Source organism: Porites lutea, chromosome 6, assembly GCF_958299795.1.
Source record: "Porites lutea chromosome 6, jaPorLute2.1, whole genome shotgun sequence".
Classification (NCBI taxonomy): domain Eukaryota; kingdom Metazoa; phylum Cnidaria; class Anthozoa; order Scleractinia; family Poritidae; genus Porites; species Porites lutea.
In genome coordinates, this window is record NC_133206.1 from 217501 (window position 1) to 357500 (window position 140000).

Here is a 140000-nt window from a genome sequence, read left to right on the forward strand (position 1 = left end):
TTTCATTCACGATGCGTTGACTTTGACTGGGGAGGGGAATCCATATGAATCAGCATATAACTTGAACTGAAAAATAGGCAAATTTGGACCGTGGGGCCCAAATCTGCTGTGGCATCGCGATGAAACTGTCACTTGACAACGTGCACGACGGTACAAACTCAGGATTCTCCTTTCTACAATTCAAGGAGTTCTTAAAGTTCGCTACCATGTCCAATATCCAGAAAAGAAATTTGACGATTTAGTCAGAAAATAAACCGTCAGCTACTGCACTCGCTTTCTTTCAATGGAAGCGCATGAATGGGAGCGAAAGCCTGCAGCCCTAACGAGATCACGTGACGAAGCACAACTAAGACGATGGTGGACAATGATGCTATTATTTGGGTAATTTCTTCAGTGGTGTCGCGGACGGTTGCGATCACCAAATGACTTAATGCAAAAGATTGAAACGACACAAAACAATACGAACATTACAACACAAAAGCGAACAAACAATGGTTTCCGTCACACCAAGAAACACATTTGACAAGGAAAACTTGCGTGTGTAGAGTCAAGAAAATTAATTTGATATAAAGATGTTGAGAGGTCTTCCAACCTCGTTCCCAGGGTCCTCTCCTACTCGGCCCCCGAGGTTGACAGGTTTCTTTGTTCAAACGTTCCAGTAGTAACCAAGGTGACAGGAATATACTTCGTATTTGATTAATCTGGCACGCATGTTAATGAGAAGAATCCGCCAAACTTTTGGGCCTAGATGTAAAGGATTAACGGCTGCCATACTTTTGGGTTCAGTCCACGGAATAATATTTTGTTTATTTCAAAAGCTTTAAACTTCAGCAGAAGTGAAAAACGTCTTACGAGATTGACGGAGTAATTGAGAAAAATACTTCCAAAGCTAAAGCTATCATTTTACTCGTGAAAGTTTGATAAGGGTTAGGATTACGTTAACCGCATCTTGCTGACTTACTTCACTTTAGAAGTGTAACTGAGTGGGTATAGAAGAATTTCAAAAGTTTGTGGGGCCACACGGCAATGCAGTTTTTCCCCCCAACTTTTCCAGGCTTTGAACTATAGTGGAGAGATACGCTTTATTTCGGTGAAATTTAATTCTAATCAGCAAGTACTTTCTAAATCCGTCACGAACCTGGTTCACGATATTATTCCACTCCGATATAACAAAAGGAAAATTACCCGAGATAAACTTTAGAAGTGTGGTTTTCAGTGCAACCTAATTATGGCATGTGCTAAAACCCAGACGATGTATGACGGGTAATGATAAGTTACGAAAGTAGACCCAAAATCATTAGGGGCATGTGCTAAAACCCAGACGATGGACGATAGACGATGGGCGATACCAAATTTTCAAGACTTTTTCACGAAAGACCCTCCTCCGGGACTAGCAGAGGTAACTCTTCTAAGGAGCCCATGCCATCAGCAGATCTGGTCGGAGTCTCTAAAATGCGTCGTGAATATACACTTGCGGGTGAGAGGAGGTATATAAGGAAAGATGGGAGATGTGTATTTCCACCCAAACATGTCAAATATAAAGAATAAGCAAGCACATTTTCTGCCATCCCTTCTAACTGTTCGAAGTCACGTAAGACAACTATTAACACCTCTTTATAGGCAACACCTGATGGACTCTAGGATTTTCAGCATAAAGAGTTCATATTTGGTCAAGTGTTCTATTCACTTTTGACCAGGATTGTGGTCAAAACACTCAGACGTAATTTCGACTGGAAGTTACTGATTTTGCACAAACCCATCTTATACAGTGTACATCGAAATATGATACTAAGCAGCATTCTGACGCTACTTAAGAATAATTTGAGTCATTTATAACGTTTTTTTTAAATAATCTATCACGGCTATTGAAAATTGAAGGTTTGAAATATGTTTTCGCTTCAGTCGAATTCAAACTTACAGAATTTTTTACTTCTTACGGAGGTTATTCGCTAAAAACCAAACTTTAAGTTCCTAAGGTTGGATTTGTCAGTAGCTGGTCTAGATCGCGTAAAATTAGGCGTTTATCAATTTCTAAGTTTTTTGTCTATTGTTGTCATAGTAACATCGATTTTACTAAAACCTACACTTTGTATGATCGATCATTGGTGAAAATTTTATAGCGATCAGGCAAGGATAAAATCACTTTTAAAGCGATTGAAAAATATCGGAATGGCCTCTGAAAAACTATATCGAAACACCTTAACAAATTAAATGTTGTGCTTTTTTCTTCCACGGATTTTATTTTATAAACGGTATTTTCTTTAATGCGCGAAAATTAGTTGGCAACACGACAAGCCGGATAAAAATATCTATTCGTTTTTGCCCGCCATTGGGTGACAAATTTGAATTACCAATTAATTAACGCTCGTGTAACAAGTCTCGCATAGTTTTTAGTAACTATGACTCTCGTAAAAATGTCTGTAAAAATGGTATCACTCATCGTCTATCGTCCATCGTCCACCGTCTATCGTCTATCGTCTAGAATCCATCGTCTGGGTTCTAGCACATGCCGTCATACGAAGATAAAAGAAGAATTCGTGAATTAAGACCGGAGCACAACTCAGTGCACAGTGTTATGAGAATAGCTTCTAAGAGGCATTAACTTGCACATTGTTGGCCTGAAGGCTTTATACATAAAAATTTTACTTTCAATTTTTAAGTTACACACTGCCTTGAAGTTTAATTCTAGAATTCATGTTTGTTAACTTACAGGTCCCAAAACGATTTTAAACACCAGGCAATAATTATCATGTTCTCAGATTAACTCCAATCCCTGAAATCTGTTATTATGTTCCTCTCTGCCTAGTTCTTCTAATGTTCCAGTTATCATTTCTTGGAGTTCTTGAACCAGCGCATGATTACCGTAGGTAGTTTTAAGAATGGCTTCTGCCTCTAACAGCGACTGCAACCCATCTTTTAGTTTGTCCAGATATACTTGAAGTTTGCCTGTCAAACAAAAAATTCTTCAATACGGCTGGTCACACCTCGCTAACAGTCTGTGCCACGAAATGGTCTCTTATTTCACTTAAAGTGACGATGAAACATTGCAAGCGTAGCCCGGGATGTACAGTGTAATCAAGTCTTTTAGAAGTTTCCCAGTGTGAACCGGGTATATGGCCTTTTCTAGACTCATCCTTAAAGTGAGGTTCACTTGTGTTCAGACTGTTAAAAGTTTTCCTCATTTCTGGTTTCTGTATCCCTAATGAATTGTGAGAGAGTGTTGCTTGTGAAATATGAACATATGAAAATCATATATGTGAACTGCGGAATGAAGAATTATTTGAAGGAAGATCATCGCAGTTGTATAAACAACTTATGCAGCTGCGAAAAGAAAGCCTGAAAAAAATTTAGACTTGTCCGGGATTCGAACCCTTGACCCCTGGGACAATGGTGCAGCGCTCTACCAATTAATCTAACAAGCCAACTGGGAGCAGGTCATTGAATTGGTTCGTGATAAACCCGTGAAAGGATGATGATGAAATTATGAATATATGAAAATGGTATATGTGAACTGCGCAGTGAAGAATTATTTGAGGGAAGATTATCGCTGTTGTATACGCATGAAGTTGTGAAAAGAAAGCTTGAAAAAAATTCAGGCGACCTGCTCCTAGTTGGCTTGTTAGCTTAATCGGTAGAGCGCTGCACCGGTATCGCAGAGGTCAAGGGTTTGAATCCCGTACAAGCCTGAATTTTTTTCAGTGTTGCTTGTCTTACGTCAGTTTCTTTACGCTGGAAAAAGGACAGCGTTAATGAGAAAAAAAGTCTTCTTCAATAGGAACGAGTTACGAAACGTTTTTCAATAGAACGTATAAATTGTTCTAAAATTGAATGTCATTTTGAAAACCAAATCCCTCTTATAAGGTTTAAACAGGGTCTAAAAAGGCCCACCCATGTATCGTACCCTCCTAAGGAGCAAAGAACCCATTCCTCAAAAGATAAGACGAACTGTGTGGTAATGACTCAGATGGTATTTACTTCAGTTCAGCTCCCTCTCCACTACATGCACTTTCCTATCCTAAATCTGGCTTTTTTACTAGTATCCTAGTATGCTGAGGTAATGACCTACCTATCCTAAACAGCTGAATCCCAACACTTGGGTGGTTTATTGGATAATAGAGCTTGTATGCATTCATTGTTTGAAGTCCAAAGTCCAATGCGCTTTCCCACATCTCCAGATTAATGCATGCATCCATCGCTTTATCAAGTATTCTTGCTTTGATGTAATGTAGTTTGTGAAAGAATCCTCTTTGATGTGCTAAAATCCTCTCAGCAATATCAAGAACACCTTGCTGGTCATCTGATTTTTCTAAGGCTTTAATATCTTTTAAAGCTTCTTCGCTCTTTAATATAATTGTGTCTGCCTTAGTTCCAGCAGTCTTGTCCAAAAGGCTCTTACCACATGTGTTACAAGCAGAAAACTCACCCACTGGAGAAAAGAATGATTCATAATATTTGAACAAAAAAAAATATAAACAATATACACTGTGCTAAATTTTATAAATACACCTTAACAATAATCACTGTTTATTTCACTCTTTTGCAGGAAAACTCATTTAGTAATATCAGAAACTCATAAGCGGTTCAACCCCTTATGAGTTTCTGGTAATATACAATGACAGTTAAGTAAATTATGTAAATTAGAAATACTTCAATGATAGAAATACACTGACTGTCATTGCCACAAAATGTATTTCTTGCTTCACAATGTTAACATTCTGTGAGTAATCCCCTTGGCCAGGGACAGAGGCAAAAGCACACCACTCACTCACTGAGATGGGTAGAGTACTTACTTTTTATCTGACACAGCAAGAGCTTTCCTAATGTGAAATATAATCAACAAAAGAGTGCCTGCCTCCTGTTTTAAAAGAACATAGCTTTTCTCATTTCTACACAATGATATTGCCAATGTACCTGCCAAATCTCTTGGGACTGCTCCACAGCACCTTTTGTCAGAACACTGCAAACTTAACATGAGTCCATCTTCCTCCAAAGAAGACAAACACTTAGTACAGCTGCATTCAAAATAGTAACGGTTCCTTAAATCTTCTTTTCTCTGATAACTTGGGCAGAGAAGTTCAGTGTAGCTTATGGTAAGTTCATCACCTTCCTTGATATCTTCTGTTGCATGGACTAGAAGTTTTGTCTGACTAAAAGTTACCACACAATTTGGATAACATGAGTGGTTGAGCATAGTAGGTGTTTGATACATGCCAATACCTGTGAAAGGTGAAACACCAATTGGAATACTTAGTAAAAAGGTCTTATGATGTTACACTGTCCACTTACTGTATCTGATGTGTAATCATGACACAGATTTGGGGTTACTTATCAAAGTCTGGGGCTCACATGAGTCTACCTAGAACAGCATCAAGGATGTGCTCTTAGAAAAGGTGACAGGAATGCAAATCTCTGGCCCTGTGAAATCGTGTCCTGGGTCAGGGTTTGAAATTTACTTTTATGTCCTATTGCCCCTGGGGCAACCACAAGACTTGGTTTGGTTGCTCATGAAATATTTTCGTTGCCAAAGTCAACCTCTTGGCCCAGTTCAATCCAAGAAAGTAAAACACTGAGATAGCTCAATAATTATTAACAGGTTTTTTTAGTTTTTCACTAGAAAATGTGCCTCACTTGTTATCTGTTTTTCGACCCCATCAAGGCCTGTTAGGTTTCCAAATGCAGATTTATCTTTCAAAAACCATGAGCAATAACTACAAATCATAGCATTTTCTTTCACACGCAAGAAACAGTTCTTTGAGCTCTCTAAGTCTTGTGCCACTAATCTGCTGTAGCTTTATCTGCCTTAGTGAATTCCAAAGTGAAGGTGTAAATTTTTACAGCTGCACAAAGAATCAATAGGCTATAGCAGGCAGGGATCAAACATGGTGGGAATACACATGTGGGCACATCTCACTACAGTGCATCATGGACTATGTTTAACTACATAAACTTCTGGTTAAAGAACAACAAGTCCATTCAGGCCAAATGTTGAGTTTGGAGCCTTTTTTAACTTTCAACTAACTTTTAAGGATCATGAACCTTTCCAAGGCAAAAAGCTGCAATAATCGTTCCTAATTAGGGAATTAGGACTTAGAAGATTGGGTTGTCCGAGGGGCAGCCAGTCAGCACAAATTGGCTGCCCCACTGATGGTTTTTGTTGTCTGGGACAACTGGACAACTGTTAATTTCCAACCCTGATGGTGATGACATTTATGAAAAAACAAACATTTCCTACCCACCCTGGACTGCAAAATAGTCAGTATTTTTGGGTAGGTCAAGGAAGTGAGAGCAGTTAAATGAAGATCTATACTGAGGCCTTATGTGCTTTGCACAAGCAAGATATTAACGCTGGTGCTTTGTACCTTAAAAAACCGATTTTTACAGAAAGAAACAGACTGTTTTGCAGTCTGTAGTCCCCCAAGAGCAAAAGGAAGGCACCAGGTTCTACCAGGCACCCCTAGAGCACTTCCCTGGCTGTACTGATGCATCTATTATTTTAACATTTGAAGAAAAATTATTGCAGAGAAAGTTTTATAATGTGTAGTGGTATGTCATCACCAAAATTCCATATCAATTGACAAACAGTAAAGACAGGATATATCATCATCATCATCATAACAAAAAATCATTGTAATATTGAAGGAATGCAATTTATCTCACAATGCAGGAACTTGTGGTGTAGATTGTAATGTTTTGACTTTGCTTTTCCTTCTCAGGTGACTGGTTATGCAACCCCTTAAAGTGCACAATGTTCCACAGTGAATGGTTGGTGCATTTCAAACTCTGCTATTTTGGTGAAACTATTCCCTCTTCAGCCTAACATCATATGACCCTCCTGTCAATGTGACTCTTGATCACAGACATCCATGCTTTTCGTATTTCTATTCCACTGTATCTATTGATGTTAAAGTGGAGGTGAAGCTTTAAATGGTTGTCCCTCTGACCCTGACAGTGTAGCAGTGAGGATCAGAATCAAACACTCTAAAATGGCAGGGTCTGAATAAAGGTGATGCATGACAAGTCAACCTAATTGCCTTTATGAAGACTACCATTTGTCAGAAGAAATATTGCAATTGACTACAATATGGGAAAGAAAAAAAATACTTCATTATTGCGCTAGTTATTACGGATGGTCACCAGTTGCTTCGATACAAAGTTGTTTTCTGTGTATTCAGTAGAGTTATAAAATAGTTCCATGTACTTGCCTTTAAAAAAAGGAGAATATTAACCCAAAATGTTTTTCTTGTTCACTCTCAAACTATACTTGAAATGATCGAAATTTTTATGCTTGAGTTTGTACCAAAATGAGGTGGGTAAGATTTCCGTATAACCCCATACATTTATTATGCATGCAGCAATCATATACCTTTTGTCACAAATATTTTGATAAGAATAGAGTGGAAAAACGTATGCACGATAAATGTACGGGGTTAGATGGAAATCTTACTACGACCTGTACCGAAATGTCTTTGTATCAATACGACTGGTTTCCTTAAGGATTAAATGGTTGTTCTGTAGTTATATTTAGTTCTCAAAATATGCTCACCCAGAGGCTGTAATTCAGCATCACATATAGTAAAACAGTTGCATGATATCTTGCCAAAAAGCTCAAACAACTCGGCCGTTGAAAATTTTTGGAAATCTTTACCTCCAACAAAATGCTTAAGAACTGTTATGATGGTGGTAAAAGCGTCCTTCCTTAGTTCTCCGAACTGCTCGTGGTGGGAAACAAGCTGAGATAAATACTTGCACAATGCGTCGTCTGAATGTTTGTTTTGCATGATTCTTGCCATGAGACGCACAAGATCAGTTGGAACATTCGGAGAAACTCTAAGTATTCGTTCACATTCGATTTTGTGTTCCTTCCAATCCTTCTTTTGACATTGTCTATCACAGTAGCGTGCAAATTTACACTTCGAACAACGTTGAAGATCACACCCTTGGGTAAAACACATGTCGCAACATTGCCCTCGCACATTGTTACTTAAAACAAAGACCACAGGAATGGATTCAAGAATATTATCACCCGGCTTAGATGATATCAAAGCCCTCAAACCGCGTCCTCTTAGCTTTCCATAATCACAAATCTCAAAAAGCCTTTCTCGAGGTGTTAATTCCGCCATTTTTTTGTTAAGCAAGTAGTTCTTCATATATGGGATAAACCCCTGCACTGATAGTCAGAATCCATGTCCTCATACACAACGTGTTTTTTGTGCCTTGTAAAGCCGCTGGTTTGTTGAAAAATGGCTATGCATGCAGATGCCTTGCTATGAAGCTCTATTCACCATGCAGCCCATGGAGGTTGCTTATTCCACGGCAATTCTCAAATCTGTTCAAAAAGGGACGCCACTGTGATAGCGCCCTATTTCATTCTCATCCTCAAGGAAGTACCACCTCGTTACCCGAAGACATGGAAGCTTGTCTGTATGTTCACGTAAGTAAAACTTAAGTGTTCAAGGTAGTCAAGCAGTTGTTTTTTGTTTTGTTTAAAGCCACCGCAGACTGCGCTGCCACCATTTCTGACCATAATGGTTGACGGAAATGTATTTTTATTCTTTTAGAATGTTCTGGCAGGTACGACACAGGTCACAAGTGCAGGTCACTGCTCTATTGATGAATAACTATGTACTGAGAACTCTATTTCGGATTGTCATGGTTAGGGCTGAGAGACACTTGTAGTGTTGTTTCTTTACAGTTTACTGTAGCACGCTGACCTCTACTCTAAACCTGCACTTGTTACCTGTGACATTATTTTGTGCCTGCTAAAGCTACTTAACTTTCAATGAACTAAGTAGTGAAAAAATGCATTGTACCTCCAGCGCTCAAAATAATGGCCGGTCAACGGACAATGTTGAATGATGACTTTACTAGCCAAAAACTTCACGTGCCGGCTTTGACTGGCCTCGCTTACTCTCATTCTTGAAAAAGAGCCAAAGTCCTCACCGGTAAATGAAAGATTTTGTTCCTTTGAAAGAAAATCACTTTCTCAAATAGAAATTACACAAGAATAAGTTAACTTTTTCCCAATATTTTGACCGGTCCGAAACGATACTTGACCGAGCAAAAAATTCTGTGGCCGGTCATCGTAATTCATACAATGGTGATTCTTTCGCGCGAACCTGCTTTGGTCTTACAATTTTCAAGAACCCTTTTTTATATAACTGGTCACGCTATGACTTTTGACCTAGAGTTAAGACGCTTGAGATTTGTGTTCTCCCAGCTGGAGAGTTAAGCAGTCTCCTCAGTAGGCTCGTCGCAAGATAGTTCCTTTCTGCTCGCCGTTCCATTGTTTCATTCTAGTGACGATTTTCAAGTGGGACATGTAAGACTCTTACTGCGATTTGCCGTCAAATGTTTGGGTTTTTTTTTTAACCGGCCGTTGGTGTTCGGGATCCCCGCTGCAGACTGAGAAAGGTGATGAAAACTTAGAGGTTGCGTTCTGAAGCCCTGGTTGCAAAGGAGTCGAAGTTTCTACTTTCACTTGCATTGAGTGCTCTGTGATAGACCAGGCGCTCAGTTTATCCTCCAAGCTCTTTAATACTTTGTCCAGCCTTCGAAATATACTTTGTGTAGATTCGAGAGAGTTTTCCTTTTCGTGAATTCTTGCCCCAAAGCGTTCATTTTCACGGTCAGTTTATCTTCGTGTAATTTGAGCCCGTTCTCCAGTTGAATTGCTTGTGTATTTACACACAAAGTATCGAAGTACTACATTATTTTCCTGTAGTTGAAACTCAATTTAAAATCTCTTTTGTTCCATGTTGTTTTCTATTCCTTTGTTCTGTTTTCCTAACGAGTGCAGAGCCTTTAGGATTTCGTCCATGGTCACCTCCGACCTAGCCCGCTTTGCTGTCACCCATTTTTTAAATGATTTTCCGCTTTTGTTAATATTAATATTTTGTCTGCTGCTATTTATTTATTTATTTATTTATTTTTTCATTCCCTTCAGTGGCCCTTCTGCAAAAAGATCTGTACATTTTGCAATTTCAACAAATATGCTAGGTTGGTGTAAATGTCACTTGAATTATTTGTAAATTAGACAAGAATAACTCAGAGAATAACCTAATCGTTCATTTTTCTCTTTTTTATTTGTAGTAACAGCGTGGATCATTACCGCATGAAAAAATGTCTGGTGGCTGAAACAAAAACTCTCCTACAATTATCTGGTGTAAAAAAGATTACATCAGTTTACTTTGGTGGAGGTTAGATTATTGTTTCATTAGTAGTATTATGTAATAACTAAGGTAGTTTGCATGCTCCAGTTGGCTGAGAGCGTTGTTTGCATGAGCGAGTGTAAACGCAGTTGTGTTGTCACAGTCTTTTCTGTTTCAAAATAATACCTGCTTTCACTATCACTTTATTCATAGAAACAATCACTTCATCGATAATTACGAAGTTCTGTCACCAAAGAAAAGTCCTAGGTTCTTCAAGCAACAATTATTTTTCAATCTTATGTTTATCTTTAGACCTCAACACCTGTTATGGAAATTTAGTGCTCATACTAGCAGTAACTGATGGTTAGGAATTGCGGGCGAACATGTGGGTTAAAGATGTGATTGATCAGATGAGAACCGCTTTCATAATTGCGTACGTGAAGCAGAGAAAGCCCTTTTAATTGCCGTATCAACAAAAGAAATTACTGCGGATCATAAGCGCAGAAACGGAATTGAACAACACAGTAAACAATACTCATATCAGTTTGATTCAACGATTTTATTCACAGTTGCTTAGTTACAATTAGCCTGCGAATGATGAGGATCGAGGAGAGAAGGCGAGATACAATGAAACAGTTATGCGTGACACAACACCCTACCTGAAATGTATAAAGTCACAACTGCACGAAGTCTTATTACTCAATCGGTTGTTCAGTCCGTGTTCAATAACCAAAGGCCGTTGATATGCAAAAGAAAATAATGAAAAAAGCTTAGTTTACCACTGGAGTTTAAAGCTTATTGAAGCTTCCTGATGACAAGAAGATGAGATCCCCCACCAGTTGACAACAGAACTGAATGAACAAAGGGTGACAGTCTTCCGCGATTAGTTGAGAGTATTTCAACCTGATGTTGTTACGAGTGACGAGTGTTAGATTTCCTTCTTCACCATGAAGATAAACGTTCTAACATGGTGTGGCTGGCCGACGATGAACCACGCCCAGACACCCTGAAAACAGGTTTCCGTCCAAGAAAGAGAATGTTTTCACCGTTTTCTTCAATACTCGAGGGCCTGTTGTTGTCGACATAACGCCCGACAAAGCTACAATCACTGCCACATATTACACAACTTCAGTTTTGCCAAAAGTTCTTCTGCATAATCAGTCAACGGCACGGACTCGACGTCGGTCTCGAATCCAGTTACATCACGACAATGCAGCTCCTCACAAAGCTCGCATCACACAGCCTGACGTTCCTTGATGACAATGGTATCCGTTTGATGGAACATTCACCATAGTCACCCGACTTGGCGTCGTGCGATTTCTGGCTCTTTCCAAAATTCAAATCTGCCCTTGCTGGGAAACGTTTTTCAAACTCTGCAAGTTTGCTTTGTTCGCCCATTTCTGTAATGGTTAAATTTATATAATTTGGAAAATTGCAAACCTGCTGTATCAACAATTTTTCAATTAAAATTGATGTTTTAAGGGAGAAAATTTTATACATTGTTTTTCATAGCCTGACGAGAACTCGAAAGTAATGAAATCTTTGTTCCTACTTCGTGGCTTTTAGGCTCTAGAATTTTTTCCAGTTTAAGGGCAATAGGAGTTAAGCCTTCATTTACTATTAACTTTGTCATGATTTTCTTATTTTTGCCCGGATCAGACAAACCGTCCTGGAACTTGTACTGGGAAGTCAAAAGTGGATTTGCTGAGAGGCAGTAATTCTCTGCAAGGTCCTGGTTGGTGATGGCACTGTCCTTTATTGGAGAATTACGCTCTGTATTGGTTGTGTTGGGTACCTGCAATAATCCGTGTTCCACACTAGTATCGGGACTTAGGAGAGGTTGGGATTTCTTGCTTCCCTTGACAACGACGAGTAAGGTCTTTGTTTTTTATTTCCTGTAATGGTGTTTTATTTTCTGGGTAATGGCATAGAGCTTCGTGTCAGTGGGTTGCAGTGATACGTTTTGCTTTGGTGAGTTGACTTTAGGTTCTTGATTTTCCGTCTAGAATGCTTGCTGATCGGCCGGAGTCTTCTTCCTTTTCTCCGTTTTCACCATGGATTAGAACATGAACAGTGGGTGCGCAGAATGTACGTGGATTGGCCCTTCGTAACTGAAAAGCGAGGTCAGAGTCTGATGTGCTGGCGTGGGTTCGTTTTGTTTATCTTTGTCATTTTTCTTTCCTTTGCGCATTGGAAAAATAACTTTTTTTGGAGAAAGCGGTACAAGTTTTTCAGGAGGTTGAACACTTTGACGTAGTCCTTCATGGTCGAATCCGCAGTTTGGACAGATGTTCTCGTTGTTCTCATTCTGTTTTACGGAGGTTTCTTTTGTTTTATTTCCCTTTGAAAGTTTGGGATCCTATCCAGTGTAATCTGTTTACCGGACCTTGATCAGATATGAGCGTTTTTTTTTTTATGTCGTTTGCTTGGCGGTCAATGTTAAAGTACAGGTAAAGGTCCTTATCTTACGTTGGTAATTTGTACCAATACACATTGCACTGAGAAACCTGGGGCCGATGCTGCGCTCATCTTACCCAACTCTCTGCATCAGTGCTCTGCGGAAAGGAAAAAAGTCGAAACAAGGATTTGAGATCATACTTGGGAATCAAACGCAAAACCTGCCGCATCGGTGGCCCTGCACTAACCGACTGTGCTACTTCTTTGTTGTCTTTAATCATGGCTTCTCCAAGTTTTGTTGCGTATTACATAAACAAGGTCGGTACAGCTACATCTGGGTACCTGGAGTACGTAAACGAATGTGATATTGAGCAACATTATACACCCAACATTGCTGATTTTAACAGTATGCATGACGCGTGGTAAATACGAAACTAGTATATGCACCTGACTCTTCAGGAGTCTATCTGGAGCTCAGTGGATGGCGTGCCTTCCCAGTGCTCTGGACGTCATAGGTTTGAACCCTGTCAGGACTGTAAATTTGTGTTTGTCCCACGATCATGATACGCTAATTATCGCTTGTTTTTTTAACAATTTTGTCTGGTGTTTGATCGTAAACTCTTTGTCAGTTTTGGTTGAACAATATTTTTTCCTTTAGGTACCCCAAGTTTAGCAGAACCTTTGATTATTTCGTCAGTGCTAGAAACCATTTCAAGATTTAGCTACTTACCAACTGATGTTGAAATCACATTGGAAGCAAATCCCACATCTGCTGAAACAGGCCGACTTAGGTATTTTGTATTTGTATTTTATTTTTGCTACATCCTATAATACATTAGTTGTACAATAATACAATAGTTGTACAATATCAATAATACATTAGTTGTAGAATCGCATAATTGAGTAAAATCTCGCATTCTGATTTGTTAACGAAGCAAGGTATTTATAATGGTAATTGAACTGAGTGGAGTGCAATTTGGTCTGAAATCATACGAGTGATTTCAAAATCGAACGAGCGCGCAGCGCGAGTTCGATTTGAAATCACAAGTATGATTTCAGACCAAAATTGCACGACACGAAGTTCAATTACCACTTTATTACATCCATTTTGAAATCGCAGAATTTAGTCAGTACTAATATTTTATTGATCGAGTAGCCGGTTTGTTAAAAAGCCGAGACAAAAAGGCTTTTACATCTCATTTTGTATTCGAAACAAAAATGATGCGATTTAAAACAGAAATGATGCGTTTTAGAACATGAATGACGCGATTTGGAACAGATGCGATTTAGAGCAAAAAATGGTGCGATTTAGGAATAAATCACACTGCTGAGAGCCAATCAGATTGCACGGATAGCCAGTGATTTCAAAGTGGATGTAATAAAGTGTGGAATTGCGAGTTGAAAACGAGGCTAAGCGATATTGTTTCGCATCTACGTAACAGCTATCGTCAAATTCTAACACAACAACTGCAAAAAAGGTTTTCTACAATGTCATTTCAAAATGTTTTCAAAACCATTGTCTCCTTTTGAAGAGTTAAAAACAAACAAAAGCGTTTTTTAAAGTGAGACGGAGGTTCTTCCTTGTTTGAACTGAACTACAAATTCTCGGAGAGGCAAAACAAACCTCTTTCGCTCGCGACAACGAGAAAACAAGAAAATCCTGTGAACACGGCCCAGAAAATGGCAAGCCAAAGTTCAACCAAACAAAACGGAGAAGCAACAACGGAGGAAGTGCCAGGGTCGATTGTCACATATACAGAAGAAGAAATAAATAGCTTCAAAGACGACATGGCCCAAAAGAGTACGCCGCTTGCAATCGTCTTGAATCGTGGTACTTAGAAAAGTACAAAACAGAGCTGAACTTGAACAGCATTTCTAAAACATTTCAAGGTACTTACCTTATATCAATCGCGACGTTAAACTTTCAGTGCTTTCGCTTGGACGCTTCATTCCTTTCAGTTTTGCCGCCGAAGAGGTATAAGGTGTAAATTATTTTCCTTCTCGAGCAAATGACCAATTTGAAAAAAGATCTTATAGATAAACGGCTTGTAAAGTCAGTGAAATACCTCTATTTATCCTTACGATTAGTGTGAAGCTTGATTACATGTAAAAAAGTTTGAAAACAAATGTAAAAACAAGCACAAGGTACAAAAAAGGTGTCGAAGGTTCAAACGTGTACGACTGACCTTGCTTCCTATTCGCCAACGCAATGACAGTTCTGACAGTTGACTTTGAAATGGCTTTCTGGAGCGCGCGGTCAGGATAAAAACAAACAATATTATTGCTGTTTTCTTTTTTTTTCTGATTTTATTCAATTATGCGATTCAAGGAAAATTAATTACCTGACTCGTGAATTCCACGTTAAATTGCACTTGAAAACCGATATGAAAACCGATATCGCACTCATCGCTTCGCGATTCGTGCGATATCGGTTTTCGCGTGCAATTTAACGTGGAATTCACGAGTCAGGTAATGAATTTTCCTATACAATATCAGTTGGTACAAAGTTGCTTAAACTACGTGTACGTAATAATAATAACAAAAGAAGAAAATTAGATTGGAGAAGGGCACATTATAGTAAAACTAATTATAGGCGGCTTAGGTGTAATTCGTGCTTTAAGTGTTGATTCAATCGTTAGTGGTTATATTGTGCCTTAGCTTTCCCATAATAGGGCACAAAGGCAACGCTAGTTTCCGTTTCCGTATAGGAAGGTTTTATGGGAGTAGGTTACTCTACCCCAACCCAACCCCCCCCACCCAACCTAGAGGATTGGACCACTCTCCGTCTGGCCTCTATCCTTCAATCTGCTGGGCGTGAAAGTCCCTAACAGGAGAGTAAAACTCCAGCCGACAAAGCTCTCACGGTCATACAGACTCGCAAACAATCCTACCATGATAAGATGGTGATCCCATTGGCAAAGGTTAACTTTATGTGATCTTTAACTTGCAATAAATTGTGTTGACTGACCTTCCGATCCTTGTTTCCTTTTGAAGACACTTCCTTTCAGCTGGGATCAACCGTCTCTCTCTTGGCATCCAGGTATTTTAGCTTACTGAGTGTACATATCTTTGAAAAGCCTTGTTTAAGGAAAGATCATAAAGGATTAAAGGATGTATTTATTTATGTATGTATGTATGTATGTATGTATGTATGTATGTATGTATGTATGTATGTATGTATGTATGTATGTATGTATGTATGTATGTATGTATGTATGTATGTATGTATGTATGTATGTATGTATGTTAGGGTATATAGTAACCGGATATAACAATTGTAGGTTGGCTTTTTGCTACATTTGAACTAAAAAAGAACGATTACACATATAAAATTGTGATTACTTTAATAAATTTGTCAAAGACAGAGAGAGAGAGAGAGAGAGAGAGAGAGAGATCTAGTAATTGGTGATTGTTTTTTGGTAGAATTTTTCTTTAGCGCATTAGATCATATATCCGTGTATTTTGCTCTATATAAACAATAAAGTTATGTTATGTTATGTTATGTTCCACCATTTGGAAAACAGTTCAAAGAACGATCCTACAGCAAGGTGACTTTCAAACCGAAGAATGTTTAAAGAGAATTTTACATTCCACTTGCCAGTTATAATATAGAGCTTTTCCAGTCAAATGCATCTAGAAAAAGCCACAGATTCTTCTGAAGTTTATCATAGAGTGATTTCTTATTACAGATGTTCATTTGACAGTTGAACTAAAATTGGTTTTACTACGTTTTTGTAGGCCTTCAATCAGAAAGATTTACTTCTTTTAGGAAGAGATAACACCGTCAAGGATTCACTTCAGTAAGTTTGCTGCTTTGTTGCATAACTTTGCTCACAGACTGACTCCTGTTACAGGTAGTTACTTTTAGACCAGCACGTAGCAGGGAGCTGGGTGATGTATTTTCTCAAGTCACTGAAAGTAATCCACGGGCCGAATCTGGAAGATGATAAGGTGGAAGGATTCTGTATGGATTCTGTATGATTCTGTTAACCCTGGCTTGAGAGATATCCTGATATCAGCCACTGAACCAAAACAGCGAATTCTTCACTGTTTTTCCAATACTACTTGAAAACATCTAAAATGCATTTTCAAAGACAGTACTCCTTGCAAATGTTATAACCAATTTGCTACGTGATGAACTTGGCGTTATATTACAAGAAGGAAACAACATGAGAGGGATACTCGAACAGCTCATACCAGCCAATTCCAAACACTGATCCACCTCACTGACACATGCAGAAAAGATCTGGTCAAACAAAGGGTACATGTCCCCTGGCTATCTCATATCACGACCTCTAGCCTTGCACCTGATTAAAACCTCGTATTTCATTGGACCTCTATATGTCACATTTTTTTGTTTGGGGACTAGGTTCCATCAAAAAATATGCTGCCACAGTGCTTATAGTTTTCTTACTCATCGTTAATTTCATTTAACTGCCAGGGCTTTGCAGGAGGCAAAATCTATATTTCCTGGAAAGGTATCAATAGATCTTCTGTTTGGTCGACCACACCAATCACTGGAGGGATGGTCCAAGGAGTTACTCCAGGTATGACATGTACTCAATGCTGCCAGCTACTCAATCAACTATCCACAAAAGGCAGACAAGACACAGGGAGAGCCTTAATAGTCCATGATTAAGAAAAGCGGCTGCTGGACATCAGCCTGCCTTTACTGTTGTGGTACACCCCAATAGATATGGAACAACCTAAGCAATGACTTGAAACAAACAAAAGGCATTCAAGTGTTTAAGAAATGTTTAATCATTGAAGGGATTAATATATAACCTGAAGTAGGTCAGAGTGTACGATATTGTAAATAGGTTATTTTCTGTTGTTTTGATATCATGCTGAGAAACTCTTTAATTTCAAGGAAGCTCACTCAAGTTTTTATTTATGAAAATAGTTGGTGACTTAGGCCCCATTTTAAGATGGTTGTGCAGGGATTTTAGAACTGTTCATTTCTAACTCTATGATGGCATTGGACTGAGTATTCTAGTTCCCAGCAGTTCGTTCGTTCGATTGTGGTTTGTTTGTTTGTTTCTTTCTTTCGAGACAATCCAGATAGTTGCTCTCTGTCGCTGAGTGGTTTAAAATTTCGCTTTCAAAATAACTAACCATTATGAAATGTATTTAATATTCTTGGATCGGACTCTGATTACATTGAAAAATGGTTATTAGTAATGTAATATTAGTTGCCTTGTGTGTTTAGACCATAGATGTCTGTGATGACCATGTTTCACTTTATCAGCTGACTCTTGAGAGAGGCACACCACTTTTCAGAGATGTTAAGTTGGGAAAATTGGTAAGTTCGCAATATTATGCACCATATCTAGGTTTTGTTAGGGTCAAGTCAACAAAAGCTGGTGTATATCCTATTGCGCCTTGCTGAGTGATTATGATTGTCAATTTTTTATGTCACCTATTTGTCCCTTTCTGATAATACGTACTAGACGTCATTGCTCCCAAAAGTGTCCGGTGACTCAAGATTGTTAAGAAACGGTCCAGATAAGAACGATAGCAACAACGGCAACGAACATGTTGGAATGCAAAAAAGGTGCTAACTTTTCTATCGTCTGTACTTACTTCTGATTGGCTTAAACAGCAAAAGTTAACCAAAACTTAATAAAGCAGTACATATATTCATCCTTACTTTCCAACCATCTTCCATATAACAAAATCTGGTCTCAGTTTGAATAACAAAGAAATCCTATGTGGGGAACATGTAAAATTGTAAACTTTTCTTGGCTATTGTTTTCAACTCTTGTGATTGGTCAAAATCTTTTAACACAAAAAAACACCCTTTCAAAGTGGAGTGTAAATGCATTTTATTGCGTAAATGGCCTTCATGTAGGTTTATGCATTCTCTGTGTAAAAATGAGAACACTCCTATGTGGGGAAAGCACCGTTGCCGCATAACAAAAGAAATTGCTATCCACCTTACTCGGATCATTACTTAATGTCCAAATTTCTAATTAGTTCTCTCGCTTCGACCTCCCTTTGTGACCACTGGTACAGCTCACACGCACAACGACGGCTGCGTGCATTAGACTGACAGCATTTGACTATATCTTATATGGATATCACATTTTTTTCTGCTCATTGCTCAGATTTAGGAAGGACAATAAAATCACCTTTTAAGTTTGCCAAGGCTTTTCTTATTATTGTTATTATTATTGTTATTACTGTTATTATTAGTGTCTGAACTATCCCTAAGAGCAAGAATTTGCTAGTAAAAATGCCTTTTGATACAGTAAATATCTGTTTCAGTCTCTTCCCAGTTCTGATGTTGTTGCTGAAATGTATCAGATGGCGGTAGAGGTCAGCAATGTTCTTAGCATCGATATCTTCTTATTCTGTTCTCCATTTTTTCTACATTTGAAGGCAGTATAACCGTGACAAGATATATCATTATTGTTTTATAGACGCTGTTAAGAAACGGATTTCACAGATATGAAATATCTAACCTTGCAAAACCGGTAAGCTTAATTTAGATGAAGTTCCCTGTATCAGCATAATTTTCTCACTTGCCACAATTTTCACAAGAATGGTTCAATGATTCAATCCTCCCAGGGTGATCCAAACTACAACTCTTTGGTACTGGAATTCGCTTGTTACTAGAGACGGGTTGCGGGCTAGTAAAAGACTTTGGGTTGTTAACGCCTTGGATCCCGTTAGAAAATAAATCATTACAGCGTATGCGATGAAAGTCATCTTTGGTTTAAGAGGACAGTTTGTTTGCATTGATTCTTTAATCACATCTGAAGATTTTTCGCTTCCTTCTGGAGTTCAGTAGTGGTTCATTGTCGGACCCCTCTTTTTCATTGTGATCATAAGGTAGAGAGCCATTCAGGTATTAAAAGTGCGTCGGACTCGCAATGAGGAAGTCTCAAGCCCCGGGCCCAACCTTAATTAAGTACGGTCCAGCGCGCGCTGCAGACAGCTATCTAGATTTGTTTATCAGTCAGCAAGAGTTCAACTCTTCCGCGGCCATACTTCCGAATAACCAAGTGGTTTCCTCCCGCCAGTTGTTGTTTTTTTCCTGGTTTGTTTTGTGTAAATTATTTTTTTCAAATTATTTGAGAGGAATGCTTGTAAATTAACTCGAGAGGTTATGTGTACTTCCGGTGTAAATTCAAGTTAATATTTAGCAAACGTTCTATTGAGGAAATAACCAGGTAAACGCGCAAGAGCGTAGGCGAAAATGAACATCTAAGCCGACCGACGCTAGGAAGGTCTCTTAAGTATCTCCACCACAAGAAATTTCATTAAATCTCAAAAATATCAGCTCCACAGACAACAAAGTTTAGAAAAGAACAACGTTTGATTTCCATTTTTACAATAGAGTTGCAAAGTATCATATACCTCAACTGCAATCGAAGAAACTTTCAGACTCAACAATATGCATTCATTATTTTACCACCATTTGTTCTTTTGCAGTTATTATTTCACCAACTTCACCACAGGGCTGTGCTCTAACAGCGTCAAGAGGCCTTTATGATGGGGAGGCTTACCCTGCTAGCAGAGTCGCTTCGATCTTTCCTAGAAAAGTCGGGAAAGAGGAAGCGACTCTGCCGACATCTTCAAGTTCCTTTGATCTGCCGATCATCCAGCCTTTTGAATGAGTCAGACAAGTTTAACACTGGATAAACCAGTTTTATCTGTGCACGCACGCATATTCTGGAGTTTTGCTGACTCTTTCTGCGCCCACGCTCCATAACAAAACAAATAGCTGCCGCTTCAATTTCATGCAGGAATTTTGAGAAAATTATAGATTGAACGTTCAGTTTTAGAAAAATTGGAAAATGTACCCAGATTCGAGATGGATTTTGTTTTGGATTGAACCATGTACTTGGCCGATTTTACTTGGGTCAACGGATCCACAATCCAGTAAGTGTTACGAGAAGTTCTTGGAAGGATAAACAAATGGGTTTTGAATGAAAATATTTAAGAAACAATAACTATGTTTATTCTTTTGCGTTTGCTATGACATTAATTCAAAATAAGATCACGAGGCTACAGAATCCATATTGCATTTAAATGATCGATGTTTTTTACAGGTGTTTGTTGATAACACCCGATCTGCGATGCCAAAAACGTCTTTGGATTTTTTGTTTTTCTGCGACGTCAATTCGACATCAATCAAAATCTGAAGAAGCGGCGCTTTCTTCTGTTTGTTCGCTTTCTCGCCTTTACATCTTAGCGAACCTCTTAGAAAACAAAAGTTCGTAGTTTGTGGTTTGTGATTTGTGGATTTCGATCCGTTTTGTGTGTTTCTGTGTTTCAAGGTTAGAAGCTTTGTTTTTGAAATGCACCGCAAGTTTTAACTTAGCTCTAAGATTTTTTTAACTTCTTTACACTGAAACATGGCATATAGAGCTTCCAAATCCATAGGAAACACAGCTACGGAAGGGTGAAAACGAACCGTTACATTCCCTCTAACATTTACATTTGCTGACAAACACAGTGGATGCTACGGTAACGGTTTGATTGACGTCACAGAAAAATTTGAATTTGGAGCATGCTCAACATGAATTGTCGAGGATGTCGGCAGAGGTTCCTTCCTCTTCCCGACTTATCAAGGAAGATCGAAAGAGACTCTGTTTGCAGGGTAGGGGAGGCTAAGCTCTGTGCATCTTATGATTTAGTTTAGAGTTCAATTTTTTTAATGTGTTCATTCTACAGGGTGCAGAAAGCAAACATAACATGGCATATTGGAATGGTACGCAGTACATAGGAGTGGGACCAGGAGCTCACAGCAGGTAGAAGAGATCAGGGGTATTTACATACTGACTGAAGTGAAGTGAGAACAAAGTTCACAGTAACACTCATCGTAGTGTAAATTATAAACTATTGACTTTTGCTGAAAAGCAAAGCAATCTCAAGTTTGAGCTGTGAAAGATTTGCCGTGAATAAATCAAACTTGTCTTAAAAGTTAAATTCTCCGATGCCTGTTGCTCAAATATGCTCCCGCAAAGTGAGCTTTGAAGACAATTTTGATCTTGAAATCCTTCTCTTAAAATGTGTAATAGATGTTTTTGTACCTACACGGAACAGGGTCCTCTGGTATTTCTAGCCACGGCAAGCATTGAAATGAACATCTTCAAAGGACAATACTTTTGCATCCAACTTGAGTTATTTGAGACACTCTCACTTGGGACCGCTAGTTTAGTGTCCTTTACAGTGAGAGTTCTTAGGTAATAGCCGGAGTTTATTCCACCGAAACATCTGTAACTTGTAACTAGTTACCGGGGTTTGTCTTCTTCTCCTATTATCGGTATGTCTGTTCTAGCAAGGCCTGTGTCGGTAAGGTAAGAGTTTACTGCACATGCAACAAATCACAACAAAAAAGCCAAATTTGGGGCGCCATTATTGCCCGTGAAAGAATTGCCAAATAAGTTGCACTTGATTGGTCACTCGATTGTCTCCACGGTTCTTGGCGTGCAACCACATGACAAAACGGCCGTTGCATGAAAAAAGGGTTTAGCTCCTAAAGTTGGAAAGCGCGTTAGTTTCTATCCAGAGGTTAGCCTTTGTCATTATAAGGGCTTCCCAAGCACTGGTATGGGTTTTAAACTGTGTGTTTGGTGTTAAAGATTTATTCCTTTAGGCAATGGACTTCAAACAAGGCAGGCAAGAGTGCAGACGTTAGAGCCAAACAATTGGATGAAAGAGGTGTCATTAGTTTATTGTGATAACTGTTTTTTTTCCAGTACTTCATCGTAATACTTAATATGTAAATGATAACTGTAGTGTAGAGTCAGAGAAAAAAAGAACTCCACAACCAGATTTCATTGAATAGCCACTTGTTCCATCCTCATAATTAACAATTATCGGACGAGGTTGAGCAAAATATCGTGATTTGTCTGTGGCGAGCAGATCAATTATTTGCCGTTAGTTTTTCTGCTGGTCGTCATCGGGCCATGGTGTATACTGGCTAGCTGTGGGTTATTAATGGAAAGTGACTGGTAGCCATACTGTATGTTTATAGCAAAAGCTGCTCCTTCAGTAATTAACTGCGGTACTAATCGAATGCTGTGTCACTTCAAAGTCCTATGTGGTTGGTTAGGGTTAGGCTTTTTTTTCCTACGAGAGCACTAATTTGGGTGATGTTAAGTTGGATTTTTATGTTATTATTTAAAGGTAGAGATAAGGGGTCATGCAACTAGAAAAGAAGTTCCACAAACAAAATTTGAAGTGTAAGTATACACACCTAAGTTACAATGATTATTTATATTTCTACTTTATGCGAAAGTTTTGGCGAAAATCGATGACGTCATTAGTCTTTCATTAATGAAGCTTACTGAACGTTAAGTTATTACCAAAGGCCTGTTTATAAGGAGGTGAGGAAAATTGGTGCTAGGGTTACCTTAGCAAGAGGGTTACCCTAGCACTCATACATTTCTTCTTTTTTACGCGACGTGTTTTCAAGGCAGGAAAGCCTTACCGTGGCGCTAGTATTACCCTACTTGATTGCTAGGGAACCTGCCTTATAAGGCCTACGGATAACTAGTCTACCTTGAACAACTTCACTTTGTCATGCGTGACCAGAATCGTAAAAATTTTAAAGGGGTTATCTAATTTTTGAGCTTAAGTTTAAACTTCTGAACAATATACAATTATACGTAGAAGAGTTAATCAAAAGTAACCAAATTTCGTCATTTAGGTGTTGTTATGAGTGTGCTCATTGCAAGGTCAGTAATAAGCTTGGGCGTTTGTATCGTTTTCGATTATAGTCGGGGTAAAATTAACCTTTTTACGCAGGAATCTTATTTGCTTGTGCAGGATGTATTGCCGATGGTGTCATAGCCTTTTGTCTTTATCCTATGAGTCAAATGAAGTGGATTCTCATTACTTTGTGGAGGAATCGTCATGACTTCGGGTTCCGATCATATTTTATTGTCCGAAGATTTGCAGCAGTTTTAGGGGGTTGAGTGACAAGACTGGTGGCTTGTTAGTGTCACGCTTCCGTTTAATATTTAATTATAGCAATAATAGCGCATTCATTGTATATCGTTGATCATCTGAAGAGTAAAATATTCGCCACCGAGGGTTATTGGTCTGGTCCCATCAGTCAGCGGGGCCAAGGTTTCAGTTTTCAGGCTGTGGAGGCTTTAAAGAAGTGCTTGTTTGTTTATGTAACAATATCTTGGTACTTGAGTGGAGCGTTCTCCGTACCACAGAAAAAAGAGGGAGACATTTGCTTAGTTGAAGAGACGTCCCTCCAAAATCGATTTAGAAGTTGATGGGAAAGCGTATATATTTTTTGCTTGCTTTCCTTGAGGCAAAGTTTTACACCTGGCCGCGTCTATTGCTAGGGCTTCTAGTGCAAAGGTTTACTTGACACCTGCCTTGCAGGAGGAAAGTCAGTCTTGGCGTTTCCTGGATGGATAGGAAAGTTTTATCCTTTGTAGTCGTTAGAAGCGTGTTGTGTTCTCCATCATTTCAGAAGCTTCGTCTTATCGCTGGGCAGCTTTTATACATCTCAGTTCTAACGGTATCTTCATCAATGACTACTGGAGTGATGAAATAAATTGACGCATATCACCGTTAAAGAGATGTAGGCTGTTGCGAAGGCGTCGGATTCCTCCCTCCCTTTGGGCGGCCAACACCGTAGGGTTGACGTTCATGTTGATAGTCAAGATGCCATTCATGTGGGGTTCGGCCAGGGAGAGCGCTTGCGGGAATGGACCGGAGGCAAGTGGTGAAACGTATCTTTGTTTTTGGTGCGCGCAGGAACCTATAGCTTTGACTAGGTCATAGGTCCCGTCCGGGTCTGTCCTACTTATCTCCTTCGTCCTGGGAGTTCGTGCAGTCTGAGCTTTGCGGTTTGGACCTTGTGTCTTTGGATTCCAACAGCCACCTTGTTAAGTCTGGCATTTCCTCGCGTCATTGTACACCATGTCCTACTCCAAGCTCTTCGTGGTGAATATTTTAGCTTTCAATCACGAGCTCTCCCATTGAATCGGTAAATGCCTTATTACTCCGTAGTCGCGTTTCACAGGAGCAGTTGTAACACTAGTGATTCCTAAACAGTTGGTGGCCTCTTTTTAGTGCTATGGCCCAACGAGGGTTTTACTAGTCAAGCGACATTCCACGCACTCGGTTTTTATTTCCTTCAAAGCAGGGTTTCGAACCTGGGCCATTGCCTTTGGGTGTGTTGGCTTTCCGTCTAGGCGGTGTATTTTAATTTTTAATTTTGTCAGCGCTGTGGTCAGCGACGTAAGCATGCCTTGCGCACGATTGTCATCTCGAAGGTCTCCCGCCGGGGGATTGGGCTAGAACTGAAAATCGCACACGCTGTTCTTACGTTGAAGCAATTATGCTCATACGCTAAACAAAAGTATTTTGGAATGTTTATAAAGAGTTTCTAGGCTGGCGAAAAAGATATTTTATGGCTCCACTGGACGATCTGGTGAGTTTCTTCACATGAAAGGATCAGTTTGGGAAGGGTCTTTTCAGTCGTGCTCCAACGAAATCTCTTCGCGAAAGTACGTCGATCTATTTGCTGTTAAGCGTTACAGAGTAATTTAATCCATTGTGCGCTATTGCTGCTGTTGAAGCATATATTCGAATTTGTGATTTGATCGGGGCCCCGCTTAGGCGAGGTTTCTTGTTTCGAGTAAAATTTAACCAACCTATGGGCTTCGCGTGCAGCTCGAACTAGACTTTCGTTCTACACCCAGCATTTATGAAATAATTTAAAGAATCGAAGAATCGTTGGATCACTTTAAATCGCTTGAGTAGTGCATATGCCACTTCGTTGACACTGCCTGAAGTTGACTGGGAAGCAGGCATTGATCATGTTGGTTGGAAGAGCTCCTCCATAGCTCTCTATTATTCAGGTTCCGCATCCAGGAAGTGTGTGCCACACCATAACAGAATTTCGTCAGACTTCAAGGAAGGAAAATTAACCTCCTGGTTTTACCCAGGCCTTTTAGTTATGGACTATTTTGTATTAAACTTTGGAATTTTGTGGCCATATGTGTTCAGGATGCTATTTTTCCGACTTGCTTATGTTAGGGTTAGGGTTACGGGTCTAAGTTAATAGAGAAGTGGGTGTGGTTATGGTAAGGGTGTAAGTTTCTTTGCAAGGACGTTTAACCTTGATGAAGGGAGTCTGGGGTGGCTATCACATACCTTAATACTAATATAATGAAGTAAGCAGTAAGGATAATATACAGTTGACACAATTTCTTCATAATTTCTTCCCTTTTGCCCTTTCTTTGCCATTTTACATCTTTTGGTTTCCTCCCCTTCCTCCACCTTCTCCCCATTTGTCCCCTCCTGGTTTTCCTCCTCGTGGTACACATTTTTTATTGTTCTCCTGTTCCCCCACCATCACAATGCTGTTGTTTTCAAAATGTAATTTAGTGCGTATGGATAGTTGGTATTATTTTAAAAATCTTTATGGAAATAAAACATGGTATTTATTGTTTTGTTATTTGGTTTCAGTTTAGAAGAGGTTATTATGTCAAGTCTTAGAACTGCTGATGGTCTTAGCAATAAGGTGATTATTATTTAACAATTAATGAATGAGGCTGAGTATCTTATGAAGAATTATGGAGATCGAGGAGGTTGTTATCCGTCCAGGCCGTAGGCCGAGGCGGATAACACCCTCCGAGATCTCCATAATTCTTCATATGATACGAAAGCCGAATTCAATAATTTTTTTATTATTCATTCAAAATAATAATAATAATAGTAATAACATAGGTAAAACATGCTTAGTGCACGTTTAGGGTTGTTCAGCTCCGCAAATATTCTCCAAATAGCAGATGTCGCCCTTTGAGTTGTCTTCTTGCTGTTCTTGTCATGTTTTTAGCTATTATTTCGGCTAGTTGGTACTCTTGAAACGAGGGAAATGTCCACCATTTTGTTTTCTCAACCAAAACAACTCAACCTCGTCCCCAGGTCTTCTCGGTTAACGGTGCGTTAACCTGCAAGAAAGCTGCACTTTTGACGTCATCGGTTCATTAAACGCAAAATTCTTCCAAATTTGGTCATCAGTAGCTGGTTATGGTGAATTATGCGTTTGCTTTTAGCCAGTCAAAATCGGGGAAATATTTTGAATGAATAAAAATTAAATTTATTTAATGATTAATAAACACAGTCTTACCAATTATCAAATGTTAAATTAACTTGAACTTACACCTTCGGCCCAAATAGATTGCACTTTGTTTTCACTGTAGGGTTATGGTTAATAATTGAAATAAAATACCAGCAATAACCCAACTCTGTAAGTATGTAAATAAATGTAACGATTACTTGTCGATGCAACTTTGAGGCAATCCTAGGACCTAGGAGGTGACCTTAAAGTATATTGGTTATCAACAGTCATTTTAAGCGGAGAATTCATTATCAGGGATTCCTCATGATGCCCTTGATCGGCGAAAGCTCGGGTTTTAATATTTCTTTTTAATTACAAAAGTTAAAGGCCTCACTCAGCAATGTTTTACCTGCAAAAAGGTTTTTGTTAATAGAAATATACTAATTGTTTCCATCCTTTTGAAATTGACATACTAAAATGAAATAATGAGGTTTAGGTATTGCCCTTTTTCCCCTTCCTTTTTCTTCTTACAACAAGAAAAAACTGGCTTACCATAACTATTGTTGATGTATTGTTATTATCATTATTATTATCATTCAAGTATAAAATACATAACACGTCTTAACCGTCTGTTTGATTTTCTTTTTCTACAGAAGTGGCATTCATTATCTCCATTTAGCAAACACTTATCACTGAGCGACATATTTAAAGAGAGTGAAGATGTTCAACAACTCGTGGAATCTGGCCTATTGATCTTGAATGAAAAGTGTGTTCACTGTTTTAAAATTTTCTTGCTATCTGCATAATTTAGGTGGCTATTTAAGGCATAAGAGGTCTTTTTGTAATAAAACGCTCTAAATACGAACAATTTCCCTGCTGCTGGCTTGCTTACGTCTTTGGTAGACTCGGTTGTTGAATGAAAGGTCATAAGTTGTATGTATGGTCTCAGAAGAGGATACACAGGATTGCACATTGACGGTGGCAAGAACACCAAGATCTTGGTGGAGCAGTTAAACTATTAAAAAGCAATGATTTGTCTCAGTTCTGCCCACAAATGGTACGCACAATTTGCCCGCCGAAAATTGTCGAACATCCCTCTCCCTCGTGAAGTAACGTGCAACAGATCTGGAGCCAATATCTGAAATTTAATGTTGCACCTGTTGCATAATCCTAATTTAAGTAAACGAAACTGCATTGATTATGATAGCTCCTAACTTGAATTATGTCATTTGCTACTTTGTTTCTTACAATGTGTTATTATCCCTTTCCTTGTGTTTACCTCAGGGGTATAAAAGCCAGTCACAGGGGATTATCTGTCGTGGACAGCATCATTACAACATTATTAGTACATCTTGAAAAGACCGTTAGGATATTAAGAGAGGATGATCAGATTGACTGGAAAACTCCTTGAACTAAACTGCTATTAAACTGACACAATGCAAGGCTACTGATCTCGGCGGCATGCTGGGTGAGCTCTGTTCTTGGCTTCAGAACAACAAAACACTGAAATCGTGGTTATTGCGTACTTCGTGTAGACATCATCCAAGACATAGTGCAGCAATTAAAACTGAGTTGAGCTTAATCGCGTAAATAAATAGATGAATGAATGAATGTTTGTTGTTGGTTCTCTCCCTTGCTCCGAGAGGTTTTTCTCTGATTACTCCGGTTTTCCCCTCTCCTTAAAAACCAACATTTTCAAATTCCAATTCAACCAGGAATCAAAAAGACGAAGAATCACTCTATGGATGTGCTACCTCCAAATCATTATTTATTTAGTTATTTATTTTATTTATTTATTTAATGAATGAAAAAACGAGTGGATCGTGTATTGACTAAATGTTATCAGAACTTGACCTGTGTATTTTCTAAGGAAAAGCATTCCGATGTTTAGGAGTAGCGAGGGTAAAAGCTCTTCTTTGGCCAATTGCTTAATGTTACTTACTTTTGGCTCTTTGTTTTGTTTGAGGATGCTTCTCCTTTATGGGTAGTAATCTAGCAGTAATCTGTGAACAACAAAAACTATTGAACGAATCCTCATCCCGTTTTATTATACCTTGTAGTTCAAAAGGCTTGGGTGGGAAGCCTGGTTTCCATACGATAAATCATAAATAGTTACTGAAATAATCGTTATTCTCTTAAAGACTTTTACTAAATTAGAAACTCAGGGGCGGATCTTGGGGGAGGGTACAGGGGATGCGCACCCCTCCCCCCCCCCCCCCCCGAGCCCCGAGATGACCTGCGGCTTTCTAATACAACTGGTATTCTGAAAAAAAAGCTTTGTGGTTTATTGGTGTTGAAGTAAAACATGAGACGAGGTTGGAAAATTTAATGTTAAACGCCGTAAAACTGGTACTTAAGATTAGTTCCTTAGTGGTGCACCCCTTCCTAAGAAAAATCCTGGATCCGCCCTTGAACCCGGTCAGTACATAAAACGCCCGTAACAGTTGCGGTTACGGTATACGTACGTGTACTCGTAACTTAAGTGAGTTGCATTAAATCACTTACGTGGTCCACTTAGGGATTTCACTTAAGTGACTGCACTTCAACCTTCTCCCCAGGGCGCTACCCCCAAAGCCAGGGAAAAGCACCATGGCGACGAGGTTGACTGCCCTTACGATTTTCGTAAGTATCCACTCGTGTCATTTATGCAACAGAAATTACGGGTGTTGCATAAAACTCCTTTTACGGGAAAAATAGCACGTAAATTTACGGGACCTATGTAAGTCCCGTATCCTCACTGTTTTTACTAAAGTTAACGAGATCTTTTACTGAGAAGTGACAAAAAAGTTTTTTATTGACGTAATTCCGCTCCGTTCCTCTGACGTTCACTTTATTTGAAGCCGTCCTTGAGAAAATAGTAGAACATGCAAAAATCATTACCAGTGACCAGTGAATATTGACGGTAACATAACGATGGTATGCAAACGTATTTCAGCGAAAGTCAACGGACTTGATGAGTTGCACTCATATGATATTAAAATGTCAATGATCTTTACTGAATGAACTGAAAATATTTAAAAACTGTCGTCAGCTTCAATGGATTTTAAGGATTATGAAAAAAAAAAAAAAAAAAAAAAAGAACGAACAAATTCCTCGCGTTTTTGTCGACCCCCTTCAGTTTCATTGATGTCGTCTTGGTACCCTTCATCAGCATTGCTGCTGTCACCCGTAGCTTCCTCTTCAACATCGTTTAGAAAAACATGTCTTCATTTCTAGGTTGTCAATGAAACGGAATTCTGCAGATGAACAAGGCTCTAACCCCAGAAAACGTGCGCCGAATTGTAAGACGGATGAAGCCAATTTGTTTTCTCCATGAGGTAAAAAAGAGAAAGGTGACTCAGCTATTCGGCACGGCTTTATCTCCTACACTGACATTTATATTGAAAATGCAAACATGGTTGGAGGTTCGTAATCAGTTAGTAGCCGCCGGGTTCCCACCAAAAAAAAGAAACGGAAAGGACTTGTCGTCAGCCACTAAAGCCAAAATACGCCAAACGAAAGAAGACTGGGGGTGGTGCAATAGAGTGGACTGACGTTGACGAGCTAATCACCGAGATACTCGGAAAAGAAAATCCCTCCCTCGTATCTATAGCTGGTGGAATAGACTCTAAGAATAATATCCAAGCCAGTGAACACACCCTTGATGCTTGAAGTTTCGCCAGTGAGAAAGACAGCCGATCGTCAACTTCATCGTACCCTCCAGTGGTCCCAGATAGGATGGCTGAATTGGAAACTGGCAAGAGAACCTCAGAGAACAAGCAAGAAAAAAGCCGTTTTAGGGAAGAGCAAACAAAAGAACAAACCTGTTATTCCGACACTGATAGGGAACAAGGACATAGAGAAAGAAAAAAACACTGAGAGGGTATATGAAGGGCATTTAGAAGAAGAGTATGAAGTTAAAATGAGAATTCCGCAAAAGAAGGAACAGCTGCTTGATCTTAACTTGCAGTTGTTTAGACGAGTAGTTCAGAAACTGTGAAGAAATTACCGCAATAAACTATTAGCTACTATTTTTGATTATGTCGAAACTTCTTGGTCGATTTTTTTAGTTAAATGGTGACACACTTTCTTCTGTTTATAAAAAACAGTTTCTCAGAAAAACCGGCTGAATTTCAGAGGCTTAAAAGCGTTCGAAACGACCAGGTACTTTCTTTACACCCATCGATGGTTAAGACGAAAAGAATAGAGTGAGTCATTAATAAATTACTATATCAAAGTTACGTGTGCCCTTAAGTGAGCCCGTAAGTTACTACGTAAAACGGTTACTTACGAGAGTGCTAAGTGCGTTCCATGGAACACCCGTTAAGTGTACCCATAACGGATTGATCGTAAGTGACCTACTTAAGTGAGCACTTACGTGCAGGTTTTATGCAACCGATCCCTGAAACTGTAACTATCGCCCTGTAATTATTCAAGTCGTCGACAACCTATCTGCTTAAATACGTGTAGTGGAATTCCTTAAGCTTAAACATTTCCAAATTGCAAGAAAGGAAGGAAGCGATACGGTCAGTGCATTCACGAAGAAGTCTATTGACTTGTTTGCACTTAAGGTATCGGCCACCCTTCAGGACAGTCCGCGCGCGGATCGCTGTAGCGTTAGTTGTTTTTATAAAAACCCCTATAAACCATATATTTTTTAAAAGCTTAATAATTCCAGATTATGGATTTGAACTAACAAAAACGATTTACTTAAATGTGTTTCGAAATTGGAACGCTTTGTGTAAAAGTACACGTCTCTATAAATCATGTTCCACTCCCGCCGGAAATAAACGGAAGAAAACAATTAAGACCGCATTCGCTTCTCAACACGTTCCACTAAAAAACCGTGTCTCAGCTTTTTGACAAGTGCGTTTGTTTTTCTTTTATTAGCAAATGAAGTTGGGGAAGGCAATTAGTCAACACTCTCTGTGTAAAAAAAGCTCTAGCTTTAAAATGAAAAGGAGTATTACAATTCGCAGACACGGTTTTGTAGAAGAGACATATGGCATCACTCTGGCCAAATTTTAGCCAAATTGATTGAAAGGCTGCCGACTTGGAGTTCAAAACGTACAAGTCGATCAGCAAAATTTACGTTCGGAGATAAAATAGAAAATACATTTTTGGCGGCATCCTACCTGGAATGAGATTATAACACCTAAATGTTTATTCTGATTGATATCAGAGAGGGATCAATTTTCTCTAACAATAGGACTTTGACAGGTAACATGTAACAGGAACAAACTTTTTATTGCTATCAACATCTTCAAGTGAACAGTTTAATTCTCCGTTGGAAAACTTCCACTCTTTTACACCACGAGAATCACGGTTTAATTCTTTCTCGAGCGCCAGGCCAAGGAAACTAAAAAACTTTGAAGCCGCCGAATGCCCACCACCGATTGCTCGAAGGCTAAGAACTGAGGCCCGGTTTATTTCAGACGCTCTGCTCTTCTCGGAAGAATTAAAAACAGAATTTGTCTTGTGCGACGGCCAGCTTTCATTCTCGCACTGGATTCTCCAGGTAGAACCAAGTCCATGCTTAGTCGCTACATTTTCCATGACTTGGACTCTTCCCTGGCCAAATCGACAAGATACAGACTCGCCCGGTTTCTCAAGCAGCTTTTCGCTCAATACGATAGCTCGACCGCTTATTGTTTTCCACGTTCCATCAACAGATGGGGTCGATGAGCTTAATTGGCTGTCTTCATCTGGTTCTTCAAGCTGGATTTTGGAGCGGCTTGCACTCTCAGCAACTGCAGCATTTTCGCTTTTCTGAATATCCAACTCCTCGAGCCACTTCTCTTGCTGATAAAATGAGCCTTTGTCGCTCTCTGCCAATTTTACGGCCCATTCTTTGTCAAACTCGCTCTTCGATTTCTTTTTCGCTCTCGGTTTCGATTACGAAAACGGACACGACCTTTTCTTTTTTTTTTGGCGGCATTTTCACCGAAGCAAACGCTAAATATCCACGGAGAATACTAAAGGCTATAAAACGCGAAGACAATTCGCACGTGTTGTAGTTCACAGGCAAGTTAATTGATATATGACACGGGTATGACAGATATTGTTAACGATCAAGTAAGATAATTAACGAGAAAAATCTTTTACCCCCGATATCTTTCGACAGAAATAATATTTTCTTCTGATTTTTTTTTTTAAAAGAAAGCTCTCAAGCATATCTATTTGAAAACGTTGAAACCTCAAATATGGAAAAATGGCAATTTTAAGGGTGGCTGATACCTTAACATTTGGGTCGTTATTGTTGTGTTCAAGTCTTGCTGGGGAAATACGGCAGCGAAAGCTGGCAGAATGAGATTTTTGATTTCTCGTTAGTTTCTATTGAATTCTTTTCAAAGGATGAAGATCTACTAAAATGTTAGGAAAAGCTTACAATAATTTCAGCTTATCCTTTATTCACGTTTACACGAAAAATTTTTATTTGATCACGGATGAACGTTTCACAGGGAAAACTGTTTACAGCCATGCATTACGCGAGTCATGATCGAATCTTGTAAGATCTGAGCATGATCGAACCGTCATCACCAGGTTCAATTATGCTCAGATTAAGTGAGTAAAAGCGGGCGGACGGGATGCATGTGGATAAACCTAAACTAAATGACCCAACGAGAAAAAGAACGACAATTTGGATTCAGCTACATATACGCAAATGAAAAAATTGGACGCTGGGCAGTTATCAATCACGGGAAAAAGCAAACAGTTTTTGACTCGAATGTGACAATAGAGAGATTTAGAATCACATTCACGACAAACGTTCCATTAAGGTTGACAAATTCTCAAATTAAGGAGAATGCAGATAAAAACAGTGCCAAATAATTGTTTTGAATGAAGCTGGCATGAAACTACATTCTTGGCTTCGCGGATAATAGACTCCCCTCATACGCTCTTCTCACGTATGGTAATATGCCCGTCTAACCTCGTTTTTGAGTAAAAAATCCTTTGAAATGCTAATCAGACGACGTTTTCGTATTTGAATTTCAAAAGAATTTTTACCCGTAAACGAGGTTAGACGGGCATATTACCATATGTGAGAAGAGCGTATTACGATTCCAAAGTTTACGAAAAATTAATTACACAAGACTGCCATCTAAAAAGTTCCATTACTCCAGTGCTGAAAGTTTGATCAAGTGCGGATCATTGATTGGGGACAATTGTGTAGAGTGGTCTGAAGCCCAAACTAGAGCTACTATTGGCTTATTTATTCATATATATTACAATATAGATCATTCAGTTTTATTGTAATCATTATATTGTAATGCGCGTGTCAACATTTATTTGTATGTAACACGCGAACTATACAAGTGACTATAACACGTTAAATTTGAAACATTCGGCAAACCCGTTGGCGGTTTTTAAGTAGTGTGGGCGGTAGCTTTTTTTTTTTCACAACTGCCAAAGTTGGTCTTAAGCTGCCGTGATCTTCTTTACATTTAATACTTCGTCCTGCAGTTCAATCATAATATTTTCATATGTATTTTATTATTTCATCATCATCCTTTCAAGTGTTCATGAGCCGGCAACTCCCAGTTGACTTCTTAGCACAATTGGTCAGCGGTATTGCATCGGTCAAGGGTTCGAATCCCCTACTAGTCAGATTTTTTTTGCAAGCTTTCTTTCGGAACATCCAAATGCAAAGTTGAGTCTGAAACTACGATTATCCACTTTACATTTAACTGTCTAGCAGTATTGCCACCTTATGTCACAGTGCAAACCTAAGACTCGCCATAGATATAAGGCATACAATGTATAACACGCATTTGCCAGCACTTTTGGTGGACACAACTGTTAAAGAAACACAAAATTTTATTTTTTCGTTACATTTTAACATGATTTATAAAGAAAAGTGTTGGGACTTGTTGGCTCCATAGTTTGACCAGTTTTTAAACTTCGCGCAACAAATGCTCATAAATCCCAACGGGGTGTTCAAATAAATTGAACTGTGTAAGGACACGAAATTGCTAGGATATATAACCTCGACACAACACACACCGACTGGTGTTTTAATTGCAAAATAGACTATATTTCACAGTAAGGGTTGAAACAAATGGTTTTGTATTGCCATCTATCTTGCTTTCTTTTATGAACACTTCATCGCGACTTAAGTCGAGGTCTACGCTACTAGATACCAGGATTGGTGGATTCCATAGGATAGGAAAGGTTAAATTAGGACAGGGTAAACTCTAAGTCCTAAGAAGTAATCTTGTTTAAACATGACTTGCACTGATTTTCCTTAACAAGCTCCTGTCATAAACAATGATAATTCATTCTGTTGATCGTTCATAGCTTATGTGTCCTACATGAAATTTGATCCATTAGCCTGTTCATCATGGCATCAATGATCCCTGCTAGGTAAACTTTTTCTCGTGTATCTCCCACACAAATGTTGCTAAAAGTTACTTCTTCTAAAACCTTTCCCTCTTTCACTCTTTTTGTCTTTTCCTCTCACTCAAACAAACTGCACCTTTAGCCTTCACCGATCTTTTAACCTCTTACGAAACAAACTGAGCCTTAACCACCTCTCAAACAGTTCCTCACGCCTGTCTTAAACAAACTGTACTTTGCGCTTCCCCCAACCAAACTGTTTCTTGCACCACTCCCAAACGAAAAGCACCTTGCACTTGAAACAACACCTCCCCCCAAAACAAACTGTATTTTACGTTTCTACCAACGAAACCGTCCCATGCACCTCGAGCTCTCCCAAACAAACTATACTTCGCGCTTCTTCTAACCAATCTGTACGTTTGCGCTTCTACCATCCAAACTGTTACTTGCACCTCTCCTCAAAACGAACTGTACCTTCTACCAACCAAACTATTAATTGCACCTCTCACCAAAATAAACCGTACCTTGCGCTTCCCCCAACCAAACTGTCCCTTGCATCTCTTCCAAACAAAATATTCCTTGGGCTTCTCCCAACTGTTAGTTGTAACTCTCCCAAAAAAACTGTACCTCGCGCTTGTACTACCAACCTCTCCCAAACAAACTGTTCCTTGCGCTTCTACCCACCAAATCGTTCCTTGCGCTTCTACCAACCAAATTGTTCCTTGTGCTTCTACCAATAAAACTGTTCTGCATCTCTCCCAAACAAACTGTTCCTTGCGCTTCTCCCAACCAAACTTTTACTTGCACCTCTCCCCGCAAACAAACTGTACCTCATGCTTCTACTAATCAAACTGTTACGGGCACCTCTCCCCAAACAAACTGTACCTTGCGCTTCCACCAACCAAACTGTTCCTGGCACCTCTTCCAAACGAACTGTACCTTGAGCCTCTACCAACCAAACTGTTTCGTGCACCTTTCCAAAAAATAATCTGTGATTTACGCCTTTCCAAGCAAGCTGTTCTCGCACCTCTCCTGAGTAACCTCTTCATTGCACCTCTCCCATGCAAACTGTTCCGTTTACTTTTCCAAAACAGCCACACCGGAATCTCTTCCTTTAGCCCTTTCCACACAAACTGTTACTAGAATCTCTTTTAGGCAACCTATTCCATGGCTTACGCCTTTCCACATTAAGTGTTCCTCTCTATGAATTAAAATTCTCGCTTTGAGTGTCTTCCATAGGGATTGTTCCTTTACTCTTTACTAAATAATCTACTCTTCAACCTCTTCCTCGAATCTCTCCTTTAAAATTCCCTTCGTTGAGTTCTGTGACTCTAACTGCACCTAGAATCTCTCCCAAACAAGGCCTTGCCATTCATACTATACCCCAGTTTCCACCTACACAAAGATCCTTGGGCCTCCACCAACCAAGCTGTTTCTCGAGAATTTTTCCCGTACGGAAACTGCTCCTATAAGTGTCTAACATATAATTGATAAGTACTATCATAAGGGACAGAACACCTTTAAATCAAAGTAGTACAGTAGGGACCGAACCAACCCCCTTTTTGCCCAGTGGTCTTATTAATTGATGTCATAACCACACTTACCTTGATATGTAGTTAATTCCACTAGAAATAGTAACACGCTTTGTAAGGCGAGGAAATCAGATTTTTTTTAGATAAGGCTATGACACTTGTACTCAATGGCCTAAACCGACGAAATGGATTGTAATCTATGTCCTTATTAGTGTTTCTTTTCTTTTTTATGTTGTACGTCATTTATGCATCTTCCTTTTATGTAATTTGTATTACTCCATTCTTCATCTATGTAACATTGTAATTCCTAATAAAAATTTAGTAAAATCTGTAAGCCTGAAGAATGCTGGTCTGGCCAACTGAGATATCCTTTGAAAAGGTTTTCAAATACACGTTGTTATTAGCTTTGCAGTAGTCTATTGTAATTCCTCACCGCCATCACATTTCCGTTGTTTTCCCTCCACCACCACATTTCTATCGTGTTTCGTGGCAGAAATACCTAATTTGTCAATGCCCTCGTTAAATATGCACGATGTGCCTGCCAAGAATCAATGAACATGAATCAAAACCGCAACGCTTTATTAGACAATGAAAGCGACCTTATCTTAATAAGATTCCTCCGCGTTTCATTCACGAGATGAAGACATAAGGCAATGACGTCATCAGTGTTGACATTCCTCCGCACGTTAATGACATTGCCCCGCATTTTATTTATGAGATAAAGACAAAAGGCTATGACGTTATCGGCATAAATGTCACAATCCGGTTTCAGGCCAATGTTTTCCACGGAAACCACTCTATTGACCACTACAGAAAATACCATAACACACCATGCTGCTCTTTGCTTGTCACCCCAATAATGTGCATAAGCATTGTTTTCACTTTCTCTTAGAGCTTCTTAGGGCCATTTTAACTACCAAAATGAACTGAAGATAATGCTTCTGCAAAATTTTGGGGAGATAGACAAAGAGCACTATGGTATGTTATAGTATTTTCTGTTGTGGTCAATTAGAGGAAACGAGTGAGTGGATTAAGAATATAGATAAATCTCTCCTAAATGGTATAATATTTTTGGATCTAAAAGGAGCCTTTGAAACCATGGACCACTCTATCCTCTTCCGGAAACTCGAGCCTTATGGAGTTAGGTCCCAAACGTTGGCATGGTTTAAATCATATCTTACTGGGCGAAAACAGAAAACTTTAGTTGACGATGAAGTTTCTCATTTCTGTACGTTAACGTGTGGAATTCCTGACGTCAACAAATAGCGAAAACTATAATTTCTATATGTTTGCTTTGCTCGAAATCGCGCGTATTTACGAGGCCCTAAAGCGTTTTGCTGGCTTGCAAGGACCCATCTATTATAAGGATGCCCAAAATACAGAGATGAATCTCATATCTCTTATTAGATATAATCCGTGTAAAGTTTGCTTATCATTTTCGCATATATTATGACCTAAATTTGGAAACTGCTGAATTTCTCGAATTGGGTCTTTGCGATTTTGGTGAAACTCTGTTCAGCGCAAGGCACTAATGCGCACTATGTGTAGCCGAGAGATTTTCACGAAAAAATGCTGGCAACGGCAGATTTTCGACTCAGACCTTAAAGGGGTGTGGCATTATAACCACGTGACATTTACTCCGATCGCCAAAAATTTTATGTTATATTGTAGATTGATCTATATGTTATCCATTCTATGTGTTATACTTACGATAAAAGTAAAGGTGGGGATACCAGCGAACTTCAAAGTAGGATGGTACCCCTTAAAAAAACTGGGTCGAATCACCTTAAGGTGAACAAGCGTACACCAATTGTCAAAAAGACCAAATACATGTTGAGAGGGAGTCGTCCAAGACTTGAACTACTGTCTGATAATTTCACGGTTAAGGTCAATAACCAACCCATAGAAACGGTGACTGTTTATTAAAAATCTCTTGGAGTCTCAATTGATGAAAATCTCTCGTGGAAAACACACATTGATGAGATTTCAAAGACGATATCAGCAGGCGTGTCGGTTCTAAGGCGTCTAAGTCGAACAATGCCTTTCAAAGATAGAGAAACCACGTACCGCAGGAAAAAATAACAGATTGCCATTTTTGGACATTTTTGGGTATTTAAAGAATACCCATAAAAATCCAAAATTTGGCAAAGTGAGACAAGTCCCAACCAGGGAATTCCCAACCAAGTTCCCAGATAGGGACTTGTCTCACTCTTCCAAATTTGGGATTTTTTTGGGTATTCTTTAAATACCCAAAAATATCCAAAAATGGGAATCCGTTATTTTTTCCTGTGTACAAAGCTCTTATTGAGCCTTATCTTGATTACTCCAGCTGTGTGTGGGGAAATATAGGGAACGGATTGTCAGAAAAACTTCAGCAACTCCAAAATAAAGCTGCTAGAATAGTGATTTTATCAAATTATGAAACAAGATCTAAAGATTTATTGGTTGAACTGGGTGGGGAAGTAATAGAAGGATAGAATAAAGAGACAACTTGCTGTTCTAATGTACGAAATAACTCGTGACCATTTCCCCACCGTATTTGAGAAATATGTTTGCGAATGTTTCTAACGTTCACACATAACCTAAGAAATTCATCAGTTAAGTTGTATATTTCTAAACCCAAGTTAGAGATAGAGAAATGTAGCCTTCACTACAGAGGATCAGTTCTCTTGGACAAACTCCCAATACAAGCAAGAGAACAGGAAAGCTTAGACCTTAGAATAGTGATTTTATCAAATTATGAAACAAGATCTAAAGATTTATTGGTTGAACTGGGTGGGGAAGTACTAGAAGGATAGAATAAAGAGACAATTTGCTGTTCTAATGTACGAAATAACTCGTGACCATTTCCCCACCGTATTTGAGAAATATGTTTGCGAATGTTTCTAACGTTACACTTATAACCTAAGAAATTCATCACTTACGTTGTATATTCCTAAACCCAAGTTAGAGATAGGGAAATGTAGCCTTCACTACAGAGGATCAGTTCTCTGGGACAAACTCTCAATACAAGGAAGAGAACAGGAAAGCTTATACCTTTTTAAATCATTCTTCAGAGACAATGCTCTTTCGGGGAAGTCATAAAGTGCGTACATTATTTTAATGCGTAAGCTCTATATTTACGTACTCATTATTAGTACGTAATTTTAATTGCAGTGTTTTTGCATGGACTCGGAGGGCGGAGAGTAACAATAAACTTGATGGTTTGTTGTTGCTCTTTGTTCCTTGAGTTACATATATACATACATACATACATACATACTTTATTTAAGGTATCATAAGAAATAAACGATACAAATAATACCCTAAAAAGGAAGTTTAAGAGGTTGACCCTACGTAAATAAACTTCCAAAAATAAAAATTAACAACAAAATAAAAAAATAAAAATAAAGTTTGTGCAGAACATTGTAATTTTCTATTTCTGTAAGTTTTTTAATACTCTTCTAAACTTACGGCTCACTGGAAGACCACTGTACAATTTGTGAATGTGACACCGTGATAAAATAACGATTATGATGATGAATGTATTCCTGGGCAAATAAATGAGATTCCAGCGCAAAAAAGGGTTAATTTGGTCCCTACTTTACATGATATAAAGGTGTTCGGTTAGGCTATCGCACTAAAACGTCTCCTTCAGGCTCGAAAAACTTCCTTTCTTAACTGTTCTTGGGCATCTCGTACACAAGCTGTTCTTTAACTTCTAGCATGCAAACAAAATTCTTTCTTAAGGCTTTTATACGCAAATTCTTTCTTGGGCCTCTCTGGCAAGGACGTGGTCCTTTCCCACAAAACATTTCTCCTAAAGCTTCTGTTAGAAAAACTGCTTCTTGAGCGGCCTTTCCAACACAAACTGTTTATGTAACCTCTCCTTTATGAACGGTTCGTTAATGCACCTTCAGCAAAAACCATTTATTAACCCTCTGCCGGCACACAAACTGTTCCTTATGACCAATCACTTCGTAGATCACGAAACAAGGAAACAACAAACTAATTTACTAACTAAATAATCACTATTGGCGCTTGTATGACACGCTCAGAGACTTACCTTTCTAGTAACAAAGGAGCGAAAGTTTTAACACAAGAATACCCTTAATCTCCAGTAATTACAAATGCAAACAAAGATTAATATGGAATCAAATACATGTAGTACTGCATCTCACAGCTCTTTCTACATCATATGCTACAAGGTGTAAGTTGACAACATATTACAGTGAGTTTAAGTACAAAAGTAAGACATTAAGCCGGAATCCACCAGGACATTGAGTAATTTTGATTTTCAGTTGACAAAAATCTTGTATCAGAATAATTTAAAGCACACTGCATTCTTTCTTTCATTTTTCAAGGGCTAAAGATGTAATAAATCATCTGTAGTAACACCAAAAAATTTCTTATGGGAGCGCGAGAAAATGAATATCAAATGTCACAAAATTACACCCTACACATGAAATTTTCAGAATTTTACCTGTGTGATCACAATTCTTATGAAATTTGACATTCATTTTCTCGGACTTCCACGAGAAATTTTTTCAGTGTTACTACAGATGACTTATTACGTCTCTAGCTCTTAAAAATGTAAAAAAGAATGCAATATTCTTTAAATTATTCTGGTACAAGGTATTTGCCCACTAAAAATTAACATTACTCAATTTCCTGGTGGGTTCTGTCTTACACCTTGAAACTGCAATGAATTAAGCAACATTACAGAATGATTATTTTCAGGGTACATGATTGTATTAATAACCTATCACGACTGTTACTAAGGGCTGGAAATGGGGATTTCTCCCGCCGGCGAGCTTCTATGAGCAGTATGACTCCCACCTATTTTCTTAGGAAACAAAACAACTTTCTAGTCATTCAATTGCCCACCTCGTAATTGCATACATTGTCTACCTGAGAATGTGAAAATTTAGTGACAGGTCTGGAAATAGTAATTTTGCATCTGTTGTGTTATGTATAAATGTGACCTTTCTAACCAAATTGAAAGAAGTATAACCTCGAGTTAAATGTATCAAAATTGATTTAAATAATAATAATTATTATTACTTTGGGTTTCAGGGAAAAATTCCAACAACAAAAAAACTCTGTCTTTCAAAACAAAATAATGGCGATATAATTATTGTTTACAGCATAAATGTACAGAGTTAGCAACTTAAACCTGACAATGAATACCAAACATATTTTGCGAGAAAACGAATGAAAATGAACCTGTAAAATTATGGATCCTATATAGTGCAACAATAGTAAACCATGATAGAAAGAATAAAGATATTGCTTATTCACTTGATGACCGCAACCATACAGGTAATTGCTTGTCTTAACTTTTTCTAGCAACTTTTCACCATGAATAGAGTAGAGCACACTAACAAGTACTACGGCAAAATATAGAATACCAAGACCGTGGCAAAAACAACCAATAAATTACCCTTAATGAAAGTTCGCTCTAAGGTAAGATACACCACTGCTTAAGGTTGCTGATCTGCTGGAATAGCTGTTAACTAGGTTCCTCCACCAACCATCCATTTCACCAAAATCATCAGATGAAGAACATGAAGGAGAGTGGTCTGGAGACTACTGAGGGCTTTCAGCATTGAAATCACTTGAGCTACTCTCTGCGGTATGGTGTTGATCACTTTCATCTGAAGAGCCTGCTATGTTCTCCTCCGAATCCACTTGACTAGAAACGTCGTCTTCAATACTAGTTGGCCTAATCATTGCTCTTACTCTTGAATGTACAACTGGTAAGGTACCTTGTTCTTGTGTGATGTTACCACTTGATGAAGTCTGAGTGTATGCACTAGAAGGAGCTTGAAGTGACTGTCGTCTTGGAGGAGTGCCATCCGCATCAAGAGAGATTTCCCTGTTTCTCCTAACAACTGGCGACCGGCTTCTACTGTGTCTTCTAGCTTCAGAAGCAGACTGCCGCAAAGCTCTTGACAGACGACGAGTCCTATCCAATTCTAACTGGTTAAGAGTTTCTTGTTGTAGTTCTCGCAAATCTCTTGCAATAAGATTGACTAATGTACTGCTAGTCGAGCCTTCGCGATCGGCAATAATCCCTTGGATCAGATTTGTTCTTGGTGTCCACAGCTGGTTTTCATTTTCTTCTTCATCATCAGAAAGCAATGAAATCAATCCAGAGTCTCCATCCTGCTGCTGGCCTGCTATAGCACTGCTGCTATTTCTAGTATTCCTAGTTTCCTGTGTTACATGGTTGGTTCTTGCTTGTTGTTGTTTCAGTTCCTGCATATCCTGTCTCAATTCAGTTAATGTTTGTTCAAGTGTAGCTACCCTACTTTCCAAACCTAATGACGACAAAACAAAAAAATTCTTTAAGAACCTATTCTCAATGTGGGCCTGTGCTGGTAAGATGTATTCAGTGTATAGAACACTAGCATCTATGAAGCAAGGGTAACTCGCATCGCTACTGTTTCTTTTTGGATGCCTCTACCTCAGAAAAATAAAAAAAAATTAATTTCCAATTACCCAAGCAAACATGTTTAAAAGGGTGTTCTTGATAAGGTATTGAGAGAGTTCTAGACGGCACATTATTAATAGCAAACCTTAATGTGCTGATTTTATCAGTGGAAATTGCACTAAATCTTTTAGCAAGTTCAAGCTCAGAGTCATGACTTGGAAAAGTCACCAATCCTTTGACCTGGAACAGACTGTTAAACAGATTTAAACTGGGACTAAAATGGATTAATGACCACTATAGTAATTAAAGAGGCTCTGGACTAGAATTCAACTTGTTACAAATCGCACAACCTTTAATTTAAACCATTTTGTGAGAACACACCCTGTTTAAACATGACAATGATGATGAACATTTTTCATCTACTTAACCAATGTCTCTCATTAGACAGACAACATGATGCATGACCTACATTATACACCTTTTCACAGCCAAGGAGGAGAATACTATGTAACCACACTCAAAACTTGGTCCCAGTCTCAACCAAAAAGAACTAAAGCAAAGGTACTTGCCTCCACTGAGGGAATGGACTGCTGTGAAATCCCCACCTATTGTTGGCATTCCCTCTCCCCCTCCCCACCACAGGGTTTGAAATGATAAGTGCGTAAAATGACATCCATCAAGCGATATTAATGGAATATACCTGCATTTCTTCCATTCAGTTTTAATCAGACATTTAGCTATTTCATCTTTGGATACCTGTAAACTCTTTTGACATATGTTGAGTTTAGTCAAGACAAGGTTAAACTGCTACATGTAGGGCTACCTCGTCACTGCCTGGAAACAAGGTCACTATTAATTTTTATACGAGACATATGTGACTTGCTGAGCCTCGCAAAGGAGAGGCTAAGGGCCAGAAGTAGAAAGAAAGGGAATTCCAAAAGGGAAAAGAAAATATATGAGAAAAAAAAAGCAACCATAACAAAACGACAACAAAAGAAAAAAATGTTTAATCAGGAATTGAACCCCACACGTCCTGTTCAGTCAGTCTTTCCTTTACTACTGTGCTACTGAGGATAATTTTATATAATTGGCAAGAAAAGAATTTGATTTAAAACCTTTTCCATGGAACTTCCGCCTGCCATGCTGTTTGTTGATGATCGAGCCGTATTGAACACAAATTCAAATATATATGTCAAGGAAATAACTCTGGGCTTTTGACGGTAAAAAACCAAATATTTTAAACAAACAAATGACCAACAAAGCTGATACAACTCATCTGCAAAGTAGGATGCGAAACATATGTTTTTGTACCTAGATATTAGCTGTTATTTTGAAGCTAATGGTCCAAATCACATCCACTTTCTGTTAAAGGTACAGTGGAAGCCGGTTGATATGGATACCAAGCGGACAGCATGCTATGGTGTCTGTATCAAGCAGGCTCTCAAAAAAACGTCAAGGATTTCATGTTTTATAAATATAATGGCTAAAGCAGATATTTTTACAAGAAAACCTTGCTTAAATTCTTAATAGGCCTTTTGCATTAGTTGATCACGTGATCAACTTTCAGTAAATACAAAAACAGTTCATTTTTGGAAACTTTTGTCAGCACGAGCTGAAAGAGCATATTAAAATTAGGTAACCTGCAATTTTTCAGCCATATATCTCAAAAGTAGCATTTGCAATGGCCACCAAAAATTAGAAGGATTTGTATCAGAAAAACTAAATAAATGCTTAAGGGAAAGGTTTAACAACGTTTGAAAATTTCAAAATTTACAAGGATTTGTATGGAAAACCATTCAAGTGTGACTGGGTGGCAAAAATTGTTTTTCTCAGACAAATCCTTCTAATATTCGGCTGCCATTGCAATGGCTACTTTTGAGATATACGGCTGAAAATTTACAGGTTAATAAATTTTGATATGCTCTTTCAGCTCTTGCTATTAAAATTTTTCAAAAGCGAACTGTTTTTGTGTTTGCCAAAAGTTGATCTCGTGATCAACTAATGCAAAAGGCCTATTGCAACTGTATCAAGTTAATGCCGGAGAAACCTCATGATCGATTATCATAGTTTCAAACTAAAATTACCTCTAGCCTTAAGTGTTGTTCTTGAAACATGACAATGGAATCTGTATGGAATCTGATGCTTTTAGCTTGTGTCTCAGCCAGGTGGACTAAATATAAGACAGAACCTACACGTGGGCAGTCCCCAGATGAACAGTGTCTGTAAAGTGGGGTTGATGATATAAATTGTGGGAGTTTGTGCCTTGGCACACAGGAAAATGTCTTTTGACTGTATTAGCCAATGTCCATTTAAGATAGTTATTTTTAGAGAAAATATATGAGCTTTTCATTAGGACAAACAAAACTGTTCATTACAATTTATACAGGTGTCTACAGAGCGGGGTTCCACTGTACCTCTACCTTCGAAATTTATCATTAAAAGCATTTCTAGACCTCTTAGACACTTGCTAAAACAACCAGGCCAGGTTTGTGGTGGTTTTGTTTAAATGCTGCCTCGTTGCTAGGCAACTGGATTCGCCTTAACCAATAGAGAGAGATATTTATGGCCAAAGCAAGACCACACTTCACTTGCTGATTGTTATGGGAGTTACATGCGATGCGAATTCTGACAAGATTATAAACCTCCCTTTGCAAGGAATTAGGGCAATGACCTATCGAATCAGTTAGTTTTGCCCTACATCTTCCAAATACGGTAAGTGAAGGTGCCAAATCTAATAATCGCTAATTGTACCACTACAATCCTGGACAAAAGTCCTTGGGACAGTACTGCAATATTCATATTTTTCTGTCATTTCTCAGTTCCCTCTTAAAACAGTGCATTCTTTTCGAAATCTTCTTGCAGTTCTCCCTCCCACCACCCTATACAAAGTTGAAACTCGGAAAAAATTCTGGATAGACACGTCCAACATTGTTTGTGGGGTGAGGGGAGGGGTTGGACCTGTGTGAATTGGAAAACGCCCCAGAAACGCAAAAGTGTCCCAAGACTTTTGTCCATGATTGTAGTAGTACCGTACCAGTTTACAAACCTCTGACCAAACTTTTCAAACTCTCGACACAGTTGTGGTCAGCTGCTTCACATAATTTATATTCCATGCCACAGCCACGATTAGAAAAAGCAGTACAGACAACTCGTCTAAAGGGGCACTCTTTCTTGTGTCGACAGCTGTCTTTTCTAGGAAAACTTTCGTGACATCCCTCGTTTTCGCACGTCATTGGAGCGTACGGGCATGAGCGAACGTGACTTCCTAGTTGTTCAAAGTCTACTATCTCGTTGCATCCCTCTTCGATGAAATTACAACGAATTCGTAGTTTGGCGATTATATTTCTCAGAAGTGGCAGCGCAGGTTTCATCTGCGAATTCTTCAACGGCTGACGGCAAGTCGGGCAAGTTGTTCTCATATCCAGCCACCTTGTAATGCATTCTGAACAAAAGACATGTCGACAAGGCGACTCAATTGGATCTTCCAAAACATTAGCGCAAATGCAGCAGACGAGTTCTGGATTGACATCCACAAATCTTTCTTGTTCAATTCCCATATTTACGGGTGGACAAAAAAAAACAGTCCTGTCCTCAGTTGTCTTCAGTGCTCTTGATTCAATTTTGACAGTTTTTATACTCACTCGTTTCCCTTTGTTGTGCCAGGGGTAGTAGAGCCCAGTCCCCCTCGTCAGCCCCGGAAAATGTTCGGGATGTGACGAACTGACCTCTTGTCGGCGGTTTGCCGAATAAGGATATTTCCGGAAGTTAAATTATTCACGCCAACAATAATAAAGTCTCCACAGCTGCCACAGGAAAGGCTTGAAGGAATACGAAATGGCACCTAGGTTCTGTAGTAATCGTGCAAAATTGTAGCCATCCTTCATTTACAATGACATTTCATACTTCACAGACTTAGTCCAAAGAAACAAAAACACTTTCCCCGCGATATTAACGGATTTTTAAAGGGAATTCCCGCGTTGGAAATAGTTTGGTGGTTGTAGAAGTCTTGTTGACTTTTTCATGACGTCGAAGGCGAAAGCTTGACAGACACCATTTTGATTTTCAATCGTTTTACTTTCGGGTGGATGAAAAGATGGAACTGCGGGTTGGAAACAAGTACCGCCTTGGTAGAAAGATTGGAAGTGGGTCATTCGGAGACATTTACTTGGGTAAATTAATCATAATCCTTGAGAAGCAAAACACTAATAAGCTTAGAAATTTACAAGCTCGTACGTTTGTTAAGTTTTATCTCGCATACTGTAAATCGCGTTTTAATTTGCTCATACGCGTACGCTTATTATGATTTTTTTTACCATTTTAAAATTTCACGCAGTTGTGGTCTTTAGCCTGAAATGCGTTTATGTTTCTTTTAGGAACGAATATCTCAACAAACGAGGAGGTCGCTATCAAATTAGAATGTGTGAAGACGAAACATCCGCAGTTACATATTGAAGCAAAGTTTTACAAGATGATGCAGGGCGGTGGTAAGACATTTCCGATATTTAAGACATGAGGTCGTTTTAGACGAACTGTTCCTTCTTAACGTTATGTCTAAAATTAATATTTTGGTCAAAGCTATTTGTTTGTAGCACATCTTTGGCGTTTTAAAAGTGTATGTTTCAAACAGTAAGTTAATTTTATGCAAGTTGCAAAATAAAATGGTTATGGGGGTCGAGAAATGCTCACTGATTTCTTGCGTAATTGTGAGTGAAGTAGGCAATTTTTATTACGTCTCAAAATCCATTCTAGCATAAGATTTTTAAACTTGTAGTTTCGTTCAAGTGTTATTCGTCTTATAGCATAATTCTTTGTGATCTAGACATCCACACATTACTGGGGCATTTGACGAACCCATACAATAAATATTTATGGCGGAATTCAAACTTTTCTCAAAAATTGATGTCATTGGTCTCTGAAACTGTGCCTAAGATTGTTGTTCTAAGGCTAATTCATTTGTTGATCTTTGTGTTGGTGATGTGATGTAAAAACAATTTTTATTTACAGCTATATGTGTTCCATTTGGGAGCTTTCTGTTTTAAGTATGCCACTGTTTGGTTGTACCATGTTGCTGTAAATTTTGTGGTTAAAAGGGCCTCTGTCACAGTATTGCACCTGTCTGAGCTGAGAGAGTAGCTCATTGTTTTTAAAGTAACAGTATCCTGTTACTTTACATGTACCAAATGTTGATTTTCTGACAGGGATGTTGGGAATTCAAAAGACATGAGGAGAGTAAGAGAATGTTGAAAAATCTGTTTGCATCGCGCTTGGCCGAGTTCGATACTACCCTTAGGCTAAAACTTCTCAGAATTGCAGGGCAATGATATATTCCCATTAAGCTTCAATTTGGGTGAAATCCGTAGCTTTTGGCGTTTCTTTCATTGCCTTTGGCCGGAGGACTGAGAGAAGGGAGGTGCTTTATGCCTATTGAAGGCTTATTTTTCCAACCAGCTTCCATACAAGCTCAGATAATCGTGAAAGGAATAAGCAGAAATGGAACAGCAACAATAAAGACTATGTAAGAAGAAATCATTGAGACATGGATGTGACTAAGGAGATCTTGTGCCAGAAGCTTCTTGGAGCAGAATGTGTTGCAACGACGCGTTAGTGAACTTTTACTTAAACGTCCTTATGGCCGACAAAATCAAACAAGCGGGCACTCAATGTTTGGGGAAACGAGTGCAATGAAATCAGAATGTAATGTTCGACTAACCTTTGCAATGCTTCATTGCGTTGAGATTGCATTTTTTTCATATCTTTTTTAATCTGTGAGGCCAGAATGGTAGCAAATGTTGCTGAACTTAAACTTGCTACAAATTGACCTCCAACATGAGTTTCCCAGCAGAAAAGCTGTAAATTGAGCAGAACGAGCTTTGTAGGACACAAGCTCAAGGCAGCCGAGCAAGCGAGAAAATCCTGAGAAGTCTTCGTGCCACGAGCCAAATTTTAAATAAGATGAAAGACTTCTTCAAAAGGATAAAATATTATTCGATAGTGTAAACAACAAATCTCTGTCGGCAGTGCGATCCAGAAATCTTGTCGCATGTTTTTTTTTTACTCTCCTCCCCCCCAATCCAGTTTGTCTGGTATCAACGTGAGATCCGACTTGGCATTTTTATTACTACATGTACTTAGTTTTGTAGTGCACGGCGTGTACAGCACTCCTCAGATAAAATTGCCAACAAGAAGTTTCAAGTATTTGTTGTGGTTCCATTTTATCCTTGATTTAATTATTATTTTCCTTTGTTTTGAGGTATAGTAATGCACGGCATCTACAATGTATCTTTTAATTATTAAGTTATTATTGTGCCCTCTAGAAACTTTATGTGCCAATTTTGATGTGACAACATTTTGTTATAACCTCCTAGGATGCAAATGTTTTAATCTTAACCCTTTCACTCCCAAACCAGTTACTGAACTTAAGCTACCTTTGTTTTGATGGCTTTTCACCCCCCAAAAAAGGGTTTTCAAATTAGCCACGAAAGAGCCAGCAGTGTTTTCGCAACAATGGTTTGATCCCATAATTTCTGATTGTTTGATTGTACTGTAATTGGTCTTGTTGTTTTTAACAGTTGGTATTCCCATCATAAAGTGGTGTGGCACAGAGGGTGATTACAATGTTTTGGTCATGGAACTCCTTGGACCCAGTCTAGAAGATTTGTTTAACTTTTGCAACAGGAAGTTTAGTATAAAAACAGTTCTTCTTTTAGCTGATCAAATGGTGAGTGGCAAAGGGTTGCATACAGCTCTACATGTGCATAAACATCATTGCAGCAGTGCAGTTCTTTGCATACAAGTATCACACAAGTACTTTCCATTTTAACTGGGAAAGCTACAGTATGGGCTGAAGGGTTTAAATAGGAAAAGAGTTGTAAAAGCTGTTTAAAAATAATGGCAGAGGTCCTGAATTTTCTTCAAGTAGATGCAAAGATAAACACATGGATGTCCGGACCTTCTGTCTCCTTATAAAAATGTTGACCCAGTTTGCTTGGAACTGTGATTTTTTACAGGAATCATCTTTGTGTGTTTTGCATTGTTGTGCACTTTTGTCAATATAAAATCAGTTTTGCCAATTACATACATGTACAGTGGAACCTGGTTACATGTACTCCATTTGAACATGAGGGGCAGGCCATAGTTTCCATTTTTAACCGAGTGTTGTCATTAAGCAGGCCCTCAGAAAAAAAAACGGACACATGTTTTATTGACATGAGGACAACTGCAATAATCTTGGACTTAAATTACAATTTATTACCTTTTAAGTATTGTTCTTGGAATGTGACAATGGAATCTGCAACTTTACTTTAATTAGTACTGAGGTTGCAAATTGGCGGAGTGTGGAGGCGTGTGTGCTGAGCGGTTAACACCTGGAACTCTGGATCTGGTGGTCTGGGTTTTCAAGTCTTGCCCATCGCATTGTTTCCTTAAACAAGGAACTTTACTCCAGTATGTCTTTCTTCACCCAGGTGTATAAATGGGTACCGGTGATATACTGCGGGGGCGTAACCCTGCAGTGGACTAGCATCCCGTCCAAGGGGGAGGAACCATACTCCTAGGTATGCTTCATGCTACCGAAACTGGTATAAGCTCCGGCCGTTTGGGTCTTTGGCTCGTGTGCACCTTTACCATTTTTTTTAGCAAATCAGCTAGGTGGACTGAATATAACCTAAAACCGTTGAAAGGTTATTCGCCGTTTCTGTAAAGCTTTCATGTGTAAGATCTTTAGTCATAGCAGGGATGTCACTAAGATTTCAGGTTGCTGGGTAAGTACAACAAGTTGGTGGGTAATCAAACAGGTAGGAATTTCTTTGAGTTCCATGTTTCTTCTATTTTGCTATGAAAGTAGCCAAGGGCCAGTTTCATAATAGTGGAGGAAACCCCCGTTTCCTGGCTCTTATTAGAGAGCTTTAGATTTTAAGACGAGCATGGCAACAAGTATGAGATTTTCTCAACACTAAGTAGTGCTCGCATGGGAGCCAGCATCATTTTGGCAGGAAAATGTGATAGCTGTTGTCGTTCTACTATGAGTTTTAGGGAGAATATCTTAGTGGCGGGAACAAGTTATCAAATGTGAGAAGTTTTAACATTTTGCTATCGGGAGAGGGCGGTTGTACTTATTAAGCGGTTGTACAATGTACATGTATTTTTTGTACTTTTATATATTTATATTTTCTTGTTTTGTTGTACATTTTGTACTTATTAAGCTTTTGGTTGGGACAAACAAAACTGTGTCATTATTATAATATGGGTGTCTGTAGGGCAGGGTTCCACTGTACATAGTATGTGCACCAATCTCAGTACCAGTACTTTGAAATAGTGTCGATTGTTGCAATGTTTTTTGTCTTTACTTAGATCAGCAGAATAGAGTATGTTCACTCTAAGAATTTCATCCATCGTGATATCAAACCAGACAACTTTCTAATGGGACTTGGAAAAAAGGGCAGTTTAGTGTACATTATTGATTTTGGATTGGCAAAGAAATACAGAGACCCACGGACACACCAGCATATACCATACAGAGAAAACAAGAACCTGACAGGGACAGCAAGATATGCCAGTATTAACACTCACTTAGGAATTGGTATGTTGTGACTGCATTTTCTACATGTACATCAGATGATTTTTACATGCATGTCTAAATTTTTTTAATTTGAAATGTGCTGCATTTATACAATTACCATTTAGAGCTGGAGGATACATGATTGTTACAGAGCCCCCAATTATTAGTACTGTCAGGAGCATAGCCAGCTTCTCGACTTGTTGTAGCCTGGCTGGCTAAGGGTTGGAAATTTATTTCAACATGTCCTCCAAAATGTTTGTTTATAACCCTGTTGATTGCACACGTGACTAGTAAGCACTGACCTCATCTAAACTTTGAGCTCTTAAGCTCTTGAGCTTGCCCCAACAATACATGATTTATTACAAGTGGACCCAGGTGGTAGGCTGATAAAAACCAAAAAATTGTAGGCCCTGCAGTCCTACCAGTCTAAGGCTAGATACACCCCTGATTAGGGTAGTTTCTTGGCATTGGGGACAGGTGCAGTCACTAGACTGAAAGAAAACTGAACAATACCCACACCACAGCACAAAAGTGAACAAACATTGGGTTCCACAACACCAAGAAACATCCACACATTATCATGCGTGACAGGTGCAAAAAGGGTAGGGAGGGGGAAGGGGAGGGGAGAACAAATTTGCACCAATTATAAATTATGTGTATTGTGTGGTTCCAGAAAATATCCATACCCCCCCCACGGATGGTTAATGGAAATTCCTAGGGGGTGGGGGGGCTAAAGGGTAGAATTTTCCGAGGGGTACAGGGGGTGCCCACGAGAATAATTTTCCACATGGTTGTAAAAGACGCGATCGATCATACGAGACATACTTAAGTATATGTGGATTATTTTGATTTGTAGCACAGCAAAAATTAGAAGTAGATGCCCTTTCGAGAAAAAAAACTTCAAGATGTTTGTCTCAAACGTCGATCGTCTTCTTTGCTGGGAGTTCGCTATCATCTCTGCTCTAACGATTTGTTTAGACGCTCTAACGATTTGTTCTAACGCTCTAACGGATTGCTCTTACGACCTAACGGTTGATTCTAAACAGCTAACGGTCGGTCCGTCCAACGTTTGACTTTGACGAAGTCTTTAAATAAATATCGTCCTTCGGGCAAATCGATCGCAATTCTCAACAGGTTACTTCTCCGGGAATAAATTCTAGCGCATCGATTAATAATAACTTCTTTATGTCGAACATGTATCTAGATTGTGGACTCGACTGCAGATAGTCTGACAAAAACTTACGCTAATCGAGAACAAACGTCGTCTAACTCGGCGATATACTGTATTTCTCCGTCGAGCTTTGTGTGAACAACTTTATGCAAATTTCTGTTGACATTCAGTGAGCTCGTCGCGACAAAGCGTTGCGTGACGACCCAAATGAGACCTTTGCTGTATTTTATTATTGACTTCTAATCGAGTACCGTTGAAGGAAAGCTGTTTGTCCAACAGACCTTCGCCAAATCAACTTTTGCCCGAAAATAATAACGATCTGTTCCTTCTTTGTGGAGAAGACTTTCGATCACGTGCTAGGCAACGAAATAGATCATGTTTCACTGATGTTCATTTCTGAACATGAATCGATGCAAATATGGGACGCAAAATGAATGTTTGCATATTTTGTTCTTTTATAACCCAAATAGGTTTCTTTGTAATTCCTGAGATTTGTTTAACTGCAAATGTAATTCATTCAAAGTTAAACTTAATTACAAACATCGAGAGATCGACTTTGTGGTGACTTTAGTACCCGAGGCCAAACAAACGATAAACTTTGTCGTAAGTTAGTTTTCTAGTAGATCCGTTTTGAAATTCGAATTTCTTCACATAGTTTAATGTTAAATCAATAGTTAACTTTGAAGTTATGCTGTAAATGTTGCATTTGAGATGAAACTGTCTTAGACAAGACGTGTACATAGTGAAACTTAATTACAGTACCAGACATCGACTTTGTCTAACTTTGTCTGTAGGTAGATTCGTTTTGAAATTTGAAAATGTTCACATAGTTTTATTTCAATGAATAATTCAAATTTAAAGTTATGTTTTAAATGTTTTCTTGAGATGACATAAACTTATTAATCTCTGTTCTGCCTCGCGCGTTTCGCTGGAAGGACTAATTAAAAAAGAGAGACCGCTCATAGTCTATCAAGCGTGCTCTACCTACGTAAGAAATACATATTGTCTTGTAAAAGATAACAAATAGGTCAAAGATTATAAAAAAAAATGTGTCTTAAGATGAGAACAGTTAATTTTAAGCGGTACACGGTCGATTATCTCTAAATATGGCAAATTAAGACCATGAAAAGGAAAATAGGAAATTCCTGGGGGGTGGGGGGGTTATACATGACCCCTCTGGAACGGAAATTCCGAGAGGGTGGGGGGGTCTAATCGGAAGAACCATCCGTGGGGGGGGTATGGATATTTTCTGGAACCACACATTGAGGTTAAATTAAAGTCAAACGAGGAAAACCATGAACACCAGAAATATTTCTTGAATGTTTTGCAAGAAAAAAGCCAATGGCACATGAGAAACCAAACTGTAAGCAAGGAGGTTAATTAATTTGTGTTTTTTTTTGGCTAGTTTGTGTGTCCTGATCTTTGCTGTGATTGGTTGTAACACAACAAGCCCTAGGATTGCAAATGGCATGGATAGCATTTTTCATTTCCATGCCCACAGATCATGGGAAACTATCTGTAACATTTTTTTGGTTCCATGGGAACCCACTTTTATTTCTTTTAATGAACAGAAACATGTTTTTAAACATACTTTTAAATTGAAGAACATCAGTGTGTACTATTAGTTACAAACAACTGCAATGTCTATTAACATGTCAGAAGAAGGTTTTTTAAATGTTAAATTTGTGTGCGCTAAAGTGTCAAAAACCCCAGACTCCTCTTCAATCCAACTAAAGAAGTGGACTCAGTTGAAATGTTTGCTATAGATCTTGTCTTTTCGTAAAGAGATTTGGGCCTCATCATCAGTTTCAACAGTGAAATTGTCACTAAAAGACCACCTTCTAAATGTTTTTAATCTTTTGAAGTCTTTTTTAAATGTTGTTAACTTTCATGCATGAGTCATCAGTAACATGCAATGTGTGGTTCCAGAAAATATCCATACCCCCCCCACGGATGGTTCTTCCGATTAGACCCCCCCACCCTCTCGGAATTTCCGTTCCAGAGGGGTCATGTATAACCCCCCCACCCCCCAGGAATTTCCTTTTTTCCTTTTCATGGTCTTAATTTGCCATATTTAGAGATAATCGACCGTGTACCGCTTAAAATTAACTGTTCTCATCTTAAGACACATTTTTTTTTTAAAATCTTTGACCTATTTGTAATCTTTTACAAGACAATATGTTTTTTCTTACGTAGGTAGAGCGCGCTTGATAGACTGTGAGCGGTCTCTCTTTTATAATTAGTCCTTCCAGCGAAACGCGCGAGGCAGAACAGAGATTAATAAGTTTATGTCATCTCAAGAAAACATTTAAAAAATAACTTTAAATTTGAATTATTCATTGAAATAAAACTATGTGAACATTTTCAAATTTCAAAACGAATCTACCTGCAGACAAAGTTTGACAAAGTTGATGTCTGGTACTGTAATTAAGTTTCACTATGTACACGTCTTGTCTAAGACAGTATCATCTCAAATGCAACATTTACAGCAAACTTAACTTCAAAGTTAACCATTGATTTAACATTAAACTATGTGAAGAAATTCGAATTTCAAAACGGATCTACTAGAAAACTAACTTACAACAAAGTTTATCGTTTGTTCGGCCTCGGGTCCTAAAGTCACCACAAAGTCGATCTCTCGATGTTTGTAATTAAGTTTAACTTTGAATGAATTACACTTGCAGTTAAACAAATCTCAGGAATTACAAAAAACCTATTTGGGTTATAAAAAAAACCAAAATATGCAAACATTCATTTTGCGTCCCATATTTGCATCGATTCATGTTCAGAAATGAACATCAGTGAAACATGATCTATTTCGTTGCCTAGCACGTGATCGAAAGTCTTCTCCACAAAGAAGGAACAGATCGTTATTATTTTCGGGCAAAAGTTGATTTGGCGAAAGGTCTGTTGGACAAACAGCTTGCCTTCAACGGTACTTTATTAGAAGTCAATAATAAAATTCGGCAAAGGTCTCATTTGGGTCGTCACGCAACGCTTTGTCGCGACGAGCTCACTGAATGTCAACAGAAATTTGCATAAAGTTGTTTACACAAAGCTCGAGAAATATATCGCCGAGTTAGACGACGTTTGTTCTCGCTTAGCGTAAGTTTTTGTCAGACTATCTGCAGTCGAGTCCACAATCTAGATACATGTTCGACATAAAGAAATTATTATTAATCGATGCGCTAGAATTTATTCCCGGAGGAGTAACCTGTTGAGAATTGCGATCGATTTGCCCGAAGGACGATATTTATTTAAAGACTTCGTCAAAGTCAAACGTTGGACGGACCGACCGTTAGCTGTTTAGAATCAACCGTTAGATCGTAAGAGCAATCCGTTAGAGCGTTAGAACAAATCGTTAGAGCGTGTGGACAAATCGTTAGAGCGGAGATGATAGCGAACTCCCAGCAAAGAAGACGATCGACGTTTGAGACAAACATCTTGAAGTTTTTTTTCTCGAAAGGGTGTCTACTTCTAATTTTTGTTGTGCTACAAATCAAAATAATCCACATATACTTAAGTTTGTCTCGTATGATCGATCGCGTCTTTTACAACCCGGTGGAAAATTATTCTCGTGGGCACCCCCTGTACCCCTCGGAAAATTCTACCCTTTAGCCCCCCCACCCCCTAGGAATTTCCATTAACCATCCGTGGGGGGGGTATGGATATTTTCTGGAACCACACAATGCACTTTGGGAATGATTCAAAATAGTGGACGATAGAAAAACGGTAACGTTTTTTAAAATTTCGTATACCGGTATAATTATACGCAAGCAGAGTCATAAAGAATTGCTCTACTAGTTAAGAAGCCGGGTGGAAAAATACTATGTTTGTGTATTTTGATCCCTCAGTCTGAACATACATGTGTATCAGGATATGTCACAGGAAAATATTTTTCGGTTCTACTATTTTAAGATCACGGTGGTGACACTGTACCAGAAAAGATCATTGCCGTGAAATCCTAGGGCTTGACACAACAAACATCCCTGAGTGAAGTGTTCCCAATTTTCCTGTTTTGACTATATTATTGTAGTAAGAAAGGCCTTAAGTTTCTAAAAGTACAAATCAATGACATAGTTTAATCCAGCCTTGTTGTGTCTTTAGAGCAAAGCAGAAGAGATGATTTAGAATCACTTGGGTATGTTCTTATGTATTTTAACCTGGGAAGTTTGCCATGGCAAGGACTTAAGGCGGCTACAAAGAAACAGAAATATGAAAGGATCAGTGAAAAAAAGATGTCAACACCTATTGAGGTCCTCTGCAAGGGTTTTCCATGTATGTAATGATCACCTCAGTTTTAATTTGTGTAAAAATCGCTCGGCTTATAGTCGAATAAATACGGTACTTGTACAATGTATGCTTTTGAATTCCCTGTGCAGTAGATTTTTGTTCTACATCTGTACAGCTTTATAAGGAATCTTATGGTTCAAAAGTGAACATTTAAGCTGTTAATATCGTTATTTTACTTCTTCCATTTGGATGTGAACCTGGTATCACTCTATACAAAATACTTATGCAGATTTAATAATTATTCCAGTCCTTGGGCTTACCAACATGAATTTGACATTTTGTTTTCTTTTTCTCATAAATCAACATTTACATTGTAATCTCTTGAAATGACAAATGATTGTACATGTATCTTGAAACAAGTTTGTATGTACATGTATGATCTTATGGTGACCATTTTATCACTGCCACACTCCTGGCTTTGGACCTCTACTTGGGCATGTAGATAAACAGCTGTTTATTGCTGAAGTTCAGTTCGACTGTTTTTATGGGTTTTATTAGGTAATGAAATTTATATGCAGAAAGAAGGCACAGATTATATTGTAAACCTTAGAACCACAGTTATACCATTCACAGTATTTGTATTATACTCTACTGAGTGTTGTTTCTCTTCCTTTTCTGCAGCTGAGTTTTCCACGTACTTAAACAACTGCAGGTCACTACGGTTTGATGATAAGCCTGACTACTCTTACTTGCGACAACTTTTTCGCAACCTGTTTCATTGTCAAGGATACGTGTATGATTATATCTTCGACTGGAATCTTCTCAAATTTGTAAGTTTTCATGCACCATTTTATTATTCTGATAAAATACTGTGAAATTTCAATGATCTAATAACCAAGGCACTGGCCTCTAGACATGTTGGCCTGGGTACCACTTATTTTGCTTATGACAGACCACATCCACCTGTGGCAGAGTTAGTAGTCACAAGTTTGATTCCTTGGGCCTGATCAATACTTAGAACTGTACACTGCTAGACCTTTGCTTGGCTATGCTGACCACACAGAAATGGCAGTCCCATCCTCAGCTGGAGACAACAACAACACAATCCTATGCTTTTAGTTTGGCAGTAGTGTTGTTCTATGTCTTGTAGAACTTGGCATTGTCTCTCCTGCTGTTTTACATGAGTGTGTGTTTTTTAATTCATTAATTAAACCTAAAACATCAGGCGTATTTGATAATGTGGTGGGTATGGGGTTTTAAAGTGGAGATGTCAGAAAAACTAAGTATATTAAATATAGTTAATTGTGAAATTAAGGGATTTGTCAGGATATTTTGAAAGAGAAAACACTTATTATTTTCATGTAGTTTGATAGCGAGGTATTAGCTCTGTTAGGCTGTTTTGACTTCATAAAGATCCTATAAAGTTTTGACCCAAGTTTAGTTTAGAAGGATTATGTTGAGTCTTGAAGGCGTAACAGAGCTAAGAAGTATTTTTGGTTTTGCTCATTCTAAAGATCTCAAAAACAAAAAATCTTGTAATCAAAAACAAAATCTTATAATTCCAAAAATTCAACTATTTGTGACATTCCACGGTGGTCCTTTATTCCAACTCAGGGAAGAGAACCGGATCTGGGTGCTGAAAGATGTGGAATGAAGGGAGTAGAAAAAGTTTTGGAGAGAGAGCGTGAACCAAGAGAACCAGAAAGGAATCATCGAAGCTCTACAACTCGAGCCTTGGCTGGTGGGGCATCTGGCCGACTAAGAGAACCCATGACTGCTGCTACCCCTTCACCAGTTGGTAAGCATGGTCGTCTGGCCCACACTTTCCTTTTCTTAAAGGTTAAACCGCGAAACTCAGAACTATCAAGAAATACCGCCCTTCTTTAATTTGATAGCAGATTTCTAATCTCTCAGTTTATTCTTTTAAATTAACCAGGTGCACAAAGACCAATCTCGCGCGCTGAGAGAGAACGGCGCATTACACGTCTTCATCGTGGAGCGCCAGCTGACGTCACAAGTGGTGATCTCCCACGTGGTGACATATCCCGGATGTCTGGGGCCCATGTCCGCTCAACACCTGTAATGACACCAACATCTTCAGGAACAGGACTAAGAAGAGCCAGTGGAACAAGACAGGAGCGAGATGCTGGAATGATGGAACTCAGTGCTGTTCGTCATTCTTCCAAACATTTATCACGTGCTCAAAAATAATCGGCAAAGTGCATGTGAATTTCTATCTTATTCAGCATGACTGTGGTCGCCAAAAGCTCGAGCTTTTTTTGTTATTTTTCCTGTTGTTTACAGCGTTTGTCTCTCCATTAGTGTTATCCCGTGGATGTCTAATTTCAAGCTTTTTTTTTTTGTTGAACGGCAATTATTTGTATTGTGTTTTGGTAAAGTAAAATTCTTAATTAAATTCTTATTTTTCATTTAAATGATATAAAAACTAGAATTAGTGTTGGTGGCAGGAACATCACACATAGTATCGTTTTCTACAAGCATAGAATTTGTTACAAATAGTATTTGCTTATTTAAGTCCAAGTGTTTTTCATTTGTATTTTGGCGCGTCTTTCGTTAAGCTGGTAGTACATGTACTAAAGTCGTTAATGGTTAAATTCAGGCTGTTTTTGGTGGTTTTAAGTGAATCAAAACAGAATAATGACGAGACGCACCGTTCTGTCGTGTCATGGGTTTACAAAGTTGACGTGGGGAAAAAAGCGCTTAAGGAAAACCACTCATTGAAAATATGTTGCCGCACTTTTTTAAGCATAGGTAGGCGGGGATTGAAATTGGGCTTCAGCCTTTCTGAAGACTAATTTTCATTTAGCGGATGGTCAAGGAAATGGGTGTTGAAGACAAAAGCTACACTTAAACTAAGAGCAGTCTGATATCGAACTCAAACAAATGCATGACCTTAGTTAATACTTAGTCTGCAGGAATGATTCGAGTTAACCCTTAGTGAGAACCTCCTATTTACACTAGAAAACACTTGTAAATAACTACTTAAGCATAACGGAAACAGTTAAATTATCTACCTTTAAACTAAACTGAACATTGTACAGAGTGAAACAAAACAAAGACCTGATCAAACCTGAAGTCTTTTATATTTCGTGTCTGACCGCCTGATCCCAGGTTGAAACGAAGTCTGCATTAGAATTGCTTTGAATAAAAACAACCAGTCTTGTCTAAAAAAAATTCTCCGCCAGAAATTTCCGTTTCGTAAAATGTTGTTGCCATTTTGAAGACACTGTGAAATTTTCTAAAAGAATTAGTTAAGACCGCATCACTCTCCGAACTTTGCTCACCGTCCTTTTTTAGAGAACGAGTGGGAGATTGGGGAGAGAACGTGATGACCTTCTGCGCATGGTGGATCGCGCATACAAATCTGATTTGTGCACGGGATAGTGGGGGAGTTTTGAGAGACAAAAGCCGTTTACCGGGAAGTAGTTTGTCAGTTTGTCGAAACGAAAATGGCGTTGAAATAACTTATCCAGGATATTCCTTCATCTGAATCCTCCCGGAGCAGCGAGTAACGTATTTATAATTTTTTTTACTCGTAGAACGCACATGTAGGCGCACATGTATGAGTGTTGATGTAGTGGGCGATGATTGCAAAAACTAAAACCAACCTTTACAACAGTTTTTTAACTATAGGAACTGTTTACATGAAGGTGGGGGACCCCAGGTAGGTGAGTTAAAATATGGCGAGTCACCCCACCTATCATGTAAACGTGATCAAATTAAAATGAGAGATTATATGGACAAACGAGTTACCCCACCTAAGCGGGTTACCTCACCCACCTGGGGTCCCCCACCTCCATGTAAACAGGCCCTTAAATCAATTTTCACGATTTAGAGACTGTGCAATAATTATCAGGAGGGAGGGGGGCTGAAAAACTAGAGGGGGGGGGACATTACATAAAATTGCTGCCAAGATAGGGGGGCTCAAAGTAAAATCACTCATTTGACGGAGGGGGGGCCTTAAGTTTTATTCGAAATGTAAATAAAATTAAACGCAATAAAAGATTCTCAATACAGGCATCATGATAGACTGTAACAAATATCAATACGAACAGCTGTTAAACGATTATTGAAAATATTCCATCAAATGAAAAGCAAATTCACAACTTATCAATTTTAACCCGTCTTCTAATTAATTGAGCTGATCCTATGTAAAGCAAAAATCATGAACTTGTTTTTCAGCTTCCCCCCATAAAACAATGGGAATCAAACAGATCTCGTAGACAAGCTTTGTCGGTTTTTGATGTGAATAAAAGTAATGTTTCTTCATCGACTGAATCAATTTGCTGAATTCCATATATATCTCTGGCTCATAACAAAGTTCAACAGGCTCTCCTCCCAAGGATCTAAATATAATGCAAGCTCTTTTTCGTCTGTTATTTAAAGCTTTCAATCTCCTCTTCTTTGATTTTTTTCTCTGCTCTTTCTGGCTTCAGAAGTTTTAGATTTTGAGCCAGTGTGGTAAGCACCCCGGTACTTAGCAAATGCTTTGTCTAAATCTTCAATCAAGCGATCAACATCCTTCTCGATACTAGATGTTACATAATAACGTTTGTCATTATTGAAGATGTGATGGCATCTCAGTCCAGTTTGAGTTTACCAGTGTGGTGGGAGGGGGGGGGGGGGGGGTGCGACGTTATTTTTAACTTAACAGAGGGGGGTTAGAACTTATTTTTTTTGTTTTGGAGGGGGGGGGAATGTCTAAGTTTTTGCTAGATAACTCTAGTTTTTCAGCCTCCCCCCCCCCCTCCTGATAATTATTGCACAGTCCCTTATATAACGATTGCGTCTTCGTGACAGTTTTACACCTCTAGAATATTTTAAAGATATTTCAACGATCTGGTTGAAAAACAGTTAATTTCTAATACCACATCGTCAAATGATGAAAGAAATAGTTCCCTGGTCCGCTTTTTTAAAGCTCAGGAGACTTTTCAAAGAGCCGCCGCCAATGATTCGTTACCAAATATAGACAACAAATTTATGCAAATTAGTGTTAAGTTCTCTCATAAGAGAGGTACAACGGCCGAACTAGAGGTACAATGGACAAAACGGGCAACGACGGGGGACGGGAAAAGGTAAAATATGGGAACTGGAAATGAAGTTACTGATAGGGCTAGGGTACAAGTTAGGTTTCCCATTTTTCATTTTCCCATTCTTTTGTGCTCGTTCTCCGCTCCACGTTTTATTAACATCCAGTCAAAACTGATCTGCTTATATTACAGCCTGCGAACACAGACGCCTATCCCAATCCCCAGCGACAGGGTGGATGAGAGGCAACTAAAGTCGCACGCTAGGTGATAAGAACTAACATGTTGCCAACTAAACCTAAACATGTTCTTACTTTAAGAAGAGAAAAAGCCCCTCATCTAAGAAAATGCGAGTGTGGTCCCTTCCAGTTTTATTTATAATAAATTAAACAAAATTGTGAGCAAAATAAAAACCCTTCTCCAAGTCCTCTGATCTGAGCAGTTTTTAGAGTATTAGTAGTACAAAATTTAACAGTAGGGCGCAGTTTTAGGGTCTCCAAGTGTCACTCTCAAGTGTCGTTTTTGTTGTTGTTCCAAATTAGGACCTACTTCGATTTCAGGCTCAAATGGTTGTTGTTAAAAAGTGGTCAAGAACCGAAAATTAGAGCAGTTTGAGCAGCAGTTTCCGGGCTCGAAAAGTACCAACACTTTTACACCATGGATGCCCACGGGGGCGGGGTACTGGGACCGGCTTCCATATGCCGAGAAAGACGGGGAAGCTTTAAATATATGCCATTATATTACTATACGCATTATTTTCTACATCAACTGAATTACTTTAGAATGATCAAGAAAAATAAAGTTATAAAATATAAATTACAGATTGCAGATTGCAGTCCCCCCCGGAACGTAAGTGAACAAGAACAAGCAGCGTGGATGAACACGTAAAATATAATTTCAGGACACTTTATGTTACGTCAAGTCTCCCTAACTATATAGCTAGCCAATGAAAGTGGGCACTATTGAGGAACAAAATTCCAGTCGATTGACCATGCACTCTGTCGGCTTTCGAGTGAATACCAGGGTCTAAGCCAACATGCTCATTGATTTATTTAACTTAGATATTGACCTCGCTGTTGTAAAACACTCTTTGCTTGTCAAATACTGTGGCATTAGGGAGTACGGAAAATTAAACGATTTTTGCTAGAATCTCAGAACTATCAAGAAGCATGATTGTTTTGGAAATAAATATCGACAAGGTGCGATGGGATTCATATTTACAGTTGACAAGGTGAAATGTTCGCCTATATTCATTCAGTGGTATTTTCTTTGTATGTACCTCCAACGCCTTCAGAATGGCTGCTCCGCAGTTTCTCTAATTAAACGCAGTGAAGGTTTTGTGGACATGATATTGCTTTTTGAATTCGTTTAAAATGTAACTTTTTCATAGGCAACTAAGGATGATATAAGAACATAAATAAGCCACAGGACTACCAGAAAGAAACCTGACGCGTACTTCGTTGTACTTGGCCCGCCGAGTTCTGCGCGGCCCATGGCCTTGGTGTACCGACGCACCATTAGGAGGCTGACACAAAGGACCGCGCATATGCTGTACGTCACAACACTTATCGATAAAGATCCTGCGTCCACTGTGAACTTTGTGCCCTGAAAATAAAGATTTAGATGATTAACGGAGCAGTCGATACGTATAATTCATGCGTTTTCAAAGCTGACTGCTGCCTCCTCCTTGCACCCTATCTTGTCGTGATAAACGTACCCCACGCACGCTGTATTTCCTCGGAAAAATTTAACTGGAAAACGCATTGTACCAGGGGAAGTCTAGAGGTAGGTGGAAAACTGGGGAGCGTCCTCGCGCGCGACCTGTTTATATTCCAACGGCTTTTGTCACAACGGGTGACAACGAACCTAAGAGTAGAGCACGAGAGGAATTGAAAAGCCGAATACTTCAGTGAACTCTCACATCTGGTTTCAATTGTACTTGGGGGAAAGATGTGAACTTTTGCAAAGGCCTTAGTTATTTTCAAAGAGATAGTAGGGGCAAAAACTTAGTTGAACAAAACGCCAGCTAAGTTTCCCGAAAACGTTACCTTGACAGTATGATAAATACAAGCTATGACCCAAGGCGTTCCCAGGCCCAAGAAGACATTCACAGAGTTGCTTCCAGTCACGTTTCCGACAGCAGCATCAGCGTACTTTTCATTAACAGCCGCATTCTTACTCGCAAATAAATCCGGCAGGCTGGTACCAAGTGCTACAAACGTAATGGCTGTCACTTCGTTCTTTAGTCCAATAAGGCAGCCAAATATTGTAGCAAGATCACCAACAATGACTGTGATAAGTCCGATCATGCCTAAAGCGACACCGAAGGAAAGCCAGCCACCCAGCCAAGTGCAAGGAGGACATATTGCAAAGATTACCTGATAACAATGAGATGACATAAAACTATTACAGTCAAACCAGGTCAAGCGTTCCCGTCGCTAAGGAACTAATGAATTCATTAACGAAAAAATGATTTCGTTTGTTGACTCAATAATACATTCATAAAATGAACAATCCAATATTCATATTTAGCCTCGATTCAATAATCGAACATTGCTTCGATTACTGTTTTTTGAAAAACTACAATTTCCACAAGTCGACCTCAGAATTTTGTTTTTCTTCTTTTTTTCTAAGAGTCGAGTGTGGGCGAGTTCTGAAGTTCAAACCCAAACAAACTGTTACATGTACGCCATTTCGCTGCCAGTAATCAGTGCAACAGACCTGGCCTCTTAGAAAACACTACGGTAAAACTGAAGTCAGTGTATGAGCGGTGATTGGTGTATTTCGATCCTCGGCCTTTGTCAGTTTCTTTGCGTTTGTGGTCTGTCTATTCTAGCTGTTATTTTGATTAAAGGCAATGAAAAACGCAATCGTTAACGGCAGGAAAGGGGAAGCAAATACGATTGAACACAACAGACGAGAATAAAGAACAGGTAGTTTTTGTTCATAAACCAAATCAATATTTCATTATTGTATCGAGGTCCAATTTGACTGTTGGGTTATTCATATTATGAATGGATTAGTGAATCAACAAACGAAATCATGTTTGCATTAATGAATTCATTAGTTTGTTAGCGACGGGAACGCTTGACCTGGTTTGACTGTAACTAGTAAACTAATAAACCCCTCAAAATATATGATTTACACAGGGTACATTTAGTGCCTGTTTACATGGAGGTGGGGGACCCCAGATAGGTGAGGTAACATGTGGCGGGTCACCCCACCTATCAAGTAAACGTGATAAAATTAAAATGAGAGATTATATGGACAGGCGGGTTACCCCACCTACCTGGGGTCCCCCACCTTCATGTAAACAGGCCCTTAAATATCCTATTTGAGCATTTTTTTTATCCTCTTAGGTGTCAAAAATACAATGGCCATTTACCCTGGAAAGCTATCATTGTTTTACAGAAATTTGAAAGACACTGAGGCTGAAGAAACTGGTGCCGGGTGGGTCGATGCCATTGTTTATTTCTTTAGAATCATGTAAAGGAAAGGAAAAGTGTTGAACATACCTTCCAAGCAAAGGTGAGAAAGTGCATGACGTAATCAAGTGTAGTGGCGTTTTCTATATCTCCCCCATTTACTGACATGGCTTCTCTAAACTGAGCGCCCCATGTTTCGGATCCGAGATCCAAACGGCGAAGATTTAAATGTGTCAATGCTACCACACGGTCAAACAAGCGGCGATACTCTGAACAGAAAAAAAATATCTAGTAGGTTATAATGAACACAACATAAAGGCCTGGTTTGCCTCATTTTATGTGTTGAGAAACAATAATAATTAAGAAAAATATAGCCGTCACTTTTGTAAAGTGCCTGAAAACCTTGGATACTTACAAAAACCTTCTTTTGGTTAAAAAATTTATTCACTGAAACAGTCCGAACGAGAACAGATTTGTTGGATTAATAATGGCGACAATGTCTTCGTATTTTAATTCGAAAAACATTTGACCTACTAGCTCCAGAATTCCATGAAAACCCATCGCAAGAAAGGCCGTAGTAATAAATAAAGTAGTTGACCGCTCAAGCAGAGTCTCTTTCAAGCATTGAATAGTACAAAATAAAGGATCAGTGGCGCGCCTTGCTAAAGAGAAACAGATAGAGTTGTTACAACATAACCATACCGTCATCATTGACGATAGTGACTGCCGCACTCTTAATATGTCCAAGACTGGCTCCATCCGAGGTGCCCGTGAGCTCTACTGTAAATGTCTCGTCCTTTTCAAAGTCTTTGTCGTCAATAATGTCTATAACAATGTGCTTTACTTGCTCGCCATGCTCAAAAATTAGGGCGCCAGTCCCTCCATGGTAATCCTTGCCGTTCACTGCTGTTTTATCTGTAGTTTTCCATGTAACCTCTACTTTCCCATCTGTTCCATTAGTCCGTTCAACTTTGATAAAGGCTTTGCCAATACTTTCTTTTATAACGTAGCTTGGATTCTCCAGCGAAAAGGTTCCAGGTTCTAATGATTTAATCACAAAAGAAGTGCTTTATTAAATAGAAAAAGACTAATAGCATTTATCAAGCGTTAGTAGCAGAAAATACAGCTTGGACATAGCCATTAACCAGAAACCAGAAGGCAGATTATTCATTTACCCAGGATTCGAACTAATTTAGCTTAATTTTCACTGTTGCAAAACAATTAAAAACTGTTGGTCCAAGAACTGACTATCAGCCAAATTCTGGTTCACAACCTTTGCACTGTGTTCTGTTAGATCTAACACATCATCGAAAAGCCTTGTTCAAACTAGGGACAATAACATGGAGGGAGCAAATATTAATTTTATCCTATGTTGGGATGTTGCTAAAATGTCGTGCAATGACAAATCCTCGTTTGATCTCCGTGATGATGAATAAGATAATAAAGGTATGTAATAATAATAATAATTTGTGATGATGATGATAATGATGATAATTTAAAATGAGCAAATATCCAGAATGAGCATCCATTGACGTAAATTAAGTGATGAACAAACGGAAAGGAAGGATTATCCGCCCTGATTTTGATTGACCCGGGCGCACTCTTATTAAGATAACTGTTAGTGACTCTTCCTTTAGGTGAAGGAATTACTGAAGAAACTCTTTGGTGTCTGTCATCTTGCGCTGTACAAGAAACCCTCTGGTATGGACCCCAAGTATATTTTGGCGGGTGTTATACAGATTAGCAGATCTTGTTTTATTGCCACTCGAGTCTTACCTGTGCCAAATACAATTTGCACTGACCAGATCACGTTTTATTGCGACTTTAAAGTCGCCATGACCATGTGATTGCGCACCGGCCAGATTACATCCTCTCCCCAGTACCCGCACCTACAGACCTGACTAATTCTCTGTTTTCTTACCATCGTCATTTATAATAGTGACTTCTGTAATACTTTGTTCTCCGATTTCCACTGTGTCGTCTTTGTAATCAAACCTTGATACTTTCACAAAGAACACCTCGTTCTCTTCCCATTCGTCGTCATCAATAATTGTGATGTCCACATGTTTTAACGTTTCTCCAGGTTTGAAGACAAGCACATCTTTCTTTGCCTCGTAATCTGATCCAGCCAGAGCTGTGCCATTAATAGTTTCATAACTAAAACGGAATTTTAGTCAAGGTGAATTTTAATACTGCGAATTCTGACGCAATGTACGCGACCAGCCACCCATGCCATCACCATATCGTTACAATGGCTTGGAAACTGTAAAAAGCTTTAATTTATTTACTGTATGAAGATCGTTGGGAATGAATTAGGGTTAGGGTTAAGTCAAGCTAACCCATTCACAACGACAAATTTCATGTTTTCTTGAACTTTGGTTTGGGATCGAGGGACTGAAAACTGGATCAATATTTATGCTCGGCATTAACGCACTTACTTTACACTTGTGGCTAGTTTAGTGTTGCCAGTTCGTTTCACTCCAATCCTGACAATTTTATCACTTTCAAGAACGGCACACTTAGGAGCAGCAAACTCAACTCGAGCCGGCTGTATTTTTCCCGCTGAAGCAACAAAAAAACACAAGAAATTTTAGAACTGAAAGCAGAAATTTTAAGACTGACAGAGATATTATTCTTACTAACTGGTTATTAAAACTGGAAGCATTTATATGAAATTGTCTATTGTGCATAATGTGTATGTTTATTTATCACAGAGGATCAACCGACCACTGGTGGTTAACCGTTTAATTTAAGCGTTGTTTTTCTTTCATGCAGGCAACGTGCTAAAAATAAAAGCAGCGTGTTACTTCATTATTTGGAATTAACGATGCACATTGACAACGCGAAGAAAATTTGCGTTACAGAGAATTATCGCGAATTTTCCAAAAGTTTGGTTTACATACATCAAATTACGCGAAATTTTCGAAAACAATGTGCGCCTAACTTTTCATTTTACGCGAATTTGCTGCAATACAAACTTCGCAACATACATATCTAAAAGAAAAAAAAGCAGCATTTCCATGAAGAAGAAAGACCGAAGAAGTTAGCTATCCTCTCGCGGAAACGGATCAATACGAAGACCAGTCGAAAGACATTTTGAACTCAATTCCTAAGGCCTAAGAACTGTCAGATAGTGACTCCGAGGCGTTGATAGAGGAACTATGAGCAGACGAGGTTTTGTTATTGAAATAAGGGTGTTGTAAAACAACAATGATGTAAAATAGTGAGATTTAAATTAACATCGACGTAAATTATGCATTAATGCATCGTCAATTTCCCATAATAAGGTAATACTTTTTGTGCTGGGAATTGTTCATAGGAGATGCATATACTGTACTTACATCGCAGGGTCCGCAGTAGTAAGCCGGCTGAGAAGTGAACCTACCTAAGGCATGACTCATTATGACTGAAGCACCAGAAGATGAAAACCCAACTTCAGATAACTCCTCGTAAATCTACAGATTGAACAACATTGCATTTGTGTTATCAGACCAGCAGCAGGAGAGGATGATAATCTAGGCACTCAGAGTACAGATACCGTACAATCTTTATAATTTTTAACACTCCGTTATCAAATGAAAACAAGAGCCACAATGGCTCTTGATGAAAATAAACAGTGTAAAAAACAGAAAATCTCCCAACTTTAATGTTATTTTTTAAGCATACAAAATTTCACGGATAAGTTTCATAATTCTATCCTTATTAACTGAAAGATATTTGTTAAAAGTGCCGTAATTGAGTGCTCCATTGATCACCCCTGAGCCTGTTGCGCATGCTCAGTGTTGTATTCATAAGTGACCATTAAGGTGACCATAGATACCTGGTCTTGCGCATGGCTTACTTTGAAGAAATAAATTCAAACTAGTGATAAAGCTGTCCGAGTCAATACTGAAATGAAATAATTTCCCCATCTGCTTACCACTCTAAGTTTGGAATCCATTTTTGGTCTCAGTTTATGACTGCCTCCTATATTTCGTATTGCGCCGACGCGATAGTAGCCGTAATTTTTGGGTTGTTTGGATTTTATATGAGCTGCCACAAGCATAGCAGCGTCATCTTCACTGAGATCCGGGTTACGGCTAACCTCCTATAAATATTAAAAAACACACAAGCAAACAAAAACAACATTTCATTAGTTAAACAACAGCCACCAAATTTGGTTTTTGCGGCGAGATTAACCGAAGAATCTGTAGCATCAGACCCTATAATGGGCTAGGGCTGGTGGAGGTGGTGGTGGAGGTGGTGGTGGAGGTGGTGGTGGTGGTGGTGGTGGTGGTGGGGGGAGGGGAGGGGGGTGACAAGAAACACAATTTCAAAGTAAAAACGGTTAGACTCGGTTTAAAGTCAAGGAATAACCAATTAGAGGGTTCTGTGCAGCAGACTCTGTCAATTAATATCAAAATTATTTTATTATTAACATTATTTTAAAGTGGAAAATCAAGTTCAAGGTCACACAACGTTTTTAAAAAGTGGCTTTGCTTCGTTCTTTCGTTTTCCTTTGCAATTTTTTCGTCGTCTATTGACTTCATTTGCATCGGCATTGGTGAGTTGTAATCTTGCTTTTATTTTAGCAACCACATTCGTAGTCGAATTGCTTGTCATAAGGCGCGCGTTGGAATAGTGAGCAATTTGCTTTATAAGTGTGAGTCCACATTTGAAAAAATCCCAGTTCATATGGCAAGTTTTTCATACACGTACATTACAAGCTTCTCAATTTTAGAGCAGGGAGACCATATTTTCAAGGAAAAACTAACTTCGGGCTTGTCAGTTGTTCTATCCCTCTCTAAATAGGAAGAATTTCTCGCTCTGGGTCAACAAGATGGAACCAATCTATTCAGTTTTGCCTTTTTAACCCACATTTCCAACATCAGTGCTTGGTTTAATAAATCGCGCCGTTGATCGCGCCTTAACCAGTCCGGAATATCCCTAAATTTAAGGACAGGGCCAACTGGTCACGCGACACTTTTCAACCAATGAGAAGGCGCGCTTGTGTTTGTCAACAAACAAATCAAAATATCGCCCAAGTGATCAAAAATTTTCAAAACAACGGACGGAGTCGGACAGAAGCAGTCATCGTCTCGAGGCTCTCAGGCATATTTTTAAGACTTTTCATGAGGCATACATAATTTTTTTAAGTGGACAGCGTATCGGAAGCCATATTGGAAGTGTCTTGTGAAATATTCAGCACATTTTGTGGCTTATTTCTTCTTTTATCTTTTAAACAACGCGATGTATAGACGCGATTTTGGTCGCTTCAAGGTAGGTGAACAAGTATCTATTATTTTTTCGATTCACAGATTTTTTACGAAGTTCTAGATATTTTTCCTCGATTGTCATATCGATTATTTTTATCATGTTGAATGTGGGGATGGTAGACAACCTAGAATTTTGGTCCAAAAAACGTACGTTTTCCACTCCCGGGTTTCTCGCAGAGCCGTGTTATTACTTTTTTCGCATGAGTACGAGCCTTTGCCTTTTTTCTTTTCAAGGCCAAAACAACTTTATTAGTCTTATGGATATTCACGTCCAACATCTCGCCTCACTTTGCCGAATTTGCGGGCATGAAATTGAAGAACATATGCGCAAGGTAGATAACCGCTTTGTTTCTGAAATTGACTAATCTTGAAAGATTTAATGTTGTTGGACTCTCCAAATGTTCATCCACCGTTAAAAAACAATCAAAGAAAGAAGGCAAATCTCAATTGTAAATGATGTATTTCGCTACTCATTGAACATGCGCTAATTATCTGGGATAAAATTAAAACATTGCAGGTACTACAGCAAGCAAAGAAAGCACCAGATGCGTGAAGTCAACACGAAACAACACCAAAAAAAAAAAAACAAAAGTTAATAAATTTGAACTACTTTCTATTCTTGTTATGATGACTGGTTCTTTGATTCTTGTCCTGTAGAAGTTAATAGGTAGTACCAATCCTGTTTTGTACGATCTCAACAAATTTTCACACTCTCTCTAAGGTTATTTTTACACGGGACCAGTTTGCTTCTATCAAAAATCTTGCAAGCCATGCCAGTGAAGCCACGACCTCTGCGATCGGTCCGGAATCAGTTCGAACCAGGGCGGATCCTGGTTCGAACACCCCAATGATTCCTTGCAATGATTAATACTCTTATTCTCTTACATGAAATGTTTTCTTTGAAATATTAGATGTGAAACCTAGACGAGTACTGTAAGCTTATCTTTAATTCTGTCCGACTCCGTCCGTTGTTTTGAAAATTTTTGATCACTGGGGCGATGTTTTGATTTGTTTGTTGATAAACACAAGCGCGCCTTCTCATTGGTTGAAAAGTGTCGCGTGACCAGTTCGCCCTGTCCTTAAATTTAGGGATATCCCGGACTGTTAACAGGTACACCACCGTCAGAGTCTCCCTTTTACTCTAAAATATGTGGAACGAAGCAAAAAATAAAAACAAAAACCAGCGCGATAAACCCACACAACTCAACGCTTGCATATTGAAAATCCTTTCGCTCACTTTGTTTGCTTCGTTCCCCATATCATGCCATATCGCCAAATCTAAAGATTCGCGGTCTCTGAGACAGTCTGCTGACCGATTGAACCGGGGCTTGCCGTCACACCAGGCCCGACCGACATTGATCGTTTTTGTTCCTTGGGCGCAATCCTCAGGCTAAAACGGAAGATATTCTATATCCTTTCTGTAAACACTTCATGGAAATTTTGATGCGAATCTCACTTACAGGTGTGTCAGTTAGCTTAAGCCAGTTTTTTTTGCATTGAAATTCTTATAAAACTATTTCTTATGACTGATGAGTAAGGTATGTTAGATATATGAAGCTCATTTATATTGCTAAGCTTGAATAAGCAAGAATTCTTTGCTTTTCTGTAGACTTCCTTGTTATCATTTATTCAGTAACATTTAAAAGCATAATTATTGGATTAACTCCAAGGTACGCCGGCGGTGGTAGCGCGAAAAATAATTGTCAGTTGAAGCCTTAGGAAAAATTGGGTTACCTGATGGCGGCAGCCATGAAGTTATTCCTAAATCACGTTGAAGAAATTGAAACAACAGGTTCTTTATTTCAGTCGTTGGCACAGTTAAATGACAAAATCAATGTTTAAAAACAGGAAATATCGCAAATAAAACGTACAGAATCATTCATTGGTCAGTCTTATCTGCGCTACATACGCTTAAGACCAGCGCTTGCCCAGTCTAGAATAATATAGAATGGGCCAAGGTCTGGATCGAGATGTAGGGTTGTTTTGAGAGTACACCGGAGGGATGGGAGGGAAGTTCATACAACTTTTAACTAGCCTGGCTTCAAAGGTCTGTATCAGTTCGAAAGACCTACAATAAGATAAACATAGTTTGATATACATATATATATTCTGTGTTCCGGCTTCCGAACTATCAGGAATGAGGTAAGGAAAAAACCCGTGGTACCTGGGGGTGGGGTGAAGGGTGGGGTATTTGGTTCAGACCAGATTTTCATGTCATTTCAGGGAGACTAACAATTCCATTATTTGGCATTTAAAATTTATTAATTTTTAAAACATTTCTAGACGTAAAGTAATTAGCCAGAGACAAACGGTTTGACAGTTAGAGAGCTGCAGCAATAGTTGAACGATGTGGCAACAGTTTCATACAAAAGTAACACACAAGTTCAAACATTTTAATGTGAATTCACATGAGTTCACAAGGAACATAATGTGGTAAATTAAACATATCTAACAAAGTTTATTTTTGCTATACCAAGAGTTTTTTTGTATTGGACTCAAACAATTATTTGTTGATATATGTATCTTGATCTAGGTTTTTATTGTACCTTGATAAAACTTTCAACTTCTGGGTCTTCTGTTGGTGTCTTCAATGCTTTTGTACCCTCAGCTATTATTATGAAGAAATACAAATGTGATTTCTTAGTGTGATATGCTAATCAAAGATTTCAAGTCACATCGTTTATGTAAGTTAACTGCATTCAAGGAATATTTATCACAGTGTGGATAAGGGGGAATCTGTCTTTCTTATGTACTTTTCTATAATTAACTTGCAAAAATGGCATTGACACTTAACAGATTCATTGTCCTCTGTCCATGTGTGCAGAAAATCGCTGCCGGCTCCCACACATCCAAATTATAACTCTTGAAACCAAGACTATAAATTATTTATTTTTGCAAGAGTTCAATTCAGCCATGGTTAGTAATTGTACCGATTCCTATATAATTTATACTGATATCTTACAAAATGTCTTTTTTCAATCCAATACCTCAAAGAGGAACACACTGACCTATTCCTTTAAGTATCTTTTGTGTTTTGACGTGCACAAGTACATACTTTATTTGCTTGTTTGTTTGTTTAATTTTGTGTGTCTTCTTTTTATTACCAATTTAAATTCCCAATTTCTCCTTAAATTTTCAATTTCAATTTGGAGGTGACTAACTGATTGCAGGATGATTAAAATAATTTTGAAAAATTAAAATAAACTGTTATACATGTAGTTCTTATTCTTATTTTCCCATTGGTCATGCCTGATAATGCAGACACTAGTACAACTCTTACAAAATCTATATTGACTTTCAAATGTTTGAGGAGACAGATGGCAAGTTGTTATTGCTGGAAATACGGTTATGTGTGCAATTCCACAATTGGTCCACAATTGGTTGGAGCTTCTGTAAATCCTATACCAGTTGTAAACATTTTCGGAGGAAATCCGCACAGTTATTGAGAAAAATTAAATGTAGTTTTTAAGCTTACATTGCAATGTTAAAGTCAAAGTGAAACTAAATTTCCCCTCAAAACAATTTCTTTTTTACCATATAATCCAAAAGCATAAAATAGATTAACTGGCATAATGATACAAACTTTGTACCAAAGGAATGTAGTTAAGTAAATTATCATAAGGACATGTATACAAACAGCATGCTTAATAAAGTCAAGCTGCAACTACCACAGATCTTTAATTTTAACTCCATAATGGCAAAACTTAACAATTATTGAATTTTAGCTTCATATGGAGGAGGGGGAGAGGGGGGCAGGAAGCATTTTTCCTAAAAGCAAAATGATAGTAGGCTATAGTACATTTGATTTCAGGTCTGGTCATCGTGTCTGACCACAGTTAAGATTTGGTTGGATGTGGGCAAATTTGATGCCAACAAACTGTGATTTTTTAGCCAGGTGTGGAAATTATTATTATGCAAGTGTGCTATTATGTCTGATGCATGTATTTTATATCTTTATAGAACTTTTTTCATTTAATAACTAGAGTTAAAAATAAAGACTGGTTTCATGCATTACTGAAATACATTCCATTTTCACCTTTTTGTTTGTTTACAGGTTTGCCTTTTCAACAAAAATTGTTTGTATTGTGATATTGTAGAACTACAGAAATAATTATTTAAGCTTTCACCTGCTTTGATGAAAGATTTTAATTATTGATACACACAGATACAAAGTTCTAGCAGTCAATTTCATTCCATTTGAAAATGTGTGAAAAACAGGGTGCATTTGGCCCAAATGAAACTTGGAATGCCGTAGAGTCTGGAACAGTACTGCTCAGGATCCATAACAGCATTTTAGAAATTATCTGAGACGTTTTTGGAATGATTTGTTTATTTATTACCATGTGACAGCTGAATAAACGTTTTCCACTTATTGTTTTTAGCACAAAATCTTGGCAACCAGTTCGATTGTGCTTTCTATCTTTAAAGAACGTACATATGTGAAACTTACGAACACACTGTAGTAAAAAAATTCCCACTTGTTTAACCTCAAAACGCCAATCTGGTAATCATTAATATAGCATAGCAACGTGTCTACTCTAATTTTATATACACTTTCAAAGCGATCGACTCATATAGGCATTTTAAAAAACAGATTCCAAATTATTTAAAAATATTGTTTCGTGTCCAAGAAAATACAAATCGCAATCAGCGAAATCAAGGCCATTTATAATCTTATCACGTACAGTGTGTACGTGAGTTCAATTAGTAAACATGTTTTCCTATATATAGCATAAGTGCCGAAACTTTATACGGATACAAGTGGAAATATTATTAGATTCACATACCCAGTTCAAGTACTCCTGCGTCTTGCGGTGAAACTTTTCCTGAGCAGTAATCTTTGTCGGCAATATAAGCGATAACAACCAGAATAGGAAACAACAAAAAAGTAAAAATTGCCTCCCAAAGTTCGATCTCATTTTTAGAACTCACGCTCAAAGCGATGTAAAGCCAAACGTAGGCTAAAATAGAGAACGTTGCAGTTACAGCGAACACTTTAACGGCTTTTATCTTTCGCTGCTCGTGCATAGGTACTGTCATAATACACACTCCTGTGATTACAAGAAGATTAAACGCCGCAGAACCAACAATCGTGCTTGGGCCTAATTCTCCTGAATTAAAGCCGTTGATTAAAACGATCTCAAAGATGGCTAGTAAGATCTCTGGGGCAGATGACCCTAAAGCCATCAACGTCAAGTTAGCCACTGTATCATTCCAGACTCGAACTTCGACCACGTCCATTTCATCACTGTCTTGCCTAGCCACCTTGACCTGCTTTGTTTTACTTGTAATCGTTTCGATAGAACACATAAAAACATCAGCGATGATTGCAACTCCCATAAAGCACCATAATAATGCTATCAGGTAGATAACAATTCTCAGTTCATGTATCCAGCCTGATTCATCCAGAAACGGCAACAGCAGCGTTCCTGTGTCGCATTTATCAGCAGCACTCATCGTACGTGGCCGAGATATAATTCAGTTAAACCTTACCAGCGTAGCTAGTGTAATACCGGTCCAATTCGCCGTTAAAACTGTGACTGTCGTCACTTCAAAATTAGTATTTATCAGTGTCTAAATCTCTAGTTTGTAAAAATAATTTCGGCAACGGAAATATAAATTAGAACTTAAGCTCAAGTCAAGAGACAGCTCTACTCGCTGGCGGGCAGCTCTGCAGTAGCCGATGCAGCCGCTGTAATGAATTGTAGCATTTTCTTGTAACCACGATACTCATCCCTTGTCATCGTCAATTTTTCTTTCCTTTATCATCTAGAGCGTCAATGAGCAGATATTGTTCTTAGCTGAGTTGAAGTTGAACTCCATCGTAACCAACACAACCTTTCTAACAGCGGGCCATTTTTCCGACTAGTAATTTGCATGAGATTGTACGAAAAGGTATTTTGACTGTTTCTTAGCAACGGATTATCTTTGCATTCGTTAACACCTTCAGCAGCAGTTTTTGGATGGATTAATTTTTACACTTCTTTCAAAAAGGTTGAAATACCAATCAAAACAACTAGGAGTGAAAATGTGGACCAGTTTTGATGAGTGTGTGTCACGTCACGCGGTTGTCGACCCTCAAGTTTATTATAGCGATATTGAAATCGTTATAATCCGTTCTTGATTGTTCCCTAAACGAGGTGATTCGGATGTAAAAGCCTTATTTCTCGACGTTGTCTTGTCCTAATTAAGAAATTGTGCACTTGGTCCTTCTAAAGGAGAGTAAACGCAGACAAAGAGAAAAAAACTGGAATTTAGTCACATGGGTTTGGAATTTACTAACGTATATAAAACAAAATACAATAATACAAATATCTGCATTTCACTGAAGACTACCAAGTCATTCTTTTGATTGGCACTGTTAAGAATGAATGCCGAGATTTTACTAATTTTGAAACAAATGGCATCCGAGAAAAATATTATTTGATAAATGAATAAGCCTTCTCTGATTAATGGCTTTCCTAAATATTTCCTAAATGATTGTGTAAATTGTAATAAATTAACTCTTGAACTGTCATTCTTAGAAGTCGTTGCTTGGCAATTTTTCCGTTGAGAGTGAGATGACCTTGTTACACCAAGCTTTTTTCGTGTTGTAGAGGTTACCCAAGATCTATCAAGCAGATTTGTTTGTTTCAACGTATTTCTCGGCCTGTTCTGTGATGAAGTCGTAAAAATAATGATTGAGTTTACAGGATGATGTATCTTGTTATCTTATTCGTCTGAGGGACCCTAACCAATTATCTTGTATATGTACGTCACGTCAACCCTTTTTAATAGCACCCGTAGAAACCGAAGACGTAATACTGCTTGGCGGAGATTCTTTTGTTTAACGCCAATACCGAGTATTATATTGAACACTCTGATTGAACACGGTTCATCAGATACACGATTGGTAGGAAATATCCCAGGTAACGCCGGTAACCCACGCTTCGTGTCATCTTCAGAGTACTCTAGAGGATGTTAGCATCGACAACGAGTACGAGTTCTAAAACGAGATCAGCGATTTTGCGTACTGCGCATCCGTTCTGCGCATCTCCACGTTTTCAAGTCGTCCTGTCAAGTTGCACTACGACGAGTTCTCACCAAATACTCGAAGTGGGTAGAACGACTGGGAAGAGCTGGTTTTCAAAGGTAAATTCCGATCGTTTAATGCAGTTTCTTTTCGTTTCTAGCCTCTCTTTATCATCTTAAACATTCCTTATATTTGCTGCGCAGCGACCGAAGGGAGCGAGCAGCAACATAATCAGGATTTAAAGGAAATATATAAGGGGCGACGAATTCTCGAATTCATCACTTTTTACCACAATGCATTGCATTTAACCACATTTTTTACCACAATGCATTGCATTTAACCAGAGTGCATTGCGCCACGAACAACTCAAATAAAAACACGGGAAAGTTCGGTGGGTGAGAGAGTGCATCGTTCGCTGCTCAGACTTAGAGTTTTCTTTGTGCCAAATTTTCTACAGCACGGTTAGAAGTCTTAACCAAATTTTAAGACACGCAGGAGTCTTTCAGATGAGTACGATGGTTAACTTGGGGATTGGATTTCAATTCAAGAGCCTTTGACTCGTCCAGGTGTTAAACCTGACGAGAAGATGAGCATTTGCTCTTCGACTCCGCAACACGGGGGATATACAAATTCCAGCTTGCTAGCAGGTGATGTGAAAGTGAGAAAATGTCATGCAATGCTATTCTTAAGAAACTGTATGAGCCGAAAATGGATTTGATTTTGACCATTCGCTTCAAAATAACAGCGGAAATCGAGATAACGAAACATATGTTTTGTGTCCTACTTTGCAGACGAGGACGTGTATCGGCGTTTTGAAAAGCATAATTATGTTCTTTCATTCATTCATTGCCATGGAATATGCGTTTACATTGCTTTTTCACAGTTAATAGTTCGGTTAATGCGGCTGGCGATCATCTTGCCGGCGGAAGTTTCATGGAAAAGGAATAAAATGAAAGACTTTTCCTAACGATTTCGGAATGAAGTGGTTAGGTGTAGTCGCGTCGAGTCGAAGGTGCCGGGTTCGAGTCCTACCGAATTATTAATTGCTTTCTTTTTTCTTCTGTTTTTTGTGTTGTTGTTTTTTATAAATATATAGCTAAATAACTGTTACTTAATAAAGTGCAACAAACAGCAAGAAAAGTATTGTGTTTCCATAAAAATATCGTGCACCGCATATTAAATATATGGATAAACAATCTGATTTTCTATTATTTCCTACAATTTACTGTGCGAAAACCCGCCAGAGTTGATAACCACTTGATCATTTTCTAAACAACGTTCCCACGAGTTCTTTCTATAGACTGATAGTAATTATTCTAGTACTTTCCAACATGTAAATAGGACATTCAATGTCATTTTTGATTCTTTCAAGTCTCACTGCCTAACTAATGCCAGTATCAACAGAATGTGCCGCAGCATTACTATCTTTTAGATACCCTAGTATGTTTTATGTAAAATACTGCTTTTGAAGTCGGGGAAAAGCAACCGAACGCGATATTTCCTACACAGAGTAAATTTGCATTTACCCGGGAAAGTTTCATGTCTCTCCACAGGCCTCACAGGCTCACGAAATAACCCCGAAAATTGCCATTATTTGGTCGAAAATATCCCAACAGTCGAAGATATCAATAAAGAATACTTACTTGTTTATCCAGTGTGGTTGTTGTGTTGAATTTAATGGGTTTTAGTGTGTTTTAAGACCGCGACTAACCATCCTTCGAGTTACCTCGAAAAATCGATTTTCCTTTGAAAACTGGAGGATAGACCGTCGGGCTCTCAAAACACTGAGTAACAAGCAGTCTTGAACGTTTTTTAGAGTCATTTTTTGTTTTCGAAATTGTTGTGGAAGCGCTACCTCGACTCAAATTTGGCGCCCAGTCATGCGGAATCCCATAATTTTATTTTCTATAAACTCGAACTCGGTGTCATCGCTAACAAGCTGAGAAAACGACTTCGAGTACGAGTACGGCTTGAAGTCGTTCTCGTACTCGTACTCGTTGTTGATGCTAACATCCTCTACTGAGTCCAGTGCAGCGGTGATTAGAGTTTTAAAGCTTTAAATATGCATGCCTAATTAACAAAGAATCTACGCTATTTTGAGTTTTTGTTTAGTGCACTAACAAAACAATTCAACTAGATTTAGCTGATTCTATGCTTTATGAATGTCCATGCAAAAAAAAAGAAAAAATTCGTATTGAAACCATTTTGAGTTGGTCGTCACTCACATGAAAGTGTCCTTTTTGTGTTTTCTTCGCTTTAAAAGGGTATTTTATTGTTATTCCCTCCCTCACAGCACACTTGACCTATCCTAAATCGACCGAAATGTTCTCCCCGGGGTGTGATCCATCTTCTGATCCTTTGGGTTGTTCCAACTGACAGTTGGTGACGTGTCTTGTTTTGTTATAGTCATTTAATTATGCCAAATATATATCTTACAGAAACTTTTTACTTTCTCTTGTTTGTTTGTTTGTATTTTATATTAGTTTGTCTTTTTTTGATGCTTCACAGTCCTTTCCACTCGGCTGTAGTTACCGTTTTACCAGGCTTATTAGATTCTGTCACTGCTAAGGCACACAAAAGGCACGCTTAGCCAACAGGCCGAAGGTTAGTTATTGTGGGTAAACGCAGTAGCTTTCCTATTGAATCATTTTTTCTGTTTATTTTGTTTTCTCAGAAACAAATAATGTACTTTTTTTGCAAAATCAATAGAAAGGAGAAGTCGTTACGTCAGGTTACCAAGGTCGCAAAATTTTTGGATAACAACAAACCGATAAAGTCACTTAAAAGTCTATTCGAACTATTTCAAACTTAACCGATCTTATTCAATTTCATTTAATTTGGCAACTCCTGGCGAAATTTTCTTTGGGACCGTATCTATCGTTATCTAAGTTTAGAAAAAGAGAGCGACAATTGTTGTGTTGTGTTCACCTACTCCATAAAGTGGGCTCGTGAAAATAGGAAGTTTCATGTCGTAGTAGTGCAACGACGGCAAAGAAATGCACAAAATCGCGTGATGCAGGCGTGATGCACGTGCAAAGTTGTTGTTTGTTAAAATAAACATATTGGCTGCGGTCACATCTGGGCTACTAACTATAGTTAATTTTAAGAGACGGGGATAATTATAGTTAGCTATTTCGGTAAAGTGACCGCTTCTCTGTTCGCTCTAACTATAGTTAGAAAATTTACGCCTTGGTGATCCAAAACAATACAGACTAACTATAGTTATACCCAAGCAGGGTTCGTGGGTTAGTCTTAAGTTTACAAACAAACAACCAATCGGAATGTGACACTTCTTTTCGCACGTGCGAGATGGGCATATATAAATAAGCAAAATAAAAACCAAGCGGGAAGCGAGGGGGAAACCAAAAACAACAAACAAAACATTTACATAGGCTAATTAGAACTAACTGTTGTTAACTGCGTGTCCGCAATGTCGACCGAAAGCACTAACTACAGTTAGGTATGACATCACGTGACTTGACACTAACTTAAGTTAAACTTTATTTACGTCGCAGATATTGGATGTGACTGCAGCCATTTTTTTCTGCCGTTCTGCCTGTTGTCATCCAGAAATAGTGTTTCCATGGTAACGTGATGTCACACTTCTCCTCTCTGTTACTGAGTCAGCAATGCTGTTGATCAATTCAAATTATGACTTCAACAAATATCAACAGGATTTCATTAGTAATTGGTTATAGCCAGAATCTACAAATAACATGAAAAGTCTGTTTACCTTCTGTTTATTTTTTGTAATATCGTCTACTCCTTTATTTTAGTTATATACTATTAGTTAATTATAGTAGTTATGTGTAGTTTTTTATTTATATGCTGGTATAAACATCTTGATTATTTTCTCTTTCGTAATTAAATTTGTTACAAAAATATCGATTAAACTAAAAGCAACCAAAAATGACACTTGTTACATATTCGTCTTGTTAAACGGCTTACTATTGAAGGCTGCACTGGTCTTCAACTCATCTTTTCCGCTGTGATGATACCCATAAAATTAAATGCCTTGTTGTTAACCAATAAAAAGCAGGTGTCGGTATTGTTACTTTACATCCTAATTTTCTTCGCTTTTCAAACTAACGAAGAGAATCAACATTCAGTAAAACATATTAACGGGGCATTCGCATTGTGATTGGTTCAAGATGTCTGGCTACTCTTAAACGGGCGATGGATATCACTATTTTTATGTGTACATGACGATGGAAAGTCGTGTCACTTCTTCGCGTCGCCCTGATGATGGCCCGGATTTTTTGGACTTTGTTGTCAATGAGGTCTCAGTCGACGACGAAAGCGACTTCATGTTTCCAATATCTTGCCACGAAAAACAGAATAAGGGTGATGAAAAAACTAAGGCCAGAGAGCGGATAAAAAAGCAAGATAATGCTGTCAACAAGCAACAAAAGCGTGGAGAAAACCATGATCAAGAAGACACGTCGAAGATAAACATAAACACGACGATGGCGACTGAAGAACAGAAGAAGAAATACAATAAAGAACAGGAATCTAAACGATGTTTGAAATCCTCCAATAGGGAACTGGAAAATAACGACACTATATTGAGTGCGTCTTTGAAGTGTACTACTCGCAGTCCTTTCCTTTTGCGTGATAGACCTCGTGATAATATGAAGCCGGGTAAAACGTCAAAAATGCGTCTTAGATTGAGTGACGAATCTGGTGCGAAATTGAAAGAACGGGCCTTCAGTGAACTGAGTCGTAACGTGAAAATTCGGTCTTCAGTCCAATCAGTGCAAAAATATTACTGGCCTTTTCTGCCAAACCCGCCGTGCAAAACTGAAGATAGTTGGAAAGAGAAGAAACAGAAACAGCCTGCACTGTATGAAAGTGCAACGAATTTTTCTGCGCTAAAGAAAGACGTAAACACAGACCTGCTAATACATTCAGCACAAACGAAGACGCTGGTAAGCTCATCTCATCGTAAATATGCATCCCTTTGGGTTCACAATAGTTTTTGTGTTAAGAAAAACCAACTGCCACCGATTGATTCTTTACGGTATTCAGATGAGTGGATTCCTGAAAACAGTGTCCCTTCTCGTAACAACGTAGAAGTCAGCTCTTCTCAGATCAGTGATATGCGGAGTAAAGAGGATTTTGCTTTGAAAGCCATTTCCGAGACTTTGAAAACCATTCAATTAGGCGAGCTCAGCAGGAAAGAGTTGCTCAAGCATTCCTTACCTGCAGCTGGTCAGGGCAAAAATCAAGCGATCAGATTAAAGAGAAAAGCCTTGCCTGGCATAAAAAGCTCACTATCTTTCCAAAACTATCGTAATTATTTATCTTGAGAACTTTATAAAATTTGCCCTTGTTAGCTTAGGTTCATTCATAGTGTGTGTTCGCAATGTGCATTAATTTTGCAGGATACAAGAACCGAAGGCATCAGTTTTCAACTTTTTTGTCTTACGGGTCCTTACGCTTGATTTTGTTTTTAACCTACTAGTAGAAACAGAAACGATGAGCCAGAATAATGCTAAAAAACAAAATAGGATACTCCCTCCGACCTTTATTCAAAGAACTTGGCCTGTAAGATTGTTAGCGTGGGCCAGAGATACGACCATGAAACTCCCATTCTCAGGCAACTCAAGTGGCTCCCAGTTAAACAACACCTGTACTATCGCTATCCAATTATGGCATCTAAATTCATGAACTGCCTTGTCCCGGAGTATCTATCTGATCAGTTTATTAAGTTCTCATCTGTATCAACCAGCTGAAGTAGAAACTCTCAGTTGTTAAATATTCCTTTATTTAGATCTGCAACTGGCCAAAGAACTCTTTATTATAGAATAGTATCTCTCTGGAACGCTCTGCCGCAAAATATCAAGTTAAGCCAATCGTTAGCGCAATTTAAGACTGATGAGAAATAGACTTCTGATGGACTCTATTTGAATTTATAAGATCACAAAACACAGCTGGCCAGTACTAAATAGTTTAATCATTAGGTATTTAATTAATCTAACTTCCTGTATTTAAATTTTTAGAGACGTAGAACCCTTTTTTTGTTTTGTTTTGTTTTATTTCATGTCATTCTATTTTGTTAAATATTTCACTGAAAAGCCCTGTGGGGACGTGAAATAAATGTTTGTATGTATGTACGTATGTATGTATGTAAATACTTGTATTCTGGGTAGAACGTATTTCGGAGAGCGCTCAATTCATTTAATTGAAGAGCATTGAAGTTGCCTGATGAGTGTGGTCCTACAATTTCGGACCATACGAAACGGCACTGTCGAAATAAATGATCGATGATTACTCCTGAGGCCTGAACTCCTGTGATTATTAATATGTATGTATGTATGTACGTATGTACGTATGTATAACTTAATATCCTGCCATTTGATAAAAGACTGGAGTACTTACAGAGTATCTTAGTTTTTAGGCACCCATCCATCTCGCGCCATATTACATCAGAGCAATGCTAACAAGGTCTAACAACATTCATAATTTAGTATAGAAAATTCCAAAACTCAGAGCAAAATTCGAAACAAAAAACCTTTTTGGTAACATTCACAATGTGAATACAAGAAAGAAAAAGCATAATTTGATTCGCCCAAAAGTTAAGACTAGTTATGGCAAGTATAGTAGTATAAGAGAAGTTTTAGGCCTAATCTCATTATAAAACGTTCGCAAGAATACATTAACGCCGATGACTGACGTCTGTGCCTTATCTCATGAATAAAACACTCGTGTGGACAAAATCCGGACTTGCCTTGACCCACTCAATGAAACAAACTGGAAACTAAAAAGATAAGACAAATCCTAGCAATAACCTTCAAAATACTTCACGACAAAGACTTTTAAATCTCTGTTATAGAATAGGATTACCAACTCCTCAATGGTACCTGAAAAATTGAACGACTCACCCCCTACAAAGGGCCACTCAAAAACTGACCAGGCCCCGCTTTTTCTTGCTTCAACCCACCCGACCCTATACTTGTTGAACAGTCTCTCATTTAAACCGCAGTTACCTTTAAGTTTGGTATCTTCTCATTACTTTGCAAGCTTGTATCTCTTCTATTTTTTGTAGAAAAGCCAAAATTTTGTACGTTATTTCGTTTAGGAGTACAGAATATCTTTTTGGCACCTTTTTTAAACATTGGCATTTTTAAAGAAAACAAAAAAGGATTAACTAGAGAATTTCCATAATGCAACACTTTCGTCGCGTATACAGCCTGAAGATTGACCGGCCGGAACATGTTTACAGTATTCAAAATTATGAATGGTAACCATGTTGAGAGGGAGGTGAGGGTTAAAATTGTCAAAGTTACGTTTAGTTTTCTTTCACGCGTGTGTTGTAGGCGTTTGGGACTGAAATACAGTAATTTGACCCAAATAATGAAATAGGCTAATCCGATAAGGAGCAGTAAAACACACACGAAAGGCATCCAAACATAAAAGGACTCAGAATTGTTTCCAAACATGAGTCTTACGAATGAGATGGCAGCAGATAGAGTCCAAAGAGCAACTGCTACCAGCGCGTACAACCATTTTTTTGTCCCATTCCTGTAGATGGCTGGACGAACTGTTGCATACAGTCTTTCGAGAGCTATCACCGTTAAAAATGCAACAGATGAAATCCCAGAAAACATGTCTAGCAGAACAACTGCATCGCCAAGGGAAGTCTGGGCCTTGAAACTCCACAGGTTATAGAATCCGCCCAAGATGTACACAAATAACGGTTCGGCAAATGCACCGACTAAGCAATCCGCTACTGCTAAGTTGATGAGAAAAAAGTGCTGAGGCCGTCTATACAGTTCACGTGATTTGACAAATACAGTGATGATAAACAAGTTTCCTGTGGCCACGAGGACAGCTTCGGTAGCAAACGTGGCACACCATACCTTTGCTCCAGAAGAGGTAATGTGATGTGTTGCCGTAGAGGGAGAGTTATGATTTGAAGTGTTGTTAGCCATTATAATCAGTTCGATTCGGTCCTGTAAGACAAGAAATGAGGATTAGCTAGTATTAATATAAAGTAATGGAGCAAAAACACTATGTTGATTGAAGCTATAACAATGAGCCCCATAGCTAATTAAAGTTTGTCTATTTGGTCTAATGAGATCTTAATAGTACAAGGGGAGAGTGGGGGTGGTTGCAGCCCCTCTCTGAGGTTTTTCTTAGTTTTTCCCTAGACGATAAAACATCAGCACCTGACTTTTTCAGTAGCTGTTCGTTTATCCCTCGCACGCATTTTGAGACAAGTTTAGTGATGATCATTTGCTATGGTTACGAGATATGTTGTCATAAGTAGTAAGTGGTCAAGCCATTTTTGAGTGAGAATGCTTGTTTTTTTAGCTAACTTTTTTTTAACTTCTTTGTGGATAAAATGATGCAAAATGCTTATTTATGTGTTATTCTACATGTCAAGCACAAAACAATTACCATTTCATGCGGATTTAACGTGAGTTCTAATTCTTGGTAAAATCCAAGATGACGACCATAGTTGGTGACGTCACAGGCCTCCAGCAGCGCCACCACCCATAAAATACACCTCATCTTGTTGAGAAGATGAAAGGCTTTCCACTGAAGGCAAAATCGTTTCGAAATACTGCAACATATCAAAAACTCTAGGGAGGGGTTCCATCAAACCGCCACTTGTACCCTTGTGGGGGTATGAATTTGCTTGTACGACCGAGGGTTAATGTATTATTTTCTCAGCAATTGCTATGACTTTTAACATCTGTGAAGTGTCTTCGCAGGGATGATTATCTTCAAATTGGAAAGTGGGATTGAGCGCCTGAATTTCCGCTAATAGATCTAGTCAGAAGTTGGCAGTTAACTGAGCTCGCGTTGAGAATGTTTTCGGTGAAACGCTATTTACGTTTTCTCGTATTAATATCCTCAGTCAGTTCTCACTGGTTTCTTTTCTGTAAAGAGCCCAACAAACTTAATGAGAAATAAATGCTTTATTTAGTTGGTTGCAGAATGTAACAGCAGTTGAAGGCGCTTGAAGCCTTGGATATATTTCCGCTAGTGGATCTGCTAAACAAAACATGAAAACTAACAAAAATTTTGGCAGAATTCTGACATTTTTTAATTTTGTGCTGATACCAGAATCAAATTTAATGTGCTGTGTTCTCCGCTTAAGTACATCCTTATGCAAAGGCAATCCTGCATTTTTGTTTTTCTAGCTCTATAATCTTTTTTATTCAATAAATTTTGATGTCTTGACGGCTTACTCTTCCCTGCATCAAACCAGTTTAGTTTTCTTATTTGTAGGTCACGTGATTTGAATACGACTTTTGTTTTAAATTTTTTCAATTATCATGAAACTTATGTACCTTGATTAAATATCACCATATTATAATGATGATTTCGAAATGTGATTTATTTTTCTGTTGCATTTATATCACTAATCAGCCTAGTTTTAGTTCCTTACTGAAAATTTCCCACTTACTTCTTATTCAAACAGATTACAATGAATAGAAGAAAATGGAAAAGGAATATTTTACACAACCCGGGGTTAGCTCATTAGCTCAAGAAAACTGATACCCTGCACGGCCGACGTAATTATATTTCATGCTTCGCTTTTTTTGGTTGTAAGAACTATTAAGCAATGGAAAACGTTCTCCGTGTTTGCATAGACAGATTTAAACACTAGAGGTTGTTAGGAGAATTCTCGATGGTTATGTCAAACCGAGACGAAGTCAAGGGTTTACTTAACTGTCGAGAATTCTCCCAACCCCTCGGGTGAACTAAAAAATAAAATGGCGTTCACGGCTATCCGAAGACTAAATCGCTGAATTTCTAACACACTGAACGGAAGAAATGCAAGAATACGCAAAGTAGTAGGTCAATAACCAGAGTTTAATACCATCAACTGACGTGATACAACTCACTTTGACCCTGAAGATAACTACCGGACAGGTTGTCGAAACGTCAGTCACTGTCAACAACAACAGTCCTATTCAGGACTACGTTCACCTTAGTGTCCCCAATTAGCTGTCTTATATTTTGCACAGCAAATACATTTGACGCTTAAATAAAGTTCTTATGTTATGTTACGTTACTGTAATATATGTTAGTTACAAGCTTCATTGTTGCTAAGACCCCTTTGCCCGAGCACTTGCTCTGATTATCTTGCCTTGACCGAGTTGATTATCTTGCCTTGACCGCGTCTTGACTCGTCTGGGTGAGCCAAACTGTTTCTAGGGAAAAAGCTGCCTGGCTAGGGGGGGTAGCCCTTCTTTCGGAGCCAGCTTTTTATTTCTCATGTTAACGGTTCGCCACGTTTTGTAATTATATAGATGAAACGTTAACTCGCCCCCCAGGGTAGCTTGGGTAGCCGCCGAATGACCCGCCTTCAACGAAACAACTGACTTTTTTCATATAAACGGGGCCCAAAGAGCAAACCGGTACCAAGTAAGTAGGTAGTGAAAAGCTTGCCGGGGAGTACACCACCTCTGCTAATGGCTCCTTTTGTAAATATAAAACGAGCTTTACTATATTCCATGAAGTACTGTGGCAGCTGGCCTTGCAAACGCGCCTTTCAAATCCCAAACATAACTTAAAGGGGGACCAGTAGGATGCGAGGCCCTACCAATGTGACGAGAGGGAGTATGGCAAGAAAGCTTGAGAAAACCATGAACGAGTCACTGTTAACGCTTCCAGTGTTACGAAAAGAGGCCGTGGATATTCGCGCTAAAGGCCAGATACTTAAACAATAATTTCAAGGACATGAAACAACCAAGTTCAAGTACAAGCGGCAGACTGACGGCAAACAATGTGGTGCGTTATACTTGTGTTTGTAAATCCCAAAAGTGATTTTATACGAGACAAGGTCTCTTGGCGGAGTCAGCAAACGTGTTACCCAACGAGGTGTATTGAAACATGACTGTAATATAGCGAGGAAAGCCTAAACAAGATTGAACATTTTCTCGCAGTCGACCAAGTCAAAGTGTTGTTTTGCAAATTCCTGCATTTGTGTAGCCTGCGAGCAAGCTCTCCTCTTTGGGCGAGCGAAGCGAGTATCACGAGAACGCGCGAGCGAGCGGCGAAGTCGCGAGGGGCAGCTTGCTCGAAGGCTAGCATTTGTGTAACTACTTTATCAAAAACTGTTGCTGTTCTTAGTTATCTTTAAAGATTGTGCATTTTGCGTTTAGATGACTTAATGCCGAGTTATAAGCGGGCTGTGCCGAGTACTTACTTGTTGTCGTTGACCGGCATTTCTTTGTTTCGTTTCTCTTGTCACGCTTTAAAAAGAACAAGATTGTAGGAAAAAAACTCGGCGAAGTTTGTTTTTTCACTGAGTTGTGTCTCAATATATGTAAATATTATAAAACTGATAAACAATTCTTAACGGAAACATACAAGAATGAAATATTTATCTAGTGTCTGTAAATTTTGATATGGAAAACAGCGCTGAAAGTCACAATTGTCATTTGCATACAGCTTTCCCTTTAACTCCCTCCGCTGGACTTTTTAAACAAGGAACTTATGAAAATGAACACCTAGATTTCACAAAAAGAACGTTCAGATCTGGCACTCATATTTTACCAATCACTCTGTAAAGACCATGCATTAGTCCTTTATAACTGTGCCGTAAAGAGAATAAGCGCCTTTGCAGTTGAATCTGGAGAATGATTACCACCTGTACATCAGGATGGTTGATATGATAGAACAGCTGTCCACCCTCTACTATTCACAGATAAACAGAACTCGTGAAATAGGCCGGATTTTTCTTTTAAAAAAGATCTCACAAACGAGAAAAGCTTTCTGAGAGAAATGTCACGTGACTACAGTGCAAGAATTGATAAACGAACTTGGCGGCGATGAAACGAAAAGCCAGCCCTGCTGATGATTTTGCTACTTTATATACTGTGGAGGATGGAGAAAAAACCGACAGATAGTGGATAAATCAAAGAACCAAAAAAAAGGAATGTATGAACACCGTTTACAGCATTCAGTAGCAGCCAAAGATTTGCACATGCGTCATCGCGACACCATTGTTTCCCTCACACAAAATAGGAAACAGTTGTTGTGGAAAGAGATATTTCTAAAAATAAGACAAGCAAATATATAAATAAAGCTTAGTAAATGTTCAGAAAAAAAAGGAACGAAAATGGAATAAACGAGGAGGAGGGAAAATGAAAGGCAAAAGTCGAGGGGGGCGTGAGACTTTGTTGTCCAAATTTTGCTTCTGCGCATGCCACAACTTTTGGGAGAATTTTTCGACATACCAGATATCGTTTCAAGTACAGTTAAGCCTCTATTAAGCGGACACCTTCGGGACCTTCCCAAGTGTCCTCTTAATAGAGGGAGTCCACTTAATAAAGGTTTGTAAAAATTAATATTCAACGCTTACTTTACTGTGATAAAGTTGCATGTTGTTAAGGAAGCTAAGGAAGCTGTATTGTTTCTGTATAAGACTTTTAAGTGAACTTTCATCGCAGATGACAATCATACGGCCGGATATCGATGTAATCTACAGTTTACTGACAGCTAAATGTATTAATTTATCTTTATTAATCGACTACAGTACGTATTTCAAGAACGTAAGCCCCCCCCTAAAAAAAATTTTTTTCGGCCCTTCGGGCCTCAGCTTGGTCCAAACGTAAGGGGGGAGCGGGCCCCCCGGGCCCCTCCCCTGGATCCGACACTGCTACTGTCAATTCAGTCTAGTTCAGTTTTTTCTTACAATGGAAATTAGCCAAATACAATTAATTTTAGTGTCCGCGTTCGCTTAATAAAGGTGTCCGACTTAATTGGGGGTAGTAATAAAGCTTTTGGTTCTTTTTGCTCAGATATTGAGCAGAAAATGGCTTGACTTGCTTCAAACGGCGTTTGTCGGTTTGCTTTTTTTGCCGTGAGTTGACTTTCTTGGTGGCGAATAAAAAAGCGAATTATTTAATTAATCGCAAAAGTTTGTAAATGATGAGGAACGCAGCATGGATTATTATCATCATTTGCAGGGATTGTGGATTTGGATGGTGACTAGCGAGCAAAGAATACCGCAGTTAAATTGGAATCTGATTGTCGTTCTTACCTTTAGACATTTGGAGTGTGAGTAAATCAATTCAATTAGAACCGCTATCCGTTCGTGAGTGGACACTGGTTTTTTTTTAACAGCCAAGGGACCTAACTTCCTGCTAATTTATGATCTGGTAATTTGCCAGAGAAGAAGAAAAGTTTGAAAGCATCAAAGCATCTGTTTTCAGGTTACGTGGCTTTGTCCATCTTGACCGCATATTGATAAACAAATACTCAATATTGAGCAATGTAAAATAAAAAGGACCGCACAGATTCAGTCTAGCCGCCGCGGTAAGCTAACAGTATTATGATTATAAGGGAAGCACACAGTATTTATTAAAATTATGTGGATCTGTTACCCCAACATGTAAATAACATTGTAATGCAATAAACGCTTGAAATTTATGAGAGATTGCTAACTTACATGCTGGGGAGAGATGTCTAGAGGTTCAAGAACGAACTGTTGTAAATCCGTGAAAATTACAGAGCTAGAATTATGATCATGAGTAACTTAATCTAATAAAAAGGGCAGATATTTATCTATTTTTGCTTGTTACATGCACAGACAAGGAGCGGATCATAGTACTTTATAAAATCTAAACCTTCCTATATGCTCCACGAGAAGCGCGTGTGACGCCGTATAGTAAAATGTTTTTTCTTTTTTTTTTGTCTCATTCGTTACGATTAATTTGAAAGAACTGATCTGAAAGAACTGTTATAGATTGTACTATAAGTCGCATTTAAATTTGGGACAGTTTTTAGAAACATTACTTGTGTGGGTTATAATCAGATCAGTAGAGTACAGCTTTGGAAATTAGATAATCACTTAATTTTAATCTTAGGCACCGTTAATTTTAACTTTATCAGAGAATATAATACGTCTTTGTATTGCTTTAGTACGGTCTACAAAATAACTTCTAGAATAAAACGTAAAGAAAATGACGAACAAGGTACCATAGAATTTATTACTTTTCTGCGGGAAATAGAACGCTTGTTGTTAATTTTTATAATGAAATGGCGAGTGTTTTGTTTTTGTTTCGGGCTCTCGTTGCTACCTCAAAGTCAAAATCTATCCTTCTTGCCCCGACTAATTGAAAATCTCCTGTTTAATTTACCTTTTTACAGAATAAGCTAGCCATTATTCTTACCTTTGCCCTTGGTTCAGCTACAAGCGTACACACAGTTATTTCCTACATGACAGCTCTTCTTCGTATTAAATTAACTCATGAATAATTTAAATTGCGCTCCGTAGGTCTTACTCGGGAATGCTTTTAACGAACAGAACTATCTCCAGTTTCACAATAACGCCAAATTCAATGTCCATATCTTCGTCAAATCTTCCTGTTTTTACAAAGCAATGAATCAGGCGCCTTTTTCAAATAATTGTCTTTACAAAAATAAGATGGTAAGTAAATGGATACCTGAATGAGGTTTGTGATTATAACTGAAGTTTTGCGTGCGGGCATTACAGGTTGAGTTACTTCAAGCAGGTGATTCGCGTCCATTACCCATTTGCACATCAACCATAATACACCTTGCTTACCTCCAAAATTTTGCATAAACATTGTTTTTAATTTCTCTTGGGTTTTACAGTCTTCTCGGGAAAATTAATTTGCTTAGGCAAAATTTTGGGGGGCAAACAAAGTGTATTGTGGGAGATATCCAATTGGCGAATAGTTTTGTTCTTATTATTTAAAATTTGGATGGACGGCATATCATATTCAGTATACCACAGGGATCCCATACAATGGTTTTGCCGTATAAGAGGAGCAAGGTCCGTTTTAATGTACGGGACTTACTTAAACGATGTAAAGCAAAGTATTACACTTGTGCACAGGTGCACGACCTTAATGGAATAAGCCCATGCCACATCAGTGGTGGAACGAAGTGCGCAAGCTTTGTGGGTCCAAGAAACAGAATTCAAGTTTGTTTTCCTCTCTTAACATGCCAAGTACTCTGCCTTTACTGACCCCCTCCCTCTAAGATCGCTAATGCCATCATGTCGCTCTTTTGGAACCGTTACAATCCTATGAACCCTTGGAGTCTACGGCTGTTTCTTTGCCTTTGGAAGAGAACCCAGAGTTCCTTGAGTTGCCATCTCAGCGGGTGTATAATAATCTGAAATATCTAAACAAGCACAAAGCTCTTGGCCCGGATGGAATGTTAAACCTGGTTGCTAAAGGAGTACGCAGAACTCCTAGCGCAACCTGTCGGTGTCATTTTGAATTCTTCATTCATGGAACAAAAGTTACCCTCTGTGGGGAAGTTTGTGGATATAACCCCTCTTTCAAAGGTCAAGCAAGTCTTAGACCCTAAGAAAGAGCTTTGACCGATTTCTCTAACTTCAGCCTTCTCTAAAATTGCTGAGGATTTTTTAGTCTCTGACTGCATCAAACAGGCTTTCAAGAGAGTGGTCGATCTAAATCAGTTTGGCAACATATCTGGTTCTTCCACTGTGCTGGCACTTATTACTATGGTGTATAAGTGGCTTGAAGCAACAGATGGCCCAGGTGCTACAGTCCGGGTATTCCTTTCCGACCACTGCAAAGCTTTTGATTTAATAGATCATAGTTTCTTAGTCACGAAATTGAAACAGATCAAGGTTCCTAATATTAGCATCAATTGGATTATCGACTTCGTTTCAGACAGATCCCAGAGAGTTAAACTCAACAAAACTGTCTCTCCGAGTGGGGTAAAGTACCACCTGGAGTGCTCCAGGGGACCAAGTTGGCCCCTGGGCTTGACTTGACTTGTCTGTCCCCAGCATCTTCAACATGTGGAAATACGTTGATGACACCACGGTATCGGAGACCATACCCAAAGATCATCAGCTAGAGCCTGGCCCAAGATCTTGTGGACCTAATACATGACTGGCCTAAACATAAATCTGTTTGAGGTAAACTGCGACAAGACAAGGAACTTACCATTGTAGTAACATGAAGTACTAACTGACCGCTGACCGGCGGTAGAGCTGTCATTCGAGTGAGCTGTATGAATCTATCGTATTAAAGTATGTTGTGTTGATGCTGTCGTCTCTGTACCTCTTCGGACTCAACATGGTGTCAGAAGCGTGACCTTCCTACTAGCCTACAGTTGCGGAGATCAAACCAATCGGAGAAACGGATCAAATACTGAGACGAATTGACCGGTCAAACTTCACGCGGATCCTACGCACGTGGTTCAAAACAAGATGGCGGAAAGCATGCCATTCGCCAAACCACCGGAACCGCTGGAAATTTCGATGGGAAATCCTGCTCACTCGTGGGGAAAATGGAAACAAAAATTCGAAATTTACCTCAAGGCAATTGGAGCTTCAAAGAAACCCGATGAAATGAAAGTGGGGCTGCTATTAAACCACATCGGCGAGCCGTGTTTGGAAATTTACTCGAATTTCACCTACCTACCTGAGCGTGACGACCCCGCGGGAGGAGAAGAGAAACTTCCAGCCGAAGACTCCGACAACTACGCGACCGTTGTGGCAAAGTTTGATGAATACTTTCAAAAACGGGACCCTCAACTCATGCTGCGAGAGAAATTTTGGCTTCACCTTAAACGAGAGCCCACACAGACCTTTGATTCGTGGGTGGTGACTGTCAAGGAAAGAGCCGCCGAGTGCAAGTTCCCAGCCGATTTCTATGAGCAAGCAGTTAGAGACAAACTTACCTTTTCCTGCAAGGAAGACAATTACAAGCTAAAACTCTATGACGAGGGAGCAGCCCTTTCACTCGAAAAGGCCGTGAAAATCCTGTCTTTGAAGGAAGCAACAAAACGTGAGTTACACGAATCAAAAACCGCAGAGATTGAGAGCGTCACACCGCGAGGGAACAGGCAAGACCCTCATGCTGGTCAAGATACAGAGCAAAGGAACCAGCGAGACTTCAAGAGGAAGCCCTTCCAAACAAGTGGCCGGAACTGTGGGTATTGCAACCGCCGACACCCCCCTGGCAAGAAGAACTGCCCAGCGGCAGATACACGATGCAGCAAGTGCAACAAAATGGGACATTTCCCTATCATATGCAAGAGTGTACCTCCAAGGACGGTCAACGAAGTTCTTGAAACCGAGGATAACTTTAGCCTCACATTTGTGGGAGGGGTTTATACACCCACTAGTCCAAACACCTCCAAGGCCGAACCAGCAATAAACTCTCAAACCAGTAGGTCCGACCCTGGATGGCATGTCAACCTCAAGATTCAAGACCAAGAGACGCTGGCATGGTGCATCGACACAGGAGCACAAGTGTCTGTGATGCCTGAGCACATCTACAAGTCTTCATATGGAACACTTTCAAAATCTGACAGAGAACTTGTCGGAGCAGGGGATGTTCCTTTAAAGACCCTTGGATGTGCAGTCATGAACCTCCAACAAGACGAAACAGTCATTAAAGAACGAGTGTACGTAGTCAGTGGGGCATCCAAGTTGCTTCTGGGGATACCCGCCATCCGAAGTCTTGGTCTTATCCATGAAATCCCTGGGACATACAGTGTTAAAGCTGTCCATCAAATGCCTGATAGCCATCCACTCCACTCAGGGACCAAGGAGGACATTGTCAAGCAGTACCCATCACTTTTTCAAGGCCTTGGCAAATTGGAGGGTGAGCATACAATTCAATTGAAGGAAGGGGCCACACCCTTTTGTTTGACCACTCCCAGGCGAGTACCACTGCCACTAATGAAGCAAGTGCAAGAGGAGATCAAGCGTATGGAACAACTGGACGTTATTGAACCAGTGGATGAGCCGACAGAATGGTGTTCACCGATTGTGGTAGTGCCAAAGGCCGATGGCAGGGTGCGGATATGTGTTGATCTTACCAGGCTTAACCAAGCGGTCCGCCGAGAAGTCTATCAAATGCCAACAGTTGAAGAGACCCTGGGAAGCCTAACAGAAGGCTCAGTATTCTCCAAACTTGATGCCAACTCAGGGTTTCATCAGATAGTCCTAAACCCAGAAAGTGCCAAGCTAACTACCTTTATCACGCCCTTCGGCCGTTACATGTTCAAGCGTCTTCCCTTCGGCATATCCTCAGCCCCAGAACATTTCCAAAAGAGGATGGACAAAGAACTCTCTGGAATAGTAGGGGTCAAGTGCCGCATGGATGATATTCTAATCATCGGGAAAGACCAAGCGGAACATGACAAACGACTTAAGCAAGTCCTTGACAGGCTAGTCGAGAGGAAACTCACACTCAACCTCGAGAAGTGTTTATTTTCTCAATCCAGGTTGCAATACTTGGGCCAAATCATTGACAGTGATGGAATCAGGAAAGATCCCTCCAAGATCAAAGCCATCACCGACATGGCAGAACCCCAGAACATTGCAGACCTGAGACGTTTCCTGGGTTTGGTCAACCACCTTATGAAGTTCTGCCCAAATCTGGCTGAGACGACGAAACCCTTAAGAGACTTGCTCAAGAAGGAGAACGCGTGGGTGTGGGGCACAGCCCAACAAGAAGCCTTCCGACAGCTGAAAGTAGACATGGCATCCGACCAAGTTCTTGCACTGTACGATCCAGAGAAGGAGACCGTGGTCTCATCTGATGCCAGCAGTTTTGGACTTGGTGCGGTCCTCGTGCAGAAGCAGCCGTCCGGTGAAATGAGGCCAGTGGCTTATGCTAGCAGATCAATGACCGAGACAGAGCGTCGTTATGCCCAGATCGAAAAAGAGGCCTTGGCTATCACATGGGCACTTGAACACTGGGCTGAATTCTTGATCGGAATGAGATTTAAAGTGGAAACCGATCACAAGCCATTGATTCCATTGTTTTCCACAAAGCTGATTGACGAGCTACCAGTACGCATACAACGCTTCAGGATGAGACTCATGAGATTTGACTTTGCCATCGCACATGTTCCTGGTAAACTCTTGTACACAGCTGATTCATTGTCTCGATCCCCCCAGGAGGGTAAAGCCCAGGAGCCTAAGTCATGGAACGACCTACATGACGAAGTCGAGTGCTATGTGAATGCTGTATTGGTAACCCTACCTGCCTCCGACCAGCGATTAGATGAGATACGTTCTGAGTTGAAGAGTGATGACACACTTAAAACTGTGATGCAGTATGTGCAGAATGGATGGCCTGAAGAGAAACGAAGAGTCCACGGGCCAATAGCTAAATACTGGAGTGAACGTGGCAACATCTCCCTCCACGACGGCCTGCTCCTGAGAGGACGACGAATCATTATTCCTCCGAGGCTGCGGGCAGATGTATTAAGGCGTCTTCATGATGGTCATCAAGGAATTACCAAAACACGTGCAAATGCGGCCTCCTCAGTGTGGTGGCCTGGAATCTCCCAAGACATCACAAGAGTCGTGCAGAATTGCGCCATGTGCGAGAAATATCGCAGAGAACGCATTGAGCCAATGAAAGGTACTGAGTTTCCAGAACGACCGTGGAGCAGAGTTGGCGTAGACTTCTTTCAGCACAAGGATAAACATTACCTCCTAGCCGTAGATTACTTTTCAAGAGATGTAGAGATAAGTCAAGTGTCCAAGAATGTAAACTCTGCCCAGACTATCCTGCAACTTAAGAAGATCTTCAGTCGACATGGGATTCCAGACATCTTATTTAGCGACAATGGCCCCCAGTTTGATTCACATGAGTTCACTAACTTTTCCACAGACTGGCAGTTTCAACACATAACATCGTCTCCAAGATACCCCCAGTCCAACGGTGAAGTGGAAAGGGCGGTCCAAACTATGAAGGCGGTCTTGAATAAGAGTAATGACGAATACTTGGCTCTCCTGAATTACAGAGATACTCCATTGCACCACGGTTACTCTCCAGCACAATTGAGCATGGGTCGGAAACTTCGTACAAGAGTCCCCTGTCACCCGGAGGAGCTAAAGCCAGAGATCCCAGACCGTGATCACATCAGAAGGAAAGAGAAGGAGTACCGAGCTAAGATGAAATTCGATTATGACCATAGACACAAAGTAGTAGAGGGAAAGGAACTGTCACCCGGTGACCGCATTTGGATCCCCGATTTAAAAGAGGAAGGAACAGTGATTAAGCCACACGAGAGTCCAAGATCTGTAATCATACAGACCCAAAACGGACGAGTGAGAAGAAACCGCCGGATGACAAGAAGAGTTCTGGTGGGAAGTTCTCCGGTCCCACCCCAGAATGAAGACTATGAGAATCATGAGCCGATACCAACAAGAGAGAGGAACCCAGACGTATCCTCAGCTCCTAGAGCCAGCCAAGAAGATTATGTAGAACTACCTGTCCCTGGGGACCAACCAGCAGTGGACAAGCCCTTGCAGCCTGAACCGATGCTGACACGCCTTAGACCTAGAGGAGCTCTAAGAAGACCGGACAGACTTATCGAACAATGCTAAGATTAGTTTCACTTTAGGACACTGGAGAACTGCGTTGTCCTTATTGACATTTAGTTAACTTAAAAAAAAAAAAGGAAGATGTAGTAACATGAAGTACTAACTGACCGCTGACCGGCGGTAGAGCTGTCATTCGAGTGAGCTGTATGAATCTATCGTATTAAAGTATGTTGTGTTGATGCTGTCGTCTCTGTACCTCTTCGGACTCAACAACCATCAGTTCCAGTCGTCAATGTCCACTGTTCCCATGGACATGGAAATTCTATCGAATCAGTTCAGTGCGCAAAGCTACTATACTTGGCGTTTTGATCTATTCTAACTTAACTTGGAACGACCAAGAACCATAATGGGACAGAAACGAGAACGCCCAGTCTATTGAGCCCTTGGGATATGTGAATTTCACCAAAGTTATTTCAGGACCAATTAAACGCTTGAGCCATTGGCTCTTGAAACGACCACATTGAGCCCGAAACCGTAAAGAAAGTATCTCGAAAACTCTCGGCTTTCTTGTCCAACGGAAACGTGCAAAGGTCTCTTCTGACGATCTCGTAGAGTACTACTGCGCATGTATTAGATCATCCTTAGATTATCCACGCCCAGTTTTTCATTATGCGTTACCCAAGTACCTGACTTACCTGCATTTCGAACTTGAGAGAGTTCAAAAGAGAGCCCTCTCGTGTATCTTCCCTGGGATTTCTTCCAACGACGCTTTAAGTATCGCTGGCATCGACTGCATGAGAGTCCATCCACCAATCAGCTTTTTTAATCAGTTGTTAACAGACCATCCAATAAGATTCATAGTTTGTTACCAAAAAAGTGCCGCAGGCCAACTTATAATTTAAGGAGACACAAGGTTTTCGACCTACTCAAAACTAAAACAAAGAGATTTGCGGACGCATATCAACAATATGGACAAATTAGAATATTTGGAGAATCAGAGTAGAAGAAACAACATCAGAATTGATGGGATCTTAGAAGAAGAAAACGAATCGTGGGACACTACAGAGGAAAAAGTCAAACAAGTTCTAGCGGAGAAGCTCAACCTTGAAGAAGCGCTCCTCATCGAACGTGCTCATCGATCGTGTCGGTAGGGTTGTTTCTGGCCCTAGAAGACGCCCTTGCACAATTGTGTGCAAGCTTCGAGATTTTAAGCAAAAGGAGCAAATATTGAAGATGACAAGAAGAATTAAACCTGTCGGTTTATACGTAATTGAAGACCTTGCTAAAGAGACCCTAGATAAGCGTGAAGAGCAGAGACTCAAGCTGGAGGAAGCAAAGCGGAATGGAAAAGTAACGTACTTTGTATTGGACAAGTTGATTGTAAAGGACAGACGTGGTTAAATCAGATAAGTTAATTAGTTACTTTACTGCTAACTTAAAATGACAGTGACACAATACTCGCTATCACATGTACTGCCCTTTAATCATTTAGACGATTCTAGCTTTTCTCTGGCGCTATATGAACTTCAGAATGGTCCTGTTCACTTTGATCCTGGTAGATTTTCTAGCTTACGTTACAATCCAATTTTTTCAAACTCAAACGCTTCTTTGACACAGTCTGGCAGTCTTGATCCTGACATGAGATGAGACACCCTGCTACTATTTTATTGAAAATCAATTTAACGAAATGCTCAGACGCGAAAATTATTCTGATGCCGATCTCTCTCCCCTACATCTTAATATTCGTAGTCTTCCTCGTAATTTAGTAAAGCTGACTGACTATCTATCATGCTTAAACATAAAATTTTCTGTAATCGGAATTTCTGAGACCTGGCTAAACGATTCTCTCTCATTCGGTCGATATTAGTGGTTTCAAATTTCTTCACAAGTATAGGCAAAATAGAACTGGAGGTGGGGTGGGTTTTCAAACGATCTAGAGTTCAAGCTTCGAGGAGATTTGTCCCTCCATAATGTTGATATTGTAGAATCGCTGTTCATTGAATTAATAAGACCTCGAGAAAAAAATATAATTGTTGCTATTGTTTACAGACCGCCAAATCACAGACTCGACGATTACAACTGAACACGATATCCACTGTAGGCTGTCATAACACAGATAAAATACTAGGGTGGCTCGAAAGGGTTTTCATGTTTTACAGACAGGGTTTTATGAGCGTATCTTAAAATAATTATCATCCATATACCCCAACAAAGTTTGCTTCAAAAATCAGACTGATTAATAACTACAGATATCGAGCAAAGAATGAGAAATATTTGTCTCGCAAAAGCAAAATACCGACGATAGAAGTTACATTTTTTCAGAATTGTCAGACAACAAGATCACTCTTGAGAGATGGAAACCGCGCGTTAAAAGAGACGAGATCAACGAAAACGGCCTGCTTTTTCTTGTTTAAGATTATCTCTTTGCTCAAATCTTTCTCTCTTACAGTGTGTGTGTTGAAATAGAGTTTATTACTAAAATATATCGCTGGAGTTCATCCATCGCATGGAAAGCAAGTTTCATTTTGACTAGTATTTTGATGAAGTATTAACACGGGAAGTACCCAAAATGCGCTTGGTGGAAACATCTTAAAGAAACCTCGGTTGTTTTAAATAGTTACAGCGTATGTCAGACTGGCTAAAGTAGTGTATTTAATTCCAAATCACTAGTGCATAGAAAATGACACTATAGCAGTCACAAATAACTCAGCCTTTGTTTCAAGAATAGTTGTTCGAATGTACTTAAAAACGCAATACACTGAGTTTTTCTTAAACCAGGTGTAGGAGGGTGAAACCGCTGAAAAGGCTACGGACAAATTGGTACCAGATATGTCTGGACGCGGCGAAACCCTCACTACCAAGTTGGAGAGCAAAGAATGAACTCCGTACATCGATCACAAAAAATTGCTGTGAAATACCAACTCAGGGATGTTTGAAAAATCACGATTTCTTAAACGTAATAGTCAAGGAATGTGAGAAAGAAATTCAATCTTACCTTCGACGTGTATTAGTCCAGAAACAGAGCTACGGCAACTTTGCAGGTATGCGCGTGAAAACATTGTTCAAACAATTATTCTTTACTTGTTTTATTTATGTTGTGGTGTTTTAATTATGCCAAAATTTTTATTGTGCCTTCCTAATTAAACGACAAGCGGACCCAAGGGATCCATTATCAATGCCTATGTACAATAGAGCAGGGATTATCGGATTCTGTTGTACAACTGGTTGATGACCAGTACCAAATCTCAAAATATTAAAAGAAAATTAACTCATCATATATCTAAATTTTGAGTATTAGAAGAAAGTTTTATTATGACAATAGTTTGTCGAGGAGAAAATCTGAGATGATCTCAATTTCCGACCGGATCAGAGACTCGAATCGTGACTAAAGTTTGTTGTCGCTGCTACTGAAGTATTTTTCCTCTTGTCAGTAAAACAATTGATTTTCGAATTAATCATAGCCTTAGCAAAATTGTCAAATCTGATTGGCCATCAACGGTAATAGAACAGTACGCCTCAGGGTGTCTGTAAAACGAGGACCGGATACCTGCGGACGGCAGATGAGGATGGGAAAATGAGGATAGAAAAATGCGGATAACAAAAAAGTAAGAAGAAAAAAAAAAACGAGAAATGCGGATAAAACAAACAAACAATTAAGGAAAGAAATCTTTCTTTCAAGCAGCTGTCACATGGTTGGACCCTTCACTTACATACAGAACGTGATGTGCGTGCCATGTTGGTGTTATGAGAACAATCATTGCGTGAACCTTTCGAATCTTTGCCAGACAGCGACATATCATTGAGAAAGGAGAAAAACTGTAACCTCTAAGGTTCGACCAAGTGATCTGAAAGGCATCCGTCCCTTGCGCAAATGGGTTTGGAAACCAGCTGATATAGATCTGAAGCTGAGTATTCATGCGATCTGCAAACAGATCTATTGTCAGGGGAACCCACTGATGATTTAGTGACTGGAAAACGGTGCTATTTGGTTTCCAGTTGCTTGAATCCCGGAAATTTCTTGACTGCCAATCTGCTTCGTGGTTCAAATCCTCAGGCAGAAATTCTGCAGTCACTGTTATCTGCTTGTTTAATGCATAGTCCCACAGTTCCTGGGCTGTCCCTAGCAATAAAAGGGATCGCGTTTCTCCCCATCTTCAACAAGTAAGCCACTGCAGTCCTGTTATCAACACACATACATACTTTTTTTAAGGTATCATAAAAAATAAACGATACAAATAATACCCTAAAAAGGAATTTTAAGAGGTTGTCCCTATGTAAATAAACTTCCAAAAATAAAAATTAAAAATATATGCTTATGAATAAAATCTAAGATCTAAGATGAATAAAAACCTAAGAAATACGCATGTACGATTTAAGAGCTATTTTAAAACGTCTTAAATTTCCTATCTCAACAACACTGGCGGGCAGGTCATTCCATTCATGAATAATTTTAACAAAGAAAGAGTATTTATAATAATTGCAGTTAGCCGATTTAACTTGCAGTTTGTAGTTGTGATTGGACCTGGTACGTTTTGAAGCGAACTCAAAAAAATCGGAAAAACAAAGGCTATTCAATCCGAATACAAGTTTATAGCATTCAATCAAAGAAAAATATAGCCTTCTATCAGTCAACTGCGACCACCGTAACATTTCGCGGCGATCTTCGTATGACATCTCTCCCCTTCGCTGACCTAAGGCCAATCGAGAAGCTCTTCTCTGAACTTTCTCTAAGAGAACAATATTCTTAACTAGCTAAGGGCACCATACAGGGGAAGCGTACTCGAGGATTGGTCTCACAAGAGCCTTGTACAGTGTGGAAAAGATTTCCTTGTTTACAGAACCGATTGTTCGCTTGATTAGACCAAGAACTTTATTGGCCTTATTGACAACCTCAACAACGTGTAAAGACCACGAGAGGTCATGCGAGATTGTGATGCCGAGGTCCTTTACAGTACTCACTGAGCTTAGACGTTCTCTAAGCAGGACGAGGGAGTAATGTGGGACAGATTTATCACGATTATGTGTAACTTGCATAATTTCACATTTCTTCGCATTGAAGTTTAACTTCCAGACCTCAGACCAATTTCTAAGGTGGAATAAGTCGGACTGAAGGATGCTTGTGTCTCTAGCTATGTCGGAGATTTCTCTGTAAACCTTGGTATCATCTGCATACAGTTTAACCGTTGATGAAATACCTGACGAGATGTCATTCACGTATAAAATGAATAAGGCGGGTCCGAGGATTGTTCCTTGGGGTACTCCAGATAAAACTGGAGACCAGGACGAGCAAGTACCACGCAGGACGACGCGTTGCATCCGACCGGTTAAAAAATTACGAAACCACTGGAGAGCACTGCCGTCGATACCGTGACGCTCAAGCTTGCAAAGAAGACGCTCATGCGGTACGCTGTCAAATGCCTTGGAAAAATCCAAAAAGGCGATGTCAGTTGGCTTTCTGTTGTTGCGTGATTTCGCCCAATCGTCGTAACAAGAAAGAAGCTCCGAAAGCGTTGATCGGCCCTTCATGTAAGCGAACTGGCTCGGGTTGAGGATATTTATGTTTCGCCAAAAATCCATCACTCGAGACTTAACTATTTTCTCCGCGATCTTGCACACTATTGATGTTAATGAGATCTGGCGATAATTATTCATTACTACCCTTCGCACAGCGCGCAAATCGCGAATGAAAACACAACGACATAAATGGAGTGTGACTCTTGCTGGGTGCCTATTGGACACAATGGACCAGCGTGTGCTTTATTGACAAGATATCTTAGCAATACAGTTCAACAATACAAATGTTCTTGAAGTAATATAAAAAACTACAGAAATAATATAATTTCAACATAAACGAACATTTAAATAATATGGAACGTGACAAAAAGTAGAATCAAAGGAATGATACACTACCCGGTACGAAAACCCGGAATAAAAAACCCAGTGGGACAAAAAAAAACCGGGAACGTACTCCTCGATCGAATGCAGTGTATCGAGCTCCGACGATTAGAGCTTTAGACTAACTAAGGAACTAATAATAAGTTTGGTCACCGATAACGGCTGTCCAAAAGGCGAGATAGCCAAAAAAGTCTATACGTCGATATTTATACAAATATTCATAGTGTATAATAAAATGTAGTTACGTAACCTCTATTAAAAGACTGAGTAATTAAGAAGAAAAGGTTGACATAAATGTGACAAAAATGCTACGAACCGTAATGAAACAGCTTTTCAACTACACGGTGTTACGTTGAAAAGCATTTATTCCTGTCAGTCTTACTGCCTTTTTTGAACAAAGGTGTGATGTTAGCGAGTTTCCAAAGATGTGGCAATTTGCCTGTTGAAAATGATTTGTTAAAGAAAAAACACTAGCACATTCCTTCAGAATGCGAGGTGGTAAGCTGTCAGGTCCAGGCGACTTGTAGATATTAAATTTTTTAACAGCTTTTCTACCTCCTTTATGTTGCAAAGAATGTTTGAAAGTTTACAATTGGTGACATATTCAAATTCGGGGAAGTTATCGCAGTCCTCTGATGTAAACACAGAGGAGAAAAAGTCATTCATACTTTCAACAATGCTGAGATCATTTGAGAGGGTAACGCCGTCAACATTAAGTGAAACGAGATTGTTAGACCCTTTACGCATAGATTTCACAAAGCTCCAAAACGGCATGGGATTGTTGTTAGTAGCAAGCTCAACAGCCAGATGGACATGGAGGTGCCTCTGATTGACAGTGAAGGCTCTAACAGCAAAACAAGCGGCTTTCAGCTCCAAGGCATTTACGTGAAGGGAACTGGATTCCTCCCGGGTCCAAATTCCCCTTGTGTACTTCCCCTGACACACTCCCCCCAGCCGCTTGTTTTGTTGTTATGGTTAAATCTGGGGCTGGTGTGATTATTGAGCGACCATTCCATGTGGACATTTGATCGATCCACCCTGGAGGTCCTTCCGACAATCTTCGCTCAAGGGAAGCACAGTTTCGTACCCCTTGCCCATTAATGACCCCTTCGCCTGGAGTCTAGTTGGAGTCAAATGCCTGTAATGGAGGGGTGCTGGGAGAACTGCCTTTACAGATGAGGTCAGTTTCCCAATAATTTGTGACACAGTTCTCACTGACGCATTTTTCTCCTGAATTAGATCTCCGCAAGATTGAAAGAGTTGGGACATTTTTCCCTTGGGCAAAAATAGTCTCATCTCCAAAGAACTGATCACGAAACTGAGGTACTTTATGCACTATGCTGGTTGTAACACGGATTTCTTCCAGTTAACTACAAACCCTAAATGCTGTAGTAACCAAAGGGTCGAGTCCCTGTCCCTTAAAATACCCTCCTGAGTTATATTATATCGTCTAGAGAAATCATCAATCTCAGACCCAGTCTCCGTAGGAGGGCTACAGCCGGTTCAAAAGCTTGATGAATAGAAAAGGTGCTGGACTCAGGCCAAATGGGAGGCACGAAAATTGGTATCTCGTGCCCACATAAATAAAACGAAGGAGGGGTTGGTGCTGTGGATCTATTGGCACGGTAGAGTAAGCATCTTTCTTGTCGAGTTTTATCATCCAATCTCCCTTTTGGATTAAGTGCCTTAGCCAATTTAGGCTCTCCATTTTTGAAATGTTGATAAAGAGCAAAACTGTTCAACTGTTTTAAGTTCATTGCTGGTCCCCATCTTTCTTTTTGACTAAGAAAACTGTGCTGATAAATTCCCCTTTCAGGGGGAAGACTACCTGAACTTCTCCTTCCTGTAACATTTCCGCAATTTCTTGTCCTATTGCTTGCCTTTCTGGCTGGTGGTGAAAAGTCTGCGGAGGCACCCGTGCCTGTTGTAGGGTTTCTACAAAGGGCATTAAGACTCCCTCGGTCATGTTTAAAATGAACTGATCCTGTGTCGGGAGTCTCCAACTGGTCAGAAAATACTGGAGCGGCCCTGCGTAAGGGAACGGTTGGCTCAAAATGGAGGTGTCCATCCCTAGGGTCAGTAAAAGAGGATGAACAAACTGAGTTACTTCCCCTTGAGGTTTTGGAAGCGGTAGTGGGGCTCTGGGTATCGGGTTATCTCCCTTTGACCCTAAATCTGACAGATTTGCCTTTGCTAAAAAGTCTGGAGGGTGGTCTTGGCTTGAAAGAAATAGATCTGCCCCAAACTCGACTGGGTGATGGACGCACGCCTCGAAAGGGCTGTTGAGAATCTCTAGAGCCTCTTCCACGATGGCTAACTCCACGAGGGGTGGAACCTTAATCCTGAAGAACGAGGCTTCTGAGAGGAGCCTCATAGGTGATTGGAAATCTCCTTTGTAGACTTCCGAATTTTGGTGGCCGTGCAAGAGGCCTTATAGAACCTTTTACCAAACAGATTCTTTTGAGAATGGGATAAAGATGACTCGTGCTTGTTCAGAAACTTTTTTGCTTTCTTCATATCACCGGTGAGACGACCTAATATCCCTAACCGGCGAGCATAAGTCAAACTCATATTGGCCTGCCCCACCAAAGTGACCGATTAGTCAACCAATTTCAGGCAAGCAAACAAGTCCAGCTCATCGTCAGAGTCGCCAGTCGAACCTTTTCCAGGTTTAACCAAAGTCTCACCAATGGACCCATGACGTTGTTAATGCGGGTTTGTGATTTTGACAATGTGCCGTCGTTTTCGCGGCCCTACCACTTGCCCAGTGTCTCGAATATTTCGTCCAGGTAATCATCAACCTCGGGGCTCTAAAGACATTTTACCTCAGGTACCGGATTTGTCTCGAGCACAGACTCTTGAAGCGCCTTGTCCTCAACTTAAGATGGGAATTTGTCATGCAGATATCTCTGCATATCACGAGACAATTCAACTTTACTTTGTACATTCTCGGACGAGTTAGCAGAATTATCGTGTCCCCTGTGGTTTGATTCAAACCCGCTCGAGGTACTGCTTGAATGACCAGAATCCTTACTGGATTCATCATTGCTATTGCTCTCTTCACTAGAACCTGAACTAGACGAAATAGGGGTCAAACGCCTCCGTTTGTTCGCCGCTTCGGTCGAGCCTGACGACTTACGCCGTTTAGGCTGTTATTTTTTAACATGCTCCTCAGGGGTGTTGTTACTCGCCACATTCGCTTCCTCCTTGTCTTGGACGGGAATGATATCGGCTGAATTCGCCATGGTTGAGAGTGTCGCTAGAAAATCACGAAACTATGACTTCAACGAGCGAGAAGAAACCATCTGGCACGAAGCCATTTTTGAGAATTAGGAAAATTTACATGGAATCGTTTTCAATTTGAATGACTTGATTTGGGTGCGAAAGCCATGAGAATACGCTGTTATATCTTATAGAGGTTTGTGAAGTGAAATCGATGCTTAAAATTTTCCGCATTGAAAGAAGGAAAAAATGTTTTGAGCCAAAATGTACGTTTTTCAGTAAAAACGACATTTCTCTGTTGGGTCACGTGACGTCACAAGCATAAGCAGCTGGTCACTTAGGAAGCACTTGGGACCTTAAGCAACGACGACGACGACGACGGCAGTGAAAACGTCGCCAAAAAATGAATTTGCGTTCTTTCAGACTTAATCGCTTCTATTTGAACCCGCTCAATTTGTCAAATGCTGGCGACTTCTCCTGGAGTTGAATTCGTCAGGATTTTATTCAAGTTCAAAAAGGGAAAGGAAAATTCGTCATCGTATGTCCACATCCTCCATAAAACGTCAAATAAGGAGGTTTCACGTCGTGGTCGTGCATTGGACGTCAAAGAAATATACTAAAAACCGTGATGCACGTACAGAGCTGTTTTTTTTATCATTACCATATTGTTTTTTGAAGTTGTCATCGTCGTCGTCGTCGTAGTTGCTTAAGCTCCCTACTATCCAAATTTTGCCACATATAAGCGAGGTTTAGTAAAATAACAGCTTGATGATCTGTCTTTGAATTCTGTCTTTGCTTTATGACTAAGTAGTAAGTTCGTATACAATTTTTATATCGGAGCGCGCAGCGGAGCACCATGGGTAAGAAAATGTGGTGAACTACCCATCGAAGAAAATTTGGTAATAAAGTGACCGTACACCGACCGACCGACCGCCCAAGAGTCCGTCCGCACCACAGGCATACCAATGTAAAATAATTCAATCAACAGGTATGCCAACCGAAATGCAACTCAAGGTTTTATTTGGAAAGAAATGGCTTGTCCGCCCGGACTTTTAAAAAGAAAAAACAACAACAAAGTCGTGTCTTTTTCGACGTTATTTTTTATGTTTACACTCACTTGGTTAACAGAGAAAGAGCTAGAGCGAGTGATTGGAAACAAAAGAGACGAATTTTGTGGGAAGAAAAACATGAAAATTCAAAGCGGTGGTGAGAAAATGAGAGATGCTAGAGGCCCGCAAGGTGAAAATGAGCGGCAGTGAAAAATAAAAGCGAACATCAGTACGTACATACATACATATCCTTTATTTAAGCACGATATGATTTCAAGCTCAAGGCTTGTTGGGTCGTGTAAAAATAATTACACTTGGATAAACTATATAAAAAAATAAGAATAACATTATTTACAAACTACAACTACAATAAAAGTTACCTCTAAGTATATTGACTATAGCATTTAAAACATAAAACAGTTTAAAACCTTTAAAATCTTGGTAGTGCCTGGGTCGCGACTAGACCGACTGTGCGCTAAAATCAAGTTCCTTAAAATAAGGGTCCTTCTTCACTTTGCGATAAAAAAAACAGCTAACTGGTCTGTAAAATTAGTCGAGACAGCGTTCCAAAGAATAGCGCCTCTATAGCTAATAGAGTTTTTAAGACACTGCGAGTTAAAAAGCGGGACGATTTTGTTACTACTCCGTCTGAAGTTGTATGCAGTGCAGGGCTTATTTGTCAAGTATGAGAGAGCCGCAGGTGCCTCACCTATAAACACGCTATGGAATAGTTTAATTAATCGAAGGTTATAATAGAGGGTTAAAGTATTCCAGTTCGAATGTCGGTAAACTTCCTCAGTAGGCATATCTCAGGGCAATTTGTTCATTATTCTGGCTGCCCAACGGTGAAGTACTTCCAGGGAATGTAGAAGGTCCGCATATGGGCAGCCGCCCCAAATGACCAGTCCATATAAGACTGTTGGTAATATTATCTTGAAGTACAAGTCCAATAGGGCGTTTCTGCTCAAGAATTTGCTCCTTTTCAGTTTGTTCAGTTTGTTTACAAAATTATTTTTTACATCTGTAAGGTGATGTGACCAGGAACGCCTGTCATCAATAGCAACGCCCAAAAGACGAGTGTGTTTCACCCACTCGATTCGATCGTCTCCAATAGTTACAGAGTTTAGCGGCCCAAAGTAGGATTTTCTCATTAACAGCATAGCTTCGCACTTTACTGAGTAAGGGGTTAAAGAGTTCTGTAGGCACCAACTGTTCAGTTCCGATAAAGCGTTATTTAAAGAAGTGACAGTGTTATCAACAGTGTCCCCGATGCAATAAACGGTGGTGTCATATGCGTATATAAAGACAGAGCCAGAGGCAATAGCACTTGGTAGGTCATTGGTGTACAAGGCGAACAACGTCGGGCCAAGTGCTGACCCTTGGGGAATCCCGACAGTGACTTTTAGCACAGTTGAGTGCTGGCCGTTTACTACCGAGAATTGAGTTCGATCAGTTAGATAGTCCGTCAGCCTTGATAGAAGAGAACCTTAATTGAACTCCAAATTGAAAATTTAGTTTATGCAGTAGGGTAGCGTGAGGTACTCAGTAAAAAGCTTTTCTGAAGTCAACAAACGCCACAACAACCACTTTACGAATCGGCTTTTCCCCGATGAGGTTTGGGCGCGTCTCTTGCCGCTCCTGGGTTTTAGCTATTTTCTTGCTGTTAGCCTTTCCTTTTTCGGACCACGTGTATTCTGGAAGGAGTCTAAATGTATCAAGTTGCTGTAGGCAAATTTGGAAGACTTAAGTGCTACTATCTACGGCGGAAAGATGGGTTTTTACTTATGGATTGCAAGTTACTTCTTGGTTCTACGCCTGATGGAACGGTGTGTAAATGAGATAAGAGCCTGGATGCTGTGTGACAAACTGAAGATCAATGATGGCAAAACAGAGTTTGTAGTAATAGGCACCCGTCAGCAACTATCCAAGGTTCATGTTGACTTGCTTGCAGTAGGGGATGCTCAAGTGTCGCCTGTTCAGTCGGTCAAGAACTTAGGGACATGGATAGATAGTAACATGAGTCTTCAAGTTAATATCAATAACACGTGTAAAGCAGCCTATTACTACATTACAAATGTAAGACGAATAAGAAAGTATTTAAGTAACCAAGCGACCCAGACACTTGTTCATGCCCTAATAATTGGGCGCATTGACTATTGTAATAGTATTCTGTATGGGTTACCAGCTAAACAAATAGCAAAGTTACAACGGCTCCAGAATTCCGCAGCAAGACTTATTTTTAAGATTCCAAGGTTTTATCACATCTCACCAATTCTGTGTATGCTTCATTGGCTTCCAGTAGAATTTAGGATTCATTTTAAGATTATTATAATTACTTTTAAAGTGATCCATGGACAAGCTCCGATATATCCACAAGAACTCATTAGCAAAAGGGAGAAAAGGAGATACAATTTAAGATCGTGTGCAATGGGAATCATGCTTCAAACGTCAACAAGTTTAACTAAAAAGACATTGGGTGACCGTGCTTTTTTAGCTGCGGCACCTAAACTGTGGAATGGGTTACCATCACAAATACGAAATGAACCCAATTTTCATAGGTTTAAAGGTTTACTTAAGACCCATTTTTTTTAGATTAGCTTTTTATTAGGAATTTTTTTAGGATTATGTATATATTATATTTTTATAGATCCATTGTTTTTTTAATATAATATTTTTATTTATTTTGGATAACTTATTAATGTAGATAATTTACTTTTCATGTAATGCGCATTTGATCATATTTACATGTATTTTGCGCAATATAAATATTAAATTATTATTATTATTATTATCATCAATAGCTGTTCTCCAGATTTCTGAAAGGTGTACGAGCAATAGTTCAGTAGAATGCCCCTCACGGTAAGCCCACTGTTTATCTGTAACCAGGTTATTGTGGAAAACATGTCGAACGACAGATTCTGATACACAAGATTCCATTATCTTGCTTGGAACACTGAGAAGCGATATTGGTCTATAGTTATTTGTGTCAGCTTCATCATCTTTTTTATATACTGAGATCAGACGAGCTTTCTTCCAATCAGTAAAGGTTTCTCCGAGGTGAGCACAGAATGAAATAGACCAGTCAAGGGAGAGACAATGGCAGGCTCAGCTAGTTTTAATAATTTAGGTGCAATGTCATCAGGACCCGCAGATTTATTTGGCTTGATGGCTTTTAATTTACGCCGGACCGAATCTTCGTAGACGGTGATATCAGTAACAGAGGGCACTGAACAACCGGATGCGATCGCCCTGTTGTGGAAAATTTCTATTGGCTCGTCCAAGTCTTGTGCCGATATTGGCAAAGAAATCATTTATTAAGTTTGCCTTTTCTTTGTCGTTGACGGCAAGGCTTCCATCCTCCCTCTTTTAAAGGTCCAATTCTGTTTCTTCTAACAGGATTTGTCGCTTCTGCAATTATAATAAATTTTAGTAAGCCGCTGCAGAATGAACGCAGACAAAATATTGGGTAAGCATATACGACAATTCCTCCATAAAAATGGTGGGTAAGCACATACGACAATTCCTCCATAAAAATAACGTGTAACTAGTTGTGCAAAACAACGGCAAAGAAAGACAAAAAGCATGCTGCACGTGCAAATTAGTTTTTTTGCTAATTAGAAAAAAGGGTGTGCTGAACGTGCAATCTGTTTTTTTGCTAATTAGATCTATTGATCTTGATGCCATTTTCATTGCCGTCCCCGTTTAGCATTACACGACTTACCTTTTTTCGTTTATAAGTATTATTAACCAGAGCTTTGCTTTTAGCCCTGGCTAAATCTATATGTTATCATTATTTGTTACGTTTAGTTTGCTTTATTTCTTGTATTATATTTCATTAATTAAAATTAGTTTGTAACTTGTTATTTTTATCGTTAGGTTTAACTTAATTACTGTAAACCAGCAGCAGATCATTACTTTCGCTTGGCCTGTGGCAACTCTAGAGGTTATTCTATCTTCGGCATAACTTTTTGTAATTTTACTTTGCTTTGTACTTTGACATTGAATCAACAAAGTTGATTTTTATTAATTATATAGTCACAGTAATACACTACGATATTAAAGGGCAAGCAGATTCCTTGCTTAGCATTAACAAAACAATTCATTTTTCCACAAAGTTGCAGCTCGTTTTTAAATAGTTAATGTTTTAAGCACACCCAGTGAGGTTTTGGTATATTCTGTCCTTCTTTTTCTCTTTGATAACGGAGCACCATGGGTAAAAAAGAATGGTAACGTATTGACGCGAGAAAATTTGGTCATCACGTGACCGTCCGTCCGTCCGTCCACCCCTTACATGTAAGCCAGTGTCAAATGTCACATTTACTACCAGCACGATAATCCCGTGTTAGTTATAATCGCCGTCCACATGAAGATGAATAGACCGTTTTAGCTTGTTTGTTTTGTTTTCCCATTTCAGACCACATGACGTACCCCAGAGAACTGTTTCTTTGAAATGTCGTCCTATGCACCTGCATCCACGTGTATTGGTATAAATGATTAATGAAAAGACCAAAGGCAAATTCCCTAGAGAATATCACGTGGTCTAAATTGGGAAAACAAAACATACAAGCTAAAAAGGTCTATTGACAGCTATCGAAGCAGAGTCTTTTTTCCGTCTCATGTGAACCGACAGAGAAAGCGTTAGAGCGAGAGATAGAAAACAAAAGAGAAGAGTTCTGTTGGATGAAAACCGTGAAAATTTTATGGCGGCGTTGAGAAAATGAGAAATGTTAGCGGCCGCCAAGATGAAAATAAGCGGCAGTGAAGAAAAAAAAAGCAAACAGGAACACGTCGTACGACATATCAAAACAACGGCAAAGAAATGTACAAAAAAGTGTGCTTCACGTGCTAAGTTGTTTTTTTTTCTAATTAGACTTATTGTTTTTTTTTTGCCCTTCTCGTTGCCGTCGCCTTTTCAGGTGATGTTACCAGGGCGGATAGAGGTTGGGCGGTGAAACGAGCACGTCCGAGCAAAAAGGTGTGATGCAGTGGACTGGGACTCTGCTTAGAAATGTCGCTTGTTTTCGACTTCGGTCAGGGCTTGCGATATGATGTGGTTTGTACATTAGACACTGCCGCTGTTACTGAATTATGGCGGCTTGAATTTATTTCTTGCACTTCTTCCTCGTCCCTTTGTGCTGGTACGCTGTCTCCGAGAGGCAAATGTTGCTAGTTTTTGCGGGAGGTTTAGTTGGAGTAGACAAACATCTCTTCCAAAGGGTTTCTTTTATTACTTCCATGACTCTACCACTGAATTACATTTTCGTTCTGCTACTCGCCAATGTCGATGTTATTCCAAAACAAAAACAACTGAGCACTGTCTAAAACACGAACGAAAATCTCATCCATGTCATCCATGGCAAAACTAAAAGACAGCAGATCGTGTTTCATAACTAGATGACGTGCATTTTATAAATGCGTGCAGCTCGTGCAAGGTGAAATTATGCTAATTTCAATCACCATCATCCTTCTTTTTAATTTTGAAAAAAACATCTCAGACGTCTTTCTGTTTCTTCGAAACTTCAAAATTAGTTTCCCCTCAGTTTTTTCTGTTTACCTTGTTTTGTTTTAGCGAGAAAAACGGAGAAAAAACCCTACAACTAACCTTAATAAATTTTGTTTACATGCGATTACCGGATTTGCAACGCATTGTGCGAATCGCCATGGCGCGTTACACCCGAGAAGCAAAGTTTGAAGAAGTACAACGCCACTATATCAACATATATCAATCTAATTTTTTGTTATGTTATATAAAATTTATCCTTCTTTAACATATGTAAAAATTGAGGTTAAGAAGTGTTAAGCTTTTGCAAACGAAACGGCGAAAGACGATTAGGTGATATTTAGTGGAAGTTGGAGGTATTCAACACTTTCAAATTAAACTCAAATTTTGGCATTATACGACCAACAAGTTTGACTTATAGACGTACAGACACAAACATATGAAACTGTTTATTGATATTGTTATGAAACGAATTTATCTATTTAACATTGTAGCCTGAAATTACAGAAAGAAAATAGGATTTCCGGTTTGCGAAAAGGAAAATTTCGCCGGCCTTGAAGCGCACCGGAAGCGCGGAAAGAGCGCTCGTGCCAGTCCTACTCCGCATCACACATTAAATGAAGAGCGGAGCGCTCGTTTCACCGCCCAACCATTATCCGTCCTGGATGTTACACGGGACGATTCGCAGGACGTTTTTTAGCGCAACACAGCGTTGCATCAATGTTGCGACATTGTTTGGAATGATTGCAGCATTGTTCCAATATTGCAACGCTTTGTTCTGAGTAACAGCACCTTTAGCATTAAACGATTTTATTTTTTGTTTGAGTAAATTTTAAGTTTGTAAACGAGAGCTTCGCTTTTAGGTCTAGCCCTGGGTAAATCTATATATTATTCCTTTTTTAGAGTATAGACAGGAAGATCAATTCTTTCTGCTGCGGAGTTTGAAATAGAAGGCGAGGGAAAAGTAGAAACTAATATAAGCCTGAGACTTTAAAAGTAAACACAACTGATACCATTTCGTTGTCTTTCAGTTTTATTTTACCACAACTATAACTTCCTTCCTTCCTTTCTTAGACACACTAAAAGATTGGTCGGATTGTTGCTTGGGCGATAGTTGAACCGGTTTTACAGGCTTAAGAGGCCTGTAAATTGCTTTTGCATCTTGCCCTTTCTGTGGCCAGTCGCAGACCTTTTTTGCGTCATTCCACACAAGGCCTGCAGGACACTTCCGTTTGTACGTTACCCCACCGGAACAGGAGATGTATCCGGATGGATTGCTCGGGTCTGCGTAGTCACCATCCTCTTTTCCAGAGCAAAAATCTGCAGTAAAAAGATTGATAATTTAAAAGCTATGGGATCACTTAAGTGAGAAAATGACCATTTGACTATATCATTACCGATGAAAAGTGATAATATTCTAATAATGCCTTGTGGTTAAATCAGGATATCTACTAACAGGTTTTCCAACAACTGGTCCTCGTCTTATTTGTCAGCGCTGCTGTTTCACATTCTGGGATCCGGTAGTGATAAAGACTTATATCCCGCCGCCTAAAGGATTTCTAGGAACGTGTCAAGAACTAATACGACAGGTTTCATAATCATGAAGCATATTGTAATGTTTGTTGAGAACAACTGCATTAATTTATTCGGTAAATGTTTAGAATAAATTTTTGAAACTTGGAACATAAATTTAACTATACTACATGGCCGCTTACAGTTATATTTCACGTTGGAATAATCCTAAGCTTTTCCGTTTACTGGGCTACTCAAAGATAAAATTCCTATCTCAAAGATAGCTTTAAGAAGAAATCTACATTACTTGTATCACCTTCTGCTCCTCCCTCCGTTGCTGGTGTCGCTGTAGTTGAAACCCCCGAGGTTGGAGACGTCTCTTGAGGTGTCCCTCCTCCTCCCCCTGTGGTTGGTGTGGCTGTGGTTGAAGCCTCTGAGGAAGGGGATATCCCTGGAGGTGTTCCACTAGGCGTTGTTGTGGAAGAAACTCCGGGTGTTGGAGATGCACCTCTGTTTAGAATGTCTGCGATATGATCACTGTACATCTTGCCATTGATGACGTTTTGCTGGTCCCAGGAAGCATCCCAAAGCATGAATCCACCAAAATTCGGCTCGTTCTTCAGTTTCTTTTTAAAAGGAACAATTTTGCAAAATTCTTAAGACTTTTGTAGATTAAAGTGTCTACAAGCGATTGAGCGACAAACGCTTTGAAAAACGGAAAAGTTAAGCAATGAGTAATTTCTTTGTGTCTTAACCAACACAAAGACAGAGCCGTAGCTAGCTGGGGGCCAAGGGGGCAGCTGCCCTCCTGGACCTGTTGAGCCAGACACATCAAGTCTTTGGATGGATTTGTTTTCTTTAGACTCAGTTATTTTGATTATTTGCAATTATTTGCCATTTTGATATTCGAGGTCGATTTTTCGGAGACATCTCTCATGACAGGTGCTGAAAATAGAGTTTCGCAGCCTCCAAATTTGAAAATTTTCTGGGGGAAGATACCCCCACATCCCCCTACAAGGATCGGCACTCACGATAATGCCCCCCCCCCCCACACACACACACACACAACCCGCTAAGGTCCTGAAAGAAATCCTCCAAAAGAAATAACCAGAATAAACATATAACAGGGTTCAGCATGCCAACCGGCCGGCGGCAATCCAGTTGGCTATTTACAAGCGTGATCGGGGATTTGAACTCGTGACTACCGCGAACAAATCCAGGTTGGCCTAAAATTATCTGGTTTGCATACCGGAGAGTGGTAATCTTTGCCGAGTTAAAGACTACAGGGGAATAAGTTTTTCCCAAATCATGCTCAAAGTTGCCAACAGAATTGCATTCAGTCCTCCCGCGACTCGCTATTTCGAAAACCAGAATGGTTTCACCAGGGTTTGCAAGATAAGCAATGCAGAATTTCTCATTCATTAGATGAAAAGAGTAACTTCTTGGGCATGATGTTATGAGGTCGAATTTTCAGAATTTTTAGAATTTTTTTTGGTTCTATCGCAGCTGTAAAATCCTACAAACTAAACCGATGTAGGAAGTGCATTCTACAAAAGGAGCAACCTTAACTGAACTTATACCGGCCTGGAAGAAATAACCTCTCCACCCGTTGCAAGTCAAGGAAAATTGCTTAGGTAAATTCAAGTTGAGAATGTCAGTGACATAGACTGGAAGAAAGCATACACAGTCGCATTTAAATAATTAACCGGTAAGACATCTACCAAATTAAGAACATTCCATTTTAAGTTCCTACATCGGAACCAACGATTTTTTCCAAAAAAATTAAACTTGTGCAATCTGATTGATGCAGTTTTTGTTAACGGGAAATAGAGGCTGTTACTCATCTATTTCTGAGCTGTTCCACAACAAACGTTTTTTTTGGAATGATATTAATTCAATTTTTTTTCAAAAAGGGATGTTATAGAGCGGTGCGGCTCTTACCGATTTTCCGTCTATGTCCCTCTGTTCATTAGCAGTGGAACACCAAAATAGCGCTAACTCTCCGAAAACGCTTCAAAACGGCCTGAGACGCGGGTAAACAACAAAGAATACAACAAGGCAATAAGGTACGTCGATTTTATTTAAAAACATAACATTTTTTTCTCTTTTAAGAAAAACCGATCGATCCCATACAAGCCTTTGTAAATAACCGTTTGTAACACAACACCGCTCGCAAGCAAGAGTCACGTCCGCGTTCATGTAATGAGTTTGGGCCGCCTGTGATTCAAATCGAGAAACAAGTAGCTTTTCACTGTAATTCTTGACCGCCTTTACTAACAAATGGAATCTTTTCCATGGTTAAATTTAGTTGATTTGTACCTACTAAACCTTTCAGCTTATTGTTTTTTATACAAATGTTTCTCCTTTTTCCATCAAAATTATCCAACCGTTCGTCTTTTTCTTTGTCGGTAGACCACAGTTACGTAGATGAGCCAAGTTAGCCAGGTCTGTTCCCTTTTTACCGATTCGTTTGTAAGATTTCATGTATACCGGTAACTTGTTATGTTGTTGGTAATCTTAAGATAATTAGAGTAATAGTGCACAAGAGCGTAGCGTCCATATAAGCACGTACGTACAGTTGAATATATATTTCTTATTTCCTGAAAGCATGTTTATCATTAAATCGGAATGAATGGTAAATCTTTCGCGTTATTTTGGTGTATTTGCCCGTCTAAGGGTAGCCGTCTCACCCTCTGCATTGTTTGTAACCTTGAGGGCGTCATTGTTTTGTCCTTTTTTTCTGTAAACACTGTACCTTACCGATAAACACTAGAGATCTTAAATAAACAACTAAATATTGTCTTTTTCTTCATATTTATTTACTGAAAATGCCCTGCGGAAAAAGCAGGAAATGGCATTTCTGAGCCCCTAAATTTAAATTTTTTTCTGGGGGACCTTCGGAGATCTAATCTTTCTTTCCGTGCATACACCTTTAAAACCTCACGCTCCTGGTGCGTAAGAAATATCGTGTATGGAAACAGTGTGCGTATCAATTTGGAATCACTTACAGTTGTAATGTTTTGTTTTGTAACTATACATTGAGTCTTTGACATTAAAATTGAGACAAAGAAACGAAAAAAAGCGTGCAAGTCTATAGCTTATTGGTTTGTCTCTCTGTCGCCCGTGCCATATTCCTAGTTTTCACAATCCTGTTTTTTTACCACCTAATTCTCTCATAGTGTTGCCATATTATATCAGTGCACTATTGCAATGACAATTTGGTATCAATTTACAGCAATTAATCGTCGCACAGTAAGCCTTTCAAAAGTACCACTGTAATTCAGTAAATTCAGCAGTGTACACACCAAATGTGACGAGAATAACCGTCTGGTCAGAACTTCAAGATACAATGGTAACATAAGTTCTTACTTCATATATTTTTTCGACTTCCTCGGGTTTTCTGTAGTACTTTGGCTCTCCCGCACCTCCGGTAGCCGCTGGCATTCCCACGAATATCTTTGGACCTGCCCCAGTAGCTCTCTTTAGCACCATCAGCCAATCATGTACCTGCTTTGCACCAGCCGCAAATTGGAGCCATTGTTTCACATTAGGATCGAACTGTGCAGGGTCGCCTGTGTGGCAGAAGTTGTTGTAGAACTGCACATAAACATGATCAAACTGTGATCCTTGGTCGCCTAACGCTGTACCAGGTTTGGGGCCCAACGACGCATCAGGATAAGGACACTGTGGGGCCCCTGTGATGAGGTACTTCCTGGTACCTGCTCCCTTTTCTAGTTCTCGGAGCTTTTTAACGAGCTGGGCGTAGCCTCCAAATTTGTGATCCTCAATATCAAGATCTACCCCGTCAAGAATAGCACTTTGAAGGAAAAAAGACATACGGCCAGAAAGTATGTAAGTTTGTTTCCAAACGTAGCTTCTAATGTCCACAGACTGAGATGTCTGAGGTTACCACAAGACGCATTCATCCTAAAGTCGATTTTTGTACAAATCTGTCGGTGGTTTAATCATATATTGAATGGGATGGTCACGATTTTCATTTTTACTTAAAAAGCTACATCGGTCGTGAAATGCTCTTTTTCAGGTTTTGGGTCTGATATAAATTAGCTGTTTCAATAAAAGTTTGTTTTAAAAAAATACATTAAGTGCATTGATTCTGAAGTCTCTATTGTGACCTAAAGCATCATTTTATTCCACGTTAGTTGTTAGACCATAAAATATCATTACCTTCCAAACGGTCTAATATTCTGTTTGCCTTTGCCTCCAAGGAACAAATCCCACAAATTTTGAGCAAGGATGTCAGCTTTCTGATCGTCAAGATCATTGTCACCAGTTGCACCTCCAAGCGAGATTAGAAGTTTCTTTCCAGCTTTTTGACAGAATTTGATACCCTCCTCAATTTTGGGGCACCTATAAAGTTTCGGGTATTCAGGCGAGACAGGATCCCAGCAGTGGTTTGCAAAATTAACTTCTGGCATCTGATCTGCTTAGAAAAAGGGTTTGGTGAATAATGGTACCGAATTTAAGGGTTTTAAAATACGTAAAAGAAAAAAACCCAAGCTGCATTAAGGAGGTGCCTGCTTCATCAGAGTTAACAAAGAAGAATAATAAGAAAAACAACAATGATAGAGATACTAATGATAATGAAAACGATAATGATATTATGATATATTTACTCTTAGTGTAGCTTGTGGTTCAGCTAAATAACAAGAATGACCAAGAATACATACTATGATACAATTTCAATTAGCAACGAATCATAGAGACACTTCCTAAATGTAACAAAGTTGTAAGCCAGTTCCTCAAAGGGCGAGTAGTGGAAAGAAACAATGAAGGTATTTTTCTTCATTCTCTCTTGGTAGTGGCGTTAAGTCGATGGTCGAATTGAACGATGTGTATTACTGTATTGTCTTTTAACATGCTTGTGTTAACCAAGAAATAATTGGAATAATTAGGTGATTAAATGAAAGTATTGTTTTCATTAGTTAGGCAGCTGCGTACGAACTGGTGCCTTCATCAATGAGGTTTTTCTGTAAGTTACAGCATCAACAGGCTGGACGCATTCACAGGATGGTAAACTCGCGGAGGGCTCACATTAACAGCAATTTTTTGCGCAGCGGTTACATTACTAAGAAGGTTACATTCATAGCGAAATGGCGGTAAGTGAGCGGTTATAATCATGGCGAAATGGTCGTGGCGAGATGTTCTAACCTCACCTTTATTGCTTGCTCCAAAAAATGTCACCACAAAACCAATGACAATAATGTCGTATTTCATTTCTTGACAGACATCTTTGAGGGTTTTCTCGGGGTTCTCGGGGTACTTCATCCCTGCGCTGTTCTGTCCCCAGTAAGCCACAAGAAGATGCTTCCCAACTGTCAAAGGCGAGAATGGTGCGTCACTAAACTGATTTCAGGTCACTTTATTCATATTTTTAAAGCACTTCGTTGATCAAGAACTTGACTAATGTGTCTAGAATACTCACAACTATCTCGGATGTGGTAAGCAATCAGCAGTTGGAAAATGATACACGCAGCTTTGATATGCATTGTGACCTGGGGGTTGAAAAAGTTTTCGACGTTCGTTGTTTGAGTATGACAGGAAGAGACATAGTTTACCGTATTTTGATATAAGGCTTTAGTTGTTAATTTGTAACCGCTAGGCGAAAGGTTAGGAATCAGGAATAGAACTTAGAGAAAATGAAGTATTTTGACGAGCTTGTTGTTTTATTTTATGATGCAGAATACAGTTATTTACATATGAAATCACCTAGACAACCTGGCCATCGCCTTGCCTTGCCTTAACTTACCTCACCTAACCACAAGCAAGACTCATCTAGCAACATAACACACTTCGTACAGGTAACCTCTGCTTTAGCGACCTATATTCTTTGAGTTAAATTATGGCATGGGTCCCAATTATTTACATAAAAAGTGAGGGGGTAGTCTTATCTCTCAATAAAGAATAAGCACAGAAGTGATATATTAAACAACCCTAGTATTATGAAACAGGAAAAGTTTACAATAAAAACTGCTGCCATTTTTCATGAAAACGTTCTTAAGCAAAGAAAGTCAAGTAAGCTATCATGAATAATTTTATAAGTGCGAATTGCCACAAGTTAGCAATGTTAGTATCTGGCAAACCTTTACTTGTCTAAGCCCAAAACGTTTAGAGAAAGACCTCCCCTTCACTTTTTAAGAGACAAATTGAGGGCCAATTCCCTAAGACACTTGAACAGACCCTGGACAAACGCATCACACAAACCATTCAGCTAACAAGTACTAGATACATTGTGACCTTCCTTGGTGGCCGTGTCCACCTAGTTAAATCACGCCAGTGTAATCGATTCTCTTGAGCAACAGAAATTCTGCGCATAGAAAATATCTTCTAAAGTGTACTTTTACGACGGCTTAAAATTTCTATCTCTAACTGTTTAAGTTACAGCTGGCATACAGTGAGGGATGAGCCTACCTTCACAGACTTAGCCTGTTGCGTTAAATCGAACAATTTTCAAGGGATCGTTTCAAAAACGAGAATTGAAAAAAGGGTTTTATCTCGAGATAAGTGTAAAGTTCTTTAAATACTGCGTCTTTGACTTCAAGGTCGTGGTTGTATCATTAGTAGGTGACTCTATAGCTCAGGTTCTATATCCAGATTTAACATTTGACCCCAAAAGATTTTATAGCCAAACTTAAAAAAGGTATCTTGGTATATCTAACCTTGTCGATTCTATCACATGAAGCCTTACCTTGACGTAATTTTGGCGTCTACCCACTAATCAAAATCCTCATAAATATAATTTTTGCACCTTCCCAATGTCTTTGTAAGCATACGTTGAATATTTCCACAAGTTGAAGTTAATTGGCGAGATGGTAATAAGGTAACCCCATAAATCATTTATAGATTACCATATACTTCTTTCTGAAATTAAACATACATTTCCTCTTTTTGCTTTCTAACTGCAAACAGTTAAATAAAAAAAAAACTGATTATCGAAGTGAAGAAGAGCAATAAAATAAGACGCAACAAACGTTTACCGTTTTTATTGTAGTAACTGGTGGCTTGTCAGTTGAGGTGTGTCTGTCCCTCCTCTTCGGGAACCCGTTGAAACTGTTGGCAAGTAATAAACGACCGTCTAAAAGGAGAGTGTTCTTGCGAAAAACATTTGCTAGCAAATTTTTGCTAACAAGATCGATCCTGGACATATCTCAAACCTGTAGCTAGGAAGTTACACGTCGTAGTCTATCAAAACAACGGCAAAGAAATGTACAAAAGAGTGTACTGCACGTGCAAAGTTTTTTATATTTTTTATTAGACTCTGCTGCGGAGTTTGAAATAGAGGGCGAGGGAAAAATAGAAACTAGGCCCGAGACTTTTAAAGTAAACATAACTGATATCATTTCGTTGTCTTTCAGTTTTATTTTACCACAACTACAACTTCCTTCCTTCTATTCTTAAACGCAGTAAAAGCCGATTGGCCGAATTGTTGCTTGGGTTTGACAGGTAGTTGAACCGGTTTTACAGGCTTAAGAGGCCTGTAAACTGCTTTTGCGTCTTGCCCTTTCGGTGGTCAGTCGCAGACCTTTTTTGCGTAATTCCACGCAAGGCCTAAACGATACTTCCCACCGTAACAGAAGATGTATCCGGATGGATTAATAGGCTCTACGTACGTAAGCACCATCCTTTTTTTCCTGAGCAAAAATCTGCAGTAAAAAGATTAATAATTTAAAAGCTATGAAATCATTTACGTGCCTGTTGAGAAAATGACCATTATAATAAATTATATATCATATAATATTCTAATAATACCTTGCGGTTTACTCAGGATATCTACTAACTGGTTTTTCCAACAACTGGCCCTCGCCTTATTTCTCAGCTCTGCTGTTTTACATTTTGCTTGGAAAACCAGAATGGTTTCACCAGGGTTTGCAAGATAAGCAATGCAGAATTTCTCATTCATTAGATGAAAAGAGTAACTTCTTGGGCATGATGTTATGAGGTCGAATTTTCAGAATTTTTAGAATTTTTTTTGGTTCTATCGCAGCTGTAAAATCCTACAAACTAAACCGATGTAGGAAGTGCATTCTACAAAAGGAGCAACCTTAACTGAACTTATACCGGCCTGGAAGAAACAACCTCTCCACCCGTTGCAAGTCAAAGAAAATTGCTTAGGTAAATTCAAGTTGAGAATGTCAGTGACATAGAGTGGAAGAAAGCATACATAATCGCATTTAAATAATTAACTGTAAGACATCTACCAAATTAAGAACATTCCATTTTTGTTCCTACATCAAAACCAACGATTTTTTACAAAAAATATTAAACTTATGCAATCTGATTGATGCAGTTTTTGTTAACGGGAAATAGAGGCTGTTACTCATCTATTTCTGAGCTGTTCCACAATAAACGTTTTTTTGGAATGATATGGACGTTTTTTTGGAATGAAATGGACGTTATAAAGCGATGCCGCTCTTACTGATTTTATATGATGGGGCTGTCTCCTTCTATGTCCCTCTGTTCATTCAAATCGAGAAACAAGTAGCTCTTCACTGTAATTCTTGGCATGACCGCCTTTACAAACACGTGGAAGCTTTTCCATGGTTAAATTTAGTTGATTTGTACCTCATAAACCTCTAGCTTATTGTTTTTTTTATACAAATGTTTCTCCTTTTTCGATCCAAATTATCCACCCGTTCCTCTTTTTCTTTGTCGGTAGACCACAGTTAAGTAGATCAGAGCCAAGTTAACCAGGTCTGTACCCTTTCTACTGATTCTTTTGTTAGATTTCATGTATACCGGTAACTTTGTATGTTGTTGGTAATCTTAAGATAATTAGAGTAATAGTGCACAGGAGCGTAGCAACCATATACGCACGTACGTACAGTTGAATATATATTTCTTATTTCCTGCAAGCATTTTTATCATTAAATCGGAATGAATGATAAATCTTTCGCGTTATCTTGGTGTATTTGCCCGTCTAAGGGTAGCCGTCTCACCCTCTGCATTGTTTGTAACCTTGAGGGCGTCATTGTTTTGTCCTTTTTTCTGTAAACACTGTACCTTACCGATAAACACTAGAGATCTTAAATAAACAACTAAATATTGTCTGCGGAAAAAGCAGGAAATGGCATTTCTGAGCCCCTAAATTTTTTTCTGGGGGAGCATGCCCCCACACCTCCCTAGTTTGCAGTACCTTCGGAGATCTAACCTTTCTTTTCGTGCGTACACCTTTAAAACCTCACGCTACGCTCCTGCTGCATAAGAAATATCGTGTATGGAAACAGTGTGCGTATCAATTTGGAATCACGTACAGTTGTAATGTTTTGTTTTCTAATCATACATTGAGTCTTTGACTTTAATATTAAAACAAATAAATGAAAAAAAGCTTGCAAGTCTATAGCTTATTGGTTTGTCTCTCTGCCGCCCATGCCATATTCCTAGTTTTTCATTATCCCGTTTCTGTACCACCTAATTTTCTCATAGTGTTGCCATATTATATCAGTGCACTATACAATTAGCCTTTCAAAAGGACTACTGTAATTCAGTAAATTCAGCAGCGTACACACCAAATGTGACAAGAAAAAAACCGTCTGGTCAGAACTTCAAGATACAATGGTAACATAAGTTCTTACTTCATATATTTTTTCGACTTCCTCGGGTTTTCTGTAGTACTTTGGATCTCCCGCACCTTCGGTAGCCGCTGGCATTCCCACAAATATCTTTGGACCTGCCCCAGTAGTTCTCTTTAGCACCATCAGCCAATCATGTGCCTGCTTTGCACCAGCCGCAAATTGGAGCCATTTTTTCACATTAGGATTGAACTGTGCAGGGTCGCCTGTGTGGCAGATGTTGTTGTAGAACTGCACATAAACATGATCAAACTGTGATCCTTGGTCGGCTAACGCCGTACCAGCAGTTTCGGGGCCCAACGACCCATCAGGGTAAGGACACTGTGGGACCCCTGTGATGAGGTACTTCCTGGTACCTGCTCCCTTTTCTAGTTCTTGGAGCTTTTTAACGAGCTGGGCGTAGCCTCCAAATTTGTGATCCTCAATGTCAAGATCTACCCCGTCAAGAATAGCACTTTGAAAGAAAAAAGACATACGGCCAGAAAGTATGTAAGTTTGTTTCCAAATTTATACCTCCTTATAGCATCAAATGTTCCCAGCCTGAGATGTCTGAGGTTACCACAAGACACATTCTTCCTAAAGTCGAGTATTGTACAAATCTGTCGTTGGTTTAATCATATATTGAATCGGATGATCACAAATTTCATTTTCACTTTAAAAGCTAACGCGGTTGTGAAATGCTCTTTTTTTCAGGTTTTGGGTCTGGTATATGTGATGTTTTGAATGGATTTCAAAACAGGATGCAAACGATTAACAACGATTTAATAAACAGTTACAAGAAGACGTGTTACAGCATCTGTGGACGCCATGATCGTTCTGCTACCTATATCCCATAGTTCTTAGCGAACATCCGGTATCAATAACTTCCGGTTTACATGAACATTACATCTCCTTCTCCCTAGTGGGTAACTCTCTAGAATAATATGCATGGAAAGAAATGAAATAAACTTCAACTAATCAGTGTCCATGAAACTATGACTACTGACTGGAATCGAAGTCCAACAGAAACAAACGTTTTTGTACAGGCGACAGCACTTTTAACTTAACAAACTATACTGCCACAGTTCAGAGTTCACAGTTCACTAAGAATCTAGGCCTACAAATCAAGAATCTGGCGGGGAACTCGTTTCCTGGAAGATCTACGCAATTGTGGTTGACCAGCCGGGTGAGACGCACTAGCTTGGCTCTCTCGGATAGGACTAAATGAACTTGCAGGATTAGCTTGCACGCCAGGGGAGCTCACGGGTTTTGATGCAGACGGGTTACAAGCATGAGCACGTGTGCGTGCAGCAGGCAGCTGTTGTTGGTGTTTGATGTCAGCTGGAGAGCAGAGACCACTGTCATGGGATGGATCATCATCACGGTTGATGACTGACTGGTCTAGACTTTTAAAGAACGAGGAATTTCTGGTAATCGTGCGATTCTCGTTTTGAGCTGTGATCATGCTGCCTTTCTTATCCACTACAGTCAAGGGGGTAGGATCGTAAACAGTTGCACCTTTAGACGCAGTAAATGGTCTCTTCACTAGTACGGTTTCACCAGGTGAGATAGTGCTGGGTTTCACATAAACCTTGCTGTCAGCATGAGCCTTGAACTTGGATTTCTGCGAGAAATCGAGTTCGCGGACGATCTCCGACACAGGGTCAACGTAGCTGGTCTGTGGTAGCTTGTTACGCACAGGACGTTTCAGTAACAATACTGCTGGGGCCACACCAGTGGTTTGATGAGGAGAGGTGCGATAGGTTCTCAGAATCGCTTGCAGTTCCTTTCTCCAGTTTCTTCCTTCCACTTTAGCGGCTTTAAGACACTTCTTCAGTGTTTTCACGAATCTCTCCACCTCACCGTTGGCCCTAGGCCATAATGGGGTTACCTTGCAATGCTTGAAACCAAGCGCATGAGCAAACTTGGCAAACTCTTCTCTGCTGAAACGTGGACCTTTGTCTTATCTAACAATCTTGGAAGTTCCAAATGTAGCTAATAGCTGATCTAACTTAGGTATGACAGCATTAGCGGACGTTGACGACACTGGTTCTTCGAATGGGAACCTTGAATAATCATCAACCAGTAAAAGTAGGGTTTCACCCTCAACATGCGCACAGTCGATGCTTACTTCATCAATAGGGCTGTCAGGAAGAGCTGATACATGAACAGGCTCTCTAGCGTACACTGGGGTTACAACTTGACACGGTAAACAGGCCTTGACCTTTGTTTCAACCATCTTGTCTATGCATGGGAACCACACCTTCTCTCGCAGGAGAGCCTTAGTTTTAACTATGCCCAAGTGACCTTCATGGGCAATGTCAACAATTCTTTCTTGCAGCGCAGCAGGAACTACTAAACGATCGGATTTTAACAAGACAGAGTCAGTGCAGGTTAACTGCTCCTTGACTTGCTCATAGCGGGATAGCTCAGATAGTGATACACCAGGTGGCGCCTTATGCCAGCAACCAGATTTCATCGCAGACATAACTGCTTGTAGCACTGGATCTGTTGCGGTTGCCGATTCTACCTCAGACAATGTTACAGCTTTTGGTACTGCATTTCTTGTAATAAAACAGATGTGGTCTTCAGACTCGATTTCATAATTGTGAGGTTCCAAGTCTCCTACTGGGTGTCTCGAAGCATAATCTGCTGGGAAGCACCAGGGCGATATTCTACTGTGAATCGGTGCTGCTGTAGCTCCATGAGCCAACGTTCTATCCTGGCGGACGGTTTAGAGGTGGGGTTGTTAAACAAAGAAACCAGAGGTTGATGGTCTGTAATTACTTTAAATTCCCCTCCATAGATGAACAAATGAAAGCGCTTTACAGCCCAGTAAACTGACAAAGCTTCACGATCAATCTGTGGATATCTAGCTTGAGTTGGTGTCAGTGGAGAACTGGCATAATGCAAAGGTGTCACTTCATTAGTCGAAACATCTTTCTGGGTCAGGACAGCACCTACACCAATGGGACTACCATCGACAAAGATGGAAGTAGGTTTCTTTGGATCAAAGTATCCAAGGGTAGTCTTGGTAGATAGTGCCCCTTTTTGCGTTCGAATGATGACTGTTCCTCCTCAGTCCACTGCCACTCCACTCCATTACAGGTCAGTTGTCCAAGAGGTCTGGTGATTAGTGCAAAGTTCTTGATGAACCTAGAGCAGAATGCAGCCGAGCTAAGGAGGCTTCGTACTTCAGATACGTTGGTCGGTGGCACAACATTTTGAAGAGCTTCAACCTTTTTAGGATCAGGTGACATGCCCTTTTCAGAGAACACATGGCCAAAGAAGAGCATAGTGGGAACTCGAAACTGACACTTAGGTAAGTTTAATGTCAGACCACTCTCCTGGAGTTGACGGAACACTTGTCTCAGATGTCGGTCATGAGTGTCTTCGTCTGCGACCCCAACATAGATGTCATCACTGATATTCTTGACGCAGGGTATGCCACGGATTGCATCACCCACCTTCTTTTGGAAGACTTCTGCCGCGCACGAGAGGCCAAAATTGAGACGTTTGTATTGGAACAGTCCAACGTGTGTAGAAAACGTGCACAGTGCTCTCGAGTCGGGGTGCAATGGGATCTGGTGGTACCCTTGATTTAAGTCGATCTCACTAAACACTTTACAACCGTTCAAGTCCGACACTACGTCATCGATGGTGGGTATGATGTGTCGCTACCTGATGATAGCTTTGTTTAACGAACGCATGTCCACACAAATTCTAATCTCGTTCGGTTTATTCGGCTTGGGCACAAAAACAGTTGGCGATACCCAAGGGGTGGGGCCTTCTACGCGTTCAATGATTTCATCATTTTCAAGCTGTTTGAGTTTTTCTTCCACCTGTTTTCTTACATGGAAAGGGACTCGGCGATGTGGCTGTGCCACGGGTTTGACAGATTCATCTACATGTATGCGTGCTGGTTCACCTTTGTACTTACCCATTCCACTGGTTAGATTAGGAAATTCCTTGAGAAAATCTGGGGTATCAGGTGGCAGGTTAACAGGAGGGTCGACCGTACTAACAGCTTTAATAAGATTTAATGCTTGTGAGGTTGTCCAGCTAAGTATGGAGCTTGATGAACCCTTTGCGACATAGAATGTTTCCACGGATGAACAGCTACCACTGGTGACAGTAGCTCGGAACTTTCCACACAGGGTTAGTGGCTTATCAGACATGTATGGATACACTTTGGCACTTGTTTCAACCAGTTGTGGCTTTGATTTAAAGCCATCAAAGTCTCTCTTGCTTAAGATATTCACGGTTGCTCCTGAATCTGCCATTATGCGGATAGGTGTGTTCATGATGGTGACCTAAAAGATAGGCTTGCCAGCTTGGTGACCCTGTGCACCAATGTTAAAGGTATACTCTTCGCTGTTGTCACTATCAACACCGGCTACAGATGACATTTCACTACTCGGAGACTCTTCAACATCTGCAGACCTGGCATGGTGTTTACCTTTTGACGCTTTCTTAGGGTGCGAAGATTTGGACCGATCATTGGGTTTGCCACGACAAACTTTGGAGAAATGGTTCATCTTGCCACAGTTCAAACACTTTTTGCCTTGAGCAGGGCAAGTGCCTTGATGTGGGTAATTTCCACCACATGAACCACACCTATTGTTACGCAATCTAGACTTTGGTAGACCACGAGAATTCTCTTTCTGCTGAACGTTGGTTGCTTCATTTCTACCATAGCCCACTGCGTTGGATTGCTGTTCCTCCATCTCAGTTGTCTGTTCGTCGGCGGTTTCCATGGCGCGAGCTACTTTCAATAAGTTCTAAAGATTGAGGCTGTGTTCGATTGCTTTACGTCTCAGGCGAAGCGATGAGGTTCCTTGAATAATCTGTCACTTAATTTCCAGTTCGGGATCTGCGAATTGACACTTGCGTGCTAACAGCTGGAGACGTGTGTAAAACTCGGTAATGTTTTCACCAGACTTTTGCGTTTCCTGACGAAAGGCATAGACGTGATAATCCACACACTTCTGAGGCTCGAAATGATCAGCAAGAGCCTTTACGGCAGTCTTGTATTCGTCACTTCCTTCCGGCGGTTCTGGAACGGTAAGGGTCCCAAACACATCACAGGTTTCTTCTCCTACGTAATGCAATAACATGGCTTTCTTTCGAGATGCTCGGGTAATGTTCATTGCTGTAAACATGTTGTTCAAACGCTTGACATACTTCTCAAAGCGAACGGGTACTGTATCTCTTGGTTGAAGATCAAACTCAGGAAAGGTCGGTAGGTTAATTGCCATTGCAGAGGCTGTTGAAGGCTACGAAGGCGAAGTGGTTGATGAAGAATCTGCAGGCATTGAAAACAAGGCTAATCGGTAGGATTTTCCGGTTGATTTAACACTTTAAACGTAGAGATTTCCGTCTTCGATTACTTGCATCCCATCCTCGTCGCCATTTGTGATGTTTTGAATGGATTTCAAAACAGGATGCAAACGATTAACAACGATTTAATAAAAAGTTGCAAGAAGACGTGTTACAGCATCTGTGGACGCCATGATCGTTCTGCTACCTATATCCCATAGTTCCTAGCGAACATCCGGTATCAATAACTTCCGGTTTACATGAACATTACAGTATAAATTAGCTATTCCAATAAAATTTCGTTTTAAAAAAGTACATTACGCGAGTGCATTGATTCTGAAGTCTCTATTGTGACCTAAAGTGTCATGTTATTGTACGTCAGTGTTAGACGATAAAATGTCACCACCTTCCAAACGGTCTAATATTCTGTTTGCCTTTTCCTTCGAGGAACAAATCCCACAAATTTTGAGCAAGGATTTCAGCTTTCTGATCGTCAAGATTATTGTTACCAGTTGCACCTCCAAGCGAGATTAGAAGTTTCTTTCCAGCATTTTGACAGAATTTGATACCTTCCTCAACTTTGGGGCACCTAAAAAGATTCGGGTATTCAGGCGAGACAGGATCTCAGCAGTGGTTTGCAAAATTAACTCCTGGCATCTGATCTGCTTAGAAAAAGGGTTTGGTGAATAATGGTACCGAATTTAAGGGTTTTAAATTACGTAAAAGAAAAAATCTCAAGCTGCATTAAGGAGGTGCCTGCTTCATCAGAGTTAACAAAGTAGAATAATAAGAAAAACAACAATGATAGAGATAATAATGATAATGAAAACGATAATGATAATAATATATTTACTCTTAGTGTAGCTTGTGGTTCAGCTAAATTACAAGAATGACCAAGAATACATAATATGATACAATTTAAATTAGCAATAAAGAAAAACTTCGTAAATGTAAAGTTGTAAGCCAGTTCCTCAATGGCGTGTAGTGGAAAGAAACAATGAAGGTATTTTTCTTCATTCCCTCTTGGTAGTGGCGTTAAGTCGATGGTCGGTTTGAACGATGTGACTACTGTATTACTGTTTTGTGTCTTTTAACGTGCTTGTATTAAGCAAACAATGATTGGAATTAATAATTAGGTGATTAAATAAAAGTATTGTTTTCATTAGTTAGGCAGCTGCGTAGGAACTCGTGCCTTCATCAATAAGGTTTTTCTGTAAGTTACAGCATCAACAGGCCGGACGCATTCACAGGATGGTAAACTCGCGGAGGGCTCGCATTATAAGTAATTTTTTGGCGCCGCGATTACACTACTAACACGGTTACATTCATGGCGAAATGGCGGTGAGTGAGCGGTTATATTCATGGCGAAATGGTCGTGGCGAGCTGTTCTAACCTCACCTTTATTTCTTGCTCCAAAAAATGTCACCACAAAACCAATGACAATAATATCGTATTTCATTTCTTGACAGACATCTTTGAGGGTTTTCTCGGGGTTCTCGGGGTTCTCGGGGTACTTCATCCCTGCGCTGTTCTGTCCCCAGTAAGCCACAAGAAGATGCTTCCCAACTGTCAAAGGCGAGAATGGTGCGTCACTAAACTGATTTCAGGTCACTTTATTCATATTTTTAAAGCACTTCGTTGATCAAGAACTTGACTAATGTGTCTAGAATACTCACCACTATCTGGGATGAGGTAAGCAATCAGCAGTTGGAAATTGATGCACGCAGCTTTGATATGCATTGGTAGTTTACCGTATTCCGATATAAGGCTTATTAATTTGTAACCGCTAGGCGAACGGTTAGGAATCAGGAATAGTACTTAGAGAAAAGGAAGTATTTGGACAAGCTTATTGTTTTATTTTGTGATGCAGAATGCAGTTATTTACATATGAAATCACCTAGAAAACCTGTCCATCGCCTGGCCTTAACTTACATTACCTAACCACAAGAAAGAGGGTCTGAATGGGGGGGGGGGGGGGGGGGGGGTCCACTTGTCGGTTGTCGGTTAAAATTTAGTTACTTTGTCGCTAGTCGGTTAAAATTTTCGATCTTTGTCGGTTGTCGGTTAATCTCAGTTAATAAGTAAAAATACATGTTAATTATTAATATTTGTTATGTGTTTCAATCAGTTTCAAGCCTTTGATCCCTATAAAACATGTGAAACGTGTAAAAATGCATCATTTGATTGAACTTAAACTTCATTATGCAACATGATAGTGTATTTCACCAAAGCTTTTATTGCAAATGCGAACTTGGTTTCCCTGTTGATTACACGGCACCATAAAAAGTAATGAAGAGAGGTTAATTCGACACAGAGGGAAACGCCCAGTCTAAGCTTTTGGATACATAAATTATTTTTGGAGCAAAACTGCAAGGGGTGACAGGTTGCACATGTATACCGGCGTGAAAGACCTTTAATATTTTGGCTCTAACAAGCATGTTCTTTGCCATGGTTTTCCTTTCTTTTCGGAAATAAGGGGTGGTTCTTTAAAAAATTAGCAAAGTAGCGGTTGGTTTTGTATGAGATTCAACTTTTCCATTAAAGCTTCTTTTACGACCAGAAGTGAGTTACAGTGTACTGCGCAAGCGCGACCAGTAAATTTCGTCGTCGTGGTGTGTCGACGACGCCAAACAAAGTACAATCACGTCGTCCTGCAATCCACAAGCTTCAGCAGGTATAATGCACCTATCAATGTAATGCCGGTGTTACACGGGTAATCTCTTAGAGGACGGGTAGCTTGCAAACCAAACTGAACGCAGGGCTGTCGGAACAGCAACAAGAAGATTTATTCCAAAAATGAACGTAGTTTCCACGAAGTAAAACTTCACAACAGTACGTAACTCGATAAACTTACACGGCCTCCGCCAACTTGAATAAACTTTGCCTTCGTCACACTTGACTAAACACGACCAACGTCAAACTCTCTTCGCTTGTGAAAACTAGTTAAAACTTAACTCGGACTCGCCTACTTATATACATTTACAATAAGATTCTTGAACTTTCTAAATAGTCTAATCATAGAAAGATTACAAAATATACCGCTTTAGGAACGCTTACGCAAGATTCTAAAATAAACAAACTACGAACTCTCGCGAAGCTTCTAGAAAGTCACGCTGTCACGCAATACAATTTTTCGTAACATAACCCCCTTTTAGAAAAAATTTCCTAAATTTCCAATACAACAGAAAAATTGTTAGCTAATGTACAACAGGGGTAGTCCAGTGTCTCTCAGGCTACTCTTCTACTCGACTAAGATAGTCCGCTCCAACATTCTCTGATCCTTTGATGGCTTCCACCTTGAAATTGTAACTTTGTAGAAACATGGCCCATCGCATTAGTCGTGCTTTGGTATAGGTCCAGGATCAAATACAGTTATTTCATTTAATTTCCGATAATCATCACACACGCGGTTTGTGTTGTCTTTTTTCTTCACTACTACAACAGGTGACGCATACTGAGAACTGGACTCTCTAATAACTCCCATTTTGATCATGTCAGCAATATCTTTTCTCAGTGATTCTCTCATGCTGTAAGGTACAGGGTAAGGTCTTGATCTAACTGGCTCGTCTGAGGTGAGTTTAATATGATGCTGAACGAGATCGGTGGTACCTGGTGCTTCAGTAAACAAATCTGTGAACTGGTTAGCCAGATCCTTAAATTCTCTTCTTTGCTCGTCCGTAAGATTCGGTCCAGTTGTAACATCCTCAATTGACTCCTTGGCTACATATCCACCAAGATCTAAGAAATCAACCTCTTCTTCCTCTGCTTCATCAACTGTAGCTGCACAGTCGACAGCATCGTCTATACCTGTAGCGCGTGCTCCAACAGCTACTGCTCCTTCGACTGTAGTCTCCTCTAGCTCAAAGTACTTTTTAAGTAGGTTAGCGTGGTAAACTTTCTCCTTGCCTTTTACTTTCACTTTGTAGTCATTGGGACCTACTACTGAACTAACTTCAAAGGGACCTTTCCACTGCATAAGTAACTTGTTATGGTCGGTAGTATAGGTAGCAGCACAAGCACTTTCTCACCTGGCTGAAACTTCCTAACCTTAGACTTGCGGTCGTAATAGTGCTTTCCTCTCTGCTGAGCTTTCTCCAATTCGCTATGGGCGAATTTAAGAGTATCTTCCAACTTCTCACGCAACTCGAAAACGTACTGGTAACTGTTCTTTACTTCAGGCTCCTCAACTTCTTTCGTCCACAGCTGTTTGAGTATAGTCATTGGTCCTCTAACAGCTCTTCCATATAACAGCTCGAACGGCGAAAAACCAGTGGACTCTTGTGGGACCTTACGATAAGCAAACAACAGTGGGTTTATGTAGCGATGCCACTGTCTTGGCTGCTCACTACACAGTCTCTTTAGCATAGACTTCATCGTTCCGTTGAACTTCTCCGTCAAACCGTTACACATCGGGTGATAGGGCGTTGTTGTAAGCTGTTTAATGCTTAGTAGTCGGGTTACTTCTCTCATACACTCCGAGACAAATTGTGTGCCCAGATCACTCAGGATTTCTTCGGGTACTCCTAGACGGCTAAAGATATCCACTAATGCCTCTGCTACTGTCTCCGTATCAATGTTCTTTAGTGATACTGCCTCAGGGTAGCGAGTCGAAAAATCTACCAGCGTCAATATGTACCTGTGTCCGTCTTCACTCGGAGGACTGATAGGCCCAACAAGGTCTATTGCTACTCCCTTAAAGGGCTTGTCAATTAGCGACATCTTCTCTAACGGTACTTTCGGCACTGATCCCTTACTTACAGTCTTCTGACAAACATTACAGGACTTGCAAAATCGAGTCACGTCACCTTGAATTCCAGGCCAATAAAACGCACTCTGGATATTGTCTGTTGTTTTCTTTATGCCCATGTAACCACCCATGATCGATCCGTGAGCTACTTCCATTATGGGGCGTCTCAGCTTTTCAGGTACCATGACTTGTTTAAGCGGTTTACCACCATTCACATAAGGGTGCTTGTACAGACGGTACAGTACTCCACATTTTTCTTCAAATGAAATCTCCGCTTGATCCTTTACTAGTACATCGTCTCGATCCCAGTACTTGCGCAGACTCTCATCTTCACGCTGCATCTGCTTGAGCTTCTCTCTATCCACAATAGGACTCTCACGGCTACTTGGCACCTTCAAAGCTGTGCGAACATCCTTTTTCTTGCTGATCATAATAGCGACAATTTGGAGTTCTACATTCCATCTGTAAAAGTAATTGTTTGCCAGCAATTTCAAATCCAGCTTTCACAGAGAATAGCTTGACTTCTGGTAGTTACTGCACAGGCCTCTTGCCAACCGGGGTCTGGATTTTGTGCGTCCCTGGCGTCAGGTACGTTGCCAATAATAAGGTTGTAGATAGGATCTGAAAGGCACTGCGCTTCTACATGGCCCTTAAGATAAGGGGTATCAACATAAATTCTTGCTATAGGCACTTTCCTTGCAGTGTTGTCAATAAGCAACATAACGTTAAAGTCTCCGGTGAACTGATCCTCGCCGACAAGGTCCTTCTTGACTACTACTCCGCTGCAACCAGTATCTCTTAATACGTCAACAGTCTTCTCTCCAACTCTACCCTTTACAACAGGCATCTTACTTCTTACTCCAGTTAAGGGTTCAACACAGGCGTTACTCAGCAACGGGACTTTCTTGCCACAGGCTAACAGAAGCTGATCATTTTGAATACACGACTCGAGTTCCTCGGGGGAAGCGTTAAGATCGGGTGCCTTAACCAAACAGCCAGCACTAACTTGACCACGTTGCGCAGGTTTAACAGCCTTACCTTGGCCTCCTGACTTTCGTCCACCTGATCGACAGTTCCTCGCTTCATGACCTTGCTTGTTACATAGGAAACACCTTTTAGCTAGGGTTGGGCAGTTAATAGCTTTGTGTCCGCGGGCATTACACTTGTAACACTGGAGGGCTGTTGTATCACTCTGTGCGGTCTTTGTTTCCTCCACTTTAGGCTGTACTTGTGGCTTCTTGCTCGCAGAGCTGAACAGATGCTTCCCGTGTGCTTCTAAGTACTGATCGGCGATCTTCGCTATCTGAACAAGCGTTTCCGGGGCTCTTTCACGAAGGTGCATAGCTAACTCTTTTGGACAAGAGTCAATAAACTGTTCTTTCACAATTAAATCTTTCAGGCCTTCAAACGATCGTTCCGTGTGCGGAAGTTCCAGCCAACGCAACAAGTATCCACCCAGTCTCACAATAAACTGTTCAGGACTCTCGTCAACTTCCGGCTTTGATGCTCTAAATTTACGACGATAGCCGTCCTCTGTAAGGTCATATCTCTTCATCAAAGCTAACTTCACTCGGTCGTAACCTTGGGCTGCTTCCTCAGATAATCGCGAATAAACCTCTAGGGCACGTCCAGACAAAAGAGCACTAAGTTTCGAAGCCCATCCTGTCTTCCCCCATTTAGCTGTAGTTGCGAATCTCTCAAGTCGTTGTAGATAAGCATCTAAGTCGTCCTAGCCATCAACAAATGAGGGAAGCTTGGGTGCCTTGGCCCTATCATCTCTCACTTCAGGGTGTCCGGCAACGTTACGGCCTTGTCCTAGACGAGCGAGCTCTAGTTCGTGCTCTCTCTTAGCAGCTTCAATAGCTTCTTTTTGCTTTAACAGTTCCGCTTCCAGCTCTAATTTTCTCAGATCGCGTTCTTGCCGCCTGGTTTCTCTTTCTTCGTCTTCTCTTCTACGCCTTTTCTCTTTCTCTTCTTCTTCCTTTCTTCTGTCTTCTTCAAGTATTCGACGTCTCTCTTCCTTTTCTTCTTCTAACTGCCTACGCTTTTCTTCTTTTTCCTCTTCCAATTGTCTACGTTTTTCTTCTTTTTCCTCTTCTAGTTGTCTACGTTTTTCTTCTTTCTCTTCCTCTTCCCTCCTTCTTTCCTCCTCAAGTTCTCGACGTTTTTCTTCTTTTTCTTCCTCTAACTTTAGTTGCTCCCGCACAAACTCGAGCAGTTTTTCTCCCTGCAATCCGAACTTTTCTCCAATCTGTATAAACTTATCCATTTCCACAGTTCACAGCAAACACACTCGATATACTTCCTCGTAGCAGTTATTCTCACTTCTCTGTAAACTCCTTTTTCTTGAACTGTCCTTTCCTGGTTACTGTAGTCAGCAAACAATTTAATTCCTCTCCCGGACAGGCCCCCAATGTTACGCGGGTAATCTTTTAGAGGACGGGTAGCTTGCAAACCAAACTGAACGCAGGGTTGTCGGAACAGCAACAAGAAGATTTATTCCAAAAATGAACGTAGTTTCCACGAAGTAAAACTTCACAACAGCACGTAACTCGATAAACTTACACGGCCTCCGCCAACTTGAATAAACTTGATAAACTTACACGGTCTCCGCCAACTTGAATAAACTTGATAAACTTACACGGTCTCCGCCAACTTGAATAAACTCTGCATTCGTCACACTTGACTAAACACGACCAACGTCAAACTCTCTTCGCTTGTGAAAACTAGTTAAAACTTAACTCGGACTCGCCTACTTATATACATTTACAATAAGATTCTAGAACTTTCTAAATAGTCTAATTATAGAAAGATTACAAAATATACCGCTTTAGGAAGGCTTGCGCGAGATCCTAAAATAAACAAACTACGAACTCTCGCGAAGCTTCTAGAAAGTCACGCTAGTCACGCAATACAATTTTTCGTAACAGCCGGCGGGGAGGGAGGCAGAGCGTAGGGTGGAGATTGGATTTTTTTCAAAAATTTGCAATCAAATTCCCTGCCCACGGGCAAATCATTCCAGTCAAATGCAATCAAATTTCTCCACCCTAGGCTGCACATTGCTGTCAATTCCAAGGCAGAACCCAAGAAAGGCACAATAAAAATATCTCCAAAATAAAACTCTGCAATCTTCTATAAACGTTGCTGCATCACCAAAGATACATGTTCCTGTTACAGCTGCAATTATACGTTTTAATCATAATCCGTGTCACACTGCGTTGAATACATAGACCTTTACGAGAAAGTCCACATTTTGTAAGTTTAAATATACCTTTCTTAGTAAAGGGTACAAAAAAAGTCAGTTTCGTAAGTTTACACTGATCTTAGCGAATGAGCCATACACTACTCAATTGTACTTGCAAAAATCGACTTGGTTTCTCTTTACTTTCGTTTACTTTGATACCTCAGTATTTTAAGAGGTTCAATTGATCAAAAACACGCTAAAACAAACGAAATTTGAAGACAAAACAGTGAAATTCACACAGCCTTCGCTTGTTCTCATTGGCCTCCATGACTTCCTGATCTTTTCAAACCGTACGGCGCATGCGTGAAGCGTGGAAGTGGGAAACAGATTCAGCGGCGAAAAACGTCTGATTGGTCGACGCGCGACCACGTGACATTGCCAAATTCAAAATGGCGGCAATACCTCCATCGTTTGTTTATTCCAGTGGAAAGAAGATTAAAAATATATGCATATGCATATACGGATATTTTTAGAATAGCCTAGCCTTTTTATTATCCTTTTTCACCTATTCCTATGGGATCCGTTCCCTGCGATGCTCGCGTTTTGGCCGGTTTACAGGATTCAACTTTGGACTTGTTTAAGCGATCACTTCACGATCACGAAGGACAACAATATTTCTGATAAAAGCCGGATCACTAGAAAGAACTCCCTCTGTCCACAGCTCAATGCAGTGGAGAAATAAGACACTATGGGCCCTTTGAAATTACTCAGACACCTGGGAGTTATTTTATAATTTTTTTTTACCGAAAAGATAAAGCAAACTTATGTTTTCTCCAGCAAGACTTTCTAATTTATAAAAAAAAAGCTTGAACATAAGCTAAATGAACTGTAGTGTCTGCCTTCGTGTTCTTTTCATTGTGAACGGGTGCAATTTTAATATCATAACTTTAAAGCCGTCTATGACCTAGCAGGTTTTTTCTTCTTTTTTCTTTTCAATGGTTACTGTGCTTGATCTGAACAAGATCAGTAATGAAAGTTTTAAAATTAGGGGATTACTATATATAAAAGAAAAGAACTTTGATTGCGAATATGTTAGTTGCAAAACATACTGATTATATCATTTTAGTACATAGGCTAGGAAAGTGATGTGTTGTCAAAAGTGCTACAAAGGAGTAAAAACCCAGATTTTCCCATTAATAAATTTTATTGACACTGTCAGGGACACATGCTTTGCTTGAGTCCACATTTGTTCGTCAAAAATCTTGTTTGTGAGGCTGCACTTTGTTTGATTCAGGATCAATCAATCTTTTCTGAAGAGAAATGAACAATAAAGTATGTTAACACGTCAGATACTTCAACACTACCTTAGCCAAGAACTAAGAAGAAACTCAACTTCATATCAAAAAAACAAAGTGAAAACTACTTCACTGTGAAACAACAACCCCTTCAAATATATATCACATTAAATTCATGCAAAATGTAGACCTGCTGATAAGTTTACAGGAATAGAAACAAACAATAATTACAATGAAACTATAAAGTTTAAATGAGATCTGTATTTGAGTGTTGTCTCATAATTCTAACAGAAGACCAAAATTGAAAACTGCATATCCTACACAACTGCATTCATCAACATGATCCAACTAAAATTTCATTAAGACTCAAAGTTTACTACAAACTTTAAACTCCTGCAAGTTTAATTTGTGATGATGATGATTTTTTTTTTCTTGGAAAGAACTTTTGAATACTTAATAGCATGTTAACTCTATCATTCATTCATAAATTTGCTGCAAAAAAAAATAATAATCCAAAAACGATGGACAGAAAAACAAAAGCATTCACAGGAAAAATACCCTGTTCATCTCCTTCCACCCATAGAAAGCGTTGTGGGCAAAAATTTCGTACTAAAAAATTGTACACGGAGGAAATCATGTCCGTAAGTGCGGTTCATAACGAGGAAAGTAACAAGTAACTCGTTGTGTGGATAATCCCAAACCAAATTTATGAGCAAAATAAGCTAAACTTCCATCCTTCAAGCCTAAATGTACAACAGCTGTACACATTGTAAACAGAGTATTTGTTACAAATCAAATGTTGCTGGACCTATCGAACTGTAGCTCCAAGACGGTATTAGGGTTTTAATGAAAACACTCTCACATTTTCTCATTCGACAGTTCGGATAAAACT

The 140000-nt window shown here is 39.5% G+C and overlaps 10 protein-coding genes across 13 annotated transcripts; 4 read left to right on the forward strand and 6 right to left on the reverse strand.

Annotated features, from left to right (window-relative positions):
- Positions 1-2443: 2443 nt before the first annotated feature.
- Positions 2444-8120, reverse strand: LOC140940870 (histone-lysine N-methyltransferase SMYD3-like). 2 transcript variants are annotated; one of them, XM_073389834.1, is made up of 4 exons: positions 7544-8120; positions 4912-5217; positions 4067-4426; positions 2444-2946 (listed from the first exon to the last, which is right to left on the reverse strand). In XM_073389834.1, the coding sequence occupies exons 1-4, from the start codon at positions 8118-8120 to the stop codon at positions 2756-2758; spliced, it is 1434 nt and encodes a 477-aa protein (XP_073245935.1). In that variant the 3' UTR covers positions 2444-2755. The 2 variants fall into 2 exon arrangements, with proteins under 2 accessions (XP_073245935.1, XP_073245936.1); XM_073389835.1 differs by having other exon boundaries at positions 7646-8095.
- A 151-nt stretch (positions 8121-8271) lies between these two features.
- On the forward strand, positions 8272-28203 carry LOC140941311 (radical S-adenosyl methionine domain-containing protein 1, mitochondrial-like). Of its 3 annotated transcripts, none has more exons than XM_073390292.1 (16): positions 8272-8431; positions 9944-9996; positions 10090-10196; positions 13204-13336; positions 15540-15585; positions 16284-16345; positions 16987-17092; positions 17755-17847; positions 18813-18863; positions 18968-19021; positions 21228-21304; positions 22139-22217; positions 22686-22741; positions 25998-26052; positions 27246-27358; positions 27877-28202. In XM_073390292.1, exons 1-16 carry the CDS (start codon positions 8408-8410, stop codon positions 28001-28003), a joined length of 1236 nt encoding a protein of 411 aa, XP_073246393.1. In that variant the 5' UTR covers positions 8272-8407; the 3' UTR covers positions 28004-28202. The 3 variants fall into 3 exon arrangements, with proteins under 3 accessions (XP_073246393.1, XP_073246394.1, XP_073246395.1); XM_073390294.1 differs by lacking the exon at positions 8272-8431 and adding an exon at positions 8582-8595; XM_073390293.1 differs by lacking the exon at positions 9944-9996 and having other exon boundaries at positions 8326-8431; positions 27877-28203.
- A 13489-nt stretch (positions 28204-41692) lies between these two features.
- LOC140941724 (uncharacterized) lies at positions 41693-46482 on the reverse strand. The gene is made up of 2 exons (XM_073390737.1): positions 45902-46482; positions 41693-42742 (listed from the first exon to the last, which is right to left on the reverse strand). Exons 1-2 carry the CDS (start codon positions 46410-46412, stop codon positions 42009-42011), a joined length of 1245 nt encoding a protein of 414 aa, XP_073246838.1. The 5' UTR covers positions 46413-46482; the 3' UTR covers positions 41693-42008.
- A 180-nt stretch (positions 46483-46662) lies between these two features.
- Positions 46663-59912, forward strand: LOC140942347 (casein kinase I-like). Its single transcript, XM_073391301.1, has 8 exons — positions 46663-47024; positions 47229-47339; positions 49425-49573; positions 51205-51433; positions 56691-56861; positions 57498-57646; positions 58431-58614; positions 58753-59912. Exons 1-8 carry the CDS (start codon positions 46949-46951, stop codon positions 59025-59027), a joined length of 1344 nt encoding a protein of 447 aa, XP_073247402.1. The 5' UTR covers positions 46663-46948; the 3' UTR covers positions 59028-59912.
- A 2824-nt stretch (positions 59913-62736) lies between these two features.
- Positions 62737-76569, reverse strand: LOC140940461 (sodium/calcium exchanger 3-like). The gene is made up of 10 exons (XM_073389437.1): positions 75332-76569; positions 73091-73152; positions 69209-69376; positions 68675-68744; positions 67728-67851; positions 67211-67446; positions 65992-66330; positions 65380-65558; positions 63913-64242; positions 62737-63469 (listed from the first exon to the last, which is right to left on the reverse strand). Exons 1-10 carry the CDS (start codon positions 75999-76001, stop codon positions 63233-63235), a joined length of 2415 nt encoding a protein of 804 aa, XP_073245538.1. The 5' UTR covers positions 76002-76569; the 3' UTR covers positions 62737-63232.
- Positions 76570-81606: 5037 nt separating this feature from the next.
- LOC140940741 (uncharacterized) lies at positions 81607-82963 on the forward strand. The gene has a single exon (XM_073389703.1). The coding sequence runs from the start codon at positions 81759-81761 to the stop codon at positions 82863-82865; it is 1107 nt and encodes a 368-aa protein (XP_073245804.1). The 5' UTR covers positions 81607-81758; the 3' UTR covers positions 82866-82963.
- A 1540-nt stretch (positions 82964-84503) lies between these two features.
- Positions 84504-91735, reverse strand: LOC140941745 (somatostatin receptor type 5-like). Its single transcript, XM_073390756.1, has 2 exons — positions 91695-91735; positions 84504-85511 (listed from the first exon to the last, which is right to left on the reverse strand). Exon 2 carries the CDS (start codon positions 85488-85490, stop codon positions 84531-84533), a length of 960 nt encoding a protein of 319 aa, XP_073246857.1. The 5' UTR covers positions 85491-85511; positions 91695-91735; the 3' UTR covers positions 84504-84530.
- An 18020-nt stretch (positions 91736-109755) lies between these two features.
- Positions 109756-110577, forward strand: LOC140940745 (uncharacterized). The gene has a single exon (XM_073389706.1). It carries the CDS (start codon positions 109756-109758, stop codon positions 110575-110577), a length of 822 nt encoding a protein of 273 aa, XP_073245807.1.
- A 3941-nt stretch (positions 110578-114518) lies between these two features.
- Positions 114519-120504, reverse strand: LOC140940746 (uncharacterized). The gene is made up of 6 exons (XM_073389708.1): positions 120441-120504; positions 120172-120330; positions 119183-119438; positions 118367-118814; positions 115314-115623; positions 114519-114805 (listed from the first exon to the last, which is right to left on the reverse strand). The coding sequence occupies exons 1-6, from the start codon at positions 120502-120504 to the stop codon at positions 114519-114521; spliced, it is 1524 nt and encodes a 507-aa protein (XP_073245809.1).
- A 15235-nt stretch (positions 120505-135739) lies between these two features.
- On the reverse strand, positions 135740-137454 carry LOC140941705 (uncharacterized). The gene has a single exon (XM_073390716.1). It carries the CDS (start codon positions 136896-136898, stop codon positions 136359-136361), a length of 540 nt encoding a protein of 179 aa, XP_073246817.1. The 5' UTR covers positions 136899-137454; the 3' UTR covers positions 135740-136358.
- Positions 137455-140000: the final 2546 nt, after the last annotated feature.

Coding starts and splice junctions, on each gene's coding strand:
- LOC140942347 (XM_073391301.1), top strand. CDS start 46,949: ATGGAACTGCGGGTTGGAAACAAGTACCGCCTTGGTAGAAAGATTGGA. Junction 47,025..47,228: donor ATTCGGAGACATTTACTTGG/GTAAATTAATCA, acceptor TGTTTCTTTTAG/GAACGAATATCTCAACAAAC. Junction 57,647..58,430: donor ACTGGAATCTTCTCAAATTT/GTAAGTTTTCAT, acceptor ATTCCAACTCAG/GGAAGAGAACCGGATCTGGG.
- LOC140941724 (XM_073390737.1), bottom strand. CDS start 46,412: ATGGGAATTGAACAAGAAAGATTTGTGGATGTCAATCCAGAACTCGTC. Junction 42,743..45,901: donor TTTGAAAAGTTTGGTCAGAG/GTTTGTAAACTG, acceptor TGTCGTCATTAG/GTTTGGAAAGTAGGGTAGCT.
- LOC140941311 (XM_073390292.1), top strand. CDS start 8,408: ATGGAAGCTTGTCTGTATGTTCAC. Junction 21,305..22,138: donor GGACCAGGAGCTCACAGCAG/GTAGAAGAGATC, acceptor TTGGTGTTAAAG/ATTTATTCCTTTAGGCAATG. Junction 27,359..27,876: donor CTATTGATCTTGAATGAAAA/GTGTGTTCACTG, acceptor TGTTTACCTCAG/GGGTATAAAAGCCAGTCACA.
- LOC140940746 (XM_073389708.1), bottom strand. CDS start 120,504: ATGCATATCAAAGCTGCGTGTATCATTTTCCAACTGCTGATTGCTTAC. Junction 118,815..119,182: donor AATATTAGACCGTTTGGAAG/GTAATGATATTT, acceptor TTTCCTTCAAAG/TGCTATTCTTGACGGGGTAG. Junction 115,624..118,366: donor AAGTCGAAAAAATATATGAA/GTAAGAACTTAT, acceptor CCTTTTAAAAAG/AAACTGAAGAACGAGCCGAA.
- LOC140941745 (XM_073390756.1), bottom strand. CDS start 85,490: ATGGCTAACAACACTTCAAATCATAACTCTCCCTCTACGGCAACACAT.
- LOC140940741 (XM_073389703.1), top strand. CDS start 81,759: ATGACGATGGAAAGTCGTGTCACTTCTTCGCGTCGCCCTGATGATGGC.
- LOC140940745 (XM_073389706.1), top strand. CDS start 109,756: ATGGGTTTTTACTTATGGATTGCAAGTTACTTCTTGGTTCTACGCCTG.
- LOC140940870 (XM_073389834.1), bottom strand. CDS start 8,120: ATGGCGGAATTAACACCTCGAGAAAGGCTTTTTGAGATTTGTGATTAT. Junction 5,218..7,543: donor TGCTGAATTACAGCCTCTGG/GTGAGCATATTT, acceptor CACCTTTCACAG/GTATTGGCATGTATCAAACA. Junction 2,947..4,066: donor GATTCAGCTGTTTAGGATAG/GTAGGTCATTAC, acceptor TTTGTTTGACAG/GCAAACTTCAAGTATATCTG.
- LOC140941705 (XM_073390716.1), bottom strand. CDS start 136,898: ATGGATAAGTTTATACAGATTGGAGAAAAGTTCGGATTGCAGGGAGAA.
- LOC140940461 (XM_073389437.1), bottom strand. CDS start 76,001: ATGAGTGCTGCTGATAAATGCGACACAGGAACGCTGCTGTTGCCGTTT. Junction 68,745..69,208: donor TGGATTCCAAACTTAGAGTG/GTAAGCAGATGG, acceptor TTCAATCTGTAG/ATTTACGAGGAGTTATCTGA. Junction 66,331..67,210: donor CACTATTATAAATGACGATG/GTAAGAAAACAG, acceptor TTAAATCATTAG/AACCTGGAACCTTTTCGCTG.